Source organism: Carettochelys insculpta, chromosome 5 (assembly GCF_033958435.1).
Source record: "Carettochelys insculpta isolate YL-2023 chromosome 5, ASM3395843v1, whole genome shotgun sequence".
Lineage (NCBI taxonomy): Eukaryota > Metazoa > Chordata > Testudines > Carettochelyidae > Carettochelys > Carettochelys insculpta.
The window spans coordinates 78,875,340-79,019,518 of NC_134141.1; the positions used below are offsets into that span (position 1 = coordinate 78,875,340).

Here is a 144,179-nt window from a genome sequence, read left to right on the forward strand (position 1 = left end):
TTTCTGACATAAACTCCTGTGCTGCCCTTTCTGATCCACTGAAACACTTCAAGCTCTTAACGGATGCCTCCAAACACGGCTGGAGACAGAAATGATTACTTGCCAATCTAATGCATATATATACCTTTTAGCAGCATCCCATCTTTATTTAAAAATTGTCAGTGATGCAGAGTCCATCATGACCTTTAGTAAATTGTTCCAATGGTTAATAACTCTCACTGTATAGCATTTATACCCTATTTTCTGTCCATCAATTTGTGTTATACTCTCCTTCACCATATTAGGAGTCCATTATTAAATATTTGTTCCTTAGGTAGGTATGTTTAGACTACAGTCCAGTCATCTGTTAAGTTCCTTTTCAGTCTATCACTATAAGACAGGTTTTCTAATCCTTTAGCTCTTCTCTGAATTTCCTCTGATTTATTAAAATACTTCCTGAATTCTAGATACCACAAATGAACACAGCAATGTTTGTAATAACTGCCAAGTACAAAGATGAAATAACATCTCTACCCCAGATTCCTCTCTTTATGCAGCCAAAAATTGCATTAAACCTTGCACGCACAAAATCTCACTGGGTGATGAGGTTCAGCTCATTATCCACCACCATCCCTGAAACTTTTATCATAGTCACCATTTCCCAGTATTCTTTGGTCTAGATGTTAGCCTTATTAAAATGCATATTGTTTACTTGAGTTCAGTTTACCAAGCAAGCCACATAGCTATGTTTCAGTCACCTGGCCTCTTATTTACCACTTGCTGGAATTTTTGTGTCATATGCACACTTTATCTGTGATTATTTTGTTTGCTTCCACTCACTAATAAAAAATGTTAAATATCACAGAGATGAGAATTGATCCCTGCAGGGCATGAATGAAGATTTTTTGTTGGAGAAGAGATATAAGAGCACAGTTTATTTGATAATATTTTCTGTGAATCATTCTCCAAGTTGTAATTATTAACCTTTGAGTACTCTATATGGTAATAGCATCTGCCATTATCCAAAAAATAGGAAATCAGGTTTTTAATATAATGTAAACTAATATTGATTCTGGGTGATTAACTTGAAGTCCAGCAAACTTGCCTCATAGAAAGATTAAACTTAGGACCATACAAATACTAATAGGGTTATATAGTCAACATTCACATACTGTTGGTTCTTTAATATCCTTTACGTTCAGGTCAAGTCTTGGTTTTGGTTTGCAGAAGGATGTATTTGGATAGCACAAAAATACAGAGACTAATATTTTCTATTGACACTTTAGATTTGAAGCCCTATTTTCAAAAGTCACAACAGCAATTTAGGAGCCTCATTGAAAGTGAATGGGTTTTAGGCTTCTCAATATCTGTCACTTTTGAAAATGGGGCTTACACTTCTAAGTCATTTATATGTTTTTGAAAATGTTACCCTCTTTGTTTTACAGAATGTTCTGAAGTTACAGACTGCAGAGAGCATGTAAAATAAAATTCCCAGTGCAACAGACAGAAGTTCAATCTCAATGCCTTACCAGAAAATTTCTGTGAGCGAAATAATGAAGCATAACAGAGGTTGAAGAGATCAAGAGATATAATAATGTACTTTGAAGAATCATGAGTCATCTTATTTTATTCATTGCCATAAGAAGGAACAAAAGTCCAATTTCTCTGCTAATGGGTTCAAATATTAAAAAAAAATCAATAAGATACTTTTATTTGTTTTGGAAACAACCAACTAATCAAAAAATAAATTGAAAAATCTTGAGCATAACAGTATAAAAGCTTAGTGAAGGTAAGGAGAAGTGTCTGTTGGTTCCCATGTGGAATTTTAAATTTTAGTTATGACCTTCCCGTGTCTGAGACTACCTATTTCCCCATGACAAACTGCCACATATTAATTACCCAACATGAAAGCCACTTACTTTAACATTGAGAGACTTTTTGGCACAGCATCCTCTGCAGGATGATAAAATGAAAGCATTCCATGCTTGTGAAACTAAACCGGCTCTTCGGAAAGAGAAGTGTTTAAGAAGGTGCTGCAGCTAATGTTCTAGTCATGTGCACACAGAATGACATCCTTTGACCTCTTCCTCTCCCTCCCTTACCTCCCTGCCCCCCCAAGTTCTAGGAAAGTTGCTATCATGGTGTAGGAGGGGTGTAATTGTGTAATTGAATGTGCGATTGAGGGTAGTTGTATTGTCTCCATTAAAGATTCCCCTGAGGGAATCAAATATCGCATGTGGCTTTAGTTCCTCTTCACTTTGTCACTACTGACTTTTTAAAGGTGAATGAAATCATACACTGTGCTTCCAGAAATACATCCAGCAGTTAAAAGAACAATCTTCTAGATCAGACAGACACAGATAAACATTTGAATTTTCACACATGCATATTGAAATCAGCTGAGTTTATTCTTGCTTTCTTCCGTTCTTTTTCATCTGTTATGGGCTATTATCCGTCTTCAGTTCCAAGACTGCATATCCGTTATCTAGTCACCTTACAGACTTAGCTGAGTCTGTCTAATTGCTTCAGCTGATACTATCAGCTTTCTTTCCCTCTGAGCCATCTATAATAGAGACCTTTCACAACTGACCCTATTGCTATGGTGATACACAATCTATTCAGTGTTATGAGTCTCTAGAAACCATAAATGGTAGTGTAACATTTTGATAAACATTGCCCCTGCATTATATGAAATATTTGCCTTCATCGAAATGACACGGGCTGCTTTCTGCTTCTGTAACAGGTTTAGGTAGATTGCAGCTGGCTAGAAATTCTCTGGAGCAAAGAACCTTTGGTTTTAATGAAGGTCAAACAGAATACAGACTAGTTTCCAATAGAATCCTGCCTGCCAGTCAGATTACTGTAGGAAACCTATCTATTTTCCTCCTACCTTGTCCACTGCTGCCCCCAACCCCCAGGTTCTTCACCAGCCTGCCTGGCAGGCTGACCACCATCACTGTGCCAAGACCTTGGAAGCCCTGGGAGTTCCATCTCCTCTATTCAAAGACTCCTGGCTCAGCTGGCACTGCCAGTCTTCAGGATTCCTCTTAGCCTGTCAAATGAGCCAAAAGGAAGTCAGGAGATTGAAAGCCCTGACAGAGTCCACCAGGTCAAATTTTGTTTTGAAATTATTGAAATGAAGTGTTCCTTTCTGAAACGGAAATTTTCTGGGGAGTATCCTATTTCTTGGACAATTTCAGAATGTTTGATTTTCATTCCAGAACAAATCAACATTTCAAAATTTGAAATCCTCTGAACAGAATTACCACTCTCCCCACATCACCAGTATGGATTTTATGGGCTACGGATTTTTCTGTTTGGGAATGATATTTGGAGTGTCTTGTTCCTTTTCTCCTTTCTTTTAAACTCCAGAAGTGATGAATGGCCCCAGGAGTTTATATTCAAGACAGTGCATGAGGAACATAAAGTGTACAAGAGAGAAAGAGAGAGAGAGAGAGATTAGAAGAGGACCAAAGGTTTAAAAAGCCATCTGTAAGGTAGTACTAACGTACCATGGCTAATAAATCATTTCTTCATCAAATGCAAAATGTCTTGGAATAAAGAGTGTCTTTTCCAGGGTTATAACTTGAGTGGATCTTGTCCCACTCTTAATCCTTCTGACTTGAAAAGCTTAATTTCAAACTGTTTCTGAAAGGAAGCAATGGATAGCGCATTTTAGAGTCCAGAAGGCTTGTCATGTTGTCTGAGAAAACAAATCAAATGGTTCTAAATTTGAAATAAAGTTTTGTACTGTAATAAATCAGTGTCTTCCATACAATTTCCTCAACACAAACAGGTTTTGTTTCTGCTTCCTAACACATGGAGACAGGAGCCAATCAAATCTGTGATCATGCCATACCCATCAGGACTAGCTAGCTGCTGATGCTCAGTTGTTTCCTGTCTTCAGTACGTGGAAGTGTCTCTGGCTGTCTATTAGGTTTTGGCACTGTTAGCTCAGGCTGCTTTATACCTTTAAAATTAGTTTTACCCTGTGTTTCCTTTGCATGACTCTGGGATGAAGAAAAGCAAGAGCAACAATTTCTATGCCAGTCAGCAACATTCACTGCTTATATGAAAACCTCCCACTCGGCATCAGAGGGTCCAATAAAAGTCATGTTTTTACATACCTCTTCAAACCATATCTATAGAGTGTTTCCAATTGTTTTCAGGCTCAAGATGAGGTAGAAAAGCTGCTTCTTTGGAGTGACAATATTTTGTTCTCTGCCCAGCACATCAGACTGAGTTTGTCAACATCATCTTCTTTTGCCTTACTGGCTGTGACTCCAAATCACCCCCAAAGACTAATGGAGAACAAATCAAGGGTAGAATCAGATCTTTTTACAATGCAGTCTATGACAGATTAACTCAGGTATGTGTTTCAAGGTCTTGGTTTTGTGGAGAAAGATCCCCATCTCCCAAAGAAGAAAAAGCAGGCCAGGCCCAACAGCAGGGAGGGCAAAGAAGGCAATTGCAGGGAACCTGGCAGTAGAAAAGAGCCCAAGGTTCCTGGCCACCACTGTTACTGCTGTGGCAGTAGTGCTGTCCAGATCTCTGAGCCCTTTTAATCATTGTCAGTATGCCATCTGTCACTTTCCAAGCTCTATTGAGTGGCGTGGTGCTCTCTAGGCAGCATTTGAGGCTGTCTGTCTCCAGCCCTGCCCTGTCAACTTGAGGCCTGGACCCTTCCAGAGACGAGGAACAGGACCCCCACCTTTCCAGCTTGCCCTTTGAGACTATCAGCTCCACTGCCCGAAGACTGAGCTCCAAAGCACTGAATGAGCGGACCTGGCCAGCCACATGTGTGTTTAATTGTTGCATAGCCATACTATCACTGTCATCCTCTTTGACTCAAGCACTGTCTTTGGCACTGTCTTTCACTCAAAACAGGGCCCTCACCATAATGCTGTCTTCAAATTATACTTCTAACCCTTTGAGGAATTTTGTTTGTGCCTTCTAACTCCGAACATTCTGTTCCCAGTGTCTATTTATTCAGAAGCTAAGGGAACTATAGGAATGGTCAGTCAGGGAACCTTATTTAGTCTCAAACCAAGATAAAATGAAAATCAAGATTGTTTCATTGGTTTGCCAAAGTCATCTCTGGTTTTCACTTTGAGAAGACCTGTAACTACATTGGTCCTTTTCTGAAGACTGGTAACATGCAAATTGTGATTGAGTTTATTATTATTTTTGGTGGCCAACTGTGACAGTTGAGTGCATAATCATATTGACAGGTCCCAGGGAAAGGAAGGTATAAGGACATGACTGTCCTCCAGAAGGATTTGAGAGTCTCTGTAATGATCCGCCATAAAGACATTGCTTAGCAAGAAAGCAACTTGTGAAGTGACACCTTCAGGAAAGACTGACTATGAAAAGCATTGTATCTTTTCTCCTCCCTGTTGCACAGGTGCAAATTTGACTAAAGAAGGTGCCGGGCTATGAAGAATCAAGCCCTGAGATTCCACTTTGAGCAGAAACAATTCTTCGTTTTTTGTCATTTGACAATGTGTCCCAGTCAAACCACTTACGTAAATTAACTAGGAAGCTATGCTGCATACACACCAATGCCTAATTCCCAGTACATAATGCTCCTTTTGTAACATGCTGCTGTGAAGTTTTTGTTTCATTGGTATAGTTTCATACTTTGTCTGCAAATTATTGATCTCAGTTTTCCTTTGGGTTATTTTTATCTTTTTAATCCTTCCAGGTGCCTAGACTGTCATAAGATCACCAGTGTTTCCTGTTCTTATTTGTTGTTGTAATGTGTCAGGCAACCTAAGCATTAGAACCTAGACAAAATGACTTTTGTGAGGTATAGCTCAATATTTCTACTAGTTGTAGTCTCTATGTAAACTAAAGTATAAAACTCAAAGATACAGCTGCATTATGCTGCCTCGTATTCCAGAATGCATTTAGCTATAGTCCTCCCAAAACACCCCAGCCTGGAAACTTAATTCTTTCTCTGTATTTTGTCAACACATGGAAGATGGAATGAGTGATGCCAATGACTAGGTTGTAATCCTGACCCAAAAAATACCACCCCAGTGTGTGGTCACAAGCCCTTTCTTAATTGCACAGACTGCTATGGTATTTTATGGGTCGCCCAGACTGATAAAGGGTTTACTCACCTCCTACCTTGTAATTTGGTGCTGCTATGGTTAGGAACCCTGACGCAAGTAGCCAGCTACAAGCTCAAGTGTTTCACTCTGACTTCCAGTGGCTTGCAGGGTGAACCCAAGAGCTTTTCTGGTCCACAGTCTCCCCAGATCCATCCACAAAAATCCATCCACTGTGGATTCTTCACTACTGGACACTGGAGCTATCGTACACATTTATATGAAAATATATCTATGTTGCTCAGTGTGTAGTGAAATCCCTCAGATTCCACAGAGTTTGCACATTAGAGCTTTTCTTGGAGTAAAAACAAGCAAAATATTATGGAATAAAAAAAACACTGATTTCCAAATCAAATAGGAAGGTAAAAGCAAACACATACTAGTTAGACAGAAAATAAAGATACAGACACAACTTCAGGCTTTACAGAAATAGAAATAGACTATAGCTGAGTGCACTCTGGAATAGCAGGCAGTATAATGCAGCTATTTCTATTTTATATTAGCTAAATTTCCTTCTCTAAAGAAAGTTATCTAGTGCTGCTGAGTAGTTCACCTGTTCACCCCCTTGACAGAGGGCATCTTGCATTTCAAGGGCAGCTTCCTGCTTAGAGAGTACACCTCATTTTGTGGAACAAAAACCTCAGACATAATCCTGCCAAAAGCTTGTCCCTGTTTTTTTTTTCTTCTTTCTCCTTGCATGATGGCTTATGGTTATTCAGAGTGGAGGGAAATGCCTCCTTTCTCCATTTTCTAAGGCAGTGGATTTCTTTTCAACTTCAAAGTCTTTCCATTAATTTTAATGATCCATATTTTTCTCATCTTGGCTGAACAGTTTGCTGTTACTTGGAGCCAGTTGTGTGTGAACACCTGGCCTGGGAAAAAATCCCTCCTCCTGTGAGGTATATTTGAAATTGTGTAGGTCATGAGATTAATAACTATAATCTGCATGCATATCTAATAATGGCCATCAAATTCAAATTAATATAGAGATCCATTAAGAATGCTACTCAATTACCTTTTTATAAGGAAATACAGATTGTACCTCTCTGGTCCAGCACCCTCAGGACTTGACCAGGGAATCTGCTGGAGTAGGAGAAGTCAATGCTGCAGAGCTCTACACCAGTGGCAGCAGAGGGGTTGTCAATGATGGAAGCTAATGTGGCTGTCCTCTTGGCCTCTCTGCTAGCTGTGGGGCTCTGCAGCCACTCTGCCTCTTCCCCTGGACACCCCGCTCCCAGTCCCTACTTGGTCAATGCCAGCTCCGTTGCCAACTATGGGGCCTTATCCAGCAGCACCAGAGGGGTCTGCATTGACTGAACAGGGACAGGGAGGGGAACCTGGGGAAGGAGGCGGGGTGGATGTGAAGCCACAAGAGTGCAGCCCTGTGGGAGTGCACTGAGCCCCCTAGCAGCCGGCTGTTCTTCTGGCCCCCAGCTGTGAGGCCCCACAGGCACCTGTCTCCTTCCCCAGATCATCCCTCATTCTCACTCCTCTCCCTCACTCCTTTCTTGAGCTTGAGCATTGTAAATGAGCTATTTGTGGTGCTCTGGAAACTCGGGGAGGTAGGGGGCAGGGCAGGAATGAGTTGCGGAGTGCACCCCTGAGGATGCCAGACCACAGATGTTGCTAGATTACGAAAGTCCGGACCATAGAGGTTTAACCTCTAACATTATATAGAATCAGTTGCTTCAGTTGAATAGTCATCTTCAGGCATCTGCACGCTGATTGTTACATCTGCCACACCTGTGTCTGTGATGGGAGATGTTATAAACAGAAGTGCAGAACACCTGTTTAATCTTTCTTTTTTTAAAAAAAAAGTTGGAGTATTTATTTTTATTTTTGTTAAATAACCAACTAATACTTTATATGGACATATGTGGTATGCATTTTCAGCATGTGTGTCAAGAAATATGCTGTTGTCTACAGGGATTTAACTTAACAGTGTATTTTAATCAGGACATTTTCAGTTTTGTTCTTCCTCCATGTAGAAGAACTGACTATTTCTTAGATGATAAAGATTGATCTCCCTCCCCCAGTTTTTTCCTAATTACTGTACCTGCTAAAACCAACCAATTTGTTTTTTTGAAAGTACTTGGTGATTATCTTCCACTGGCATGCATGTGAACATAGCCGAGCTACACAAAGGCTGATACATGAGCCATTCATTTGATACAGTAATAATCAGATTTACCAGGGGCCTGCATATTGGCTGTCCTACAGCTATATTAATCAGAAGGCTTTAGCAGAATTTCCTCAAGGTGACAATTAGCTGAGTTGTCCTGAAAGCCTGTTTCCTTGTGTGCTTTGTTTAGTACTCTGAAGTTTGTAGGTCCTAGTGTACAACATTTGAACTTCCTTGAAAGTAGTTTATTTTCTGCCTTCAGTGGTTTAGAAAATGTTCAATGAGTCTTTGTTTTTCTATCCAAGTATCTGGTTGGCATGGACTACAGCAAACTGATTATAAAGACAAAAGCAGTTTTCACCATTTGCCCTCTCAGTCTTTCCTTGCTTTAAAATGAATTCACTTAAGCATCTTTCAGCTGAAAAATATTAAAATAAATACAGTAACCTAATCTGTTCTGCTGGGAGATTGTTTGGCTCTTTGCCTTAATAGTTATTATGAAACATACATCCACGTCATAAAACAAGACAGATTTTCTAGAAAGTGGCAGCAAGCTGTTTTTTAAAATTGAAACACTTAGGCTCTGAAAAATCACTGCCATGTGCCCATTTAGGCTGGAGATGAAAAACCGGCTTGTAACCTGGCAATATCTGATTAGGAGCATGGCTGACGATAGAAGGTAAAAGCATTGATTAATTTTTTTTCATGTTCTTCCAAGCTCTTGGCTAACCCACCAATGTCCAGGGAAAGAGAATTGTCCTTGCAAGCAGTTAGTAACATGTAGACGGTATCCACAAGTTGGTCTTTTTTTTTTCACTTGGTTTTGCTGTGTCTGTTGCTGAATGGGGGAGGAGAGATTCTGTTCTCTTCCTAAAATAGCTGGAAATATCTGTCTCTAATTATACTCACAAAGCATCCTCCCTAGTTACAACCCTAAAAAATAATTTTCAGTTTGAAAAAAAAACCCAGCAGATTCAGTCTATATTCTTACTCCTATAATATTGTTACTGAATAAATGAGAATATATACACAACCTCATATGTTCCTTTTACTTTCCAATAGTGGGAGAGCAAATCTATTATCTATGTCTGTGTATGCATTTTATTAAGAAATCAAAACCTTTTAAAGTAGATGCATATTGACTTTAAAATTAAATATTAAACTGTATGGCTACGTCTACACTAGCACACTATGTCGAAGTAGCCTATTTCAAAGTAAGGGCATCGAAATAGGCTACTTCGATGTGTATCATCTACATGTCCTCCAGGGCTGGTGCCATCGACATTCCATGTCGAAGTAGCAACGGGGAACATTGAAAGGAGCAGCCCCGGAAGGAAATGTGGAGCGTCCACACACACACAAGCACTCCCCGTCTAAATAAGGGGCCAGCAAAGCCCCACGCTGCTCTGTTAAAGTGCCCCTCCCCCAGACACACTTGCCCTGCACAGCACGAGATCCACAGAGCCAACAACCAGTTGCAGACCCTGTGCAAGCAGCATAGACCCCCCAGCTGCAGCAGCAGCAGCCAGAAGCCCTGGGCTAAGGGCTGCAGCACGTGGTGACCATAGAGCCCTGCAGGGGCTGGACAGAGCATCTCTTAACCCCTCAGTTGATGGCCGCCATGGAGGACCCCACTATTTCGACATAGTGGGACGCAGATTGTCTACACACGCCCTACTTCAACTTTGAATGTCGAAGTAGGGCACTATTCCCATCTTTGGATGGGAATAGCGATTTCGATGTCTCACCGCCTAACATCGATTTCAACATCGAAATGGCACATGTAGACGCAACGGGTGCTATTTCGACTTTGTGCTGGCTACTTCGAAGTAGCTGGCTAGTGTAGATGCACCCTATCTGAAAGAATAAAGAAAGATCCTTCAGTATATTATAAAAGTCACCTTGAAAGCTTTATTCTGTTACATATAGGTGATTTTTTTACAAGTAGGGATGGGTGAGTCAATCAAAACAGAAAGCTGCCTAGAACCTTCACCATCCTCCAAAAAGAGACAGAAACCATTTTTTCTGGGTTTAATTAATTTAGATAAGGGCCTTTTTTTGTCTTTTCCCTGTTCCTCAACATAATTGTAGTTCTCTCTAAGCAATGATTTAAAATGCCTCATGGATCCCTTTTTCCCCAAATTACTTCAGTGATTTGCCAAAGCTGCTTCACATCTTAAGTTTGATGGTATCTGAGATATGGCTAAAAGCAACAACTACTAAAAATGTCAAGAGAAAACTTGAACGATGACATTTTCAGTTAGATATCTAATGACCAAAGTTACTTGAAACTCAGAAACCCTCCTGGAAAAAATCCATGTTTTATGATACTTATTCAAATTGAATTCGTTTTGAGCCCTCTGAAAATCAGAGGCTTCTAATGGAAAAAAAAAACAACCCTGATTCAAAGACTTGTATTTATTCTTGATTATTTCCATGTAATTACTTCCACATAACTCAAAGTATATCTAGTCTTGAAATAGCACTGGTAATTATGGGTATAAAAGAAAGACAAGGATTTACATGAATTGGGATTAAAAACTACTATATTATCGTAAGAATATTTTTTCTGCGAATTACTATAAAAGTAAAATGAGTTAAAAGAGATATGAATCAATATCTTCTAAAATGGCAATGAAAAATGTGTGAAGTCAAATATCCACCCTCATTCCACCTACTGGTGCCTCGCATGGTTAGTTGTCCTAAATTAATAGGTGTTATCTAAAAATACAGTTCACAACATGTTGTCAGTATGTCAAGAAAAGATAAAACACCATGTCCTCAGAATTGCATCTTGGGGAAAACTTTTCATTTGCTCTTGTAGTTGACCTTCACATAAGTGTATGATAGATCTAGCCAGCCTTCCATATTTGATCAAACTATCAAAAATTGAGACTCTGTCTCTCAGTACATTGACTGTAAGACCTACAATTTGTCTGTAAGAGACTGTCTTCTCTCTGAAATCAAAGATGAGCCAGGAGTACAGGCAAAGAATGTGAAAATATCATATTGAAGCCAAAAAAAAGCAATGCAAAAGTTTGCTTTTGTGATAGGTTGGGATATCATTACACCAAAATCTCATGCAGTTGAGTAAATGAGATATAGAAGAGGATATTTGTCTCTAAAATTCACATTTCATTAGTTATGTGCCGGGATGTCCAATAATATTTAGCTTCATACCCAAGAGAAACACAGAAAGTAGGAATATCTTCAACTGAGTTTATTAAATGCAGTTCTAACTATAAAGGGCAAAATTTCCAGTAGGCCTAATAGGTAGGAGTCATTGTGCAAATGTAACTTACAGAATGTGCTTCAATGCTTGTTTTTGTCTATTTAAACAGGAATGAACTTGAACCTTTAAAAAAAAAGTATATTAACTAGAGCTATTTGGGAAATTTTCACCAAAATAGATTTTTGTGGTCAAATGACAATTCATTAGAAGAGATTGGTTTCTCACCCAATAAGCAGTGTCTCATGTGCAGAATGGAATTTTAGAGTGGTGGATGGGAAAGAAAGAATCTGACTTGGTAGATACTTTGGTGGCCAGGGAATTCAATGGGGACATTGGACACCCAAGTTTATATCCTACTTCAAATCAGAGAGAGGATTCCCTTTAAGGGCCTGTCTGCCCTATGCATTAGCCTGCTGTATACAGGGCTCTGCAATGCGCCCTGCACATTGTCAACTAAATGGCCCACGTGAACTTGCCCACGTGAATAGCATGATCCTATTTCACATGGTACTATATCAATGTGAACTAGAGTTATTAGTGTTGTCTGGCAGGGTCCAGTACAGATTCAAGGCCAAAGATGCCCTTCAGATTACTTTTTGATCAGCGTTAATCTATTACTACAGGAAGTTTAGATTTTGATGCTCAGCATCTGATAAATTTTTTGATAACATAGACTTGAGACAGACAATCATAAGCCAAAATACGGTTTCTGTGTGAAAAAAAAGAAAAAAACTATGGAAAGGGCAAACTTCACAGAACTCCAATGTAATGCCTTGTTGAAAAGGATCCAAATCATGTTCATATATATGTTTTTCAGGATACCTTATCGATAGAGATGGGGCAGAGAGTTTTGTAGTCTGGTGGCATCAACACCTACCTTCAGCATGTAGTCACTTACAGTGGTTCAGCCCATTGTCAAGATAAACATGTTATTATTAACTGAAACTGCACAGAAGAGAGGTAACAAAATGTTCTGCTGCTCTGTGTAGCTGAATCCTGTGACTGGCTTGTTCTAGACTTCTTTGTTACTGCTTCCCTACCAACCATGAAATCTGTCACAGGAAACCGAAGTCTGCATAACAAGTTTGAGAAGTGTGACACCTCTGTGCTTCCTGGACCACTTATTCTGTAGCACAAACTACTTGCTGTAAAGAGCCAAAAAAAGACATCCTCCTACTTTATTATTTACTAAAAAGAGTATTTTAAGAATATTTCGTTATCCCCTTTTCAACTTTCTTGCAAGGACTGCTGATTATAGATATTTCCTCTCTCTCTTAAGAGCTGTTTGTCACAGCCCTAACCTTTTGACCCTAAAAAAACTACCTATATTCACAGTGGAATCTAATAAGCCACTCCTATCTTCATGAATCAATGTAAATTAACATGCCTTCTCCTGAAAAGTTCCAACATTTGGATCAAAAGACACATGGGCTGCAGCTACACTTGCATTCCTGTTTCGACAGAGGTGTGCAAATGAGGGAAAACAAAAATGCAAATGAGGTGCAGATTTACATGTCTGGTGCCTCTTTTGCATATTCATCTTTTGAAAGGCTTTCTTTCAAAAGAAGAAAAGCAGTGTGACCCAGCTTGTTTGAAAGTAAACCCCCATCTTCGAAAGAACCATTTTTTTCCATTAAAAGGAGAAGAAGGGTTCTTTCTGAGATGGGGTTCACTTTTGAAAGATCTGCATCTACACTGCTTTTCTTCTTTCAAAAGAAGCTCTTTTGAAAGAGTATGCAAATGAGGTGCCAGATATGTAAATCTGCACCTCATTTGTACTTTCAATTTCCTTCATTTGCACACCCCTTTCGAAAGAGGAATGCAAGTGTAGACACAGCCCTGGTGGGTGAGGCAAAATCTTTAATTGAACCAACCTGTGTTTGTGAAAGAGACACCTTTTTGAGCTACATAAAAAGCTCTTCAGGTCCGAGAAAGGTAATCAGAGGTTCAGCTAAATAGAAAGTGGAACAGATTATTAATCATGAGAAAATGACACAGGTTGCAAAACACTGTTGAAGATCAAGTGGAGAATTAACATCTCTGAATTCAATAGACAAAGGAGGGTTCTTCAGCTACCCCTGGATACAAGAAGGGTGTCTGCCTAGGTGATTCTTTGATGGGTTTTTTGGTGGCTAACAAGCCCTATTTGTGCCTGCAGATTTTTCAACAGAAGTGACAGGTATGACCTCGGAGGAGACATAGCTGTGGCAGGGACTGTTGCATTTTCTTTCCTCCTATGTCACTTTTCTACGGCATGAACACTTCTGTTCCCCTCAGAGAAGGTAGGTACATGCTGTGTTACCATAATGTTCTGTTCTATGCTGAGTCTTCCTAGTTTGTGGAGTTGATGCCTCCCTTTCAAAGGTGTACTTTCAGTTTGTCCTGGAAGCACTTCCAGGATATGTCTACACTACAGAGTTGTGTCGAAATAACAGCAGCTATGTCCCAAAAATCTTTGCTAGCATTTCCACTATACACATACTATTCTGAAATACATTGGAAATAGTGGGTGTGTTATTTTGTAATCAGTAAAGCTCATTGCAGGAAGAATAATGCCTGTTTCGAAATAGGCACTGCTAAGACTGAATAGTGCGATTTTGAAATAAGACACAATGGCGTCCAGACTCTTTGTGTCTGGAAATGCTATTTCAAAATACATTTTGGCCGTTTCTACACAGGCCGCTCCCTTCGGAAGTGGCATGCTAATACAGGGAGCGAAAGATGCTAATGAGGTGTGGATGCAAATTCCCCATGCCTCTTTAGCATAAGGTCACATGATTTGGAGTCCGGAAGACCGTTCTTCCAGACTCCAAAACGCCATGTAGAAGCGCGGCCCTTGCAGGGGGAGCTTCTGGAAGGAAGTCCTTCTTCCAGAGGCCCCTTCTTCCCAAAATTTTTTGAGAAGGGGCCTCCAGAAGAAGCATGTCCTTCCAGAAGACCCCCCAGTGGCCGCATTTCTACATGGCACTTTGGAGTCTGGAAGAACGGTCTTCCGGACTCCAAATCACGTGACCTTATGCTAATGAGGCACAGGGAATTTGCATCCATGCCTCATTAGCATCTTTCGCTCCCTGTATTAGCATGTCACTTCCAAAGGAAGTGACCTGTGTAGAAATGGCCTTTGTGTGTAGCTGTGTTATTGCCAAAAGTGCTGCCTCAGGCAGATTCCCAGGATCAGCTGGGAAAAAAAAAACAATGCTCTAAAATCAGCATTCTCTCTGTAGCCAGCATCTGCAGTATAGACATACAGATCATGAAAAACCAACTCTGCTGGGATAGCCACTACGTATGTAGGCCTGACGCTCATCTCCTGAAACAGTATTCTTCTCTCAGTTAAGTCAGGGAAAAGGGTTCATGGAGGAAAGCAGATAAGTCTGAGGGTTTTTCATCATTTCTTCTTGCTGAGTCTGGTTCTCCTATGTGTTGGTATGTCCTGGTCTGTGACAAGCTTGTGTCTGATGATGGTCTCTGGTGAGATTGGCTGGAGAAGTTTAAAGACTGGAAGTGGGGATTCAGGAACAATTTCCTTCAGATTGTGGTCTCCATCAGTTATGTACTATAGACTTAGTCTACCCTTTATGTATACATACAACTAATCTGAAACCAAGACCAATGAAATTACAAAAAACATATAGAAAAAAGGATCCCATGCCTTTGTGCATATATTGACAATACTCTTGCAGCTGTCATTGTCCCAGTAATCTCCTTTAATGGAGCCTCTTGCCACAGACAAAATTACTGAAAATACTCTAAGGAGTTCTGAACTCTAAGGTACACAAAGCTGGTTTGGAGGCAGTTGGTGACTGTAGGGGAAATTACGTGCACGTACATCCTCATAGGCATACTACTTCTCTAGTCTACTCTGTAGACTCCAGGACCCACAGAGTATTCACTGCAAGGCCTAAGGGCTAGAATGTTACTGTGCAGGCTGGTGAGGGACATCCTTTTGCACATGTCTGGAAGAGGTTCATTTAAGAGGTTCCTGTCCGACATCCAGGCCCTGAATAAATCACAAAGATTTACCAGTTAGAGTAACAACTTACCAAGGATGTGGTGAGCCTATAAATCAAGAATTGATTTAAAGAGCTTCACAGTTTTCTTAAAGACATGAAACAGCTCCTCCAGAAGTTATGGGCTTAATGCAGTAAACACAGGGTGATGCTCTAAATTCTTTTTTTCAGACTAGGTGATCATAATGGGTCCTATTGCCCTTAAAAATCCGTGAATGTCAGAATACAAAAGAAACAGTTGTATGTACATGAGAGCTGAGTGAAAAATTGCTTTTAAAAAACAATGAAAAAATTTGGTTGGAACTGAAACTGATTTGTTTTAAGATGGGGAGGGGTGATTCTTGCCCTTCCCCCCGCCTTTAAAGCCAAAATACTTTGTTCAGATTCAAAGAAACAAACAACCCACTGTTTGAATGGCTGTTCAAATGAACAATTTGTTTTCAAAATATTATCAAAAACCACATATTTAATTTTGGGACTAAGACAGGGTAACATTGCAGGTACAGGCAGTAGTTACCTGGTGCAAGCTTGTTGAATACAGCTACACTAAAACAAAATCCTCTTCTTGTTTTAAAATAAATTTAAAAATCCCTTGTCACTTTCAGGTGATGCACAGAAAAAACTGTATAAATTTCAAGTAATTAATTAGAAAACAACAAGTTTTGACTCAGAAGATCTTAATTTCTAGGGTGTAAAGAAGAGAAAAACCCTCTCACCACCTAGTAAACCACTTTCCGGCCACATTCTGTAAATACTCAGGCAGAGAATGTAATGGTAGGATCATAGATCAGATGATTTATGATGTTTTGGTTTTAATTCTAAATAGTATCTTACAAGATGACAATAATATACTAACACTGCTGTGCATTATTTGTTTTTTAAATCCAGACCCACACCCTTAGCATTTTTATTTATTTAACAAACTAAAGGAGAATACAATGAAAAACAAAGAAAAACCTTTTGTTTTCATTTTTTCTAATAGCATTTTCCCTATCTTCAGGCATGGTTAGCAAGGTGATTTTTACAACAGTACAAATATTCTCCATTGAATAAAATCTCTTTACAAACCTGTCTGTGGGAAGAAGAAAAGTCAGAAAGAATCAATGTCAAATTCAAAATGACTGGTTTGGTGAAAATCTGGACACTCGAATGCCAGTGACTTTTCCACCTCAAAACAAAATTAACAACATTTATTGCCATGGACGATATATTCACATCTTTCTGATATTGTTTATTACTTGCTGATGGGTGTAAAAAGGAATCATTTGCAGCTCTCAGAAATGTCTCACAGTCAAGAATAATATGACATTCCATATAGAGCTTGCTAAAAAATAATAAAATTATATTGCATGTAAAGCAGAAGTTTATTTATTAATTTAGTTGTTAAAATAATGTCATACTTTTATGAAAACAAATACATGGGGCTACAGATATTAATCCTCCTGTGTATGCCTTTATTGTGATTAGCTGAAACAGCAGTGGCAAATCATGTTCAAAGCAAACTCATTCTACTCTGCTTCTTTCATTCTCCATCATCAGCACAACATAGCTTGGCAAAGCTTGTATCTGATGTATTTTGTCTTTTTTGCATCTTTGTGGGACCCATGTATCGGGGACCTACAAAAGGATAGAAGCCACTGCTTCCTATCTTAGTCTCATTTGTACATGGTGTTGATGCCACAGAGGTTTCTAAGCAGCATTCATAACTTCTTCAGCCTTACTGATTTGATATATTGTTCCAACAAGCAACCTTCTTCCTTGGTGATAAGACCAAAGGTACTTAAAAAGCTTGAAAAATGTAACTTCTTGTCCACTGATTGCAATGAGTAAGGCCAGAAGTCCGTCTCTCACTTTCATCAGTTTGGTCTTCCTCCAGCTGAACAGCACACCAAGTCTACTTGAGTCTTCCATAAAATTATCCAGTACATGGGTTTATTTTGAGTTGGTAGATTAAATGATAAGTTTATGAATACAGCCATGTTGTAAACATACTCTGGGCCCATTATACTCAAGTCATGCAGTACCACCCCACGACGTATGACAGTGCATTTCTACAAGAGGGTTGAGGAGCTCACTAGTCAGTGCCCAAAGGATTGATGATCAACAGCACCAAAGATAGCTTTGGCATTAAAAGTGACCTACATCTCCTTTTTCCTGTGCCAAACCCCTTGGATTTTTTCAGTACTTTATTTAATGGTAAAAATCTGCTCCATGTTTGACCTCCCAGGCTGTAGATGGCAGGGATTCTTCACTGTAGGCTTAACGTTCTTAAAAACCAGCAGTGTGAAGAGTTTCCTTGGAATGGAAAGCAAAGTGATGCCTCCTTGATTAGAGCACACCAGCGCATTTTCTTGCTCTCCAAAATGGGAAAATAATCAAATGGTACCAGTTGTTGGGCAGTTTCTCAATGACTCCATACTTTGTAGGTAATTTGTGTCAGTCACTCCAAAACGGTACTCTCACCTTGCTTGGTAAGCTCATCATCTGTGCCACAAACATCTATAACATGACCATTGTTGGGCTTTCAGGATGAGTTGTGAACTTTCTCAACTGTAATGTTGGCTGTGTCTACACTACGAGATAAATTTCATTTTTAACAAATTCGATTTTTTAACCTCATTCTTATGAATTCAAATTTAAGGGTCCACAAAGCTTCTTGAAAGTCAACCCACCATTTTACCGTGTCAAGTTTCTGCATCCCCATTGCCCTATGCAAGTTTGACAGCATGTGCAGTGCATTGTGGGTACGTATGCCACAGTGCTTTAGCCCTGGTTGCTTGTGGGTGTTTCATGTTTGAATCCCAGAATGCAAAGAACTGTCCCAGAATTAAGAGCACCCAGTAAACACATGAAAACACATTTTTCAATTCCTCTCATTTGCATTTCCTCTTTAGGTAGTTAAGCACCTAAAACCTGCTGAATGCCAGTGGGATTTTGATGTCTAACTGCCTAAGGTATGTCTGCATTGCAGTATGTTCCCCTGTCAAGGCATGCGTGTGTGCAGGCTTGTGTTAGCTAAACCCACCTCTGCCTGACATGCCTCTTTGAAATTCTTCATTGACTCTGACTTCTTTCAAAATCACAGTATAAGGCAATATCCATAGGCAACACATTATTGGTCTACAGACATTAGTACTCTATACTCATGGTACTCATTCAAATTCAAACACTAATATTCTTTCTAACTCAGCTTCAGTTCACCAATATTATTAGTCCCACTACCTTTTCCCATGAACTGATGGGACACTGCAACACACAGCCTTAACTCTGACCTTCCAAAACTGGTTATTAAATAATTTAGAGACAATTGTAATTTTAAAATATCTGTACAGTAAACCCTTGAGTTACACAGGGATTGTGTTCCAGTAACCCTAGCATCACACATATTTTCATGCAAGTCGAGGGGAGACAGGGCTTGTCAGCTTCCTGGCTTTCAGAGTAGTGGGGAGACAGGAACCAGGGGGCAGCCTAGTTCCAGTCTTCCTGCTGCTTGCAGGACTGGGAAACTGACCAGCTCATATGCTAGCAGGACCCAGGAAGCTGACCAGCCATGGTCAGTTTCTTAGGTTCCGCAAGCAGAGGAGAGGGAAACTAAGTGGCAGTCTCATCTGGGGCTGCCTCTGGGGGCTGGGCTGGGAACCCAGCCACTTTCCAGCTGCAGAGCAGTGGGTCTCCCCACCTCTGCAGCCGGGAACCCTGTGGCTGGCTCTCCTGGCCTCTGGCTGTGGGTCTCCCCACCTTTCCATGGCACTGACCTCCCACCACAACCCCTCCGATGTAAATGTGAGATATGCACACTTTGAATGTGCATATCTCAAGGGATTACTGTACTAGTATAATCATATGGCCATACCTCTGGGACAGAAAAACAATTCTCTAAATATTCTGTTTCTCATTTCTATGTTGCAACTTTTAAATTAGCTGACCACTTCTATATTATAGTATTATGACAATTTAAATATATGTTTTTATTAAGTATAGTCAGAATACATTTGATGGCAAAATTAAAAAATACACAAATATAATTCATAGTAACAGAGAGGGAGCCGTGTTAGTCTCTATACTATCAGAACAAAAAAGCAGTGACTTCTTTTTTGTTTTGAAAATATGATTCAGCTATTCATTGCCATGAGGGGTTTTTTTTTGTTCATTTTGTTTTGTTTTTTTCAACTAGTTCTTGTATGTGCTGGGGGGCAGGAGTGTTGTTATTTCAGTTGACAGAAAAGGCCTCTAGGGCACTTCATAGATGCCTCGGGGATGCACTGTCCACCGCAAGCAGAGATCTACATTCTCAAAGCCGCAGGGAGCCCCAGAAACCGGGTGGTGGGAAGCTGAGTATTGGAGCAGCAGTATGTCTCGTGGCTCCCTCCAACGTGCTCACAGCCACAACAGCCAGCAGCATGGCAGAGGCACAGGTGCCGCAACATCTCCCTAGGTCCTTGGGGGAACAGTCAGAGGGGTCTCAGGAGCCACCACAGGGCACTAAGCAGCAGCCTCTCTCCTGGATCGAGCCCAAGGTCTTGCTGGGTATATGGGCCAAGGAAGAGACCCTCCTCAATCCCTTGGCAAAGTGGATGAATGCCCCCATATATGCCCATTTGGTCACCACCCTGAGGGCATGAGGCCACCCCATCAGCATCATGGAGCAGGTGCAGGCCTAGCTGGGGAAGGCCCATGACCTGTGATGTCAGGCATAGATCTGGAGCAGAACCAGTGACCTTCCCCTACTGTAGGGAGCTGCACCACCTCTTAGGTTTTTGGGACTTTGTTGCATGAATGACTCATGTGTCTCCTCCTTGTCTTCCTTACAGTTGAACCCACACTGAGTGATGGCTGAACCAGCCCCACCTCCTTGCTTGGGTAAGCTGGCATGCCCCCCACCGAGAGGGTAGGCTCATGGCCAGAGGAATGTTGCCAGGCCAATGACGACCTCCAGAGGGCACACACTGCTGCCTGCTGGAGGCTAACTGACCTCCTCAAGTGGCTGCTGCAGGATGCCCGGGAGTAGCAGGTGTGGGCCTGGTACCAACTGATGTTCCACTTTGATGCTGACACCTAAGCCTGGCAGGACCTGTTGGCCCACCTGGCTGCAGCTGCTGCCCCAATCCCCCACAGTGCCCCCCCACTGTTGCCACCCCTCCCACCACTGCCTCCCCATTCTCCCCAACCCTGCCCCCACTGCCTTGCCCCCCACCAGCCATCCCTCAAGGCTTCCTGGAGTTTCGGCACTGGATGAGGGCCACACCCATACCTCTGCCACGCCCATTCTCTGCTCCCCCTGCCAACCCAGACTCTTCCACAGCCTCACCACCTACACACCTCCTTGTGCTGCTGGTCCCAACCCAGCCCTAATGGGGACCTCAAACCTGCAGCAGGAGGAGATCCTAAGGCTGACATTGTTTGGGGTCATGGCCTCCCACCCCCTCCATGCCCCATCCCAAGCCCCCAGTCAAAGTTCTGATGCTGCCCCGCTCCCATCCCAAGCTCCTCCGCACATAGTAACAGAACATAGTAACCCACTTCTTCAGACCAGTGGGTCTGTCCCACGAAAGCTCACCTAATAAACTATTTTGCTAGTCTTTAAAGTGCTACTTGACTGCTTTTCGTCCTCCACACATAGTTCACTAGGGTTGCACATTGTGAATAGATTTTTTTCATGTTCATTTATTGTCAACACATTGATGTTTTTTCAGTAAACCAGTCATTTGAACACCCCCACTCACCCCCTCCCCTGCATCCCTCTTTATTGGGCAGAGATCAGGGAGGGGGAGAGTGGGCAAAAGGAGGGGTCATGGTAGGAACAAAGAACTGTCCATGGTGGTTGACCAGGGCCTGTATCATGATGGAGAAATATCCCTTGTGGGTGATTAACTTACCCATGTTGTGCTCCAACCCACAGGTGGTCATGCGGGTTCCATCGATAGCCCTGAAGCAGTTGGGAATGCCAGGTGGTGAATCTGGCCACACGTGCCTCTTTGTCTGTCAGAAGGGTGACCCTCTGCAGGAGGAAGATGTTAATGGCTGTTACAACCTGCAAAGGGCGTGGACGGAACACACTCATCACGGACTGAGGGACTCCCTGTGTCCCAGGGTGGTCCCTTCTCCCCTTTTATCCCCTTCCCTTTGAGCTCTCTGGGAGCCTTCTGTGTAAGCCCTTCCCCCAGCTGCAAGGATGTGCGAGGGTGGGATGGCATGGTCTCCAGAAGATGGGGCTTCCCCCACCCCAACCCCTCATACCTCTAACCCCACTTACCAAGTATCCCCCTTGGGAGTGATATCCCCCTTGGGAGGGATACCCCCCCTTGCTCCATGCAGCGACCACAGCCTGAGAGTGCTTTACCTACATGAGGAGGGCCCCGATGGTGTACTTCCCCACACCAAACTGGTTTCCCATGGAGCGGCAGCTGTTGGGGGTGGCAAGCTTCCACATGGTGATGGCGAACTGCTTCTCCACAGGGATGGCCAGCCACAGATGGGTATTCTGTCTCTGCAGGGTGGGTGCTCCAGGTAGGTGTCTTTCTGGATTCAGAAGTTCTGGAACCATTGCTGATCGTCCCACTGCTCCAAGACCTGCCAGTCCCACTGGTTCCACTGATGTGGTGCTTCCAGATCCACCTGGAGGCAGGATGCAGGTGGGACTGTGCAGAGGTAACGGTGAGTTCCTTGAAGGAGGTGTCAGGCTTGCCCTCCCAGAGTAAGAGGAGGATGACCATGAGGAGGTGCAGCAGGGGCTGCAGCACCTCTGGGTGGGTCCGGTGCAAGCGAAGGGGCTGCTCTGGCACCATGGCTAGTGGGAAATACTTTGTCTCTCAGCAAGCACTGAAGCCCCGCTGTAAGAGCTGTGCTTTCCCTTGTGGAGATAGGCAAGCCTCAGCAGGGGTGGGGAATTGGCATTGTTAGGGGGACCCTTTAAAAACATGCATCCTTAGGGTTCCTGGAAGGGATTGCTGGCCATCTGACCATGTCTGATGGGGTTCTGGGAGCTATGCTGTCAAGACAGCAGCCAGGCAGTCTGGCCACTCTCTGTCGAAAAAGTGGATCACTTTTCCGATCTGCCTTGCAATCTGGCTGCAATCTGTTGACAAATATATTCCGACGCTAACTTCTGTCAACAGATCGCTCTAGTGTAGCCATAGCTAGTGGCCATGCATCTGTGGTAGGGAGCTAAGTGAATTATTCTTTCCCATGGTGTCTGACTTCCAAACTTTGCCTAAATGGAACAGCTGAATGCTGTATTAGGAAACATTTTCGCAATTATATTTATAACTCTCTTAAGAATAAATATGGGAAAGTACATAACTGATGACAGCCAGCACAGCTTTGTAGAAGCTAATCATATCAGATAAATGTGTTTATCTTTTTAATGAAATAACTTGGGCTGATAAAAGGCCAGTATGTTTAATATACATGGATTTTCCAGGAAGTACTGCACCTAATGGATTCTTGTACAAACTCATTAAATATGGGTATTGCAGTACATTAATTTGATGGGTAAATAATTGAATAGTAAGTATACAGGAAGAGATTGGGTTAACATTGTATATTCGTGGTGGAAGGAAGTGAGGAATGGCACACAGCACAGCTGTATATTAGAAACAATAGCAGTGTATTTTTATTAATGATCTAGGTTAACCTAAAATGTGTAAGATCACTATGTGTGCAAATTATGCTAGACTAGAATGAATAGCTTAGAGTCAGATGGCTGTAGCTGTTTTTATTTGACAATCATGGTAGATTAGGCAAACTACATTCAGACCTAGAGTATGAGTTTTAAACCCTGGATTTTGCAGCCTTTATTCAGTAATCAACCTTTAATGATCAGTCATTATCCGTATGAGTGGTTCCATAGCCTTTCATGGGACTAATTAGAGGTGTGAAGGCCATGGGACATATCTGTTAATGTGTCTAAATTTTCAAGTTAATAGGAGTGCACTGTAGGATCAAGCCCTAGCCAACTACTTTATAAACTAAAAGACTTTCATATTTGCATTACAGTGTGACATGTTACATAGTCTCCTGATGGGGGGTTATCTGAGTAATCAATCTAAACTAGAAATGCATTTGTATGGATTTATGTGTCCTTATGTTTTTATAGACTCCTTTTTCAGTATTTCCAAACTTCAAGAACGTTAGGATTTTGTAGTTATCCTATCAGGAGCAACAAGGGTCCAATTTGAATGTATGAACTAAAATGCACACAGTTTATAAACTACCTATTAGTATGATAATTGGAGTGCCCTGTTGTTACAGACTTAGAAAGAAAGAAAAAAAACCCTGCTATTATGTAGCTATAAGGTTGACGATGATAATAACACACATACTTTACCATACTGGCAATGTTATTCTATGTTAAAATAGGATCTAAATAACTCTGAAAAGGTTTCTGCTATTAGCTGTGTCTACACGTGCACGCTACTTCGAAGTAGCGGCACTAACTGCGAAATAGCACCCATCGCGGCTACATGCGTTGGGCGCTATTTCGAAGTTAACTTTGATGTTAGGCGGCGAGACGTCGAAGTCGCTAACCTCATGAGGGGATTGGAATAGCGCCCTACTTCGACGTTCAACGTCGAAGTAGGGACCGTGTAGACGATCTGTGTCCCGCAACGTCGAAATTGCCGGGTCCTCCATGGCGGCCATCAGCTGGGGGGTTGAGAGAGACTCTCTCTCCAGCCCCTGCGGGGCTCTATGGTCACCGTGGGCAGCAGCCCTTAGCCCAGGGCTTCTGGCTGCTGCTGCGGCAGCTGGGGATCCATGCTGCAGGCACAGGGTCTGCAACCAGTTGTCGGCTCTGTGTATCTTGTGTTGTTTAGTGCAACTGTGTCTGGGAGGGGCCCTTTAAGGGAGCGGCTTGCTGTTGAGTCCGCCCTGTGACCCTGTCTGCAGCTGTGCCTGGCACCCTTATTTCGATGTGTGCTACTTTGGCATGTAGACATACCCTCGCAGCGCCTATTTCAATGTGGTGCCGCGCAACGTCGAAGTTGAACATCGACGTTGCCAGCCCTGGAGGACGTGTAGATGTTATTCATCGAAATAGCCTATTTTGATGTTGCTACATCGAAATAAGCTATTTCGATGTTGGCTTCACGTGCAGACGTAGCCATTCTGTGTTAAAATAGGATCTAAATAACTCTGAAAAGGTTTTTCCCTCTTTAAGCAACCATAACACAGACTCACATAATAATTTTCATTAGCAAACACCTTAAATGTGGTGCACAAAGTCATAGACAGTTTGCAGGCTTTATAGTCTTTCTTGCCTCATAGCAGAGCCAAATTAGCAAGAAAATGTCACTGAGGAAAACCTGGGTTTATTGTTGAATTAACTTCTCAATGTTAAAAGACTGCAGGGAAGCAGCTAGTGTGTTGGCTGCTGCAATCCTTCATCACTTTTGTACAAACCCATCTCAGGCACAGGGTTTCTGGATCTGTGCAGGAGCATCCCCTCTGGTTTTTCTGAATGCTGCAGTGGAAATCCAGCTGCTTGCTACCAGGTGACGCTCACTCCCACATGGCCTTCCCACACCAGCTCAACTCTAGCTTCTTCTGTTGCACAACACAGTGGTGCTGTATGCCACTGACACAGGAGATTTGACACCCATGAGTAAAAGTCTGGATCTGAATGGATTATGTGCTATCCATTGCATTTTGTATCTGAGCTAATGAAAACAAATTTCACTATTGGTTGAAACTCGTGAGAGTAAACAACAAAAAAATTCTCCATTTGTAGTTATAACTGGCGTTTTGTCAACAAAACTCGCAGAGCAGCCACACACAAAATGTGTTTGGTCGACAGAAACTGTCAACAAAAAAATCCATGGAGACTTTACAGGGCCACTTTTGTCAACAGTGCGGATCTGAAGATTAACAAAAAAGTAATGACATCACCTATAGCCTTTTGAAGGGTTGCGTGTTAGAACTTTGCTTGTGGATTGCCTGGACCCCTAAAACTCACAGGTAGTTATTTAAAATGATTCGTCAGGCTCAGAAAACACATGCTAGGAGTGACGCTATCAAGGCCTCCTTTTGATGAGGCTGATCCAAGACATCTAGTGAAAGGAATTTTGTGAAAAGTAATATAACTTGATCGTGCATTTCCTTTGTCTGACTAATATCGGTTCTAGTGAACAAAGTGAAACATCCCTGGGTATCATCTTCACTCCACCCAAAGTTCATACAATAGCTGTATAAATGTTGCTGTTTTTTCACTCATATTTATTCAAAGTATTTTAGAAACTGAGAGACATGCTGTTCGCAGATGCTGCTGCTGTAGTGTCTCACACAGAAGACCAGCTTCAAAAACTGCTGGATCAGTTCTCCAAAGCATGCAAGGACTTTGGGCTTACCATCAGCCTAAAGAAGACAAATGTACTCGGTCAGGATGTTGCTGAATCCCCATCAATCAGCATTGACAACTATACGTCAGAGGTCGTCCACGAGTTCGTTTACCTCGGGTCCACCATCACTGACACCGTGTCGTTGGACACTGAGCTAAATAGGAGGATCGGAAAAGCGACCACAACTCTGTCCAGACTCAGCAAGAGAGTGTGGAATAACAACAAGCTGTACACTCACACCAAAATGCAAGTCTACAGAGCCTGCATCCTCAGCACCCTCCTTTATGGCAGCGAGACTTGGACCCTGTATGCCCGTCAGGAAAAAAGGCTGAACGTCTTCCACTTGCGCTGCCTCAGGTGCATCCTTGGAATATTATGGAAGGACAGAGTGACCAACACAGCCATCCTTGAGCAAGCTGGAATCCCAACCATGCACACCCTCCTCAGGCAGCGTCGACTCCGCTGGCTTGGCCATGTCCACAGGATGAATGAAGGAAGGATTCCAAAAGACATCCTGTATGGTGAGCTAGCTTCTGGCAAAAGACCTCCCGGACGCCCCCAGTTGCACTACAAAGATGTCTGCAAGAGAGACCTCAGAGAGGTAGACATCGAACTGGACAACTGGGAAGAACTAGCAGACGACCACAGCAGATGGAGGCAGGGGTTACACAAGGGCCTTCAGAAGGGCGAGATGAAGATCAGACAGCTAGCAGAGGAGAAGTGAGCGAACAGAAAGCACAATAAGGACTTGCCAGACACCCACTACATCTGCAAGAGGTGCAGCAAGGACTGTCACTCTCATGTGGGTCTTCATTGTCACAATAGATGCTGTAAATGAAGTCCTCAATTGAAACTTTAAAGGGCGCGATCCATAGTCTATGCAGACTGAAGGATGCCTACTACCGCTACTACATGGCACAAACATACACTACAAGAAATATCCTTATTCTTTATTCACTCACCTCTCTTCCAAAAATAAATCAGTTCACTTCAGAAGCCCAAACACTTTTGTTCTGCCACTCATAGGGACAATATTTTAGATCATTCTACAAATTTTTGAAGGAGAATCAATACAATCTTACAAACTCCTTAAAAGAGTTCTGATTTTTTTCATTAAGTAATACCTGTGGCTTAAACAAAATACAATATGATGTTAGGCGGTATAAATGTTTGATTAGTGCATCTTTTTATGTGATTTTCATAATTTCTTCATGGCCAACATAAATATTTCCTGAGACTGGGACCCTGTCAAATCACACTCACTGAGTAAGTTGGGCTTGTTCAGCAGTTGAATGGGTGATCCTAAGAGCAGCATACTGTGAGAAGTGGTGCTGGTTTTTATGTTTTCATCATTTTAAACCTGATGTCTTTTCTTTAAAAAAAAAATCTGCTCTAGCAAGTGCAAGTAAGGGAGGGTTTCCAGACGAGGGGCATAACTTTCCATGTTATAAAAAATACAAATACAATATCAGGTCTCACTTAACACACTCTTCAGACTATGGTTTTCAGATAAAAAGGACAAATTCATGTCTATTGAACAGAATTTAATGGGGAAAATGCCGAGTGCTTCTTTTGTTCATACGAATAGCGCACTACCAACAGGTTTGCTGTTGTTGGAGCTCACTTGGCTTGCGTAATGAATTTGCCATGTCAGCTGTTAGATCTCACTACAGATTGGTAAACCATTTAATTCAGGTGTCTGACAAAATATGAGTTCTGACTTTGAATCTCTGATCCGCAGATTGAATGGAGCCCACTAAATAAATAAATAAACCCAGAAAATTAAATTTTAAAGATGTTATGTTTCCCAGGAGAGAAAAATCTCATATTTAATCACAAAATCCAGGCCTAGGACATTTACCTTTTGTGTTTACCAATTCTTGCTTTTGACATGGAGTGTGCATCTTGCTTCCAAAGGTCAGTGTAATTGCACAGTATATAAAATAGTTGATCTTTCAGAACAGTCTGCTGAAGCAAGTAAAAATTCTTGAGTTCCAAGTTGCTGGTGGGAATAGGAAGGTTCAAAGGATATGTATGCTTAGGTTTAAATGATCCATTAATGTCTCTTCAGTTTCATATTAGGTATTAAAATGGGTTTACTCTCTACTTTATAGAGCTATAGCAGATGATTAGACAGTGGAACATTAGACTACTGTATTGAAATTCAATTATGTTTGAAATTGAGGTACGTGTTACTTCTGTATGGCTATGTCTACACAGCAGCATTATTTCAGAATAAGATATTCCAGAAGAAATTTTCTGGAATAGCTTATTTTAAAATAGCACATTTACTCACAAATGTGTATTGAACTAGCACTCAGCTATTTTGAAATAGGCCATCCACACTGAAGGGATACACTGGGTAGTGCTGGAGGTCCCCTATTTCAAAATAGCCCCTATTGTCTATCTGTACAGCCCCTATACTAAAATATCTTTTTTAAATAGGCTATTCCTCATAGAATGAGGTTTACAGAACTCAAAATAAGCCATCCACTGTTTCAAAATTATTTTGAAATAGCAGTTTTGCTATGTAGATGTTCACAGAGTTATTTCAGAATAGCAGCCGTTATTCTGAAATAAATTTGCTGTGTAGACACAGCCTATGGGAACAATGTCTAGGCGTTACGCTATGCCAAATGATGGGAAAAAAATTGAACTCTGAGAAAAGTTCCCAAGCAACATAATGTAATATAAAATACTATTTATATTTACACCATCAGGCCATATAAGTCCTTACTCTTTCCAAATACAGTTTGCCATTGTGAAATTGGCATAAAAAATGATGCACAAAAGCAGCTTTATCTTTGTGTGTCAGATATCTTGAGATATAGCCACTCATATGCTAAAATGCCCTCACTGGGCAAATTTGTAATATAATCAATTTATATTTGTCAGAAGTCCATACAGTTCAACAATTAAGCTATTAAAGGAAAGTTTTAAAACGAAAATGGAGGATAAAGTGGTAACTGAAGGGCAACACCAAAACAAAATATTTTGTTTACAACCACAAAACAGAACTTGCTTAAACTCCTCATGGGTGATAGGTGAGCCACTTCCTCCAAGACTGTTTTCAGTTTTACTGTAATGATTGCCTTTAGGAAACGAGTAAAAATCCCATTTTTATAGGCATCAAATAGTACAAATTCAGGCACACAGCAGTGTTTGCCTTTCCTACCTTTTACAAAAAGCAAAACTCACTCCTTTGAGATCTGCATTTAAGGAAAAAACAGATTCATAAATATCCAGCTTTCTCTCGTTTCTTGGAATATCAAAGGGATTTTTTTCTCTGTGTTTAGAAAAGAGACACAATGTGTTCAAACTGCGTACTTGGAGCACTTTGCTTAAAACTGGGTGCCTGAATTAGATATCTAACTTCACAGTATGGCATCAGAAGAAAATTCCCTTAATTTTAAAGTTACTACAAGCTAAAGTTAACAAAGATGAACTTTAAAAAAAGAGGGCACTCCTGAGGGGGAGTGTATCTGTGTCAATATCTACCAACTTATGTTGTATTCATGTACTATATAGGGTTAATACAATAATAATTAATACATTAATACCACTTGAGGCAGTAGAGACTGCCACGAATACACTCTCTCTCAGGGGTGTCCTCTTTTTTGGAAACTTCAGACATAGTAACCATACTAAAAACTCCCTCCTAGCATTGTGGGGTATGTGTGTGTGAAGCATCTTTGAAAATGAGGCCAACGTAGGTAGATGGCTACAGCAACCAGGATCACACATTCCTAATATAAAATGTATGAAAAGAAAAATTCTTTACAGCACTCCCAATTTTTCAGCTGAGGTGGGTTTTCCTCTTATGGAACTACCTATGAGATTTATTACCCATATCTGGTGCAGTTCCAGGCCTTCGTGGGCTTACAGGGGATTTGCAGCACAGGGCTATCCATACAAAAGCCCTGTATCTCTGCCACAGCTTTGGTTCTGGATGCCCCAGATATCAAGAATGTGACTTCATTGGAGCTCTATAACCAGGCATTATAAAATGGGGGTGAGGAGGAGAAAGATGATTTTATAGGTACAGATGCACCAGCCTACAACACAAAAAGACTATCCCCCTTTGGATTAAAGGAGACCTTATTTGAAGCATCTGTCTTTGCATTTAGTTTTATTTTTTTCTACGTTTTCTTCACTCTTACCCTGCACAACCTTCCTTCCCTTATTTAACTTGCTTCAGAAACCGCTGATAACCATCAATGATTAGGATTAAAAAGAGATGTCCCAGTGAGCATAATGTTAAGATTCTGACTAAGCAATTCAGTTAGTAAAGTGATTCCAACTTTGTTCAGTACCTCCTTCGTGTCATGCTTAGTGTTATGACAGGGAATAAGAGGTAATTTCTTGCTAATTTCTTTTGGCAACACTTTTCACACTCCAGTATTAGATAACAGTGTGAAAGCAGCTTCCCTCAGTTTTCTTGCAACTGCAGGTGTGGGTTTTTAAAAATGATTTGTCCCTGTTAATTTCTTGTGAGATCTTTGTTATTTTAGTCTAGATGGTGTATAAAAGCTCTTTTGACCTGCAGAAACTGAGCAACCTACTGTTGACATTTACAGAAAATGTTAAATTATTGGGACTTCGTACTTTGCAGCAACTCTCATTTGCTAGTTTGCAGAGGAAAGAACGCTGTACAGAAAATATCTATATTGGAAATGCCTGAGGCCTTGTGAATATATGAGCATGTAAGAACATTTTGCTGTTGAGAATGTGAGGCAGAAACATCTTTTAAAGGTCATGAAGGCTCTCTTTCTTTCTCCCTACTCAGTGGGACTCTCCTTTTTAATTACATTTTCTTATTTTCAGTGTGTCACCTAGAAAAAAGAGAATTTGATTCAATCTCAAGAAAAGAAAAAACATTACAAATCCATAGCAAAGCAGCCCCACAATCTCAATTAACTTCTTTTCCAGCAAAAAAAAGAGGTCCAAATAATTTTGTTCTGTGAACCCCATGCAACACAGAAATTTCAAATAAATGAGGTTGCCAATGGTTTTGCACAAATCATCAGCTGTGAAAAGGTTTGTTAGTTTTTTTTTCACCCTTCGACTTCCCAAATGATATAAATTAATACACAAAACAAAAGTCTTGTCAGCGAATAGGAAAAGAAAATATATCGGCGGAAATTCATGGGTGCTCCATGTAAAGGCTGTATAGGTGAGTGAAAAAATGGTTCTCCAATACCTTACTAATGCTTAAAGATGATATGCTGATAAAGCTTCTGAAGAGTATCTACTGTGCATAACGATCACTAACAGTATAAAACAGTATAAAACTTGTTTCTGGTGTGGCTGAAACAAAACAAACTTAGGAACACAGTTAGTATGTCTCAGGAGACATATTTGATCGACTCAACAGTTCACCATTAAAGTGTTTGCATGGAGTCAGTACAAACTTTGCCTGGAATATTTTATTCAAATTCAGAGGTTGAATAGGGTTGTGCGGATTTAACTGAGGATTGCATTTGGCAACACATGGTTATGTGTATATATCATAGAAACATAGGACTGGAAGGGACCTCGAGAGGCCATCGAGTCCAGCCCCCTGCCCCAATGGCAGGACCAACTACTGTCTAAACCATCCCTGGTAGACATCTATCTAACCTTCTCTTAAATATCTCCAGCGATGGAGATTCCACAACCTCCCTTGGCAATTTATTCTACTGTTTGACCACCCTGACAGTTAGGAACTTTTTCCTAATGTCCAACCTAAACCTCGCTCGCTGCACTTTAAGTCCATTACTTCTCGTTCTATCTTCAGAGGCCAAAAAGAACAAGTTTTCTCCCTCCTCCTTATGACACCCTTTTAGATACCTGAAAACTGCTATCATGTCTCCCCTTAATCTTCTCTTTTCCAAACTAAACAAGCCCAATTCTTTCAGCCTTTCTTCATAGGTCACATTCTCTAGATATTTATCATTCTTGTCACTCTTTTCTGGACCTTCTCTAATTTCTCCACATCTTTCTTGAACTGCAGTGCCCAGAGCTGTACACAATACTCCAGCTGAGGCCTAACCAGTGCAGAGTAGAGAGGAAGAATGACTTCTTGTGTCTTGTTCACAGCACACCTGTTAATGCATCCCAGATTCATGTTTGCTGTTTTTGCAACAGCATCACATTGTTGACTCATATTTAGTTTGTGGTGCACTATAACCCCTAGATTCCTTTCTGCTGTAGTCATTCCTAGACAGTCTCTCCCCAGACCATTTCTCCAATTTATCCAGATTATTTTGAATTATGATCCTATCCTCCAAAGCTGTTGGAACCCCTCCCAGCTTGGTATCATCTGCAAACATAATAAGCATACTCTTTATGCCAATATCTAAATCGTTGATGAAGATACTGAACAGAACCGGTCCTAACACAGACACCTGCGGAACCCCACTTGTTATACTTTTCCAGCAGGATTGAGAACCATTAAGAACTACTCTCTGAGTACGGTTATCCAGACAGTTATGCACCCACCTTATAGTAGCCTCATCTAAATTGTATTTGCCTAGTTTTTTTTTATAAGAAAATCATGTGAGACCCTATCAAATGCTTTACTAGAGTCTAGGTATACCACATCTACCGCTTCTCCCCTATCCACAAGTCTTGTTATCCTATCAAAGACGGCTGTGAGATTGGTTTGACATGATTTGTTCTTTAAAAATCCATGCTGGCTGTTCCCTATCACCTTACCACCTTCCAAGTGCTTGCAGATGATTTCTTTAATTACCAGCTCCATTATCTTTCCTGGCACAGACGTTAAGCTGACCGGCCTGTAGTTTCCTGGGTTATTCTAATTCCCCTTTTTATAGACGGGCACTATATTTGCCCTTTTCCAGTCTTCTGGAATCTTTCCTGTCTCCCATGATTTTCCAAAGATGATAGATAAAGGCTCAGATACCTCCTCTATCAGCTCCTCGAGTATTCTAGGATGCATTTCATCAGGCCCTGGTGACTTGCAAACATCTAATTTTTCTAAGTGATTTTTAACTTGTTCTTTTTTAATTTCAACTTCTGACCCTACCCCTTTCCCAATACTACTGGACTACTTAGTACAGATATGTAAGAATGAACTGTTCTATCTACCAGGACAGGGGTCAGCAATCCCTGGCACATGGGCCAAGAGCAGCATGCCAGAAGCTTTTCATTGGCATGGGCTGGGAGCTGAGCCCCACCCCTCCATCTCCTATGCAGCAGTAGTTGCACCAGTGCCAAATACAAAAGTAAAATGTCCTCTCTATTCATACTTGAAATCCCCCCTATTTATGCATATCAGAACTGTATTAGCTCCTTTGGCCAAAGCATCACATTGGAAATTCATTTTCAGCTGATGTTCACAGTGATGCACAACCTTTTTTAGAGTCAGAATCAGGACCTATCTCATATGGATTAGCCTACATTCTTTGTTCCTAAGTGTAGATGTTTGCATTTATCCATATGGAAATGTATTTTGTTTGTTTGCACCCAGTTTGCCAAGTGAAGCAGATCGCTCTGAAACATTGACCCATCCTTTTCCTCATTTATCACTCCCCTCCCCCAGTTTGTGTGTAATCCACAAACTTTTATCAGGGATGATTTTATTATTATGCTCCTTTAATTCTTTATTAATAAGTCTTATATCAGCTGTTTTAGTCTCTTGCTTCGGATCAGTCTCAGGGTTAAAGTCCTATAAGTACCTGGGTTATCCCATTTACCTTTAAAAAAAATGCTTAGCTTTTTCAGTTTTCTAGAACTTCCTCAGTTCTCCAGTATTTACTGAAAATCAACATTAATAGTCTGTCATTCACTTTTAAAACCCTTAGATGCAAGGCATCTTGACCTTGGGTTTTGCAAATTTTTGAAGTGAATTTAGAACTTTAGTAGCCTGTATGTAACATGCTCTAGAGATGCTATTGGGACAGAAAATGATCACCATATGATGAGATTATATAACCTACTTTCCCCAGATGCAAATGTATTTAATATTTCTGCGTTTTCTGCGGCTGTATTGGTAACGTTCCCATTTCCATCTAGTAACAGACCAATAACATTGTCAGGATTCCTTTTGATTTAATATATGTTATAAAAAAGCAGTTGCCCTTAAATCTCTTGCTTCTGGCCATATTTTTTCTTGGATTCCTTGGATTCCCTTACCCTTTATTTCTAAATTGCAGCCATCTTCGAGTGATCTGTTATAAAAGTTTATTAAACCAGAAAGGACTTCTTTGTTAATTGTGGTTTTTGGGGCATCTAGTAACATGTTCTTAAATGATTCCAAATGATCATTTTCATTTTTCTTATTAAATTCTTCCTCCCAGCTCATTTTGTTCATAATTGTTTTCAGCTTTATGAACCTGGCACTTTTAAATCTTGCTGCAAACATACATCAAAACAAAAGGACAACAAAATTACATAAGATACAAAGAACAACTAAACTCCTAGCACTAGTGACATACAACTGCAGTAGAAGGAAACTTTAGGGTACAAAGTGATTATATGTTTCTTGGTTCTGCCCCTGACACCAAAATGAAATGCCACTCATGAAAGATTTGTGCATGTCCTCGTGACATGAGTGCCCTGTTCTTTCTTCTGTGTGTTTGATCCGCAGTGAAACATACTGACGTTCCCATTGTCATAGTTACATTCCAAAGTCACACACACTTTAAATAGACGCAGTTCACACCTCTCAGAGAATTTTTATTTCAGTTTCTATATAGTCTCATGGGGACATTGGAAGAAAGATTACATCTGGTTCACATTCTGAAGAATTGCTTCCAAATTTTAAGGACGAGAAACCTAATTTTGTTTTTTAATAGAAAGCTGAGATTCTGTATTGCAAGATTCAGCCACCATAAAAGAGTGTAGGCTTGCCACGTTTCAGCAAGGTAGGTCAGTTCATACCTAATCTCCCTAATTTATTACTTTGTTTGTTTAATTGTTGATTGTTTGCTTAACAATGTCAAGATATTACAAGATTATATAATATAACACAGTGAAAATCATCAAAGATTTATATTTAAAATTCCAGTTAACCAACAGTAGCCACTGCCATTATGGTTTTCTGTTCTGCATCAGTGGAAACTTAGTAAACCACTTAACTATGTTTGCTATTCTTTTCATGGACACTTTTGTTTTGGGTTAATCATAAATTGCTATCAACCAAAAATCAGAAAGTTGCCTGTTAAATCTGATTCAGACAAAAGTGGCTTGAGATTTAAATTTTCCTATATGTTGATTCTTTCAATCAGTGGTATGTCTACCTGATTACTTTTACTAAATGAGATGCAAATGGGGGTTGGGGAGTGTGCTGGGGTTTCCAATCTTCCTGCTGACCATATGCTGACAAGCAAGCAGTCCTGCACAGGTGCCAAAACTACCAATCACGATGGTACACATCAGAGCTGTGACTAATAAGGAAAACTAGCCCATCTATAAAGGGGAGAGAACAGAGAGGTAACACTGCCAGGCCAGGCTACTTCTAAGACCATGTCTGCACAGCAGCTTTATTTCGAAATAAGCTGTTCCAGAAGAGATTTTCCAGAATAGCTTATTTCAAAATAGCACATCTGCACATAAAGTCTGTCTATACTTGCATTCCTCTTTCGAAAAAGATATGCAAATGAGGGAAATCAAAAATTCAAATGAGGTGCAGACTTACATATCTGATACCTCATTTGCATATTCTTCTTTCAAAATAAGAAAAGCAGTGTAAACGCAGTTCTTTAGAAAGTAAACACCATCTTCAAAAAAAATGGGAACAAGCATTCTTTTGAAGATGGTAATGTAGACAGGGGCCTTTAAAAAGGACCCCAGACTTTGAAAGGCCCTTCTTCCCAAAACCAAATGGGAAGAAGGGGCTTTGGAAGTTTGGGGGTCCTTTCAAAAGGTCCCTGTATAAATGAGCAGTGTGTGTTTTGAAAGTGTCACTTTCAAAATGCGGGTGGATGCCATTATGCAAATGAGGTGCTGCATTTTCATGGAAGCACCTCATTAGCATCTGCTGAAGTAGCTCATTACCATACCCCTTCCAAAAGGCAGGGGCCAATGTAGCCATGTCTTATGGGAAGTTGAATGCCACTATAATTGGAGACTGTGTGCATGTGTGTGTACTAAGGTAGATCTGCAGTTCTTTACTTCTGTGAAAAAAAATCACAGCAAAACTATTTTCCATATCAGGAGCTAGACCATAGAAGATGTTATAGCACATAATAATTTCCATGGCTGAGGAATTCAGAAAGCCAGAGGGTCTGATATAGATGCAATGTAATACAATGAGGAAATATAATTATGTTCTTCTCACTCTATTGCCTTCTTAAAACCGCATTGTGGCATTTCAATACAAATACAGCAGACATTTGAGTAGTGGGAAATAGTCAGATCTGTATGTGAATAATTCACTCAGCATGCACAAAAGCTATCACAGTTAACAAAATCTCTGAGAGAGAAATTTAATAGAAAATCGTAACTTCATAGCACTCCTCTCTTTCAAGCATGATTGGAACAAACACTATTTCTAAATATTAAAGAATGTAGAAGAAATAATGTCCAGAATGTTCAAAGATGATTTATGGCTTGAGCTGCAAAAGGATCTACACATGGTAAACACCTAGCTTGCGGGTGTTTTGCTACCCAGTAGAATTTGCAACCCTGAGTTAGGTGCCTATGTAGGAATCACAAGAGAAAAGGAGGGTTGTCTTTTTTAAGCTTTTTGGGAAAGGGCACTGAGAGAAACACTGCATATAATATTACTGATCAGACTGCATAGTATTTGTTATGGATTTAGTCAGGACAAGGTAGTTAAGCGTGTCTGTTGCATCAAGTCTTAGGTGGTTTCGCAGGCAGCCACAAGCAGAAAGTTAGGCAGCTATGGGAATAGATCCACACAAAAGCTTATAAACTATTATGCCGGTTTGGGGAATGCATCTGAACGAAGTGTAAGAATTCTGGTTGATGTTATGAAACTATTATTGTGAAATTGTAATAGCATGGACAGCCTCCGCCATTTGCCAACAGGGTCCACTAGTACCTGGACTGTTTCCGAGCTCAGAAAGCTTAAGCCTACACAAGACCCAGTAAGGTGGGTTCCAAATACAGCAGCCTGCTGGGTGTCCAGTCAGAGAGGAAGTTTTACTAGACCCATGTGCATACACAAGCTATGTTTTTGATCTCAGGTATTCATAAACCTTGTCATCACTGTACCTCACAGCCTGGAAATGTGCATCCTTAAGCAGGAAGTTGTGAATCTTTTACACTGTTCTCCATGCTGCTATAGTCTTCCTGATCTCAGTTAGCTATATGATCTCTAGTGCATATTGGTGTTGTTCAGCAAGTGTGTATCCTCTTCAAGCTCATTTTTGTAAAGCAATTCTTGCATCATATTAAGCTTAGAGACTTGTCAACCTGTCCAATTTCTTCTACAGTTACTCACTTCATCTCCAAAGATAGGGAAGGGGTTCCCTTCTGCTCTTGGCAGCCTAATATGCCACCCTCCTCTGGCCTGGCTCCAAGTTTCAACAGAAGAATCTAGCCATTCCTAACCTCCAGCAAAAATAATCAGGCATGTAACTTCCAGCATGATTATCCTGTTGTGTACAGAAATATATGGTGAGTCTAAAAACAACAAGAAGTCCTGTGGCACCTTATAGACTAACATATTTTGGACCATAAACTTTTGTGGGCAAAGACCCGCTTCCTCAGAGGTATGAGGGTGGGAAGGGTTTTCAGAGGAGGATTTAAGGAGAGGGTCTCAGTAAAGGGAGGGCCAGAGCTGACAAGGTCTATTCAGTCAGGGTGGATATGGACTATTTTAGGCAGTTAATGTGGAGTTGTGAACATCAAGAGCAGAGAAACTGCTTTTGTAATGGGCCAACCACTCCCAGTCTCTGTTCAATCCTTGGTCGATGGAGTCAAATTTGCAAAGGAATTGCAGCTCAGAAATTTCTCTGTATATTTTATTTTTGAAATTTTTTGTTGTAGTACTGCTACTTTTAAATCTGTTACTGAGTGTCCAGAGAGATTGAAGTGTTCTCGTATAGGTTTTTGTATATTACCATTCCTGATTTCTGATTTATGCCTATATATTCTTTTTCTAAGAAGTATAAATGGACATAAACTTTCAAAAACAATACACTCATCATCAAAACATAATGGCCATAATATTACAATTCTTTTAGAAAGTTTTTTTATTACATTTTGATCGCAAGATGATCATTTTGTCTCAAGCTGTTGAGGATTATGTCTCAGATTTCAGCATTAGAATGTCAAGTGTCAAATTTACCATACTTGTCCTGACTGCAATACGCTGTGCTGTACTTGAATGTACCCACAGTAAATGATTTGTTTACTTCAAGCTCTTGCTGAGATATGTATGTTTCTGATTTAATAATGGACTTCCTACAACAAAGCACATAATGGTGTGGAGAATAAATCTGGTACATTGGGGACACCAAATGTATTTGTAGAGTAATTTAAAAATAAGCTTTAATAATGTACTTTTTAATGAAACTGAGATTCTGCACACTTGAGTTACAACACTTTTATTCATAATGGGTTCACTGTACTGCATACAAAACTGAAATCCCCTACTTCTCGTTATTTCTTACCAGTTTTAGGAACACTGATACCAGTTACTACAAACACTCAATAGCAATGCAAGTAATGCCAGCAGGAAGGTAAATTGGTTTCCATTGCCTATCACTTTTTTCACTTTTCTTATGTCCCAATCACCTCAGAGGATACATCGCCTGAAGCTAAAGGTACTGTCACTATAGGAGCAGATCACAAGTGCTATTTAAGCACCACAGTCATTAAAGTATATTAAATTATGGGTCATAAAAGAGTTGTCTTTACAACTTCAAAACGTTTAGAGATTTTTCAAAAGCAGTTTATTCATATTAGCCATATTTTGAAACTTATATATGGACTTGAATAAATAGATTAATTTTCAGGACTTTTCATAGAGAACATACAACTATTATAAATGTCAGACAATGTTAATTTCTGTCCTTAGGATAAACGTGAAGAAAGATAGAAATGCAGGGCTGGAAAATAATCTTGAGTGGTCATGAAACAGGACTCTAACTGAAACAGGGTAACAGGGGCAGCCATTCGGGACACAGAGCTGGGACGCAAACATGGGATGGAACAGGATGAGACCCAAAGGGTTCAGCTCCACCAGGACTGGTTTTAGCAGCATCAGCTGGAGCCCAGGGTTCTCAGTGCATCCCTGCTCCTACAGGATTGCAGGATTATAGATGGGTGGGAAGAGCCAGGTAGGCCAGGGACTGCCTGATGCCTCAGCACCCTAATCCTGTTTGCCTGCAGACATGAGGTAGGAGGTCAAGCCCTGCTGCAGTCCTGGAACTGGAGGAGCTCTCTCTAGCTGCTGTAGCCTCAGGGCACTGGGAGTTCTCACTCCACACTGTGCCCGGTCCCATAACTTTCTCAGTCATGGACTGGGCTTGGCTGAGAATCATGTGGTATTTTATAAAAAAGGAGCAGGGTCCAGGGAAGATATGGTGTGATAGGGCAGCAAGAAGAGAAAGGGCTGGGGCACGGTGAAGTGGGGAGAGGAAGTGAAAGGAGACAGGTAAAGAGGAAGATAGAGAATTGGTCAGGAGAAGCAAGAACAGAGCAAGTGGCATCCCCCCAGCAGGAGCAGCAACAGCTGCTGCCCCAGACCAGCTATACTGTTGCAGCAGCCAGTCCAAAATGGCTGCTAGCAGAAGCTTGGCCTCCCCCATTAAACAGGCCTGTGTCTTCCCCCCTCCACAGTACCCAGCAGCCCAGGAATCCCTTCAGATGTGGTGGAAGAGCTAGAGAACTAAATGAATTGGCTTCAGCGTGTACGGAGCTATATATAAGAGCATCCCCTTCCCACCCCCTGGCCAACACAGCAGTCAAATACTCCTATGGCAGCCAAGTTTGGAGTGAATTTTGTGTGACTGGCACCACAGGGCTGGGCAAGGGCAGACGGGAGAAGTAAGGAGTGGTTCCACTCTGCACACAAAGGCTGTTTCCATACATGCCACTTTTTCCAAAAACACCATGCTAATGAACGGCCTGGAAAATGCTAATGAGGCATGGATGTAAATTTCTGGCACCTCATTAGCATACAGTTAGATGGTTCAGAGTCTGGAAGAAGGTCTTCTGGACTCCAAACAGCATGTAGAAGTGCACCCCCTGGGGGATCTCTGGAAAAGGAAATCCTCCTTCCAGAAGCCCCTTCTTCCTGAAAATGTTCACACCTCCACATTAACATCTGACAATGAGCCACATCCCCCCTGACCGAAATGACTTGTTTTCTCCTCTCTTGATGTTCACAACTGCACATTAACTGCCAATAAGGGGTCATATCTACCCTTAACTGAATAGACCTTGTCAGCTCTGGCCCTCTCCTTTACTGAGTCCCCTTAACGCTAACCCTATTTTGTTTCAGAAAGGAGGGTTCTTCAAAAACGGTGTTTAATTTTGAAGGAATCCCATCTACACAGCTGATTTTGCTTTCAGAAAAGTCTATTCTGGAAACGCCATCACACGAGCTTATGCAAATGAAGTGCAAGTTTTGTAAACCAGCACTTCATTTGCATTTCTGATCATATTCATTTTCATTCTGCTTCTGAAAGTGGAATGTAGTGTAGACACACCCACAAGGAATAGGTGCTATTCTGGTTCTTAACAGTACCTATTTTCAAAATAAATCACTTGCTATTTTGAAACAGCATATGTGTAGTGTAGACAGCAAAGTTATTTCAAAATAACAGCTGTCTGAAAATAATTCAGCTGTGTGACCGTAGTCATATTGTCCTAATTTGGTTGGTTGCAGTTGCACTATCCCTACTAACACTGGTTTTCAAAGGCCATGTCTAGAAGAAAGAAAGCTTAAATTCATTATTTGTTCCCATTCTTTAGTTTTTAATAATATATTTAGATATTGTGCTTTTCATCAGTGGAGACCAAAGGCCTTCACAATCTTTAATTTATGTATCTTCACAATGATCTCTGAGATAAGGTATGTTAGAGAAAGGTATTGCTACGCTTGAGCACGATATTCTTATGTAAGCAGTAGTTTGTTTAATTTCAGCTGTACTTGTGATATATCGGTTATTATGGTTAGATGGTCAGAGTGTAAGGCTAAATTTCTTGACAGATGAAAGAATCTCTATCTTTTAGGAAAAAACAAAAAACAAATAGAAGAGGCTGGATTACTCTTCTGGGCCTGGGACCAAAGGTAATAAAAAGGTCAAAGAAGGCAGAGTGTCAGCAAGTCCACAAGCATTGGACAAGGATCTGAACTGGTATAGATGTAGAAAAATGACAATGGAATGAGCCTTCCAATGACATAATTTTCATTGCCTTCAATAGGGTGAGAATTTTATCTGGAATCTTCAGACCATAGTCACAATATCGTTAGCACTTGTTATTGACAGAGATTGGGAAATGATTGACAAGGCTGTAAATGTCAAGAATGTTTCTGAGTCAGGGACTCATGACTATTGAAGATGACTGCTGCCCTGTCTTCAAGAAGATAAACATAAACAATTCTTGCTTTTATGATCTTTTGATATCTTATAGCTACATCTACACGAAAGGGTTTTGTCAACAAAACTCGCAGAGCATCCACACTAAAAATACATTCTGTCGACAGTAAATCAACAGAATGTGGCACTTGTGTCAGGAGACATCTGCCTCTCCAGCACAAGGACAAAAAAGGCACGTGGACACTCCTGGGGGGTCCTCTGTCTGCAGACAGGACTTCCAGGTCACCAGGCAGCCTTGTCTGCTGTGCTTCTGGCTGGCCATTCTTTTGAGAGAGAGCCTGGCAGGCTGGCCGCTGTCTTTCAACAGTGTGGATCAACAGAGCGATCCAGTTTCATGGGTGGCCATGATCTGTTGGCAGAAGTTTTTTCACAACGTATCTTTGACAGTAACTTCTGTCAACTGATTGCTTTAGTGTAAACATAGCTTATAAACAAATATCAACTAAAGCAAATGTCCTAGTCAAACAATATTGGCATAGAAATATTGAAATATAGAAATGTTGCAATATTGGCACAGAAAATTGCTAGCCCAGAAACAAACTTGAATCTTTATGAAAATGTTCATAGATTTTTTTTCCTCACCCATAATACCCAAATAAAAATTAAAATATTTTCCATCAGGTGAAAGGGCAAATAGAATTTAGCTGCAGCATAACAATGATAAAATTGTAAGTTGGGCCACTTACATTTTTTCTACTTTTTATGCTTTGTAAGCCTGGTTGATCCTGAAAGCAAGTATGCATGAGCTTAACTCACCCCAGTATGGGAGAGTCTTCAGAGTCATGGCTTTATTCACTACACTACTTTTTTTGCCTTTTGGAATATTATGCAGGAGGTTCTTTCCAGACTTTATGCTCTTTTCTCTTCGATAGTATTAAAGAAAGCATTGTTGTGCACATAGCAAAGCCTGGTGACAAAGCCTTTGAAACTCCTCAGTGACTATCATTGTTAAAATAGAATGGCTAGATAGCAGAGAGAAGAGATAAAATCAAAATCATGTAAATGGATGTTACTTTGTAAAGGACTGAGACTACAGGAGCTTCTCATATTGTACTGAATGTAATGAATAAGAACCTGTAATCCCAGTGACACTTGTTTAGTTGTGAACTAAAACTAATTAAAAAGATGATTGTTCAGGTAATCATTAGAGATTTGAAAAGCAATTAATAATATTGGTCTATGGAGCTTTCCAGAAAAAAGACAGGCCTCGACTAGTGTCAGCTTCCATATGTTATGAGAACTTAATAGTGATGTTCAATGACTAATGGAACTACCATGATTCAACAATTAATTTGCACAGATTTTTGAAACAGAGCTGAGCTTTACCCCTCTTCTCATGCTCATACACATACAGTAAACAATGCCAGATGAATTATGTTGGTGCTCTCTGTAGATCAGGGGTTGGCAACCCCCTGGCATGCATGCCATTCTCCGCACGTGAGCTGACAGAGAGGGGAGACATGGCCCTGCCCCACCTCTAGCACGTAGCCTGGTAGTGGGGCAGAACTTGGGGCTGGGGTTCGAGCTCTGTTGTGGATTCTCCACTACTGCATGGGGCCCAGGGACAGGGCTGGTGCCCCTGCCACAGCATGGGGCCAAAGCTGGAGCCAGGGCCCCTGCAGAAGTGCAGGGCTGGTCCTGCAGCACATGGCTCCCACTGTGCAGTCCCCATCCTATCACAGCATCTTGCCGTGCTGTGGCATGGGGCTAGGACTGGAGCCTGCAGTGTGGGGCATGACCCCCACCATGGCACAGGGTCCTCTCTGTGGCTCCAAACACATCATAGGGCTGGAGCGCGTGGTGCGGGCTGGAGCCCCTGCTCATGCACAGGGCAGTACTCTCAGAAGCGCGGGGCCCCAGCTAGACTTTAAAAAGTATCACCAGCAATCAGACCATACAGGAAAGTCAAAAAGTCACATTACTGCTCTCCAGCTCAGAAAGATTGCTGACCCCTGCTGTAGACATTAAAATATAGTCACTTTAACACTGTCATGTCGGGACTGGGAAACGGGAATTCCTTGGAATTCTCGGTTTTCTTCATGTTGGAACTTGTGATCCTATATGAAGTCATGACCTTTAATTGCTTGCAAGTTAGACAATGTATGCTGGCCTCAAACGCTCATAATATATTGAATACACTGTGTATGCTACATTTGCAGTTTAGATAAAGTAAGGGGTTAGAAGGCTCATGTTTAGAAATTATAAAACAAGATGTAGGACAAGGCAAACTTACATCTGAAAAAACATGATATATATATATATATATATATATATATATATATATATTTTGCAAGGATAAGAACGTTCCATGTACTCTGTATGCTCCGTGGATGATATAGTAACCCAGAATGAATTTCTGTTCAAATAGATATATTGCCCCATAATAAAAAATCATTATTATATCATCATAACAGATACTAAATTTCCCTTAAAAAGACTCTTAGGTTTACTCTGCAGGAGCCATTATATAGCAACGTAAAATTGAATTCATCTATATGCTCAGCAACAAAAAAATAAGGCAGTCCCTGCTGGTGAGGACTCCTGCAGATAGCAAAGTCACTGCTAAAGAGCACATTCATGTATCTTTAGCTCACACAGTGGGTAAAAGAAAATCTAGATAACCTTTGTACTAGCTTGGGCAATTAATGCAGTCAAGAGAGACCTGCTAACACATTTAAAGTGAAAAATTTGCCTGCAGTCTGTTTTTTCACCTCCTGAGCAGATAATCTGCTATGAACACATGCTGTTAAGTAGTCCCCCAATATTTTTTTGTTGTTTCAAATTTCCAGTAGTCAGGCAAGCATAACATTCTTATTCTAAAAGCAGGTGTTATATTTATAGCAACTGGTGGGAGAGGTGAATTTTTGTACTGTAGTTCTCCTTATGACAGCTTCATAAAAAAACATCATGGGTAATTTTCTCTATGTATTCCATGGAGTAGCCATGTATTAGACAATTATAGTGTGGTAAAAAGACATTCAAATGGAACTGGTTACCCATAATTTGACATACTACAATCCTTAGTCCATCATTATCCTATGTGTATTTTCAAATATGTCTTTGATCCACTCAGCTACATACAATGAACCAAATTAATTTCTCAGATTATTTCTAAATCATAACAGTCTGGTGTCCTCTCCTGATAAAAACTCTATCACCCTATGCATTAGAATGGGTTCCTGAAATTTGACAGATGGGTGGCTCTACTATCAGGGATGAAGATTTTTCTGGTCCCTCCAGGAAAATTTGGAAAAAATTGTAAGCCTCTGAAAAAAATTTGCCCGTGCTTCATAGCTAAAAGCTCTAAGGCTATGTCTATAGTACAGTGATTTGTTGACAAATGTTACTGTTGGAAGAGATCTTCCAATAGAATTTCTGTTGACAGATTGTGGTCATACATGAAAGCAGATTGAAAAAAGCGATTTGCTCTGTCGACAGAGCAGCAGGACTGCCCGGCTGCTCTCTTGGCAGAACAACCAACCAGAAGCACGACAGAGAGGGCTGTCCGGTGTCCTGAATGCCCTGTCTGTTGACAGAGGGCCCCCAGAAAGCATCCACATGGCTTTTTTGTCAACAGCTTCTGCTGAGAAAGGCATCATGCCTCGTGGGGGAGCGGCAGAAGTCTCTTTTTCTGTCAATGTTACTCATTTTTAGTGTAGATGCCCCATGAGGTTTGTTGACAAAGTGCCATGTTTGTCGAAAAAACTCTCTAGTGTAGAAATAGTTTAAAGGTCCATTGTACATTGTGCAGCGGATGATGCAGCAGGTGAACGACAACTTGCTTTGAAATTGCAGCTTTAGAGCGGACTGATGGTGAACATTGAAATTAAAAGCAGGTACACCCTTTCTTTTGCTCCCTCGGTTAAGCCTGTCTATCTGGATATCACAGAAGAGGAAGCAGCCTGATTAAATGCAGAGGAGCCAAGAGCCAGAGCTCATCTGCAAAAAAAAATAATATGACCATAAGACCATATCATAATGAAAGGGCACAAGGGAACCAAATTCTGGCTTTTCCTAACTTCTGAGTGTTTGACAGTGCAACCTTACGAGTGGCCTTTTGATATAATTTTTGTGTAATTAATACAGTCAAAACTTGGGGGGAAGCCATTGTTGTTCAAGTAATGAAATATTTTCTTTTGCTGTGAATACTAGATTGCTTGAGGTGCACCAGATGACTTTCTTTTCCTCTTCTGAAGATATTAAAATTCTGCAGCTGTGTCTAGACTAGTCCTGAACTTCGAAGGGGGGCTGGTAATTAGGGTGTTGGAAGATTACTATTGAAGTGCTGCGGTGCATTAGGCAAAATCTCCCCTGTGACAACTTTGAAGTGTGGCCCAGTCCTTCACCCCTCACTGCCCCACACCTGGTGTGGAGGGGTGTGACCCCTGCCAGGTCTGGGTCACCACATCCCCTTGTCTGGGGTCCCCTTCAAGGCCAGGAGGGGGTCGGGAGGACTGGCAAATATGGCTGGGCTGGCTCTGGAGCCCCGCAGTCCTCCCCAGTGGGATCCAGTGCAGGGGAGCCACCAGGAGGGACAGCAGGTAGAGCAGTGTGGGGGTGGCAGCTTGTCCACGATCCACTCCAGGGACCCTGTGATGCAGTCGAATGGCCACATGAAGGACCTCCAGACCTCCTTGTGCCAGGCCAATGGCTGCTCCTCCAACTGGAGGCAACGGTCTGCCACCTCCACCTGATGCCAGAGGGTGGCAAGGACCTGGGGGTCAGCAGCCTCTTGTGTCTGGCTCTGGTGGTGGGGGGCCGGTCCCGGTGGTGGTCCCTGCACTGGCTAGCTGCCACGCTGCAATGTGCCCAGTGGGCTGGCTGGCACAATGGACACTGCTGCACTGTCAGGGCCCTTGGATGGTGCGTCTGTGGATGGGGGTGGAGAGAGAGGACAGCCGTTAGTACGGGGCCCGTGGGTGCTGGGTCCCCTTCCCCTGTTCCCTGGCCAAGGGAGTGGTGTCCCTGTGGGCAGCCCCCTTTGGGTGTTCAGCCCCACCCACCCCTCCTCCCCGAGGATGGGGCATGGCACTGTCAGTGGGAGCAGGTGCTGATGGGCCCTGGGGGCCATGCTGCTGTCGGGGGGCCATGGTGGGCTAGGGTCAGCTGGGAGTGTGGAGGAGCCCCCAGTTGTGTCCCATGCCCCCTCCCTGTAACTTGGGGGGGTGCACCCTGTGGGGGGTACATACCTGAAGGTCCACTCCCACAGTCGGGACACCAGAGCCGTGTCTACATGTGCAAGCTACTTCGAAGTAGCAGCACTAACTTCGAAATAGCGCCCGTCATGGCTACACGTGTTGGGCACTATTTCAAAGTTGAAATCAATGTTAGGCGGCGAGACGTCGAAGCCACTAACCCCATGAGGGGATAGGAATAGCGCCCTACTTCGAAGTTGAACATCGAAGTAGGGCACGTGTAGATGATCTGCATCCCGCAACATCGAAATAGCGGGGTCCGCCATGGGGGCCATCAGCTGAGGGGTTGAGAGATGCTCTCTCTCCAGCCCCTGCGGGGCTCTATGGTCATCGTGTGCAGCAGCCCTTAGCCCAGGGCTTCTGGCTGCTGCTGCTGCAGCTGGGGATCCATGCTGCATGCACAGGGTCTGCAACCTGTTGTCGGCTCTGTGGATCTTGTGTTGTTTAGTGCAACTGTGTCTGGGAGGGGCCCTTTAAGGGAGCGGCTTGCTGTTGAGTCCGCCCTGTGACCCTGTCTGCAGCTGTGCCTGGTACCCTTATTTCGATGTGTGCTACTTTGGCATGTAGACGTTCCCTCACAGCGCCTATTTCGATGTGGTGCTGTGCAACGTCGATGTTGAACATCGACGTTGCCAGCCCTGGAGGACGTGTAGACGTTATTCATTGAAATAGCCTATTTCAATGTCTCCACATCGAAATAGGCTACTTCGAAGTAGGCTTCACGTGTAGACGTAGCTCAGTTGGGCAGACACCTGGCTGGAGCTCCAGGAGGGGAAGTCTATTTGGAGCTCCCCATCTCTGGAGCCCTCCTCTGTTGTCCCGAGGGTTGGCTCCTCCAGGGGCCCAATTGTGCTGGGCTGTTCTCTGGCTGGACCCCTGGTCTGAGGCCTGCTGGGTCTCCTTGGCTGTGTTGTCAAGGATGGTTGGGGGGAGGAAGTATACTGGAGGGGCCCAGGAGTTCCTTGAGCTCCCTGTAATAGGGACAAGTGGCGGGGCCGGGGGGGGGCAGCCCCAGACTAGCTGGCCATGTCCCAGGCCCAGGCATAATCCTACCACCACTCCTTGACTTTACTCCTGACATGGTCAGGATTGAGGGCAGGGTGACTCCAGGTGGCCAGGCCCTCGGCCAGCTGGGTGAACACTTCTGTGTTCTGCCACTTGCTCCCCATTACTTGGAGCACCTACTCCTCACCCCTGAGTCCCAGTAGGTCTCGCAGCTCAGAGTCAGTCCAGGAAGGGCCCCACTGCCTCTCCCCCCTCCTCTCGGCTGGATGCCTGGGAGCCCCGGGTGCCCTGGGGTGGAGCTCTGGGAGCTCTCAGAGGGCTGGCTGGTAGTGGGTGGGCAGCTCAGGGCCTCTTGAGGGCATGCAGGGCTGGCATGTGTGGGTGCTGCTGCCTGCATGCTCTGAAGTTCTTGCCACAGGAAGTCCGGGTTGGTGGCGCTTTAGTGATCATAGAGCCCCACAGGGGATGGACAGCACTTCTCAATCCCTCAGGTCATTGCTACCTTGGAGACCCTCGCTATTTCGAAGTTGCAGATCACAGATTGTTTGAAAACACAGATTGTTTACACACACCCTACTTCGATGTTCAGCGTAGAAGTAGGGCTCTATTCCCACCTTCTGATGGAGATAGTGATTTCGAGGTCTCGCCACCTAATGTTGATTTTAACTTTGAAGTAGTGCACGGTGTGCGTGGACATGACGCACATTACTTTGAAGTTGGGCTGGCTACTCTGAAATAGTTGGGTAGTGTAGATGTGGCTTGTAGAAATCATTTTAAACCATTGCCTTCTCAGGCTTGGTCTAGCTAGCAACTCACATAGTATAACTACACCCTTAGGGTGTGGAAAATCTTCTCAGAGTGATGGCATATGTAAGCTAACGCTAGAAGCCCAGAGTAAGTAGTGTCTTCTCTGAAGTATTAAATCAATATAGTCACATTGGCACAGCATTTTAGAGATAGACAAGCTCTCTGTTACCAGCCACTCAGTATTCATAATTTTCCAAAGTTCCATACAGTTCTCTTTGTAAATAAGACTCTCATATCAGATAGCCCTCAGTCTTCTTCAGTGAAACTGCCTGATTTTAAATTCCTTTTTGCAGATTGTTTTTGCTTATTATAGGGAAAAAAGAGGGCAGCAAATAACTTAAATCATTAAACTTTTGTAAAGTGAAGTATTGCCCATAAAATACAGGGGGCAGTGGAAATTGGAATCTTGAGTTTGGCTCCAGAATACTGAAACAAAGTAGCAATAACAGGTGTTTATTTTTTTCCGTTTCAAAGTTTATGGAAACACTATCAGCTCTGTTTAACAGATGGGTTACCTAGCACCAGAGTTCTGCAAAAGTCTTGTGCATAGCAATTAGGGGAGTTAGGATTCAAAGTTAAAACTTTTCGAGTTTTTTGACATGCTCTTTATCCCACATTGCAGCTACAATAATCAAATAAGAAGGGCAAATTTCCCCCAGTTATCTCCCCTGATCTCGAGGGAAAAAAGCACTTATAGTTATGTGGTATTTCCCTCAGGCTTATGCAAGTTTTAGGGTTGTTTTGTTGAGCCCATTAAAAGCTTAAATTGACAAAAGCAGTGTGTAAGTGAGATCTGATTGCATTTTTTACCCATAACATTTATTGAAATGATGCACAGAACAGTCAAATAAATCATGTGAGACAAACTTGTTTTGATGGAAGATAGGAATTTCACTGAGGTTACAAAATGGTTATAGCAAAAAAGATGTTTTGACTGTTACATTCAAATGAAAGCAAGGAGGAAAAGCATTTACCATATGCAAATATTGCTATAACCTAGAAAAAGACAAGAGCCAAAGACTCTATGAAGAACACTCATGACTGCATTACACTACTGTATTCAGAAAGGTGCTCAGATACCGTGGTTATAAGTTACAGTACAAAACTCTAAAATAAACAGACACAAGAACAGTTGACAAGACACAAGACACAGCTGACAGCCATTACCATGATGGTGTACTAAAACCCTCCCAGGTGTGTCAGTAATTATCTCACCTCATTCCTCCCTATCATTCTCTTTTTGCTTCTGTCCTAGAAGCATCCAGTTTAACCAGCCAGGACAAATCTAATCTTGAAGCACGTCACTGCAACTGCTTTGGAAAGCTAAAAATAATAGGGTGTACTGTACTTGTATTTTCCAAGGCTGTCAGGCACAAGTTGAATTTTCTTACTTTCTCTATTCCTTTCTCTCCATCCTTTTGTATGCATTTGTGGTGTTTTGGCTTCAGAAGAAGCTGGATTGGACTGAAACACCAAAATCGCAGAGATGCCATCTAAATGTGATCAACTTTCTGCCCCCAGCAAGGGCATTAAATATCATCAGAGAGATAGTCAGGAAATGACTTTATTCTATGACTGGCTCATAACAAATAAGGGCTGTGTCTACAAAAGACACACGCAAATGGGGAAAATCAGAAATGCAAATGAGGTGAAGATTTACACATCTGGCACCTCATTTCCATATTCTTTTTTTGAAAGAAGAAAAGCAGTGCAGATGCATCTTTTTCACCATACGAAAAAGGGAAGAAGAGTTCTTTCAAAGATGGAGTTTACTTTAGAAAAAGCCATGTCTACACTGCTTTTCTTTCGAAAGATGTTCTTTAAAAAGAAGAATATGCAAATGAGGTACAAGATACGTAATTTTTTTTTGCATTTTCAATTTCCCTCATTTGCATGCCTCTCTTGAAAGAGGAATGCAAGTGTAGACACAGCCAAGGAGAAAAGAGAATAATGGATGTTGGTGCCATGGAGGTATACTTCATTTTTGAAACTGTAAATATTTTAACTGTTCCTGCTTTCATCTAGTGCATTTAGTGAAATTTAATAATAAAAAAGGGTGACAAATCAAAACCATAACTGGAGTCCAGCAGTGAAATAACCAACCCTTGAAAAATTGTATGTATTGTGGCAATGGAAAAAAAACAGAAAATAAATCTACATTGGAGTGTTGTGTGTGTGTGAGAGATTTCCAGCTGACATACCTGCACTAGCGTGAGTTAACATGCTAAAAATGGCAGTATAGCTTGTGGGCAGGGCAGTGATTTGAGTTATCTGTCGGCATACCTGGATACTGAGCTTCTTGGGCACACATTTAAGCAGCTCTCTCAAACTTCTGCCTCTTGCACCCTAGCTGCCTTGCTATTCATAGTGTGCTTGCTCAAGCAGAGCTGGAGTGGGAATTATGTCCCCAGTGCCAATATAGATGTAGCCATAGGGTACCTCACAATGACATGCTTTTAAAATTTCTTGGAAAGATTTTTCCTTTCACTCGCACCAGTGTAACTCCATTGACTTCAGTGAGGGTTACTGTGGGTCTGCCGTGCGTAAGTGAGATCACAATCTGGCCTCTTGTTAGATTCCCACCACCACAGGTGCCAACTCCATGGCTGTTCCAGGACTGGAGCACCTACAAGGAAAAATTGGTGGGTGCTGAGCATCAGCCCTCCTTCATTCACCACCCCATGCTTCCCACCCACCATAATCAGCTGTGTCACAGTATATGGGGAGAAGAGATGAGGATGAAGGGTGCAGCGCTGTTTGAGGAGGGGGTCCAAATGGGCTGAAAGAGAGAGGATGCAGGTGGGGCCTTGACAAAAGGGGGGTAGTGGTAGCAGGACCTCAGGAAGAGATAGGATCCAGCACCCATGCTGCACTGTTGAAAGTTGCCACATCTGCCCACCACAGTCTCATCACCGAGTCTGCCAACAATATGCAAATAGGTGCTAAGAGCACAAAATTATGTCATCTGATAATACAGAAACTGTTTGAAGTTCAGGATTCCCTGTAAACGGAGTGCTTTGGTGGCCACCCAGGAGAGATTTAGGTACTGCCCAGCTAATTAGCAGAGCACCCACAGCTACCCACAGTTAGCACACGTGTTTCTATTGATGGTGCACATGTCTCAGTGCACATAATTTATCCTGCATATGGATGGAATAAATTAAAGGGAACATTTCTAGAGTCCTTTTTCATATTACAGGATTTTCTTTATCACTAATCTGTAAAAGTTATTGCAATATGTCTTTTTAAGTGACTGTAACCAGCCTTAGATTTCCAGTGAAGGTACATTATTTGTAACTACTATTTACAGCAACATTAGTAACAATTGTATGGTGCACTGGAAATAGCATTAAAATTGCAAGCTATCACTTTAAAATTCAAGGGACTGAAGTTTATTCTTGGTGGCTAGGGGAGGTATACATGGCAGCATTCTTGTTCTATAAAACACCAACTGATGTGCTTTGAAATATGTTTGGCAACTATAGTTTAGCTGAGAAGTTCTTTCCAGGCAACAGTCCACTACTCATTTCAGAGGATTTTCAGCAAAAATTGTGAAACTATGCAACATCACATACCATCATCCCACGTCAAATGGATTGGCACATTGTTTTGGGTCAATGTTGAAACAAGCATTAGACAAAAATAATGGGAGACCCCTGCCATATCACATTGCATTTTTTGTTTTGTTTTATGATGGTTCTTCCTCCCAGTCTAGCATTCAGAACACCACAGAGTTGCAAGGGTTTTTTTGTTTTGTTTTGTTTTTAAGTCATCAGTTATGTCTTCGATGTGGTTCACTTAGGACAGACTTACTGATACACTTGACAAAAGGATAGCAAACAGTGAAACACTCAACATTAACAACCCTGGTCTTCCTGCCTAAAGCACAGTGTTGGTTTAAAAAATTACAGGAAAGGGATGAAGTGGAAAAGCGATGAGAAAGCAGACCATGGGACATATTTAATGGAGCTAAAAGGGGGGATAATGCAAGAGGCACATTGATTAATTGTGACCAGGTGAAGTCCAGTATGGTTAAGGAAGAGACTTCTGAAGTTAGTAAAAACAGGGCTTTTTTCTAGGAAAAAAAAAGTTGCTGGAATTGCCCTCAGCCCTAAACGCCCCCACCTGCCCCCCATGCTTAACCCCCTTGTATCTCTGAACTACTCCCCATCCCCAGCCTTAACCCCCTCACACCCTCAAACCATCCCCAGACTTAAGCCCCCGCCACAGCCCCAAACCTCTCCAAGGCTTAACCCCTTCGCAGCCCAAAACCAACCCCAGGCTTAATTCCTTGCAGCCCCAAACCATGCCTCCCTCCAAATCAGGATTCACTTACTTACCCAGGAGCTATGCATGATGCTACTCTCCACTGCTTCTTTTCTGGCTGCCATCTCCTCTTCACCACAGCTACGTATCTTCCCACAGCCCTCTTATTCCCACCATATACAGAGTGTCAGGGCAGCCCCCTGTGCCTTGCTGCACTGAAAGAGTAGGAGTCAATTTAATTGGTTTAACAGCTGGATCCATCCTGCCAGCCATTAAACCAATTAAATCGAGTACTACTCTTTCAGTGTTGAAGGCAGGGACCTGGAGGAGTGAGTAGCAACAGCGTTAGGAGCCACAAAGGCTCTTTAAAGAGCCACAAGTAGCTTGGAGACACCCAGAAGGCTTCCAAAATGGTGGTGCCAGGGAACTTAGCCCCAGCTGCCACTGTACTGAAGGGAGGACAGTTTGCCTTCCTTCACATTCAAATTAGATCCTACACATTTGTTTACCTTGTGAGTCAAATCTACCTTTTTTTTTTAATATGGAAGAAAATGTTTTTTGTTCTGTTGTAGACCATAAAGTAAGTGAACTGCTTATGTACAATCAAAGAATGTATTAGGATTCTGCAGCTTCTTGTATTGTCTTCAGTCAGCTCTTGAGTATGTTCTGCTACCAGTTTGAGATATCCAAAGGTATGTCTATATTTGCCAGATGTTCAACGCGTCACAATCAATCTTCCAGACTGCAGTTTTGCTGTGTGTGAAGATGCAGCAAAATCGATCTCTCTGGGCTCAGACATGGACCCTGGTACTCCACGCTATCATGTGGAGTAAGGGACGTCAACACAAGCTCGAAGCGCTCTGATCTACACTAGAGCAGAAAGTCGATTCTGATTCTAGCTATGCTAATGGCATAGCTGAAATTGCGTAGCTGCAATCGACTTTCTGCCCTAGTTGAGACCAGGTTCTACTTTCAGAGCTTATGGGAGGTGACTGCTCTCAAATGCTTATTGGGTACATGACAGCTGGGAGCCAAGATTGCAGCTCCAAGTTTCCCTACTGCATTCATTGGTGATGATATACAGTAAGGACTCAGAGTACGTGAACTCAGAGTAGGTGACCCTACTCTTACGCGTCTGACCCTGACCCCACCCTCCTGGCCTGGTTTAAACCACCTACAAGCGGTGCTGGTTCATTCTGCCCCCGCCGCCCCGCACGACTCCAGTGCGACCTCCCTGCTGGCTCACAAGCTGCCCACCTGCCCGCAACCCTGCTGCTCTGCGTGGCTCCAGTGTGACCACCGCCCCCACCGGCTCATGAGCTGCCCACTTGCCCACTCCTTTCCACCCTGCAGAGCTCCAGTGCAAACCCCTGCTGCTGGCTCACCACCCAGGCATGGCTCTGGGTCCAGCTCAACTCCCCACCCTCCAGCAGCCCAGCTCACCACCTGCACTCAACTCCACCCCTCACCCGCCCCCCTGCAGCCCTAACCCACCCCAGACTTAGCCCCGCCCCCCGCCACCCACCTCCCACAGCCCCAACGCAGTGCAAGGCTTAACCCTCCCCCACTGCCAGCTCTAGCCTAGGACTTACTTTTCTGCTGCTTCCCTGGCTGCAGAATATGCATCCTGCTGGGGAAAATGCGGTGCCCCAACTAGCGTAAAATCCAGGTTTACACAAAGGTGTGTGGAACAGAACTCTCGCGTACTCTGATACCTTTCTGTATAGCAAATTCCTCTAATGCTTTTCTTATCAGGGGTATTTTAAATCTGATTCATTTCAAGGATTGTATTTTATTATTTACCCTGCTCTATTGATTGGCATATCCCCTTTTAATATTTCCTCTTAATATTCCAAAGTAATACCCTGATTTATATATTTTAATGCCTCTTCTCCCTTGTGCCAGACAATTGGTATTACTTCTATAGCATGACAACGATTTACAATGACAACCAATAATATCCTTACAATCCTCTAAATTTGTAGGCATACTGTATGACTGATCCATGGACCAGACATGTGGAAAAGACTCTTTCCCCCTTCCAGGATTAAGAGGATAAAAAGAGGTAATGAGATTTTATTCCAAAGACTGTATTTCCTCTTCTATTCTTTAGTTTAGGTAACTTATAGGTAGGTTATCTTGCTGAGTCTACACTCTCTAATGAGACCTCAAGTAATCAATTTTTAGGTATTATCTCCTTCATAAGTCCGAGGAGACTGACATGAAAGAGATTGGAAATAATAGTTTTAAACAATTACTGTTACTATTCTGAATTTGTCCCTTTTGGATCAATCCCATCCAGGGCTGGATTAATTCTTCTGGGGGGGCCCAGGGCTACTCGATTTTGTTGTGGCCCCATAGGCTGGCAATGGAGCCAACAATTAAGGGGGCAGTGTAGGGGAGGAGCTGCAGGTTGAGACAGGAGGAGGGGTGCATTGTGTAACAAGGTGGGGGCTCCAAATAGGGATGCTGGCTCTGAGGTTGAGATGGGGGATGAGGCATTTGACATCCAGGCTGTGGTCAAGGGATCTGAAGTGTGGGAGGGGACTCAAGTACCCACAGTCTTAAAATGCACACTAAGACAAGTGAATCATAAATGATAAATGTTTTATAATAAATTATCACCTCCTAATTAAATCCAATCAAAAAACCTGGTAATTTGTGTTGTTCCTTGATATAAAGGCTGTGTCTCAATGCTAGTCTGTGATAACTACTTGCTGGATTGCAACAGAGAGGTAGCCGTGTTAGTCTGTACTCCAACAAAACAAACCAGCAGAAATATAGCACTTTGAAGACTAACAAAATGATTTATTTGGTGATGAGTTTTCGTGGGACAGACTCATTTCATCATTGTCACATTGTTGGGCATTGTTGGCACATAATGACACATATAATGTTCCTGGAAGTGCATGAGAATGTGCCTTTGATCTTGTAACTAACATGGTTAGGTCTATGATGGTATCCCCAGAATAAATATGTGGACAAAGCTGGCATCAGGGTTTGTTGCAAGGAAAAGTCCCAGGATTAGTATTACTGTGGTGAAGCCCGTGATTGCTGGTGAGAATCTTTCTCAGGTTAGGAGGTTGTCTATAGGAAAAGCCAGGCCTGTCACCCAAGAGCCTTCTGGAGTGTAGCATGCTGATCCAGAAGAGGTTGTAGGTTTTTAATAATGCATTGCAGGTGTTTGAGTTGGGGGCAATAAGTGATGACAAACGGAGTTCTGTTATTGATCTTCTTGGGCCTATCTTGAAGTAGCTGGTTTCTGGGTATTCTTCTGGCCCTGTCAATTTGGTTTTTTACTTATCCCTGTGGGTAATTCAGTTTTATAAATGCTTGGTAGAAGTTTTATAGCTTTTGATCTCTGTCAGTAGGATCATAGCAGATACGATTGTATCTAAGGGCTGAATGGAAGCTGGAGGCATGTAGCTAAGTGTAGCAATCAGTGGGTTTCTGGTAGAGAGTGGTGTTGATGTAGCCATCAATGATTTGTATTGTGGTATCCAGGAAATGTATTTCTCGTGTGGAATAGTCTAAAATGAGATTGATGGTAGGATGCAAGTTGTTAAAATCTCTGTGCAATTCTTCCAGAGTCTCTTTACCGTGGGTCCAAATGATAAAGATGTCATTGATGGAACAAAAGTAAAGCAGGGATAACAGGGGACAAGAGCTAAGGAATCATTGTTCTAAGTCAGCCATAAAACTGTTAGCATACTGTGAGGCAATGTGGGTGCCCATGGCAGTGCCGCTAATCTGGAAGTGTAAGTTGTTCCCAAACTGGAAATAATTGTGGGTAAGAACAAAGTTACATAGGTCAGCCACCACATTTGCTGTGGTAACATCAGGGATGGTATTTCTGATAGGCTGTAGTTCATCTTCATATGGACTATTGGTGTAGAGTGCCTCTACATACACGGTGACAAGGATGGAATTTTCAGGAAGGTTTCCAATGTTTTGTAATTTCCTCAGGAAGTCAGTGGCATCTCACAGATGTAGGGTTTGAGGAGATAGTCTACATAGCTGGACAATCATGTAGTGAATGTGCCAATACCTGAAATGATAGGGCGTCCTGGGTTTGTGGATTTTAGGCAGTAAATAGAATAATCCAGGTCAGGGCTCAGATTACGTGTCTGAGTGAGTTTGGTATTGAGTAGAGGCAGGGAGTTCTTTAAGTAGATGGTATAGATTCTTTTGGAATTCTAACACTATGTAGGAAGAAGGGGCTTTCAAAAACTGGGGGGTCCCTTCAAAATGTCCCCTTCTCCACGGGCGGCGAGTGATTTGAAAGCCGCACTTTCAAATCGCTGTGGCAGCTATTATGCTAATGAGGTGCTGCATATTCATGGGAGCATCACATTAGCATCTTTCAAACATGCTCATTAACATGCCCCTTCCAAAAGGAAGGGGCTCGTGTAGACCCAGCTGGTATAAACAGAGGCATCAATTACCTCATGCATCACAAGGACGGCTTCCTGTCCTTCGATGCTCGTAATTGTCTCAGACAGGACAATTAACATCCCCAACCTCTTTCCCCCTTCCTTCAATCCTATTTGATTTGTCAGATTTTATTGCATTTTTTTTGGTCCCTTGTACTTATAAATATCAGGCTGTATTGGAAATGAGATTGATCTGTTGAAGTGGGTCTGTCCCACAGACGCCCATCACCGAATAAATCATTTTGTTAGTCTTTAAAGTGCTACATTTCTGCCGTTTTGTTTTACTTGCTGGATTGTACTTTATGTGTAATACACACAATTATTTAGATGTGGGGTTTTTTTTGACTCTTCATTAAACTATTCTGGGACAATTAATAAATGTTTGGAATAAAACAAGTGTTCTGATTTGAGAAATATTATTCAGAGTAAAAATGGACCTCAAAGGAAACAACAGTTAAAATAGCAAGGCTGTGGCCACACTACTCCTCCCTTTTGGAACGTGCATGTTAATGAGGGATTTTGGAAGATGCTAGTGAGGCACTGACATGAGTATACAACACCTCTTTAACATAAAGGTGGCTGCGCATGATTCAAAGTGCCGCTTTAGGAACACACGCTGCGTGTGTAGTCGGGGCCCTTCAAAAGAACCCTCTGACTTCAAAAGCCTCTTCTTCCTAAAACCAAATAGGAAGAAGGGGCTTTCGAAGTCAGGGGGTTCTTTTGAAAATCACCCGGATACATGGGCAGTGTGTGTATCTTAAGCAGCTCTTTCGAATCATGCGTGGCTGCTATTATGCTAATGAGGCACTGCATATTCATGTCATGGCCTCATTAGCATCTTCCAAAATCCCTCTTTAACATGCCCCTTCCAAAAGGGGGTGGGGTGAGTATGGTCACAGCTTAAGCTATTAGTCCCTAGACTTAATAAAATGAGTTAGCCTATTGGATTCTCTTATATATTGGCAAACCTACTTCGATTTCAGCTTTAAAATATAACTGGCACTCTGGCAAATTCATATAGTGATCCCCTTTCATGCTTACAGCTTGTCCCAGGTATCACAGTGGTAGCCATGTTAGTCTGTACCCACAAAAAAAAGAAGTCTTGTCATGCATCTGATGAAGTGGGTTTTTGCCCATGAAAGCTTATGTGCCAAAGAATCTATTAGTGTATAAGCTGGTCCCAGGGTTCTGAAGCAGCATATCTACATGCTTTTACTTACACAGTCCTAATAGCTTGTGTTCAAGATGACCTATGTTTGAATGCAGTGGATAAAGTGTTTGCAGCTGCCAGTATCCTCCAGATAAAGCAGTAACTTCATATGGACTATAGGACAGAGTACATGTCCTTAAGGAGTCCCATTATATGGGTAAGAGCACATCTATCTAGATGTTTGTCATTAACGTACATTTCATTGCATCTGTGAACAGACAGAACATTACTTATATGACCTTGACTGATCTATCGGATGCTCTTTCTTCCAAGATAGTTTCATGAAGAATAAAAATCTTTTCTTTTCCTCCAGAGAACAAATGAAAAGAAAGCAAAAAGGCCAGTCTACACTTCACCGATTTTATTGAGATGAACTTTTAAAAATAAAACAACTCAGAATAAAGATTGTTATTTTTAACCTTTAAAATGAAATTTATGTTTTACTTAAAATGAGTTTAAAATCATTTGCACATGTATTGATTTTGCACCTTAATAAGGAAATAATGTCACAGGAAAATAATTCTAAAAGCGGGGTACTGATTGCTTCAGGAGATGTCTGCTGGCATGCTATTTCTGTTTGTTGCATGTGAGTGTACCCTCTTGAAAGGGGAGAACGGTCCAGCTTACCTGTATGTAATTAGCCACCACCCTAGAGATTTTAAAGGTCAGTAGGGAAGTTTAATATAGAGGAAGGAGGGAAAGCTGTTAGAGACTAGAAAGGCTTTAATAGACTTAGGGGATAGTCTTAGGGGAAGTAAATGCCAGGAGATTGAAGGCTTCATATACAAATCCCTGGAAGATAAGATGAAATTTTAAGAGTCCTGGATAGCAAAGAAAGAAGCATAAGGACGAGCAAAAAAAACTCTCTGTAAGGACATAGTATCGCGCTATATGGAGCCCAATGCGATGCTCCTCCACAGAGTTGTCCATGAGGGGGGATGTAGATGTGGCTGTTGTAGGATGTGCTGCAGTCAGCTTCCCACACTGATTCAGCACCCTGGGTGGGACACATATCCCTACCCATACCCTGGAACACAGCACTAGCCGATATGTCAACAGGAAAGGACCTTCCCTGACCAGCCAGCTTTGTCCCATGTCCAGGCATAGCCCTGACAAGCTCCTTCACCTTTCTCCTCACCAGGTCTGGGGTAGAGGCAGGGTGTCCCTGCGTGGACATTCCAGTGGCCAGGTGGGCAAAAGTGGTCATATTATGGCACTTGCTGCCCATCTCCCACAAGACCTCCTCCTCCTTCCACAGTCCCAAAGCAGGTCCCGCAGCTCCGGCTTGGTCCAGCTTTTAGACGGCTGGCCAGGCTTCTGTGAGCCCTATGAGAATTGTGATGGGGGAGGGTGTGGAGCTCCTGTGTTGTCTGGCTGCTGGTCATGACACTCTTTTAGGTCTGAGAGGGTGGCCATGAGGGTGTGTTGCTTGTGGCTTTTGTCTTTACTGTAAGTGCGCACTCAGCCACAGGATTTCTGGGTCCATGAAGCTTTAAGGGTGGCTGGGTGCAGGGAGCATAGAGTTCCACTGTCATTGGCCAGGGCATTCCTGTGCTCCAGTTGGCCGGTGCCAGGGCAGACTCCTTTTTCAAAACAATGGCCAGAGGAGCATCTACACATGTTTTCTTCTGAAAGAGTCTTTCGAAAGAGGGTGCTCCTCCTATTATGGGCCCAGAGGAATTCTTTTGAAAGCAGCAACGTGTTCTTTCATTTTACTTTCAGAAGAGCACATTTTGTGTGTAGATGCTCCATGCACTCTTTCGAAAGGGGGACAGATTTTCCGATAGCACTTGCTAGTGTAGACACAGCTTATATGTGAAGGGCAGCCTTAGCCATTTTGTCAACCAGGTTGAAAATGTTTAGGGTTCCCTCTTTCCCTGGTTATTCTTCATCTCTTAGCCAAGTGGTTGGCCATTGTAATTGTTTTCTGTTTGAAAACTTCTTGTGCAGCTGTGAAGGCTTGGCTGCCTGAGCGTCCATTATCACAGCAGATGTAATAAGGCATTCCGAGAATATCATGGGCTGGAATACCTCATGACATTCTCTTGGCATGTCAGAAAATCACAAGATGCCATCTGCAGGCATAGGTCTGGTAATCTGTAGACCAGAGTGACCACAAACATGGGCTTTATCAATGAAGTCATTACACATTATCCCCTATACATGATGTTGGCAATTTGTGAGGAAAGCCCCTCGCTTTGCCCAATCTGAATGACATAATCTCTGTGTTTCACAACCATACAACAGGACAGAGAGGATACAGCTCAAATAGACCTTGAACTTGGTTGTCTTCTCATGGTGAGATGAACTTAATTCTGTAGTTGTCATAAATAGTTTATGGCAGATGCTTGACTAGTGGGTCATAGAATCATAGAAGAGTAGGACTGGAAGGGACCTCGAGAGGCCATCGAGTCCAGCCCCCCGCCCTCATGGCAGGACTAAGCACTTTCTAGACCACCCCTGAAAGCCATCTATCTAACCTCTTCTTAAATATCTCCAGTGATGGAGATTCTACCACCTCCCTTGGCAATTCGTTCCAGTGTTTGATCACCCTGACAGTTAGGAACTTTTTCCTAATGTCCAACCTGAACCTCCCCTGCTGCAATTTCAGTCCATTGCCCCTTGTTCTATCCTCAGAGGCAAGGAAGAACAAGTTCCCTCCCTCTGCCTTATGACACCCTTTTAGATACCTGAAAACTGCTATCGTGTCCCCCCCTCAATCTTCTCGTTTCCAAACTAAACAAGCCCAATTCTTTCAGCCTTTCTTCATAGGTCATGTTCTCTAGACCTTTGATCATTCTCGTTGCTCTCCTCTGGACCCTCTCCAATTTCTCCACATCCTTCCTGAACTGTGGTGCCCAGAACTGGACACAATACTCCAGCTGAGGCCTAACCAGTACAGAGTAGAGCAGGAGAATGATTTCTCGTGTCTTGTTCACAACACACCTGTTAATGCATCCTAAAATCATGTTTGCCTTTTTCGCAACAGCATCACACTGTTGACTCATATTTAGCTTGTGGTCCACTGTAACCCCTAGATTCCTTTCTGCTGTACTCATTCCTAGGTAGTCCTTTCCCATTCTGTATGTGTGACACTGATTGTTCCTTCCTAAGTGGAGCACTTTGCATTTGTCCTTATTAAACTTCATCCTGTTTACCTCAGCCCATTTCTCCAGTTTATCCAGATCCTTTTGAATTATGACCCTATCCTCCAAAGAAGTTGCAACCCCTCCCAGCTTGGTATCATCTGCAAACTTAATAAGTGTACTTTCTATGTCAATATCTAAATTGTTAATGAAGATATTGAACAGAACCGGTCCTAAAACAGACCCCTGCAGAACCCCACTAGTTATACTTTTCCAGCAGGGTCAAAAAATAAAATTAATTCAAACCTATAGCTGGCCAGACAGAAGATGGAGACAGAGCCAACCAATCAGGACAGGGAAGGAAAGCACAATACTATGCCAATCACCCTGGCCACCCAACACTACAATCATACCTATATATTCTTCAAGATGTGCCATCAGCTGTATGTTGTGGGTTTTTTTGTCCAAACAATGTTAACATGGCCCACCATCTCATGATCTTACAATACCTTTCATAGCTCAAAAATCAATAATAAGGTCTGTTAGTCCCAAACACTCCCACCCATGTTGTAGGTGAATGTGAGAGATATGACCACATGAATCCTGTACTCCCCTGGGTGAAGGGCTTGTCAATTGATTGGCTGACATTTAAGGAACATATACAAAGTATTAGGCTAAATGTAGATTATTTGCCTAAAGTACTTCTGCCCCCACTATATAAGCTAAAATACCAGTAGTTGGTGTCTAAGTGGTGAGGCTTGTAAATACTAAAGGCAAAGTTTTGTGGGTTCATATACTTGGACTTCATCTCCAGAGGCCAAGTTGTCACAGATGATTCAAAGATGGCTTCCTGCCTAACTGGTAAAGCTGCTGGGGAGTGTGTGTTTAGTGTCTCAACATTTAGCTCTCATCTTACGCCTTGTACAATACCGAGGTAGTATGGTGATAGATTTCAAATAAACACTTTTTTATTCTGTTTTATTTTTAAACACATTTTTATTCTGACCATTTTCAACAAGCACACACAACTCAGGTGGTGACACTCAAAGCTAATAATCATACCTCACAGGCATCATGCAAGAGTTGTAAGACATAAGTTACCTAGCAAACTATAGTCACAACCCTAAATCTTACTTCCTCAGGGCACAACCCCTCTACCCAAATGCAGCACCAGAAAAATCAATGGAACTCCATGAAGGAGCATGGGTCCAGTCAAACAGAACAGCTTCTAAAATTGTGAACCATAATGTTCTCCAGGACTGACATTCCTTTTAGACTCTCAGAGGCAATTTTCAGTTTTATCATATATCACTCCCCAATAGTCAAAAGAAGCCCTTGTTTGTTAGTTATTTTTAGGACTCCAAAATCTATTTTCTTTCCTTCATATTTGAAGATGGCTCTGTTAGAATTTTTTAATTATTCTTACAATGAAGTAATTTTTTTTGTATTTGCATTTTAAGTAATGTTAACTATGCTGAGACAGTATGGGAAGGTGCCCATTATTGTGTAATTCTAAATAAGAACTAATGAAAAGTAAGGAGGAATTCTAGTGCAAATGAGCCAAGGAGACTTGGATACCTACAAATGTATACGTTGTCATTTGAAATGGAAATGTGGACCTTACCATACTTGGTTATACAAAGCTAGCTATAGACATGGCAGAAATATCCATGTCCCCCATCTGTCCTTGAGCCTCACCATTTAAGTGTTTGTTGATTTCTAAGTATTTTGGCAAAAGAGGATTTTGAGAAGGGATCTGAAGGAAGAGCGGGCAATATCCCCGCAGATAATTAAGACATTCCATACCCACATTGAGAAAACACTCAGGTGTTTTGTACCTAAAATCCTGAGTCAAAGATCCAAGAAGTTAGCTTACAGCAAAGGTAGGGTTTATTCTCCTCACTCCTTCAAAAACTTTGCATTCTTTTTCTTCTTCTCTCTTCTCTTTCCTGTGATGCATTCCAGGAAGTTCCACCTGTGAGCAAAATTATGATCCCAAACTGGTGAAACTCTCTGCACCTATATACAAAATGATTGTGGGATGAACAGACAAGTGGATGGTAGAAGATGGCAACTTTGATGGATTAAAGGGGATTAATCAAGTGAAATGATACAATATGAGATAAGAATGAATAAATAGTAAGATAGGACACTCCTTAAAGGCTAAAATAAGAAGCTTAAACTTGACAGAAAGAAGGAGGGGAAGAGTTAGTGAAGGGATGTGATAACAGGGTCACAGCTACGAGTGAGGAATAGTATTCTAGAAGCACGTCTTGTATGTACTAGAAAGAGGAAGATGGTGGTGGCAGGAAGGCAAGAGCATAGGATGCTGCATACATTTTGCATTTTGAGGTGGTAATAGAACAGATAAGAGCAAATTTCCATAATGGGATGCAAGGTGTATGTTGAAAATGTATACCTACATTTGTTGTGGTCAAATGTTATTTCAGAAATGGTCAGAACTGTATCCAATTTATCTCCGATCTCTTTGCTGTATGTAATTTATGAATATTAAAACTGAAACAATATCTGTTATAATAGACTCCCTCTGGGCTAGTATTTCAAGTTTAGTAAATACTTTTGCAATTTCATGACAATTTACCCAAGTCCAAGTGTGTCTTTGTATAGTGGTTTCAGTGATATAGCTTCCAATACCCGTCGTACTGTAACAGTCATTATCCACTGACTCCAGTGATCATTATTACAACAGTCATTCCAGTGTGGCTGACTGAGCAACTTACACAGTCTGTTTCTGTGCACTAGGACTCATATTTTCACTGAATAGGGGGCAAAAAGCTGTATCCTGCTTCCTGGATAGAAACAAGACGTGGCCTTATTCTGTGTCTGCTTATTCTGAAATCTGGTTCTACAGATGTAATTTTTTTCCTGGAAAGTTATGGATATTTAATAGGTGTGAATTTGGCGTAAAGTCTGCCCCAATCATAATAATTGCATGCTGCTGACTAAGTATGAGACTGAGTGCTGGACAATTAGAATTTCTTAACATGAATGCTAGATCTTTCTTACTACCACAACAGCTATAAGATCAGCTCCTTTTCGCCCATAAATTTTCTTTCAGTGTTCAGATATTATTTGCTTTCCCAATAGACGTTGTACTTGGTTAACTCCATTGCAAGAATTGTTCCAAATTCATAAAGGCAAACAGCAGGTCTTCTTGTATTATATTGACTTCACAACTGGAAATATATTTTCAATCAAACTTGAAGCAAAATATTCCAACTCTAAATATTAAACTGAGGATCTTTGCAATTAGATCTCTGAAAGTTCTCAGTGCTCAATGACTTCTTAATATCATCATCTCTGAGAGCACTATATTAGCAAGTAAAAAAAAAAATATTTCCCTAAAATTGCCACAGAAGCCATGTCTACACGTGCACGCTACTTCGAAGTAGCGGCACTAACTTCGAAATACTGCCTGTCACGGCTACACGCGTCGGGCGCTATTTCGAAGTTAACTTCGAAGTTAGGCGGCGAGACGTCGAAGTCGCTAACCCCATGAGGGGATAGGAATAGTGCCCTACTTCGATGTTCAACGTCGAAGTAGGGACTGTGTAGCTGTTGCACGTCCCGCAACTTCGAAATTGCCGGGTCCTCCATGGCGGCCATCAGCTGAGGGGTTGAGAGACGCTCTCTCCAGCCCCTCAGCTCAATGGTGGCCGCATGGAGCGGCCCCTTAAAGGTCCCCTCCCCCTCCCTTCCTGTGCAGGAAGCTGAGGGAAAGTGCAGGCGGCAGCCCAGACACACGGCCAGCCTGCACGTTCCTCAGCCACCCACCCAGCTGCGATGGCTGCCCGGCAGCCCCCCAGCACCCCCAGGGCCCCCCCCCACAAGGGGAGCCAGGGCAGCCAGCCCAGCCAGAAGGGCAGCCAGGCTGGCAAGTGGCAGCGGGGCCTCTCCTGGACGGAGGCTGAGCTGTGGGACCTGCTGGGGCTCTGGAGCGAGGAGGAGGTGCTCCAGGTAATGGGGAGCAAGAGGCGGAATGCGGATGCGTTCGCTTGGCTGGCCGACGGCCTGGCTGCCCGGGGTCACCCTGCCCGCACTCCTGATCACGTCAGGAGTAAGGTGAAGGAGCTGCGTCAGGGTTACTCCCGGGCCCGGGATGCGGCCAGCCGATCTGGGGCCGCCCCCGTCACTTGCCCCTTTTACAGGGAGCTCAGGGACATCCTGGGCCCCCGGCACACCTCCTCCCCTCCAGCCACCCTTGATACCTCGGCCGATGAGCCCCAGCAGGCCCTGCAGCCGGAGTCCACCCCGGAGGTAAGCCCCGTACCCCAGGGGCCCCCCCCGGAGGCCACCCCCGGGACATCGCGGCAGAAGGAGGAGGAGGAGGAGGAGGGGGGCTCCTCCTCCGCAGAATCCGGGCTGCAGATCCTCCTCCTGCCATCCCGGAGCAGCAGCCGGGCCTCCGCCCCCCGGGGATCTCCAGACCGTGGGAGCGGACTGACAGGTATGTACCCCCCTCTGGTGTACACCCCTGGGCTTGAGGGGCGGGGGGTAATAGATGTGTGTCCAGGGCCCCCCACATGCTCACATGGCCATGGCCCCAAGGACAGCAGGGCCATGGCCCTCACAGCAGTGCATCAGCCCCTGCCCCCCCCCACCCCGCATGACAGTGCCATGCCCCATCCCCGGGCCAGGGGGGAGCAGAACCTCGAGGGGCCCCCGGGAGGAGGGGGTGGGACACCCCGCAGCAGCAGCAGCAGCAACAGCAGCAGCAGCAGCATGTGATGGAGTGGGGGGAGTGCAAAAGGGAGACTCAGGCTACATATGAGCAACAAGAGCCGAGTAGCTCCCAGGGGCAAAGGATGATCCTGGGGCTACAGCTGGCAGGTGACACCTCTGCCCTGAACAAAGAGGAGGGAGGAGCCAAGCTGGCTTGGAATTGGGGGGCGAGGACGGGGGCCACAGGTAGAGGCTAGGGAAAGGGAGAGCTGGAAGGTAGACAGCCTGAGGAGGGAGAAAGCTGCATCCCAGAGGGGCCCCCCTTGGGGTCTTCTCCCCACGATGGGTTGGAAGGATTGTCTCTTCCGACAGCTGGTGCTGTCACTCCTGCCAGAAACTGGCCATCTGTGGCCTAAGAAACCTCTCCTGCTGTCAGACCCTGCAGGGTGAAGTGAGAGTCGCTCCCACCAGGGGACGGGGTGCAGGGCAGGGGGACCCCTGAACCCCATCCATCACAGCAGCATCTCCCGGGGACAGGGATGGGGAACCTGCAGCACAGGGCTGGGGGGACAAAGGCCATGGCTCGGGGCCCACACTAACGCCTGTCTCCATTCTTCTTCCCCCCCTCCTCTCCTGTGTCCCACACCTGCACCATCAGAAGGACCGGAAGAGAGCGCCGGCAAGGCATCAGTGGTCCCGGAGAGCCCTCCGGGACCATCGCTCCAGGCCAGCCCCTCGGCCGAGGACCGACCAGCCCCACGGTGGGCTGGACGGCGGACCCAGCACCACCACCAGCCAAAGGCGACGGACCCCCAGCTGCTGGCCATCCACCGACGGCAGCTGGAGGTTGCGGAGCAGCACCTGCAGCTGCAGGAGCAGGCGCTGGCCTGGCGCCAAGAGGCATGGGGGGCCTACATGGAGACTTTCAACCGCCTGGTGGACTACCTGGCCCCCCACACCGCGCCGGCCACCGCAGCACCCGCCGTGCCTGCTCCACCAGCCGCACCACCAGCTCCTCTGCCCGTCGCCGTCCCATCCGCCACTGCCCTGCCACCCACCGCCGAGGGCCGGAGCACTGAGGGACCCCTGGAGCCATCTGAGACTCACCGGGCATATCTTCCGGTCCGGCCCACCCCCAGCCAGCCCAGAACAGGGCTGCGGCCACGGCGGGGCTCCCGGCCGCCCACGCCCAGTGCCGGACTGTAGGGGTGAGGGGCCCGGGACGTGGCCCCCCCCTTGTATATAGTTTAAACTTATTTGTTTGTGCCCCCCGTTTGCCCCGTCCCCCCCATGTAAATAGTTCTCCCCTTTATCCTCCCTGGTTTTCTTTTTATTAATGAGGACACTTGTTTGTGACGATTGTTTTATTTGTACATATGACTTTGTTTCCACATGTTGTATATAGTTTGTTCTTGTTTTATATATTTATAGTTAAAAAAAAAAGTTCTCAAAGAAAAAGAAGTTTAAGTTCAGCCACAAGTGCGTGCTGTCATTTGTCCAGGAAAAGTGGGAGTGGGGTGCGGTTGGGTGCTCCATGGTGTGTGCGTTGGGGCAGGAGTGTGGTGGAGGAAGGGGCGGGCAGTGGGGTCCTGGGCAGAGTTCACCCCGTGGCCTCTTCATCGAAGTGGGCCTGCAGGGCCTCCCGGACCCAGGTCCCTTTGGGGTCCACCTGCCGACTGGGGGCAGCAGGTGGCTGGACGTGTGCCCTGCCGGCCTCCACAGCCCAGCCCTGGAAAAAGGTCTCCCCCTTGCTCTCCACCAAATTGTGCAGGGCGCAGCAGGCACCCACAATCAGGGGGATGTTGTTGGGGCCCACATCCAGGCGGGTCAGGAGAGATCTCCAGCGTCCCTTCAGGCTGCCAAATGAGCGCTCCACCACCTGGCGCGCGTGGTTCAGGTGCTAATTGAAGTGCTCCTGGCTAGCGGAGAGATGGCCCGTGTACGGGTGCACGAGCCACGGCCGGAGGGGGTATGCCGCATCTGTGATGACTCAGAAGGGCATGGTGGTGTCCCCCAGAGGGATCTCCCGCTGGGGGATGTAGGTCCCCGCCTCCAGCCGGCGGCATAGGCCCAAGTTCCGGAGAACCCGGGCGTCGTGGGTGCTGCCAGGCCAGCCCACATAAATGTCCTGGAAACGTCCCTGGCTGTCCACCAAGGCCTGGAGGATGACAGAATGGTAGCCCTAGTGATTCAGGTATCATCCTCCACTGTGATGCGGGGCACGGATGGGGATGTGAGTCCCATCCAGAGCCCCAAAGCAGTTGGGGAAGCCCAGGGTGGCAAAGGCCGCGATGGTGGCATCTGGGTCCCCCAGCCTCATGAGCCTGTGCAGGAGCATGGCGTTGATGGCACGCACAACCTGCAGAGAAAGCACATGGGAGAGCACCAATGAGGGGTGAGCAGGGTGTGCGTGGCCCTGCCCTGCCCTCCCCTCCTCTGCCCTGGCCCGCCCTCCTCTGCGCTCCTCTGCCCGGGCCCCCCTCCCCTGAGCTGCCCTCCCCCCATGGGTTCTCTTACCTCCATGAGGACAGCCCCGACGGTGGCCTTGCCGACACCAAACTGCTGCCCCATGGATCGGTAGCTGTCGGGAGTGGCCAGCTTCCAGACAGCGATGCCGACCCGTTTTGTGGACTGTGAGGGCACGCCGCATGGCGATGTCCTGGTGCCTGAGTGTGGGGGTGAGCCACTGGCACAGCTCCATAAATGTCTGCCGGCTCATCCTGAAGTTCCTGAGCCAGCGGTCGTCGTCCCACTCCCCAAGCACCAGCCGCTCCCACCAGTCGGTGCTGGTGGGGTAGCTCCACAGCCGCTGGCGTGTGAGGTGGGGGGGGGCGGGGTGCTGCAGGGTTGGGGGTTGAGCCCTGCTGCCCTGGGGGCAGCTCCTCCTCTGGGGTAGCAAGGAGGTGCTCAGCTGCCTCCCGCATGGCATGGAGCAGGGCAAGCCCTGCTCCTGCCGGGAGGGCTGGGTGGACCTCTGGCTGCTGCTGCTGCTGCTGCTGCTGCTGCTGGGGGTCCATGACTGTGGCGCCCAGGGTCTGTGTGCCTATGGCTCCTCAGACCGCGTGCTGTGCAGGCTGAGTGTGTCTGGGAGGGGCCCTTTAAGGGAGCGGCTAGCTGTTGCCCCGGAAGCGTTAGTCCGCCCTGTGACCCTGTCTGCAGCTGTGCCTGGCATCCCTATTTCGATGTCTGCTACTTTGGCGTGTAGACGTTCCCTCGCAGCGCCTATTTTGATGTGGTGCTGCACAACGTCGAAGTTGAACATCGACGTTGCCGGCCCTGGAGGACGTGTAGACGTTATTCATCGAAATAGACTATTTCAATGTCACTACATCAAAATAAGCTATTTCGATGTAGGCTTCACGTGTAGACGTAGCCAGAGATTCCTCTGTTCCTCCTATTCTAACTACCACAATGCAGAGCATACTCACTAATAGACTGAGCCTTCTAAATATCAAAGGTTCATCTTGATATAAATGAAAATATTTTAGAGACCATTGTGACATAACTGCACACAAATAGTAACTTTTTGTAGCAACCAGTGTGAATGTCACCTTGAGTAAATCACTAATAATTGTCTATGGTATCTGTACAGCACTTGTTTGTAAAAACACATTGGCATTCTCTGCCAGGAACAGCATTTCAAGAAAAAAGGTCTTTTTTTAGGACCCTTTGCTGATTCTGCTTCTTTCTTCTGTTGCACCAGACCCCCATCCTGACAGCTGTGTTCACATACCACTGTGCCAGATCTGGATGGCCTTTATGTATCCAAACAAGGATGTCAACACTCAAAGCTTTGGGAATGATTATTTGGGGACTTTAAACAATTAGGCCATTTCATTGAGACAGCAGGCCTAGCATGATATAAAATGCCTAGGCTGAGCCTGGAACACTGCTTATGTATCTTGGCAACACATCCCTGATAAGCTGTAAAACAGTTTGCATTTGGCTATCAGCCCTTGCCGCTGCTCATATCTGTTCCAATTTTCCAGGCAAAATTGCTTTGTTTTCTAAATATCATCAAAAGAAGCCTGATGCTTCATGTGTAGTTTCTTGGCAACAGTCTTGACTTTGAGGGAGGATGCTATAGATTTGTAGACAGGGAGCCTTGTGAAATGTCCAAATGAGAGTGGCATCAACTTTTTTATTTGGATGGAATCCTCAGTCTCAGAACTAAGTAGCTTTTGTTACAGATATTTTGTAGATTTATTTTGTCAAAATTATTCTCCAAAGCTTTTAGTGCCATGAAATTAGAAGTAAAAATATAAGTTGAAAGTAGGTGATGTGTGATTGAAACATAACCATTTGTATGGTGTTTATACAGTTGCAAAAAAAGTTATACAAAATATATTGTGTAAGATGTCAGTGGACAAGTTATGATCTGCTGAGTAGGACTATTGTGTACCTGTGAATTTGTTATTTTTAATCTGAAGTTATAAATACTATGTATTACAAATATACCTGGCCAGGTCTACACAACAAGCCTCTCTTGAGGGAAGTTACTGTTGGAAACGATTTGCCAGAAAAACTTCTGTAGACAGATTGTGTCTACACATAAAAGCAGATTGAAAAAGCAATCCACTTTCTCGACAGAGAGCAGCCAGACTGCCTGGCCCTTTCTTGATAAAATGGCTGACCGGAAGCTTTGCAAACAGGGCTGCCCAGTGAAAAAGAACCCAGAGCCGCTATACAGCTGTTTTGTCACCAGAACACCGTTGAGAAAGGAGTTACACCTGAAAGGGGAGTAGTATAATGCTCCTGGTGGATGTGTTGGGTTTTGTCAACAAACTGTCGATAAAGTGCATTTTGCATGTAGATGCTCCATGACTTTTCCTGATGGAAGCCCAGTTTTCTTGGGAAAAGCCTCTCTTGTAGATGTAGCCCATATGTGCTGTATTCTTAAAGGTAAAATGTACATGGAAACCAGAAAACATCTTGTGAATGGACTATTCAAGTTGATGGCCTAATCAAAGAATACTTAACCACGGGGCTTTTTTTCCTGGTGGAATGCTGTGGAAAAGCATTCCACCACCTTTTTTTCCCACTGCTGCCACCATTTTTAAGATGCAGCTCCCTGTCTGCTGCCCCACTGGGACACTGCCATCAGCCCCAGCCTCACTCAGGTGTGTGGTCAGGCTGGAGCTGGGAGGTAGGAAAGGGGGCAATGGGGAAGGCCTAGAGCTGCAGGGGGTAGGGGGCTGGAGACATCGCAGCACGGGTTGGGGAGCCAGAGCCCTGAGTGTCATAAGGACAGAGCCCCCCTAGCCCCCTGCCAAGTCCAGGACCAGTCCCTCTAAGGTGTGGGGCTGAGGCCACCCTGGGCCTCCCGTGGGGCTGGAAACCCTCTGCCCCCCAGAGTCCTGCCATGGGCTGGGGCAGAGCTGGGTCTGGAGCACTACTGGGGTGGCTCCTGCCATAGGCCTGAGGCTGGACACACCATGGCACACAGGCAGAGCCCCACTCAAAACCCCTGCATGTCACAGGGCCAGAGCCAGAACTTTGTATGGTGTGGGACCAAGGACCTCCTGACCACCCATGGGGCTGGAGACTCTTTCCCCCATAAGTTCCCACCACGGGGTTGGGGCTGGAGCTGGAGCCCTGCGTGGCATGGGGCTAGAATCTGCTGCAAGCTTGTTTCCTTTCCCAGCCCCAGTGGGCTGGGGGTGGGTGTGTGGGTTCTTGGCTGGCAGGGAAGGTGCTGGAGCAAGCTGGGAGGGGGGTGTTTGGGTTCTGGCCAGGAGGGAGGGTGAAGGAACAGGCTGGGCTTTGGGGATTTGGGTACGAGGTAAAGTTTAGCAGTAGGTGAGGGGTTCAGGATCAGCCTGGAGGTGAGAAATCTGGGTGGGAAGGAGGGTGCAGGAACAGGCTGAGGGCAGGGTTTTGGGCAAAAGTAGGGTGGGTGAGGGAAAGTCTGGGCAGGAGGGGATGTAGGAGTAGGGTGGGGTGGTCTGGGAAGGAAGATGTGGGAAGGAGCAGGCTGGGTGAAGGGGGAGATGCTTATCTCCTTGCAGTACTGTCCCTACCCCCTACAGGGGGAACATTGGTGGAGAGAAAAGTGTCCTGGAGAGACTTTTTGGAGACATGGTCTCAGACCCTGCCCACCCCCACTGCTCTGATTGGCAGGAGTTCCAGACAATCAGAGTGGCAGGTGACGCCTCTTTCCAGGCAACCTCTGTGGCTGGGGCCCTTTAGTTCAGCAAGATCTATGGTCCTGCTGGATTATGGATGTTACCAGACCAGAGAATAAGGTATAAGAGAAGTCCAACCTGTATTAAAATCCTGGACATTTTTAGATATGTAATAAACCTGGACTGCCAGAGATTTAAAGACCAAAACAGTAAAGCTCTGCATCTTAATTTATCAAAATCTGCCTTCCTGAAATCCATTATCTCTATTTTGTTGTTTTCCTTTCTACCATGCCTTAGAATCACGAACTCTATGATTTCATGGCCGCTTTCTCCCAAGCTGCCTTCCACTTTCAAATTCTCCACCAGTTCCTACCTATTTGTTAAAATCAAATAGAGAATAGCTTCCCCTCAGTAGCTTTTTCAACCTTCTGAAATAAAAAAAAAAAAATACTGTCTTCAATGCAGTCCAAGAAATTTTTGGATCGTCTGTGCCTTGCTGTGTTAGTTTCCCTACATATGCCTGACTATTTGAAGTCCCCCATCAGAACCACATCCTACTTCATCTCTGCTTATAAATGAAATTGATCAAGTAATTGTGGTTTAAGGTAGAAAAACAACAAAAGCTCTTCAGCTGATGGATTTTTGGCACAATATGAAGTACAAAATGTCTCTCCAAGACCAAAGCAGTGATGAGGTTCTGCAGCTACATGCTGCAGCAGTGAGTGCACTGGAATTAGGTAGACTGAAGGCAGTCAGAGTGTGCCTGATGAAAGCACGCACTCAGCAATTGAGCTGATAATTCCAGCTCACTTGAGCCGTGTCTACATGTGCACGCTACTTCGAAGTAGCGGCACTAACTTCAAAATAGCGCCCGTCACGGCTACACGTGTTGGGCGCTATTTCGATGTTAACATCGACTTTAGGCGGTGAGACGTTGAAGCCGCTAACCCCATGAGGGGATGGGAATAGCGCCCTACTTCAAAGTTGAACATTGAAGTAGGGCACGTGTAGACGATCTGCGTCCCGCAACATCGAAATAGCGGGGTCTGCCATGGCGGCCATCAGCTGAGAGGTTGAGAGACGCTCTCTCTCCAGCCCCTGCGGGGCTCTATGGTCACCGTGTGCAGCAGCCCTTAGCCCAGGGCTTCTGGCTGCTGCTGCCGCAGCTGGGGATCCATGCTGCATGCACAGGGTCTGCAACCAGTTGTCAGCTCTGTGGATCTTGTGTTGTTTAGTGCAACTGTGTCTGGGAGGGGCCCTTTAAGGGAGTCGCTTGCTGTTGAGTCCGCCCTGTAACCCTGTCTGCAGCTGTGCCTGGCACCCTTATTTCGAAGTGTGCTACTTTGGGGTGTAGACGTTCCCTCGCAGCGCCTATTTTGATGTGATGCTGCGCAACGTCGATGTTGAACGTCGACGTTGCCAGCCCTGGAGGACGTGTGGACATTATTCATCGAAATAGCCTATTTCGATGTCGCTACATTGAAATAAGCTACTTCGATATAGGCTTCACGTGTAGACGTAGCCTTGGTAATGCAAATACCTCCGTGGGAATTCTTCAGCATTGTCGTTTACAAAGGGGTTTTAAAATAGCTTTTCCAGTATTGCCCATGTTGTAACCATCTTGTCAGTGGTTTCTCAGAAGAGCCATTGTTGAACTGGAAGCACTCTTTTCAGAGTGCACTGACTACTTAGTTTGGAAAAGCTACTGTGGTTACCATTGCCGAGGACAGTGACTGCTGGGTGAATGCTGGGGACAGGAGGCGGCTGGGGTGCCTGGCTCTGGGGTGGGGGGAGGGAGGGCATTGGGTTACACCACGAGGCTGAGGTTACCAGGGTCTGGGGGAGAGAGATTGGGTTAGAATGAGGGGTAGGGTGGGGAGACTGTGTCAGAGATGGGGAAGAGCATTGTCCCTCATGAGCATGCTGAAAAATCTCGCAGTCCTACTTGGACCCCACGCAGGGGGGCAGTTAAGCCACCAGGGATCAGTTTGGGCCTCCATATGGAAGGGGATGGGTCTTGGGGGAGAAGCGGGCAGGGCAGATTGAAGCTTAAGTGCTGCCACCTTTTTTTCTAGAAAAACAGCACTGCTTACCACAGGAGAAGCTTGTCCCTACTTGGTGAAGCATGCAAGGGCATGCGACTGGCTCATATGACCCTGGCCTCCATACTATGTCTGTAATTTACTATAAACTAAGATTGAAGATGTCCGCTTCACATGTGTAAAGATATAAAAGACCCTAAAAGAATCTCCACTTTTTTTCCTTACTGTTATGATCTCTGGATTCATTAGACTTACGCTAAAAGGAGTACTACAGTTATTGGAATCTACCAGAGATGTTAGAAATAAGCAGTTTACTACACACTGCTAGGCTGTGTCTACACTAGCCCAAATCTTCAAAATGGCCATGCAAATGGCCATTTCGAAGATTACTAATGAGGAGCTGAAATACATATTCAGTGCCTCTGTTGCATGCTGGCAGCCGCAACTCTTTGAAATTGGCACAGCTCGCTTCCACGTGGCTCGTCCAAACTGAGCTCCTTTTCAAAAGGACTCTGGGAACTTCAAAATCCACTTATTCCTATCAGCATATAGGAATAAGGGGATTTCGAAGTTGGCAGGGTCCTTTTGAAAAGGAGCCCTGTCTGGATGAGCCACACAGCAGCGAGAAACAGCAATTTCGAAGAGCCCCGTGGCCGCCAGCATGCTAATGAGGTGCTAAATATGTATTTCAGCGCTTCATTGGTAATCTTGAAAATGGCCATTTGAATGGTCATTTTGCAGATTTGGGCTAATGTAGACGTAGCCCTATAGTTATGAAATAAGAACTTTACAACTACATTATGTATATGATTTCTTTGGCCATTTAAATTCTCTTCTTTTTTTTCTTATGAACAAACCTTTCAATATTAGATACAAAAGTCTTTGGCAACAATTTGATTGGTGGCTAAGATCTGAGTCATATATTGACCTGTTTATATGGCTGATCTCCTGGGATTACACAAGATTAAACTGGAGGCTTTGGAATACCCACCCACCACAGGGTTCTCGAGCCGCCATCGTCCACTTCCCTTCATTCCTGGTGCCTGGCACCTCCCCGTTAGAGGCTGAAGAAGCCCCATCCCTGGTGCCTCACCCTGGAGCAGCAGCCCCTGTTGCCAAGGAGCCCTGACATGGGACAGCAGCCCCACTCCCATGTCCAGAGGCTGGTGTCCCGTATTTGTAATAGGGCAATGTGTCACCCTACCTCCACTTCACTCTGTCTTGGGACAAAACTTCTAGCTGATCCCAAGAATACCCCAGTTTGCTGCTCAGTCTCAGGAGATCTTCTCAAGGTTTTCCTCTTTTGCATTTTCCTTGAGGGTTCCATTTGAGAGCTTGAGAGACTATATTGGATCCATAAAAATTTCCACAAGGTGACCCAAACATACTCCCAGACCTAGACTGTCCTCCCAGAATTGTATATGTTGCTCTGCCCAGCCCTCTCTTGGATAGTATAAATATATTAAGTCTATTATTCCTTTAAAGGACTAATATGTACACAATTTATAACCCCAAATAGAAATGAACAAACTGTATTAGATCAAGCAAGTGTAACTGCAGAGAGAGAGATTTCAAATGAGTACCAGTAATCATGCATTAAAATCAGAAATGATATACAGAAGAAAATTATGCCAAAATGCTCACTGGTGCCTAAATTAACAAACTTTATCAGAGTCAAATCAAAATGTTATCACCTTGTGCTTTCAGCAGACTCATATAAAAAAACTCTTTAAGTCAAGTACGCCTTCCCTGGAGTCTAACAGCTGCTTCTTTGTCTCTTCAGGAATGTTGAGGGCAGGGAGGGGAATCTTAAGAGGGTCTACTCCTTCTGTTTATAGTCCTGTCTCCTCCTCTGAGAGGCATTTCCAGCTAGGAGCAAGGTAGAAACAAGCAGTAAACTTCATGCTATTTCTTTGCTCCCAGGTAGATTTATTGATCCTATCTCCCTTCTTGCCAAGTAATGTCCACTTAGAAGATAATGGTCTATCATCCTTGTTTATCCCTGGCTGACACATAAGCTTACCCTTTGTCTTTGCAGTACTGGTTTGGTCATCCCCTAGACTTTCCAGAAAACTTACTTTTAGTTGTGAGCTGAGGTAATATTTGTAATTTCAGATATATCATTGCTACATGCATTTTGCTGTGATGTTATTGATTAGCAGATTATGAGTTCTCAAATGATGATTTATGAGACATACCCTATACAAACATCATTATAATAGGGTGCAGGCTGTGAGCACGGAGCCACACTATATCTCCCCACCCATACCTAAAGTTATGGTAAAGTTAGCCACTGTTCAACAGACTTTGTAATCAACAGAACAGACTTTGTAATCACAGATCTATGCAAAAGAGACCAAGTGACTGAACCCACAAATAGTTCACCAGATCTAAGAAGGATTGGTCCTCTTTTTTGGCTTATATCAGAGAGGTAGCCATGTTAGTCTGTACCTTCAAGAACAAAAAGAATCCCTGTTGCACCTTATAGACTAACAGATGTTTTGGAGCATAAGCTTTTGTGGGCAAAGACCCGCTTCATCAGATGCATGAGTGGGTGGTGGTGGTTTCAGAGGGGTATTTAAAGAGTGGGGTCCCAGTAAAAGGGAGGGCCAGGGCTGACAAGGTCTATTCAGCCAAGGTAGAAAAGGCCCATTATCAGTGTAGGTAGTCCATCATGTCTGCCGATGACATCTTGAGCTTGCACAGGCTCGTTGGTTGTGGACTCACATGTGGCTGAGAAGAACAAGCTTTGAACAGCATGGGCATTCACAGGGGGGGCAAGGGAATTGTCCTGGCTCTGTTGATGTGGCTGATGCTGTTAGAATGTATGAAAAGAGGAAAAAACAAGTCAGATAAGACAGGGGGGAAATGGCCCATTGCAGTCTAATGTGGAGATGTTAACACCTAGAGAAGAAAAGCTCCTGTTGTAAGGTGCAAGCCACTCCCAGTCTCTGTTTAATGTTTGGTTAGTGGAGTCAAATTTGTAAATAAATTGCAGCTCAGAGATTACTCTCTCCATTTGATTTTTGAAATTTCTTTGTTTCAGGATTGCTACTTTTAAATCTGTTACTGAGTGTCCAGGGAGATTGAAGTACTCTCCCACAGGCCTCTGTACCTCACCGTTCCTGATGTCTGATTTATGTCCATTTATTCTTTTACGGAGAGACTGTCCAGTTTGGCCAATGTAAATTGCAGTGGGGCATTGCTGGCACATGATGGCATACATTATACTAGTAGATGTGCAGGTAAAGGAGCCCCTGATGGTATGGTTGGTGTTAGGTCCTGTGATGATGTCACTGGTGTAGATATGTGAGCAGAGCTGGCAGTGAGGTTTGTTGCAGGGATTGGTTCCAGTCTTAGAGTTACTGTTTTGTGATCTATAGTGGCTGGTGAGGATTTGTTTAAGGTTGGCAGGCTGTCTGTAGGCGAGGACAGGCCTGCCTCCCAAGGTCTGTGAGAGTGAAAGATCATTGTTCAGGATGGGCTGAAGATCACTGATGATGCATTGGAGTGGCCTTAGGTGGGAGCTGTATGTGATGGTCAGTGGTGTTCTCTTGTTCTCTTTGAGAGACCTGTCTTGTAGCAGGTGGCTTCTGGGTACCCATCTGGCTGTGTCAATCTGTTTCCTCACTTCCTTAGGTGGGTATTGTAGTTTGAGGAAAGCTTGGTAAAGGTCTTGTAGATGTTTGTCTCTGTCTGATGGATCAGAGCAAATACGGTTGTACCTTAGTGCCTGGCTGTATACAATGGATTGCGTAGTATGCCCTGGATGGAAGCTGGAGGCATGTAGATAAGCATAGTGGTCCGTGGATTTTCAGTATAGGGAGGTATTTATGTGACTGTCGCTTATCTGCACAGTAGTGTCCAGGAAGTGAATCTCTTGTGTGGACTGGTCCAGGCTAAGGTTGATTGTGGGGTGGAAACTGTTGAAATCATGGTGGAACTCTTCAAGAGCCTCCTTCCCATGGGTCCAGATGATGAAGATGTCATCAATGTAGCTCAGGTAGAGGAGGGGCGCAAGGGGATGAGAACTGAGAAAGTGTTGTTCCAGGTTAGCCATAAAAATGTTGGCATACTGTGGGGCCATGTGGGTGCCCATTGCAGTGCCACTGATTTGAAGGTATAATTTGTCCTCAAAACTGAAATATTTGTGGGTGAGGACAAACTCACAATGCTCCACCACCATTTGTGCCATGGTCTCATCAGGAATAATGTTCCTAACAGCTTGGAGTCCATCTATGTGGGATATTGGTGTAAAGGGCCTCTACATCCATGGTGGCCAGGATGGTGTTTTCAGGAAGGTCACCAATAGATTGTAGTTTCCTGAGGGAGTTGGTGGTATCTCAAAGAAAGCTGGGGGAGCTGGTAGCATAGGGTCTAAAGAGAGAGGCCACATATCCAGACAATCCTGTGGTGAGTGTGCCAATGCCTGAGATGATGGGGTGTCTGGGATTCCGAGGTTTATGGATCTTGGGTGGCAGGTAGAATAAACCTAGTTTGGGTTCAAGGGGTGTGTCAGTGTAAATTTGTTCCTGTGTTTTTATAGGGATGGTCTTGAGCAGATGCTGTAGTTTCTTTGTGTACTCCTCAGTGGGATCCTCGAACAGAGGCTTGTATAATGTGGTATTTGAGAGCTGCCTGGCAGCTTCCTTTTGGTAGTCTGTCCTATTCATGAGTATAACAGCGCCTCCCTTGTCGGCCTCTTGGATGACAATGTCAGAGTTGTTTCTGAGGCTGTTTATGGTGTTGCATTCTGCACGGCTGAGTTTATGAGGTAAGAGATGCTGCTTTTCCACAATTTCTGCCTGTGCACGCTGGCAGAAGCATTCTATGTATAGATCCAGTTTGTCATTTCGACCATAGGGGGAGTCTATGAGGAAATTCTCTTTTCTGGCTTGAGGATTCAGGCCAATTTACAATGGCTTCAGTGTACCTCCCGATCACTTAGAAGTTAAAATTTGATCTCCTCCTTGTCAGTGTCCAAAATAAGGAGCTCTCTCTGTTCCAATTTTACACTTAGAGGCTTTTACGATTAGGCCTGACTCTTTTGAGCTTTGGCAGCACAATTCTCAAGTGGTTTTGTATATGAGTGTGATCAGCACAACTGCTGCTAAAACTGCAATGTTAACAATGAACACACTTGCCCTCTACAAGCCATTTAACACATGGCTAACCAGTCACTGCAAAGTGGCACATTTGTGAACTGACAAAGTCCCATTAAGCACATTTTTTTTCTTATCTAAAGGAAACTGGAAATGATCTCTAGTAAAATCAAATAGCCTCCAGGGAGTATGGGTCCTTTGATGCCAATTTTCACTGATAGTGATGCAAGCTAAGGAGCATATTAAATCACACTCCCAACATGGAAGTTTTTTCTCTTTCTTACTCACCTTATGTAATAGTTTTACAACATTGGTAAGCACACAAAGATATCATCTATGATAAAGCTGAGATCTACAAGATTCTGTGGTTGTCTAGAGCAGTGTTTCCCAACCTATTTTTATACATAAAGTACCCCTTTTTCAAAAAAGAAAAAAAAAAGCATCCCCCCAGTACACACATTAGTGAAGAAAATGGAAGATAAGCATCATGAGCCTTGGAAGGACAGGTTTTTGTTTCATATGCATGATGGAATGGGAGATTCTGAATTAAATCATGAGACTTTAAAAGTTTTAAAAATTGAATCTAATAAGTTTTCTTCCAAAAAAAGGAGGGGGTAAGGTTTTTTTTCTACCATTGCAACACAGTTGTTTAAACAACTTAATTGTAAGTGGTTGGTTGGAAGAAATTGTTTATGGGCGATAAACTTGCCATCGTACTTATGATTGTGTGAAGAAGATAAATGAATAAAAAGTTAGATGAAAATAAAATAAGTACAATTTTTACTCATATCTATGTATATATTTTTATGCATACATCAATGAACAATGATCAATAAAATTACAAAAACATTATAATTATTTAATGTAACATTTCAGTTTGTTTGGATGAAATCAAGTGTTCAAACCTAGGTTTCAAACTGCTGAGGGCCATGATTAAATCAATATTTCTGATACGGTTTCCTGTGTATGACCTTCTTCCAAATCTGCAGATTTATTCTTTGTTTCTACAAGGAATCTGTCCATTTTAAACTCTTTCAGTTGTAATTATAAACACTAAATTAAATTGTACAAATAACAATTTTATCTCTTACTTCAGATAATGAGCATAATATTCTAGAACCAGGCACCCCCAGCTCCCCAGTTTACGCAATCCCTCCCCCCTCCAAATCCAGGCAGCCCCAGCCATCTCCACCTCCCATTTTAACCCAATTCCCCCTGCTTCAGAGCCAGGCACCCTCCCCCACCCCAATAATCCAATGCCGATGACTCACCAGAGACACTACTGCTGCCACCACTATCACCCCTGTCATACGCTTCTCCCTGTAAGTGCTAGGGAGGGACGTTTGCACAGAATGGCACACAGTGCTCTCACAGCTCCAAGCACTTGATCGCTCAGAGAGCCACATACAGCTCCAGCATGAGTACTCCCCAGAGTTCTGTAGCATACCCATAAGGGTACACGTACCATGAGTTAAGAAACACTGGTTTAGAGAGTTGGCCAGTTATGAGCAACCTCAATTTTGTTTGTGTAAAGTTCCCATCTCCTTTTCTCATCCTGGAAACCTATCACAAACATAGTTGCTATTATGACTTCTGTCCCTGGAGCCTGCATAAGTTTTTATGGCTAATAAATTGCCTACAAACCATTTATTCCACATGGATCACTTCTTCAAAGGGAACTTCCACAGCCTGCATTTGCAAGAAACCTATCCTAACAGTTATTACACATATTAGCCTTAACAAAATTTAAACCAATTATTAGCTCATTCACTGTCTCAGCTAGCCAGACCCCTTGCTGAAATACCAGATGTCCAGTTTTCAAATATTATTTTTGGATGGATTCATGTTCCTCAGTCACCATTTCAATTTGAGATCAATTAGGCAATTCAGATTTGGCTTCCTCCATTCTCTGGCAGTTTTAGTACTTATGATCACTTGTATGTGAGCCAGAGTCTAAAATTCTTTTTCTTTTCACAGGCCTTATTAGCATAATTTCCCTTACCTAATGGCCCAGATCTAAAAAAATTGTGGGGTTGGACCTTGTACAACCAAACTATGCCTCTTCATCTAATTTTCCCCTGTGTGTCACTAACCTTTTCATAATGCTAAAATTTAACTGAACTACTTTTTTCATTGTTCCCAATCTGCCCCCCCCTCTTTTTTTGAAGAAAACGTAGAAGATTCAATTTTTAAAAGCTTTCAAAGTCTCATGAAATAATTCAGAATCCTAAGCCAACACCACCACATATCAAGTGGTGAAGACAGTGCAGATAGCAGTGGAGATGAAGCAGTACAAGCTTGCAGTTTTGCTTGTGTAAGACAAAATGGACACAATCTGGGCAGCTACGCATGGCAACTGGTGAAACTCTCATCTACTCAGGGCATGAATTACAGGGTGCATCACACACAGAAGGTGTGGGCTTGATATTATCAAGAGAGGCATCTGGTGCTTTAATGAAGAGGACAACAGCATCACCATGCATCATCATAGTGAGATGCTACACCAAAATGGGAAAGGTATTGACTGTGCAATGTTATGCACCAACCAACGAAGCAGCTGAGGAACATAAACCAGACTTCTATGAGACATTGTAAAGTGTTGTGAATCAGAATGCAAAGAAGGATATCTTGGTTTTGATGGGTGACTCCAATGCAAAAATTGGAAGAATAATTACAGAAAGAGAAGAGAACAGATCCTGGGAAAAAGAAGGTCTGAATAACATGAATGAAAATGGAGACGGCTTCAGAGACTTTTTTTCCTTCAATGGATTTGTGATAGGGGTAGTGTTTTTCCACACAAAAGGATCCATAAGCTCATGAGTTTCACCAGTACACCAGTGAGAATACCAGATCTCTATCAGCTGTTCTTTCAGAAGACTGAAGCAAGATGTCCTTGTTAGAAGAGGAGCAGATATAGGGTCAGACCACCATTTGGTCACTATAAAACTCACGGAGTAGCTGAAAGATACAGAGACAAGAGCCAGTTTCCAAGTGAAGCTGACCAAGAGATATGCACTTCTGACAAACCCCATCCCGAAAGACGCTGGTGTAGAAAAAATTTGGAAACACCAAAGCCGTGTCTACACGTGCACGCTACTTCGAAGTAGCGGCACTAACTTCGAAATAGCGCCTGTCACGGCTACACGTGTTGGGTGCTATTTCGATGTTAACATCGACATTAGGCGGTGAGACGTCGAAGCCGCTAACCCCATGAGGGGATGGGAATAGCGCCCTACTTCGATGTTCAACATCGAAGTAGGGACCGTGTAGTCGTTGCGCGTCCCGCAACTTCGAAATTGTGGGGTCCTCCATGGCGGCCATCAGCTGAGGGGTTGAGAGACGCTCTCTCCAGCCCCTCAGCTCAATGGTGGCCACGTGGAGCGGCCCCTTAAAGGTCCCCATCCCCTCCCTTTCTGTGCAGGAACCTGAAAGAGCTTGCAGGCAGCAGCAATAACATGCGGCTCGCCTGCACGCTCCTCCGCAGCCACCCACACCCCCACCCAATGAGATGGCCACCCGGCAGCCCCCCCAGCGCACTGAGGGAACCCCCCCGAAGGGGAGCCAGGGTTACCAGGGCAGTCAGGGCAGGAGCCAGGCCAGGAAGCGGCAGCGGGGCTCCTCCTGGATGGAGGCCGAGCTTCGTGACCTGCTGGGACTCTGGAGCGAGGAGGAGGTGCTCCAGGTAATGGAGAGCAAGAGGCGGAACACGAATGCATTCGCTCGGCTGGCCGAGGGCCTGGCCGCCCGGGGTCACCCTGCCCGCACTCCATGTCTGGAGTAAAGTCAAGGAGCTGCGGCAGGGTTACGCCCAGGCCCGGGATGTGGCCGGCCGATCTGGGGCCGCCCCCGTCACTTGCCCCTTTTACAGGGAGCTCAGGGACATCCTGGGCCCCCAGCACACCTCCTCCCCTCCAGCCATGCTTGACACCTCGGCTGAGGAGCCCCAGCAGGCCCCGGAGCTGGAGTCCACCCTGGAGGCAAGCCCCGCACCCCGGGGCCCCCCCCTGGAGCCCCCCCCGGGGCACCGGAGCAGGAGGAGGAGGAAGAGGGGGACTCCTCCTCCACTGAGATGGGGCTCCAGATCCTCCTCCTGCCTTCGAGGAGCAGCAGCCGGGCGTCTGCCCCCCCGGGTGTCCCCCGACTGTGGGAGTGTACCTACAGGTATGTACCCCCCCGGTGTACACCCCCGGGGTTGAGGGGCAGGGGTAATAGATATGTGGCCAGGGCCCTCCACATGCCCAGATGACCATGGCCCCAAGGACAGCAGGAGTGCATCAGCCTCTGCCCCCCCAGCACGACAGTGCCATGCCCCATCCCGGGGCAGGGGGGAGTGGAACCTCTAGGGTCCCCCGGGAGGAGGCGGTGGGACACCCAGCAGCAGCCGCAGCAGCAGCAGCATGTGATGAAGTGGGGGGAGTGCAAATGTGAGTCTCAGGCTAGATATGAGCAACAAGCTGAATAGCTCCCAGTGGCTAAGGATGATCCTGGGGCTACAATTGGCAGGTTACACCTCTGCCCTGAACAAAGAGGAGGGAGGAGCCAAGCTGGGTTTGAATCGGGGGGCTGCAGTTAGAGGCTAGGGGAAGGGAGAGCTGGAAGGCAGCCAGCCTGAAGAGGGGGAACGCTACACCCCAGAGGGGCACCCCTTGGGGTCTTCTCCCCAGGATGGGTTGGAAGGACTGTCTCTGACTGCTGTACTGTCACTTCTGGGAGAAACTGGGCATCTGTTGCCTAAGAAACCTCTCCTGTCAGACCCTGCTGAGTGAAGTGAGAGTCACTCCTGCCGGGGGACGGTGTGCAGTGCAGGGGGACCCTTGAACCCCGTCACAGCAGCATCTCCCGGGGACGGGGATGGGGAACCTGCAGCACAGGGGTGGGGGGACAAAGGCCGTGGCTCAGGGCCCACACTAACGCCTGTCTTCACTCTTCTTCCCCCACTCCTGTGTTCTGCAGCTGCACCATCAGAAGGACTGGAGAGTGCTGGTGAGGTGTCAGTGGTCCCGGAATCCCCTCCGGGGCCATCGCTCCAGGCCAGCCCCTCGGTGGAGGACCGACCGGTCCCACGGCGGGCAAGACAGCAGACCCAGCACCAGCCACCAGTGACAGACCCCCAGCTGCTGGCCCTCCACCGCTGGCAGGTGGCAGTCACGGAGCAGCGCCTGCCGGTGGAGCAACGCCACCTCCACCTCCAGGAGTGGGCGCTGGCCTGGCGCCAAGAGGCATGGGGGGCCTACATGGAGACATTCAACAGCATAGCGGACTACCTGGCCCCCCCATTGCCATGCCGGCCGCCGCTGCGCCCGCCCTGACTGCTCCACCCGCTGCACCACCTGCTGCTCTGCTCATCACCGCGCCGTCCGCCATCACCCCGCCACCCGCCACCAAGGGCCGTTCTGCCGAGAGAGACCTGGGGCCAGCTGACACTCACCAGACGTATCTGCCAGTCCACCCAGCCCCCAGCCAGCCCTGGACAGGGCTGCGGCTGAGGCGGGGCTCCCGGCCACCCACCCCCAGTGCCGGACTATAGGGGCGTGGGGCCCAGGACGTGCCCCCCCCGTATATAGTTGGTATTTATTTATTTGTGCCCCCCGTTTGCCCAGTCCCCCCCCCGTAAATAGTTCTCCCCTTCCTTGTTATCCCTGTTTTTTTTTGTTAATATGTACGTACACTTTTCATATTTAAGTTAGTTAGAAGTTCCTGTATATAGTTTGCATTAGTTAGTTATAGAACAGAGTCGAAAGTAAACCAGTTTAATTTCACAAACAAGTGTCTGCTTTTATTTGTGCAGGAAAAGTGTTTGGGGTGGTGTGCTGTTGGGTGCTCCGTAGTGTGGGCGTAGGGGCAGGGAGTGTTGTGGAGGATGGGGGGGGGGGCGCAGTGGGGGGCCTGGCAGCGTTCACCCCGTGGCCTCATCGAAGTGGGCCCACAGGGCCTCCCGGACCCGGGTCCCTTCGGGGTCCACCTGGCGACTGGGGGTAGCGGGTGGCTGCACGTCGGCCCTGCCAGCCTCCACAGCCCAGCCCTGAAAAAAGGCCTCCCCCTTGCTCTCCACCAGATTGTGTAGGGTGCTGCACGCACCCACAATCTGGGGGATGTTGGCGGGGCCCGCATCCAGGCGGGTGAGGAGACATCTCCAGCGCCCTTTGAGGTGGCCAAATGAGCGCTCCACTACCTGGCACGCGTGGTTCAGGGGCTGGTTGAAGCGCTCCTGGCTAGCAGAGAGATGGCCCGTGTACGGGAGCATGAGCCAGGGCCGGAGGGGGTATGCTGCATCTGCGATAACGCAGAGGGCCATGGTGGTGTCACCCACAGGGATCTCCCGCTGCGGGATGTAGGTCCCCACCTCCAGCCGGCGGCACAGGCCCGAGTTCCGGAAAACCCGGGCGTCGTGGGTGCTGCCAGGCCAGCCCACATAAAAGTCCTGGAAACGGCCCCGGCTGTCCACCAAGGCCTGGAGGACCACTGAGTGGTAGCCCTTCCGGTTTATGTAGCGTCCTCCACTGTGATGCGGGGCACGGATGGGGATGTGAGTCCCATCCAGAGCCCCGAAGCAACTGGGGAAGCCCAGGGTGGCAAAGGCCACGATGGTGGCATCAGGGTCCCCCAGCCTCATGAGCCTGTGGAGGAGCATGGCATTGATGGCGCTCACGACCTGCAGGGGAAGCACATGGGAGAGCACCAATGAGGGGTGAGCAGGGTGTGTGTGGCCCTCCCCTGCCCTGCCCTGCCCTGCCCAGGCCCCCCTGCCCTGCCAGGGCTGCCTCCCCCGCTCCCCCGGGGGTCCTCTTACCTCCATGAGGACAGCCCCGATGGTGGCCTTGCCGATGCCAAACTGCTGTCCCACGGATCGGTAGCTGTCTGGAGTGGCCAGCTTCCAGACAGCGATGCCGACCCATTTCTCCACTGGGAGGGCACTCTGCATGGTGGTGTCCTGGTGCCTGAGTGCGGGGGTGAGCCACTGGCATAGCTCCAGAAATGTCTGCCAGCTCATTCTAAAGTTCCTGAGCCAGCGGTTGTCATCCCACTCCCCAGGCACCAGCCGCTCCCACCAGTCGGTGCTGGTGGGGTAGCTCCACAGCTGCCGGCGTGTGAGGCGGGGGGGGGCTTGGGGTGCTGTAGGGTTGGGGATTGAGTCCTCCTCCCTTGCGGGCTGCTCCTCCTCCTTTGTGGCAAGGAGGTGCTCAGCTGCCTTCTGCATGGCATGGAGCAGGGCTCGCCCTGCTCCTGCAGGGGCGGCTGGGTGGACCTCTGGCGGCTGCTGCTGCTGCTGCTGCTGCTGCTGCTGCTGCTGCTGGGGGTCCATGACTGCGTCGCCCGAGGTCTGCGTGCCTATGGCTCTGTAGACCGCGTGCTGTGCAGGCTGAGTGTGTCTGGGAGGGGCCCTTTAAGGGAGCGGCTAGCTGTTGCCCCGGAAGCACTAGTCTGCCCTGTGACCCTGTCTGCAGCTGTGCCTGGCACCCCTATTTCGATGTGTGCTACTTGGGCATGTAGACGTTCCCTCACTGCACCTATTTCGATGTGGTGCTGCACAACGTCGATGTTCAACATCGACGTTGCCAGCCCTGGAGGACGTGTGGACGTTATTCATCAAAGTAGCCTATTTCAATGTCGCCACATCGAAATAGGCTACTTCGATGTAGGCTTCATGTGTAGACGTAGCTCAAAAGACCTTGGAAGTAAATCTGACCCATAACCTAACATTAAATGGAAAATCTGCAATACTGCCACCAATTATACACGTTGCTTGTTTTCAAAATAAAAGATTACAGAGTTTGTTTTGCAATAACTTTTTCTGCCTGAAGTTGAAGCACTTGCAGACAATTAAAACATCAGTTGTTTTGGGAGAAACTGTAGAACTATTTGGTGTCGACTGCAACCTGGATTCCTCAGACCAATTTCATTAATGTAGATTTCCTAATTCCAGCAGTGCTGCTTTGACCTTTCAAATTAATGTGAACTTTTACTCCAGTTTTTGTAAAAATAAACTCTGATGTTTTATATACTGTGTCAGTAATTCCTTAGATGTTCTGACTTTGCTTCCAACTTAACCTAATGAATATAATCAGATAAATCTCTTGCATAGTGGTCACTCTCAGGGATAGCTCTTTGGCAAATAACTGTAGCTCGCCATCTATAACTTTATTTCTCTATGCTAATTTTTTTTCATTATTCCAAAAGGAAATAATAATCATTAATAATACAGATAGTGGAACTAGAAATCATCAAAGAGTCCTAACTGTTCAGTCACATTTCTGTTTTTATTTAAGTAATTATAAAATTTCCATCATGGAAATGTTCTCTAGGGAGAAAAGAAAATGTTACTTATGGTTCACTTTATCTTTCATAAACACAAAAAATCAGGGAAAAAGGCAGTTTTAGTCATTTTTCTGTTCTCAGAAGAGTAATACTGGCCTTTAATAATATCAACAGGGAAGAAGATAATGACCGTGTGGGAAGTGATTTGCATTTTCCATCCCATCTTCAACCCAGGAGGAACATCTACAGTGCATCAATAAGACAAACAGAGCATCTCTTGAGATGACTGTGATGGTACTTAGTCTTAATTGGTAGCTGATTTTCATTTCTTTTGAAAGCATCATTTCACATAATATACTTCTTTACTGGTAGATGCTATAATTTTTTTTAATAAAGCACTTAAAAACATGAAAGGATAAAAAAAATGCTTTCTACTTCCATTTGATCCTGTCTTAGCAAATAACAATGTATATTTTCCATTCTCTTTTTCCTGCTGCAACATACAATTGTCATGTCATTTTCCAAAGAGACAAGAAACTGTCTTTATACACCTTTGTTTATATTTCAGTTTACAAAGTAAGAGTTGTCTTTGAGAGCAAATGTTCAATTCAGAGTGCGTAGGGTGTGGGGCTGGGGGATAATTCAAGCTTCAATTTCATTTTGTCTACAAAGTTACACTATGTGCACCTTTCTCTTGTTTAAAAAAAATTCAGGCCCTGATCTTGTACTTCTGTACAGGGAAAATTCCCATTGGAGGAAAAATATTATCAAACTCTTGCTTGAAATCAAAGAATTGTTCCTATGAAAGAATTTCAGGATCATATCCTGTGATCATCAAGAAGGTTTGTTAGGGGTCACCCCCAGCTGTTATTTTCTTAAACCTTCTTATACGCTTTGCTTTCCTTGTTTAAAATTGAAACCAGCGACAACTGATTATGGTTACACTAGTTGAGTTTTGTCAAAAAAATTGGGTTTTTGTTTACCAAACTAGCTTCTCATATACACAGAACATGCATTTTTTGTCAACAGAAACTGTTGACAGAGCACATCAAAGGATCAGTCCACTTTTATGTGTAGATGATATCTGTTGACACACGTCTTGCTGGAACATCTCTTCCAACAGGAATGTCTGTAGACAGATTGTGGTAGTGTAACCGTAGCCTTAATGTAGGACAATGGTAGCACTTTCCTTTACTAAACTGACCTAAACCCTAACTCAATATCAACATTAGCTGCTAAGATTAAAAGTTAACACCACGAAATATTCTGCAACTAAATTAATCAGAAATTAATTGTATTGCATGAAGCAAATTGCTTAAAATATGATAGATCCAAAACTAACATTCACGATCTAAAATGATTTAAAAAAAGTCTTGAAAATGTCAACATCTCTTTGACATAATGTCTTCGTCAATAAAGCAGACTTTTAGTTCTAAGAGGTCCCATTTATTTCCATCCATTGATTGTTTTTGACGAGAAAGTGTACTTCATTTCCAAAGGCCACTAGCTTCAGACCACAATCTCGAAATTACTAAGTTAGGCTTATTTAATGTATCCACAATTTTCATTGTGCAAGTTAAAAATTATATTAGAAACTAAATTGTTATGAGCTTACAGATTAATTTTAAATAAAATTTCATTTAATACTTTTATAGCTTCTTTAACTAAAAGCAGTTTACTGTCCGGCAATGCTTTTTGAGCCTTTTACTAGTGAGTGAATGCATAGTCCTAGTATCAGGGGCTTAGCTCGACAGCCAACATAGTTTCCAGAGTTCAGCTCACCCATAGTTAACTAATAAGGTGAAAAGTGATTCCTTTGAAAAGAATGATCACCTATACTAAAGGATCAAATATTAATTCTGTAGCACATCTGTGAGAGATTTCTGAATGTGTTTATTTATCATGACATTAGTTCTTCAAGATGACCTTGAAGGAAGACAGTAATTCTACAAGTGTTTTCTGCTTATCATATCTTAGAACTGGAAGGAGCTTCAGAGGTCATTGAGTCTAGTCCCTTGCCCTCATGGCAGAATTTACCATCCCTGACAGATTTTTTTTTTCTAATCTAACCAGCACTAGACCCTTGAAAGGCCCCCTCAAGGATTCAGCTCACAATGTGGGTTTACAAGGCCAATGTATATTTTCTGCACTTAATAGGGCATTTATAGTTTCTTCACCACCAGCGTATGGCTTTTTTCCTTCCTTTTAACATGAAATACTGAACCTGGGAATAATATTCTTCATTCTTTGCAGAAGAGTGTCTGATTTATGAAGAACTTGACATTTAAATCCATGAACTGGGAGTTGAACTTGTCTGAAGCCACCAGATTTATTAGGAAATGTTGATCTTAAAGGACTGTTTGGTCTTCACAGCTGCATGCATTTTAACTCAAATATAGAATTAAATGCCATTGTCGAACTGGCATAGCTGACACAATAGTACACAGCAAGAAAAAGTGAAAAATGATGTTGGAACTTCTGTTGTCTGTGTCAATGAAAGCCGCTTGGAAGCATGTGCTGAAGCTGTGGTAAATCATCATAATGCTGGTGAAGTAAATATGCATAGCAAAGGATCTGTGCCCTGCTTTGAGTTCCCGATTTTACCTCAGACTTCCTAGGCTGTTCTGCTCTACTCTAGGTCAGTCTGTGCCTCCATTCTCAATCTGTATGAATGAGATAATCTTTCACAGGAATGTTCTTAGGACAAACCCATTAATGATTGGGAGCTATTTATGCATTAAGGACACTTCTACCCATACACGATCTTCTGGAAGATGATCCTCCAGAAGCTGTCTCCTAGAGGATCGTCTTCTGGAAGATTGCCTCTATATGTTCAATGCAGTCTGGCAGAGCCACCCCTTCTTCCAGAAGAGTGTATCTACACATCCACATATGATCTTCTGGAAGAACAGGGCAGTAAATGGCATAGACAGGGTCACATGGCTAGACAGCTGTTCCAGGGCCGCCAGCCACATAGCCCTTTAAAGGGCCCCACCAAAACAGCCGCTCCCTGCACAAGCTGCTGAAGCCTGCCATGCTGCTCGCAGCAAGGCAAACCCAGGTCCCTGTCCTGACTACTCCAACCAGCAGTCATGGACCCCAGCATCTGCAGGCTAATAGGGTTGCCCTGACCCACAGACTGGCCGTCCTTCTGGCCACCTCCCTCAGCCTCCACAGGTGACAGAGATCCAGGCCTGTGGATTCTGACTCCACAGTGACCCTGCTGAGCCCCACACCAGGCCATCCAATGCATCTGAACCCAAACCACCAGCACATCCTTGTGGTACAGGGTTGTCATGGGGGAGAGGGACAATGACCGCTGGCTACAGAATCTCCAGATGAAAAAGGAAACCTTTCTGGACATCTACAGCTGGCTTGCCCCCATGGTCCAATGCCAGGACACCTGGAGGAGGCCAGCTCTTTCTGTGGAGAAGTGCATGGACATTGCCATATGAAAACTGTCCATCCTGGACAGCTACCAATCCATTGGGCAGCAGTTCGGCGTGGGCGCATACACTGTTGGGGCTGTCATACTAGAGGTAAGCCCTGCCCTGGGCCCTGCCCTGGCTGGGGGTTGTGGAGGAAGGCAGACGGTGAGTATGGGGGATTCTCAGGGGCTATGGGGATGGGGGGACAGATCAGGGGTAAGGTAGGTGTGACCTGGGGGGGCCAATACATGCCCCCTTCTGGAGGTGTGCCCTGTGGTGGGTGGGTGGCAGGACCGTATAGGCAGGGAGGTGGAGCCAGGGAAGGGGGCAAGGGCACCCTGTATACACCACACCCATGTGTATGTGCACTGTCATCCCCCTGCAGGTCATGAAAGCCATCAGTGATGTACTGGTGTGGTAGCTGGTGTACATGGAGGCCTGGATGCATTTGTTGAGGGCTTCGTGGTGCTCAGGTTCCCCCAGTGCTTCAGGACAATTGACAATACACATATCCCCATCAGGGCTGCTGAACACAGAGGTGACCACTATGTGAACTGCAAAGGGTACCACTCCATCATGCTCCAGGAGGTGGTGGATGCCCAAGGGAGGTTCACAGACATTTATGTCAGTTGGCCAGGCAAGGCGCATGACGCACCATGCCCCTCTGCCTCATGGGTGACTCAGCCTACCCTTTCCAGCCCTGGTTGATGTGCCCATACATGGGCCACGTCATACTCTCCCAGGAGCTGTTCAGTGCCCAGCTCACAAGGGCTTGGTACATGATTTAATACGCTTTCAGCCATTTGAAGGTGCAGTTCCTCTCGCACCTCAATGTGGAGGTGGAGAATATCCCACAGGTAAAGGCTGCTTACTGTACCCTCCACAACCTCAATGAGGTGCGTGAGGAGACCCTCAGGGCTGGATGGTGGAGCTGGCCCCCAGATACCAGCAGCCCACTCTGACCCCCAACAGGCAGCTCAGGTGCAATGGGACCTGCATCTGGGAGGTGTTCCAGGAGGTGTTCACCCAAGTGGAGTACTAACCCCTCCAACCTTCCCCACCCCCATGTGTTTTCTTCCAGAAGGTGTAGTCCATGAGCATCAACACATGCATTCTTCCAGAAGAATCTTCAGGAAGAAAAAACTCCTCTTGGTTTCACAGCAGAGTATGGACTCCAGAAGATGCAGCACCTTCTTCTTGATTCCTTTCAGAAGAGTGCCTTGCAAATGCAGATGCTCCACTGATCTTCTGAAAGAAGGTGCTGCTCTTCTGGAGGATCATGCATGTGTAGAAGTGGCCTAAGACACTTTGCCCCTTATCAGGAACCATTTGAAAGTATGGTCTAAGTGAAATATTTTATTTATTTCACCTTATAGTCAATGGGGATAGCTTGTGGAAATGCCTGTACACCAGCTGGGGGCTGGTTTTCTTCTGTATTTAAACTGATAGTATTTTATGAAAATTGGTCAATGAAATGTCTAGCTGTTCTAGCATGATTGAGATGAAGGGAAAACCAAAGCATAGTTCATAAATATTTAAGAGGTTAATACATGTAAATCTCAGAAACAGAAAATCCCAGGAACAGAAATCAGTTAATAAACCATAAATTGTAGGAACAAAAATCAGTTCCAACTATTTAAACACACCAAGAGGATGAAGTTAAAACAAAGGATTTTGTTTTCCTTTTATGATCAGTACCTCACTACCTGTTTCTGTCATTTTACAAATGTATTTTGTAGCAGCTGCACAGTACTATTCTAAAAATATATTGGTGTTGACATTTTTGCTTGTCTAGAAAGGCATCACTAGAGTTACACCATCCAGACAGGAACTAAAACATATTATTGTGCTTCAGAAACATATCTGTGTCTTCAAGGCATTCCTATGTCATTTGTCAAACTAGGGAATTCACAATATTTCCTAAAGGTGTTACATTTCTGCCTTGAAAGAAAAGGACTGATTTCAGACTTGTTGTTCATACCTCAGCTGATGTAAATTGGGTATACTTGCCTTGACTTTAATAACACTATGCTGAGGCCCAGAAATTAGAAATGGCATTATACTTCATTTAATATTCAAATGTTCACCGAGCTTAACAATTTTAATTACAAACATTTCATTACTAAACAAAGTAACATCTTCAGTGCCTAGTGAGAGATCCTCTAAAAAAATGGTCTTTATATAGTCCTTTTACATAATCCTAATCAATGATTAGTTCTTAAGTGGTTACTCATGCCTTCCAATTTAAACTGATTGCCAATGACCACATTCTTGTTCGTTGTTCTTCTTCTATTATCTCTTGATCTCATGGGTTCAAACACCAGGTCCAAATCAATGTGCTGGTTAATTGCATCATTTCCAGAAAACTACACCTCCAAAAATTCTCTTCCCTGTCAAGATCCAACTTGTCCTACTACCTTCACATTATTAAAGTCAAACTTATGGCTGGTGTTATCTTCATGCAATGAAATCAATGATAAGGGATTGTGCCATTTTACAGCCATTTGATGTTCATATATACGTGTACTTAACCTCCTTCCAGTTTGTCCAACATAATGTTTGGAACAATTTGAGCATTGGATCATATAAATCACATTAGTTTTACAAGTATGTTCAACCGAGTCTTTTGGTTTAGATAAGATGTTCCTCAACGTATTTGTCAGTCTGTGTGCAACTTTAATCCCAAACGGCTCTAATAACCTCGATGTCATCACAGAGACATTTCTAATGTATGGTAATCCTATTATTTTAACTGGGGACTTGTCAGCCGATGGAATGGCTAATCAGGATAGTGCTTAGTGACAGAAGGAGTCCTTTTTACATCCGAGTCTTTAACTGCTAGGTCAGACTGTCCCTTTGCAGCGGGCAGCCAGGATGGCTGATGGATGCCCCAGGAGTTTGCCCCTTGGCAGGCGGCCAAACTCAACTCTCAGTCTCCAGCACACTAGCACCACCGACCCCAAAAGGTTAATTAGCCAAAGTCGGCTAAAGTTCTTTTGGTTGTGTTTGGTGCGACACAATTGCCAGAGGAATCAGGCATATATGTAGTGGTTACTAAGATTTATTATAACAAAAGGTTTAGCATGTAAGAGATGTTAACTTACAGGTGATTTGGACTATTAAACTTAATTTTAGTTACCACAATACAAACTAAACTTTGGTTACAACAACGACTTGATTATAACAACATTAATTCAATACACCTAGCATATTAAATGTGCGCAAAAGAGTACCTAGCAGGTACAATTTTCACCCCTGCATCATCTGACTCTGGCGGTACCGGTGTCTGCCACTCAATCCCTCGGGAAGAAGAGTATGAGGTGGGCGTCCCCTTACCTCAGGAGGCAAAGGCCCATCCTGACCAGCAGGTTAGGCAATTGTAGCTCAACTTGTGTCTGCTGCCAGGCCCTACCTTATATCCCACTGGTTACGTACACTCTTACTTATCTGAAGACACCAATTGTGCTGATACATTTCAGTGACACCAGTGACAGTTACTAGTTTAATTTGCCTTTGTTAGGTGAAGATAGCCGAATGTTAGCTGAATCATTAAGACAGAACATTCTTTTATCATGGGCGTAGGATTCCTCTCCTGGAAAATTATGTGGGTGTATCACATATCAGTAATGTTCAAGGCCCCCGGTTCCAGGAACAGCCTGCTAGTCCCCTTTATCTCTTTTCTTTTGCTTCTCGTGGTTTTGATGACTTAGCACATCTGTGCTTTGAAGTATTTACAATGAAGGAGGAAGGGGGGCGGGGGTTTGTCTGGCTATAGGATTCTGTGGTTATAGGTTTTTGAGTTTTATATAAACACCTTCTAATAAAATTCATTGAATAACCATTCAACTTAAATACATAATTAAGGTGCTTCTCTTACGCTTCATGTAGCAAGTTCGTACTACAATGTGTATTAACTGTACCAAAGCAGGTTCTTACATAGCTTCTTTTATGGCTGAGAGGATGATTGCTAAAAGAGTTAAGAATCTGGTCCATATGTGTCTCTTTTCTATATATTGATGTTTCAAGGTGCTCCGTTTCACTGCTGTTAACTAATATATCGAGAAATGGGAGTTTTTAATTACATTCCTTTTCAGTAGTGAACACAATACCCTTAATTATTTCATTTAAAATACTATGTGCTCATTCTATATCAGTAAATTTAATGACAAGCAATGTGTCATTGACATAATGTATCCAAATACTTGGTCTAATTATTCATAGTGCAATTCGTTTCAGGTGTTGCATTACTGCTTGCACAATTAACCCTGAGAACAGTGATCCCACTGGAGTCCCTTTAATTTGCTTATATATCTGGCTATCAAACGTAAGTTGGTATTGAGGCATAATTCAGTAAGATCCATTATAGAATCATAATTAATAGTTTGTACTAGATGGGAGTCATCAGTCTGTAAAAGTTCCTTTAGCATTTACTTAGCTAACTACAAATCAATTGATGTGAACAACGCAGTAACATCAAAAGATACCATTAATTCATCAGCTTCAATCCGATTACCTCTAATTTTTTATAGAAATTACATAGAAGATGTAATCGAATGCAGTGAATTAGCAGTTAGATGTTTTAAACACTGCCATAATTCCTTTGATAAATTATACATTTGTGTTTCTGGAAGGGAAACAATAGCTCTTAATGGAATTCTCTCTTTATGAGCTTTTGGCAACACATAAAATTGTGCTATGTTTAAATCATTTGCTCTCGTTCTGAACTGGTCTTGTTTTGTAATTTCACCTTTAGCTACTAGAGACTTTAGAGTTCAATTAATTCTATTTGCCATTTGTGTTGTCGGGTCAGCATATATTGGAAGATAAGTTGTTTGATCTTCAAAAAGCATCTTAGGTTTTCTGATGCAATCCTGTTTGTTCATAATGTCAGTAATGCATTCTTTATCAGCTGGTAATATTACAATGCTTTTATCAGGATGTAACGATTTCAGCGCCTTTTTTCCCATTACAGTAAAGGTATTAGAAGGTCTATTTCATATGATAAATGAAACCACCATTTTTCTAATTTCCTGTTGTGCTTAATTCGATAACTTATTGGTCTTCATTGCACCTTCTAAACTGGCAAGAATATCCTTGTATTCAACGTCTTTATAATTATAATTTAAGCCACAAACAAGAATGTTTTGCTCAATGTCAGATAATATTTGATTTGAAAAGTTCTTAATCCAAGCGTTTTTATCAATCTGTGGTATTGCCTTTATTAATTTTGAAAACTTACAATTAAGAGCTTCCCTCTTCTTTTGTTTTATGTTGTTAACTCTACCAGATATTGCTAACTCCAATGATGTCATAGTCAATGTACCAATGATCATTTCACAATCCACCTTAGCTTGTTCACATACCTTTCCATATTTGCGTGGTAGATTATGCGCATCAGTAATCATCACATTAACCAAGCATTGCCCGTTTTGTCTAACAATAAATCCCACTTGTGGATTGTTGATAGGTGGTCTATGGTTAACACTTGAAGGAAGGACATTGTACCTTAAGGAATATCTGGTAGAAGAGAATCATCCCCCAGCTGGTGTACAGGCATTTCCACAAGCTATCCCCATTGACTATAAGGTGAAATAAATAAACTATTTCACTTAGACCATACTTTCAAATGGTTCATGATTAGGGACAAAGTGTCTTAGGCCATTGCTACACATGCATGATCCCCCAGAAGAGCAGCGCCTTCTTTCAGAAGATCAGTGGAGCATCTACATTTGCAAGGTGCTCTTCCAAAAGGAATCCAGAAGAAGGTGCTGCATCTTGCTGAGTCATACTCCACTGCGAAACCAGGAGGAGTTTTTTCTTCCTGAAGATTCTTCTGGAAGAACGCATGTGTAGATGCTCGTGGATTACATCTTCTGGAAGAAAACACATGGGGGTGGGGAAGGTTGGAGGGGTTAGTACTCCCCTGGGGCGAAAGCATCCTGGAGCACCTCCCAGATGCAGGCCCCATTGCACCTGAGCTGCCTGTTTGGGGTCAGAGTGGGCTGCTGGTATCTGGGGGACAGTTCCACTATCCAGCCCTTAGGGACGATCCCCTCACACACCTCGATGAGGTTGTGGAGGGGGCAGCAAGCAACCATTACCTGCTGAAAGTTCTCCACTCCCACATTGAGGTGCATGAGGATCTGCACCTTCAAATGGCTGAAGCGCACTTGACCGAGTACTGTCACTGCAGAATTATCCTAAACTGCATACTTATTTTGCCTGTTCTAACCTAAAAATAACATATGCAGCTTAGCATGTTTTCAAGAGCCTTTGGTATGATTTCATTTGTTAAATTCAAACTGACTATTCCTTATAAACCTGTTATTCTCCAACTGCTTACAAATTTTTGCTCAATAATTTTTCAAGTTATTTAAGTTAGTCTGATTGAAGTATAGTGCTCCAGGTCCCCTTTGTATGCTTTTTTTATGTATATTAGCCAGTCCCACCCCTTTGAGGCAGCTACAGCTGAAGTAATTATTTGCACAGGTAGAATTGTTTGTTTCTAATATGTAAGACAATGCATATCCTGTTGGTTTTTCAATCAAATTTCATCTTGTCACATACACAAACAGTACATCAATCTTTCCTACAAGCACTGATTACATCTGTATCACTTCTGTATACACAACATTTCAGGTAAGCACATTGTTAGACGTACATTTGGCCATGGTGTCTTACAGAAAGGTTGCTGATCTGTACATATCCTGAGGTTTCCAGGGTTACCTACCTGACTCATAGCCACACACTACCTTCCCCTTGTCACAACATAGTGCAAAATTGGGTTGCCTGACTGTTCCTCCACTTCTTTCTGCCCACCACATTTGCTTATGGCAATGTCTGCATTCATTGTTCATTTGGCCACAGGAGAATGGTTGTATAGTCAATATAAATTGCTGGCTTTCATCAATATCCAGTTTTTTAGCATTATTTAGACCCATGTATTTTCTTGTAGCTCATGTCTGCTGGCTGGCCTCATTATTACTTTGGCATACCTCCTGCCTTGCTTCTTCTGTCAGGTAGGAAAGTGCCTGTCAACAGGTCTCAGTATTTCTTTGACAAACCTCTTTTCTAACTGGCTGTGAGAGGCAGCATTGTTGACCGTCCTCAATATTCCTCTGACTTATCTCTCTCCTTGGTTCATGTGGGAGAATTGCTCACTCTCTCCTTTTTCTCTCAGCATCACATTCTGTCTCTATACATTGAAACTAAGAAGACTTTGATGTTCTCCACTGTTTTCTTGCTGCTGCTGCTGCTGCTGCTGAGATCATACCACTTCCACTACTTGGCTCACCCCTACCCATTACTGTGTTAGTTAGTGATCACAATCACACTAACTCAGGTTTTTCATTGAGACTTCATTTTTTTCTATGACATCCAAACATCAGCTGCATGTTCACTCCACAGTGGACAGCCTTTATGTACTCTCTGCTATAGCTTCCCCCTTAATCTACTAAATTCTAGAATATTCAGAACCATGAGGAAACATTCAAGCCACTAGATTTTAGACCAGTCCAGAACATTCTGGGAAGAATTCTCACATATTTCCAACATATTTTCAAATATTCAATCAGGTTTTAGAATATTCTCTAACATTCTACCATACTGTAGAACATTTCACAATATTCCCTGTTGAAGAATCCATGCATTTCCACTGCATTCTCAACTACTGCTGAACATTCCAGACTGTCGCTGTTTTTCACCAGTCTCAGGCTTGATAGATAGCTCCTGGCAGGGTGAGGAAGGGAGAAGGAGCCTCGGGCACTGTAGTCATGGGCCAGGGAAGGGAGCTGCTGGAGGACTGTGTCCACCAGTCAGTGGGAAGTGCAGAGCAGCTTCCAGCAGGTGGGAACATGTGGAGATGGGCTGACAGCAAGCCAAGGGGGGGCTGCAGTTGTTGTGGGACATAGGAGGGGCTGAGACTGGGGGGAGGCAGCTGCATGGTGTAGTGGAAAGAAGCGAAAGAGGGAGGGGCTTTATGGACTGCATTTGGGGGGGTACCGGGTAGGGGGAGGAGCTGTGGGCTCTGCGGTCAGGAGGGTGTACATGGAGGTGGGCTGGTGGTGAGCCTGAGTGGGCTGTAGCTGGGCGGGAAAGTAGGAGGGGCTGGCACTGGTGGAAGGGAGCACAGAGGTGTAATGGGAAGAGGGGAAAGGAGGGTGGGTGCTGCATGGGCTGCATTTGAGGTGTGTCCCAGGGAAGGAGAGGGGTTGTGGGGTCTGCAGTTGGGGGTGTGTGCATGGAGACTCACTGGTGGTGAGACAGGAGGGGGCTTCAGTTTGGGGGGGCAGTCAGAGGGTCTGGGGCTAGGGAAGGGAGCACAGAGGTGTGGTGGAAGGAAGGCAAAGGGGGATGGGCTGCCTTGGCTGCAGTCGGTGGAAGGGGCAGAGAATGTTCATGATTACAGTGGGCTGGATGAATGCCTCTCCTTTTATAATAGTGTAATTGTTGGCCTTTTTCTAGTCCCCTGAGACCACATCCATCCTCCATGAGTTCTCAGAGATAGTTGGTAACAGTTTCAGGATTGCTGCAGGTAGTTCCTTAAATTCTGTGGGATAAATTTCATCAGGTCTGCCAGTATGAATACATCTAATTTAACTAAATATTTTAAATCTCTTTTTCTATATTTTGGCTTATTTTCCTTCCAACTTATTGTTAATATTAACCATGTTATGTGTTTCTTTACTTTTTTGTGAAGTTACATAGGCATAAGAACCTCAGTCTCCTTGATGGCATCAGTTTGTTAGCACTCCTTCCCAGCTTAGTAAAAGATCTACACTTTCCTTGATCTGTCCTTTGCTCTTAGTAGATTTAAAGAATCCCTTCTTAATGCCTTTTCATCTCATTAGACATAACTCATTTTGTGTGCCATTGCTTTTCAGATTCCTACATCCTTGTGTTCATGGGGTGAACGTGTTCAGTTTTAATGCCCTGATCCCTGTGCTGCTGTGGGGCAGTGGGGGTTCCTGTTTCAGTCCCAGCTCTGCTGCAGAACAGGTGGTGAAAATTTTTCTGGTGTTCTAATGGAAAAAAGGTGCTGGAACTCCATTCCAGTATGTTTCACTAGAAAAAAGGCCCTGATCATGCTATTCTTTTGTTTGTCTCCTTAGCAATTTGTCTGTGTTTTCACTTTTTGTAGGATTCAGTTTTGGTTTTCAGATAATTAAAATATTCCAGATGGACCTATACTGGCCTTTTATTGTGCATCCTCTCTTTATTTACATCAGAATAGTTGGCAGTTGTGCATTTAATATTGTCTGTTGCCACCTCTCTCCTGAACTTCTTTATTCTTTACATTACATTCTGTGGGGAGAAAATATACGAGTTCTCTAACATCTCTCTGCCCTTTCTGTAGAGTAATGAAATCTCTCACTTCATAATTTCTTACACCAGGGAGGAATTGCTTATAAAACAAAGGGTATTTTAATTAATGAATTGGAGAGCGTATTGGAGAGTGTACATTAAAAAAATGGCAGATGACCTGTGATACCACATAGGGAGGGATTGCAAGTACTTTGGAGGTCAGAATTTTGCCATATTAGAGTACAGCACTGATTTTAATACAAATGAATTCAATAAGGAGCAGTGTAAGGTAGGATGAAGGAAAAATCAAATGCAAAATACACAAGAGGGAATAAGTCACTGGTAGTTGTATTGCTGAAAAGGATCTGGAGTTATAGTGGATTCATATTCTATGTATGGTCAACAACTTGGTACACTTGTGGAAAAGGCGAGGCTAATGCCATCATGGAACGTATTAATAAAGTGTTGTATGTAAGACACAGAAGGTGATTGTCGCCCTATACATGACATTTTTGAAACATAGGCATTACGCTTCAGTAAAAAGATGACTAAAATTGGAGTGAGTCCAGAGGAAAGTGACAAAATGTGTAGAAATTGTGAGCTCTGAGAAAAGTTTAAAAACAAACTTGGCATGTTTAGTGTTGAGAACTGAAAATGGAAGAGTTGGGAAATCTGATAACAAACTTTAATTATGCTAAGGACAATTCTCCATGTCCACTGAAAGCCAGATAAACAATGGGCTTAATATTCAGCAAGGGATATTTAGATTAGATATTAAGAAATTTTTTTTCACTGTAAAGAGTAGTTAAATTTTGGAATAGGCTTCCCCAGTCGGCTGTAAAATCCCTGTAATTGGAGGTTTGAAAGAACAATTTGGACAAACACTTGTCCCTGTGAGCCTTAGAAGGGGCCTCAAGAGGACACCCAATTCTATCCTACATTTCTATAGTTCTATGAATATTTTCGGTTGCAGGGCTCTTGAATTAAACATGTCAAATTACATTGTGTGTGTAATACCTATTCAGATGGCAATTCTCTTTCCCTTTTCCCCCAGTGCTCTCCTTTCTGTTTTATATATTACTACCAGAAAGAATTCTGTGAAACTTGCTTTCTTCAAGGAATACCTTGCACTGTAAATATTCCAACTGAAGAATAATGTCAGTGAGAGGGGAGAGCTCCAATAACTGCACTGGGACTTCTTGCAAAGAGGTAGGCACCATCTATTTGCTCTGACATTTTGCAGGGCCTAGTACACTAGGTGTCTCGTAGGCACCAACATAATATGATTAAGTAAGGAAACAAATGGATAATACTCAATAGCTGTGTCTTCACAGGCAGCTTCTGTCAACAGAACAGCTCTTTTGTTGACAAAACTCACCAAGCGTCTACACAGCTAAAGCGCTCTGTCAAGAGTTTGTCAACAAAACTCCGCTGTTCAGCTGGCGGTGTTATCCCTCCTCCTGATCAGAAATAGCTCCTCTGTCGACAGTGTTTTGTTGGCAGACAGCCCATGTAGACAGTTCTGTCAACAGAGAGGGCTTCTGGTTCCACAGGCAGCCCTGTTTGCAGAGCTTCCAGTCAGCCATTCTGCCAAGAGAGGGCAGGGCAGTTGGCTGCTCTCTTTTAACAGAGTGGATTGGTCTTCAATCTGCTTTTATGTGTAGTTGCAATCTGTCAACTGAAGTACTGCCAACTTTTCTCTGTTGACAATGACTTCTGTTGAGAGAGGCTGGTTGTGTAGACGTGTCAAACATGAAAGAGGGAAGCAGAATTAGGTCCTTAGGCAGTATGGTAAGCATTGCTAAAAATTTGGGGAGAGCTAAGACAAAAGTTCTGGGTTTCTGCTTTCTACTCTTTTTCTGTACAAGGAAAGGCAGTGAACCATTTGTGTGGAGGACGCTAACTTCCTGATCAACGCTACTCTTCCCAAATTTATCTTCCATAACAAATGATTACTTGTGTTTACATCTTAATTTCCACTTATATATCTACAAAAGGTCTCATTTAAGCATGGTGTTTCCAAGATCTATTTGGAGGAATAGCCCATAGAAAAGCAATGTACATTGTTAGTTGTGAGTCAATTTACTATCAAGTTTCCTGGGGGGCAGGGAGGTGGGGCTAATGGGAAAGTGCTTCTGAAAAGGGAAAAGAAACACAACACAAAGAACATAATCAAAACCAGTAAGTGCTTTTTCAAAAGAAGGAGAAAAAAATAAGCTTTACAGTTCAGTTTTTTTAGTGAATCCATTACTAATTTTTCTTGATGGGGTAAATATAGAGGAAACTGACTAATTTCTCATTCCAGAAAGAGCAGAAGTGGCTGCCCAAGTACTCTGATAACTTACACATTTGGGTAGGCCCTCTGCATCAGAGGACTTCAAGGATGTTAGAATTGATGTCTATTCAAAAGTACTGGTACCTGAACACTGACAGCTCCCCTGCTTCTGGGCAGGAAAAAGCAGCAGCAATCGTATTCTTTTGTTTTCTTCCTAGGGTTTTCTGATGATGAATTCTTCTTAAAAAGCATCACCTTGGGCCAAATCTCCCTATCTGTTTGATAAAGAAAGAGCATTTGAGGTTGTCTTTTATGAACCAAATTAATTCAACACTGAAATGTTGCTTCTCATATTCCCAGTTTGACTGGAGTTCAGTAGAGAGTCAAGGTTGTAGAGACTTTGTTGTAATAGAAAATAATTCTCTCTGGTTTTCCTGGAACACCCTTTTTCTAGAAGGATACAGAATGGTGTCTCATTTAGTTCAGGATGTTCAGAAAAAGTTTTACAACACATCTGGCACACAAAGGCAATGTCAATACTACAGCGGTCCTTCAAAAGAAGTTCTTCCAGAAGGTCTCTTCTGGAAAACTTATTTCAAAAGATCACATGCACACACAAAAAATCTGATCAAAAAAACTATTCACTCTTTTGATAGACAGTGTCCACACAACCTCCACTCTTTTGAAAGAATGGGCCAGGGATTGAAAACTCCAGCACCAAGAAAACTGCTCTTTCCAAAAAAAAAAAAAAAAAGGGCCCCTGTTTGTTTGTTTCCTGAAAGAATCTTTTGGAAACAGGTGCTCTTCCTCATCTGAGAGAGGAATAGGGTCACCAGAAAAAGTGCTGTGTTCTTCCAATTTAATATCCAAAGAACACAGTTTGTGTGTCCATGCTCCATGGGATTTTTTGAAAAAGCCCCAGCTTTTTCTCCTTTTATCTCTGGGGATACCTCAAATAATACTTAACGGAGAGCGCTGATAAAGAATGAGACCAGTAAGGATTAAAAGGGAGTATCGAGAAGAAAATGAATAAATGAGTAAACAAGAGTTTGCAAAATAAATAAATAGATAAATAAATAAAAATTGCGGTTTTGGATTTTTCCCTGAAAACATTTGTCCTTCTTCGTTCTGTCTCAATTAGAAATCCCAAACATAAGAAATAGAGCTGTGAAATAGAGCTGAACTTTTGTCAGCAAATTCAAGAAGTCTCCTGTGAATCACATGGAAGGTTTTGTTCCAATCACCACAGAAAAGCATGTGTGTCCTTGCAACATGTAGCACTGTAGTCAATATGTTGTATTCTAGTACTGGCATAAAAAAGCATATTGATGTTAATAACTCCTATACAATGGATTTGCTTATAAGTTATATATGAGTCTCTATTTCACCCTGCAGGTCACCCTTCTTTCTTGTTAACATAAAAAATTAGGCTATGTCTGCTCTAGGCAAAGTAAGTCAACCACAGATACACAATTCTAGGTACAGCAATTGTGTGGCTAAAACTGATGTACGTATGCTTGGCTAACTTACCTATGCTTGGCTGTCTTTACTGGGGAAAGTCAATGGGAGAGTTTTTCCCATCAACCTTCCTTACTCCTTGTATCTTGCAAGGAGTACAGGGGTCAGCTGTGACCCCTGAGAGGTCAATTTCATGCATCCATACTAGACACATAAAATTGAACCCTGGAAGATCAACCCAGAGCAGGTGAATCTTCTGGGGTAGTGTAGACCTGCCCTGCTTCTTCTCTCATTTGCACACTGAGTTAACTATATAATCCTTTTTCTGAAACTTGCTCTTAAATTGTTCAGTGTGAGTGAAGACTGTGTGCGTGAAAGCCATCACCAATGTCCAGATGATCAAGAAGATGTGAGAAACTTAGAGATGATCAATCAGAAAACATCCATTCTCCTTGAGGACAAGCGAATTAAAAAAAATAATGAGTTCTGGAGACAGGAAGGCACTCCCAAAGATGAGACCACAAAAAAAATAATTGTGGGAAACCCCCAAGAATAACATCTCTCAAGGCAGCATGACTTTGCAAAATCCATAGACTCATATGGGATCTTACAAGTACAAGAATGCTATAGAACACTGGGTTTAGTCCTGCAAGCCATGCAAGGCAGGAGCTCAGCCCAGCCACTCTTGCTCCATGCAGCCAGGAGCTTGCTCATAGCCATGTCACGTGCAGATTAACAGAAGATCAGCTAGTGCTACCAATCACCACCTAAACGGTAAATCTTAGCATCTTAATTTATTAATGAAGCTGTTGTAAGCAGGGCTATTAGTGACTTTAAAAAGTATCACTGGCACTCAGACCGTACATAGAGGTCAAAGGTCAAATTTCAACATCCTGTCTTAGAAAGGTTGCTGACCCCAGCTCTATAACCTGATCATTAAAGCACTTGCAAGAGTCAGGGTGTGAGTGAGTAGATGATATGTGTTCAAGACCCTCCTTTGAATCAGACAGAGAGAAGTTGAATTTTCATCTCCTTATTCTTCACCTGTGTTATAGATATTTAGCATTAGTCATGAGACGACATCGGCCTCTTACTTAACCTCAATGAGTATTTAAGTCTTGAACAAAAATTGAAACACATATTTAGAACACAATACTCTAGATTAGTTATGAGGGCATCTAGTAGGGCAGGGAAATGTCAACTAAACCTGCATTTTTCCCATTTTTTGGACAATGAAGATTCTCAGAAAAAAATGTTGCTCAGCACTATTGAGACTGAAAACTTAGAGCAGCTTTTCCAGTCTTTTTTATGATAATGTCCGAATTGGTGGTAGCGACAAACCCCATCCAACTTTAAACTAGGTTCATCGGGGGAAGGTGACACAAGCCCTGAGGTAAGTGGGGAAGAAGGAGGCAACAATCAAGCAGTTTTCCTGCGTGAAGAGGAGAAAGTGGGCCAATCAGCCCGTTCTCTAAGATGCTTGTATATTAATGCCAGAAGCCTAGGGAACAAACAGGAAGAATTAGAGGCCCTGGCACAGTCAAAGAAGTATTAGGTGGTTGGAATAATGGAGACTTGGTGGGACGATTCTCATAACTGGAGCACGGTCATGGAAGGTCATAAACTGTTTAGGAAGGACAGATGGGGACAAAAGGAGGAGGGGTTGCGCTCTATGTGAGGGAGCAGTATGATTGCTCAGAGCTCCAGTATAAGGAGGGAAAAAATCCAGTTGAGTGTCTTTCGGTTAAGCTTAGAGGTGGAAGTAACAGAGGTGATGTTGTAGTTGGTGTCTGCTATAGACCACCAGATCAGGGAGATGAGATAGATGAGGCTTTCTTTGGGCAGCTAAGTGAAGCTTCCAAATCACAGGCCCTGGTTCTCATGGGAGACTTCCAGCCATTTGTTGGGAGACCAGTACATCAGCACACAGACAATGCAGGAAGTCTTTGGAGAATGTTGGGGACAACTTCTTGGTACAAGTGCTGAAGGAACCGACCAAGGGCCATGCACAACTTGACCTGCTGCTCACAAACAGGGAAGAACTAGTAGGAGAAATAGAAGTAGGAGGAAACCTGGGCTGCAGCAACCATGAGGTCATAGATTTCAGAATCCGGACAAAAGGAAGAAAGGGCAGCAGTAACATACAGAACCTTGATTTCAAAAGAGCAGACATCGACTCCCAGAGAGAACTGATGAGCAGGATCCCTTGAGAAATGAAGATTAAGGGGAAAAGAGTTAAAGAGAACAGGCAGTATTTTAAAGAAGTCTTACTGAAGGCACAGGAACAAACCATCCCACTGAATAGTAAGAAATGCAAACACAGCAGGCAACCAGCTTGGCTTAACAGGGAAATCCTTAGTAAACTTAAACTCAAAAAGGATGCATATAAGAGATGGAAATCTGGACAGTTGACTAAGGATGAGTATAAACATACAGCTGGAGAATGCTGGGGAGTAATCAAGAAAGCGAAAGCACAACTGGAACTGCAGTTGGCAAGGGATGTGAAGAGTAACAAGAAGGGTTTCTCCAGGCACATTAACCATAAACCGGTTATCAGAGAAGGTATGGGGTCGTTACTGGATGAGGGCGGTAACCTAGTGACAGATAATTTAGGAAAAGCTGAAGTACTCAATGCTTTTTTTGCCTCAGTCTTCACGGATGAAGTCAACTTCCCCATGACGGTCCTAGACAATGCAGTATGGGAAGGTGGAGGGCAGCCATCTGCGGAGAAGGAACAAGTGCTGAGCTATCTAGAAAAACCTAGATGTATGTAAATCCATGGGTCTGGATTTAATGCACCCCAGAGTATTGAAGGAATTGGCAGAGGTCATTGCTGAACCTTTGACCATTATCTTTGAAAAGTCTTGGAGATTGGGGAAGATACTGGATGACTGGAAAAAAGGCAAACATAGTGCCCATCTTTAAAAAAGGAAAGAAGGACAATCCAGGGAACTATAGACTGGTCAGCCTTACCTCAATCCCTGGGAAAATAATGGAGGGAATCCTCAAGGAATCCATTTTGGAGCACTTGGAAGAGGGGAAAGTGATCAAAAGTAGCCAACATGCATTCACCAGGGGCAAGTCCTGCCTGACCAATCTGATTAGCTTCTATGACAAGGTAACAGACTTTGTGGACATGGGGAAGTCAGTGGATGTTATATACCTTGACTTCAGCAAAGCTTTGGATAGGGTCTCCCACAACATTCTCGTCCATAAGTTAAGGAAATATGAAGTGGATCCTTGGACTATAAAATGGATAGAAAGCTGGCTTGACAGTCAGGCCCAATGGGTAGTGGTCAATGGCTCAATATCTGGATGGCAGTCGGTTTCAAGTGGAGTGCCACAAGGCTTGGTTCTGGGGCCAGTGTTATTCAACATCATTATTAATGACCTGGATAAGGGACTGGATTGCACCCTCAGCAGGTTTGCAGATGACATAAAACTAGGGGGAGAGGTAGATACATTGGAGGGTAGAGGGAGAATCCAGAGTGACCTGGATAAATTGGAGGACTGGACCAAAAGAAATCTGATGTGGTTCAACGAGGAGAAGTGTAGAGTCCTGCACCTGGGGCAGAAGAATGCCAAGCATTGTTATAGGCTGAGGACCAACTGTCTCAGCAGCAGTACAATGGAAAGGGACCTAAGGGTTATGGTGGATGAAAGGCTGGATATGAGTAAACAGTGTGCCCTTGTAGCCAAGAAGGCTAACGGCATACTAGGGTGCATAAGGAGGAGCATTTTGAGCCGATCTAGAGAAGTAGTTATTCTCCTGTATTCAGCAATGGTGAGGCCACATCTGGAATATTGTGTCCAGTTTTGGGCCCCCCAGTATAAAAAGGATGTGGATTTGCCGGACCAGATTCAGTGGAGGACAACAAAAATGATTAAGGGGCTGGAGCACAAGACCTATGAGGATAGGCTGAGGGATTTGGGCTTTTTTAGTTTACAGAAGAGAAGCCTTAGAGGTGATTTAATAGCCACCCTCAACTTCCTGAAGGGGAGCTCTAAAGAGGAAGGTGAGAAACTGTTCTCAGTGGTGTTAGATGGCAGAATGAGGAGTATGGTCTGAAGCTGAAGAGGGACAGGTGTAGGTTAGATATTAGGAAAAACTACTTCACCAGGAGGGTGGTGAAGCATTGGAATGCATTGTCTAGAGAGGTGGTGGATTCTCCATCCTTCGAGGTTTTTAAGTCCTGGTTTCACAAGGTCCTGGCTGGGACAACTTAGTGGGGCTTAATCCTGCTTGACGCATGGGGCTGGACTAGATGACCTCCTGAGGTCCCTTCCAGCCATATGATTCTGTGATTCTGTGTGATTCTGTGATTTTGTGATCTAAAAGAGATCATAATCAAATAGGATAGCAGCTCTTTCCCCACAAAGAGCATGGATTACATGATAGAAACAGGGTGAAACTCATCTCAGCCCAATTCAGTAGGTTTATTACTATTTGTTCCAAGGGTCAGTGCAGTGTTCCAAGAAGGACAAGGAAGACGTCATCATTCATGACAGATCTCTCCATGGACCCTGTCGCTACTCTCAAGTTCAATGGCAAACCATGTGATTGACAGCTTAGACGTCTGGCTGAAAACCAGAAGCTAACTTCATCCAATTTCACTGGCAATAGCAGATTCAGTGACAGAGAATGACAAAATAAAGGAGATAGGGGCATAGGGAAAAAAAAACAACAAAAAATCCTTTATTTTAGGTAGGCAAACTAAATTCTGGAAAAAAGAAGCAATAGAAATGTGTACAAACTAGAATTATTGACCACTATGATAAAGTATAGTGTGCTAGAGCAGTCCTATGCCAATTACAGTACAATGAGTTAGTGTAAGTATATGCCAATTCCATTAAAGTATAAGAAGAAAATATCCTCTCTTCTTTTTGGCTGAAATACTGTCTGTTAGGAGACAATGAAACAAACATGTTAAGTAGACGGACTCTAGATCACTGAGGAATATTAAAGACAATGAGATGACATTTCTTTATCTAAATTGGAAGTGAAAAGTTTTTAAGGCAAACTATTGTACAGGAGATACCAAGGGAGAGTTTTAGACACTAAAGTAATTAGAAAGTACAATACATTAGCTGAAATACGTTTGAAACTAATCATTAAGAACATGGAAAGAAAAGATTTGCCATCCAATATCACAGCAGTGGTCCATCTCATTTTGTATCTTCTCCCCAGTAATGTCTAATGCCAGAGCCTTAGAATGAAGACTCAAATATCCCATAATGGTTAATTGGGGAATTTTGATTCTTTTAAATCCCATAATTCAGTAGCTGGGTTTGTCTTGAAGCACAATCATTTGTTTCTTTTAAATTGTTTGTAACAAAACTGCAGAGGGTCTCAGCACCCATGTAAATGTCAAATTCTATTTTTAATTTTTCTGCATGCTTGGACTTGAGTCTCTTGTTGCAATGATTTTACTGTCCACGATGTTGGAGGTGGGGAAGAATTTTATTGGCTGCCTGTCAACTTCATTTTTCCCCCCTTTTTTCTTGCATGAGGAGAATGGTAGTGAAATTAAACATGACTGCCTGCAAGACTAGGGCCCATGTTCCACTCAGTGGTTGTAATTTTCACGTTATATTTTTTCCTGCCATAATTCATGTTTCTTTCTGTTTACTTCACTCTGACTGGCTTTCCCATGTGCTGAATCATATCCATTTGTGTCACAGAACCTCTTGTACTTTGCCACAGCCACAAGAGAAACACAGACAAGCAAAAATACTGGTTTTACTCAATTACATAAACCTGCCTAACTCTGCTAATATTTATAGTGAAAACATTTTACTGTTATTTACCATAGTCTGGCTAGCAAGGAGTGTTCACAACACAACACAACAGAAACACAATAGCTTCAATTACAATAGCGAGTTTTGCTGACAAAACCCCAATTTTGTCAACATACTTGGTTGAAAGTCCACACACAAAACCCGTTTTGTCAAGAGTTTGTCAACAAAACTCATGAGGCATAATGCTGCTGTTGACAGATTCTGTCAACAAAAAGCTGTGTAGACTCTCTGGGTCTCTGGGGAGCCTTCTGTCGATAGACAGGGCATCCAAAAACAATGGACAGAACAACGTCTGCTGTGCTTCTGGGTGTGGTGATAGCAGCTAGGAAGTCTGGCCACTCTGTTGACAGAGCAGAACACTTCTGATTGGCTTTTGGTTGACTCTGTCGACAGAAACTTTGCTGGGAAATCTCTTTCTACATTGACTTCTGTCAACAGATTGCTATAGTGTAACCGTAGCTAATAGGTACCAGGAAAATGAGAAAACTGCATCAGAGTAAAAAGGCTGCTTTCTTGTTTTCATGAGGAATTGTAGTAATGTATTTCAAAAATATCAGACAATCCCCCCAAACCATACAGGTATCATTGAAACTAAAAGGGAGGCAAAAGTGACATTTTCTCATCAGTTCTTTGTGAAGGTGAAGAGATAAGGGATGTGGTACAAAATGGAAGAAAACTGCCCAACTCATAAACCAGCGTATGTGTATCTAAGAGGCTTACAAAAGCAAAGCTTACATTTACATCACTGTATAAGTTATGACAGGTGGAAAATGCACTGAAAATGGCAGCTAGGAGGGGACATGTCCCCAAGCCTGGAAAAAAATCATGTTTTTTAACTATATTACCTTGTTCATAATACTGGAGCAAAAACAAGAAGTAATAGGCATTTCAGTAAAAGAGCACTAGTATAAATATTTTTATATAGTGCCCAGTGGAATCATTGCCAGAAGAGGATATATGTCTTTTAGATGTAAAGGGTTGCCTATACATCCCACATATATGCATACGCATAGCACTGGCCTCTTCAATGACTTAGCCAGTTTTCTTCCATTGTAGTACATCTTTTAGCTCTTAACCTTCAGCAAAGGATGCATGCAAAACTGTTACCTTTGTCTCAGTTTGTCTGTGCATTCATATAATGTGAAATCATGAGAACAAGCCACTATTTGATCTTTGAAAGTCCCCTTTGCAATACAAGTCTGAAATATATGTTTTAGAAGCGTATCAAACTACCATTGGAAAAAGGGCTTTCAAAGATTGAATAGTGTCTGTTCTCTTGATTTCATACATCAGACATTTACATGAGAAATTTGGAAACAAGAAATAGACTGAATAATATGTTAGCAGAGGTGTAGTTAAGCTTACCATAGCCAACTTATTAATTCTAACAAGCTGGGTTTGGTTCATCTGCATCACAGCTAATGTATTAATTAATTCGGTTATGTTACTAAATTTCTCATGTAAGGCTGTGATCTATACAAGAGAAATAAGTTGATTTCAGATATGCAATTCTAACTACAGCATTTGCATAGCTAGAATTGACTTATTTCCTTAGTGAAGACTGAGCTTGTAAAGTCCCATGTCAACTTCACTTACTCCAGATGATAGCATGGAGTACATGGGTCATCTGCTGACCCCAGAGAGATCAATTTTGCTATGTCTTCAACAGACATGCACAATTGAACTCCCAAAGATTGACCCTGACCGGGTTGATCTTCTGCTTAGTACAGACAAGCCCTTAGTGCCTCAGATATGATTGATGAGAACAAGCCACTATTTGACCTTTGAAAGACCAGTTTCCAATACAAATCAGATAGACATAGTGTACCAAGGTTGTGCTGCATTCTACTCTAGAACAAATCATTGTCTTATTATACAGTTGGCTTTAATGTTGCTTTTCAAATTGCCATATAAAAGATGGACAGAATTAGTTTTTCTATAAATGGTGGTGGGGCCAGGTTTTCACACACATTGAGCATGATTACAGAGCAACCTTAGCACAGACATGAAGAAAAAAAATCACGTCCTACCCTGAAGTAAAATCAGGAGACCTATGCCAATGTACACAAATGGAAACTCTAGCCTAGAAATTTGTACATATATAAAAATAAATCAGAAAACTGGTTTAGGGAAAGGTTAATTTCCCCTGATGCTCAATATTCTCTAATGTCTACAAATCAAGATTCCCGACAGTTCTCTGGAACTAAATTGGTAAAGTTTAACTAACACAGAATTATTTGAATCTGATGGATATGATTTATTATGTAGCTGCAAGTATTATGTTTTTCCTATTTTAGTCATTCACCCTATGATTAAAATGAATTTTATTCTTTGGTTCCTTGACTGAAAACCACTGCTGCAAGCATCATGGGGCCCTCCTACTTTAATTGCCTTTAGAAAGTCATATTGGTACAGTATATTTGGAACTGTGATGAAATGAAAAAAATTGCCTATATATATTGGCTATCACAGGTTTATAAAAGCCAGTTGGAGGATTAAATTAGTTATAAATAAATACCATTCCTATTCTCCTTTCTATGTTCTGGCAAATCCTGATGATAGAAAAAAGACATACAGCTGACTTATTGCAAAAATTATGTTTTCTGAGGTATTCATAGGTTGTAAAAATAACGTGCTCCCTTTTTAAAGGTACAGTGGGCTTCACGTTACAAGTCCCAGCTTTGATCGTGCTTGTGGACAGTACTCATGTGGTGCCATTTCTCTGATCGTGTCTGCTCATTTTGTAAGCTGGAGAGCTAGAATTCTTGTATGTAGGAACATGGCCCATGCCAATGAGAACAGAATGCATACTGTGACAGAATGGAGGGATAGTGCAGCATACGTACACAAACTTGAGCTATTGTGGTAAGTCACAAAGTTGAGAAGCTGAAATATTGTCTCATGGACCTCATTTTAAAGGGCAGACAGATAAGTATACAACTGTGGTTGTTTCAGTTTGGGACAATGTAAATGTGATAACCTTTCTAAGACAAAGCTGTATTTACTAAATTAGGTAAATATATTTAACCACTAGGCTAATGGTGGCACCGGCCCTGAGAGAGAGATCAGAAATGGGAGGAGGTATTTCCAAGTGAGAAACCCAGCTTTGCTGAGGGCAAACCAGGGAACAGATCAGACCTTCAGTCCTCAAGTTCTGGATAGAGGGATGGCTGAAGGTAAGCATTCTTCAAACTAATGCAACCTGAGGGTCCTTCAGGTAAGGAAGTCCTGATGCTGACTGACTGTGAGAGGAGACTATTTGTATTTAGCTTCTGATGTCAGTTTAGAGCCTCAGTCCTGCTCTACAATGATTCATTTAACGATGTCTCTTTTTTTCTGGTCACTGACACTCCTATGTTGCACAGACAGAAGGCTGAGCCTCTTTCAAGCTTCAATGGGAAAAACCACCTTCATGTCACAGAGCAATGGCCCCGCTGAGTGCTGGAACCCTGTCCAGAACATGGAGTAGACCTAACAGAAAGAACTCTGGTGAACATTTGCATATTGATAAACCCAATCTGCATGCAAATACTAATGGTTTTGTAGGTTATGTCTTCTGCCAAATTTGGAACACTTGATGCAATAAATCTACTTAACTTCAGTAAGAAATAAAAGCATTGAAATAGCAATGAAAATGTGTGGCAGCACATTTATTTTTTTTACTATTAATATTTGTTTTAAGTTACAGGTTGAACCTTTCTATTCCAGAACTCTCTCATCCTGCAACATCCGGACAATGGTTGTCTGGTATGATTTTAGTTAGCCAGAAAACCATTTATCATAGGAGTGGCCAAGCTTCCCATGGTCCCATGAAGTTTGTTTACAGCAACCAGTCACGGCTCTCAGTGTTCCGCACTGTTATGTGGCTGTCATTTACCCTTAAATATCTTCTAAGAGCCTAGTAAGCAGTGGAAGTTTTAGTAATACTGCTGGACAATATTGATCTCCCATAATCTGGCAAATTCTCTTATCCAGCACCAGTCAGGTCCCAAGGATGCCAAACTAGATGCATTCAGTCAGTAGCAGTCTATGGGGGTTCTACAGAATCTGCCCTTCTATGGGTATCAGTGAACAAAATGAAAGAGGAAAATGTACTAGGTGCTTTCTAGACAAAGAGAAGGACAGATAATACAGAGGCAGAGTACAGAGAACCTAAAAGAATAAGAATGCCCACCCTGGGTCAGACTAAGAGTTCACCTAGGCCAGTATCTTTTCTTCCAACAGAGACCAATGCCTCATGTCCTAGAGGGAGTAAGCAGAATAGCTAATCACCAAAGTGATCCCTTTCCTGACATCCATTTCCAGCCTCTGACAAACAGAGGCTAGGGACACCATTCTTACCCATCCTGGCTATTTGCCATTGATGGACCTAGCCTTCATGAATTTATTTAGGTTTTCTTTTTTTTTTTGAACCCCATCAAAAAGTCTTGGCCTTCATAACGTTCTCTGACAAGGAGTTCCACAGACCTAATATGTGCTGGGTGAAGAAAAACGTCCTTTTGTTAGTTTTAAACCTGCTACCCATTAATTTCATTTGGTGACCTCTAGTTCTTTTGTTATGGGAACAAGTAAATAACTTTTCCTAAGTCACTTTTCCCACACCAGTCATAGCTTTATATACCTCTATCATATACTCATATTATTCATATCATATTACTCTCCTCTTTTCTAAGCTGAAGAGGGAACAAAAAAGTTGTTTGTGCAAATCACGAAGTCTGACCAAGCAGAAAGTGGGGTTTTGGACAAAGACCTAAAATTGAGATTATTTTAGTGGGGCCAAATTACCAAGCGATTTAGGGATGAATGGTTGAAGGCACTGAATCAAATTGTGCAAGAGGCAGAAAAATGGATGAACAAGGTTGTGAACATTGTCAAAGTGAAAGGACAAGGAATGTGACACCCAGTGCAACAATGGAGGACAGATGGAGCAGGTATTGTTCCTACAGAAATTTAAACTTACTAAGCAACCGATGCACTGACCTATTTCAGCAACAGTAATGGTGAACCTCAGGAACTAGCTTTATGAATGGCTATATCCAGCAGAGGCTTGATTTTTGAGGAATCTGAGCATCAAATAGGTATTTACCAGGAGCAATAATTAAAGGGAAAAAGGCTTGAAGATATTTTCAGTTTGTTTAGTTCTGAAATGCTGGATTTGCGTCTTTTGCCTATCACCAGAAATATAAATCTGGGTTTATTAAGTATTAGAAGGAAATCTACTTGAGCATGTCAAAGGAGCTTACAGTTTGAGAAATATTCCATCTGAGTATTATGGGAAAGCTACATATGCTTCATGTGCCTGCTAAGTTTTTTTTTTTTTGTTTGGGGGGGCGTGTTCCACCGACAAACAGAGCAGCAAACAGTCGATCACAATCAAGTATTTGACATCAGAGGAAAGAATTGTTTTATGCATCATTGGGATAGGCGTTCAAGTGAGCTGCTGATCTAAATAACTGAAAGAAAAAACAAACACATCTCCCCTTTTTAGCATGGAATTGCATTCTATAAAGAACTGGGCAGTTGTCAACTTGCTGATCTGTATGGTTTTGAAAGATTAATTTTTTGCAATAGGTCTGACAGGCAGTGGTAGGCCTGTTAAGTCAATATACATCTGGGAGGATCACTCTTGATAGAAGCAGAGACCATATTGATCGGGATTACTGTGTGAGGCTGACATGTCTTTTTAATTCCCGTCCCCCAACTTTTACCTCTATAGCCCAGAGGACAGGCTGTGAAAATGTAGTAATTTTAGAAGTGGATCTACCTTTAAACAGAAGTAGAGAAGCTAACTCACAAGTTATGAAGCTGAGAAAAATATGAATTTGGTAGCATTCAAATCATGGGTCAGCTTTGCCAAGAGCTGATCTCATCCTACTTGGCAGCTGTCATCATTGTGAAGTTCAACCTACCTGAAGAATTATTTAAAAAAAAAAAAAAAGCCTATCCTGAATGCTTGTTGCAAGATATCTGCTACTTCATCTCTGAAAAGTTCCTTGTCCAATAATCAATCTCACCTATCTTTTTAAGTTGGGGATGGCACCCTGCTGCTTTTTGGCTGCCTCCCTGCAGCTCTCTGAGCTACTAAAAGGCCAGGAGCACAGTAAGGCCCAGACAAGCTACCTGCATGCCATCTCCTCACACTGCTGGCAGAAATGTCTGGCTCCTGGCACATCTCTGTGTGTCCCTAGCAGGGTGTGCAGCTCTGTGTGCTACCCCCATCCCCAGCACAGTCCTCACAGCTTCTCTTGGCTAGGAACTGCTGCACTGAGCTCCACTACTCCCCTTCCTACTGCTTCTGGAGCCACCTGTGGGAAGCTTCTTCCAGATAGAGCCTTTACCTCACACCCTTTCCTATCTACTGCCCATTCAGAACCCCCACCTGCACACAAACTCCCTACCAGAACCTGCACCCATCCTGTATGCCAGTCTCCTGCGCCAGCCCAGAGGCTCTCCTGCACCAACCTCTCTCCCAGCAGGCAGTTTATTCCATCATTTATTTTGTTTATTTAAGGCAGAATTTTCGATATAACTGGCATCTTTGTGTATGTGTGCAAGTAGCTCTGTGTGAGATGTAGTTATGAAAAATGTTTCAGTCAAGGACGTGAAAATGGCCATTCTTCTTTGAAAGGTTGCCAGCCCCTTTTTCAGGTGATGAGGTGATGATTTATGTACATTCAGGGGCTAATGACCAAACTGGGACTTGTGTGTATTACAATTACACATCATTGTGCACAAAAGCAGCATTATGTACAGGAAAAGTGTTGTCACATAATTGTTCTTCCCATTTTGGGAAAATAAATATTCTTTCCTGTACAATCAGTACTTTTTTCACATAGATTGTATATACACTGAGGAAAGAAACAAGTGCGCAGAAATTATATGTCTTAGCTCCCTAAATGAACTACATTCAGTGGAACTATCAGAAAATACAGGTATCTTAGGCATCATTCAATAACTGATTGATGGCTGAGTCACTAAACAGTCACTGCACATAAAAGAGATGTTACCCACAGTCATCCTTCCATTAATTCAAAAGGAGATGCCTTTTTCAAAAGTACCTTTCTTCCTCGTTTTTCAGGAAGAAGGGTGCTTTCCTTTTGAATGAATCCCATCAACATTGCTTTTTTTTTTCTGAAAATAGCACTTCCAGAACAGTGAGTGGCCACCATTATGTAAATGAGGTGAATGGTATGTAAATTAGTGCCTTGCTTTCATTTCTGATCAGCTGTGTTTGCATTCCAATTCTGAAGGGGAAATATGGTGTAAACACACCCATAAAGTGGCACATTACACCAACATGTTCTCATGTAACGTAAGCAATGGAGTCGTGAGTCCACCCAATGTAATCTTAATTGATAATTTGTTCCTATCTTAACTACTCAGGCTGAGTTATTGTGTTATAGTTTTTGATCATATACATATGACAGCTCATACAACGGAACAGGTGCCAAGCTCTCCACTTCATAATGGTCATCCTAGTCTCTAGACCAGTGTTTTCCAACTGGATCATTAGTCACTTGGTTATTTTAAATAAATTAATTTGTCCTTCTGTTTCATCTAACATTCCACATACCCACAGGTGGCAGGTGAATGCCTAGCTGGGGAAGGCACTCTCCGGCCCCACCCCTGAAGCCCCCACTCCTTCAACATCCTTTCCCCGACTTGGAACCAACTCCTGTAGGAAATCTTCCTGGCTACCAGTAGAGATGGAGATGCCATGGCACAGCCCAAGACTTCCTGGGTCACTGGGGAGCCACGCTGTCACATCATACTCCTTTCTTTCCCAGGGGGGCCAGAGAGTGTAGGGTCATTTTTGGAAAATAATGCCTACCCTTGTCTACTTTACTAGCCACCCATGCACATACCGAATTATCTAGTCTCCCAAACATTCATGATTTGTTTTTAATTCTCCATTCTCTTATTAAGTCATTAATATTACATGAGGACAACTATATTTTTTTGTTTTTTTTTTAATCATTCAACATACATTGTCCTGAACTGCTAATATTAAACAAACCTATCCTATAATTTTACCATTCATCAATTTTCCAGCTTTTATGACCACAATTCAGAATACACATAGCATGCTAAATTATTATTAACATAACCTTTATTCTTAATTTGAGTAGGAAAATTAAAGAGAACATCCTTCCCGAATGTCCATATGTTATCTTTTCCAAACATAGGTTTTCAGGGGACTTTTAGTTCAATGTTTGGCACAGAAGCTTGATCATTAAAAAGGCTTTGTCAGCAATTTTGTCTACTGCACTTTAAGATGCTTAATTGTCCCCAAGCAGTATTTGACAACAATTTTTAATTACCTTTAGATGCTTTTCATTAAAGAGCTAGCTACAACAAGATTATTTGAATCACTTTTCAGCATTTGTTTACATACTTATCTCTTATGCCTTTAATCTTTCCCCAAGCTAAAATGCATTTGGTATTGTAGCATGTTGATTTGATGCCATTACAATGTTCAACAGGAATTCTGAAATCTGAATCTAGTATAATTTCAGGAAAGTGACACTCAATAAAAATATTGAGCAGAGTGTATCAAAATGATTAAAAAATATTTAAGGTCACCCTCAATATAATCAGGTTCTCGGCTGGCCTTTTAAAATCTGGTCTACACTGCAAATTTTAACAGTGCAATTCAGACAGGGAATGGTCCTCTCTTGTAACACTTGGCAGTATTTTTAGTGCAATATTTGGTCTACTGTGCTAACCAATGACAATCAACAATTACTAGTATATATCATGAGCCACATGGTAGAAGAGCCAATGGCAGGTGTCAGAAGTGTCAGCTAACTAAAGTGATATAGTACTGATAAGTACTATATCAGAAAATAGACTACAAATATGTTATGTCACCTAATTAAAAATAATTATTTGCACCTTATCCATAGCTTGGCTGCCAAGACACATTAATTATTTAGTGGAAAGACAAAAACTAGGATTATCATATTTGATTTTTTTTTAAAAGAGGACAGACCTGAGAGGAAATGTATCTGTACCGCTAACTATCAACGGACTTTGTATTCATGTAATAAAGAAAGCAGTCTTGTAGCATCTTAAAGACTAGCAATATTATTTATTAGGTGATGAGCTTTCATGGGAAAGCCCCACTTCCTTAGATCTGGAGTGCTTTCTTTGTGCTGGTACTTACCAATACTGAGTACTGGCACCTCAGCAGCCCCAGTCATGGGATCGGCTGAGAGGAACAGTCACGGAGCTGCATGAGTACCAGCACCTCCTTTTTTTTTTTTTGAACGAAAAAGGCATTTGGAGTATTAATGTGTTATAGTACACATAACACCTGAATACAATGTGAGTTGGTAGATACCGAGGATGCGTCGACACTATGAGATAAAATCAATTTTATTAAAAATGATTATTTAATGCTGGGCTTTATCCATTTGATTTTGAGCATCTTCACTTTCCCACATGCTCCCTACAAAATCAACTTACTGCTGCCACACATATTCCCCTCTTTCCCCTGCCACGTTAAGTGTTTGAGTAGACATGGGTGCCACACTGAAACTCAAATTATTCATTCACGGTTATGGCTCGAGGCAGCTAAAAGACCCCATATTACAGTCAGGTTTGGACCTGCAAAAGAAGACCTTTAGGACAAGAATATTCACCACTGCAAGCATTACTTTGACAACTGTAGTAATTGTATAGCTAATACAATGCTTTCACTGAAACATGCATGGCTCGCGATGGCTAAAAGAGCCCTGGCTGAAACCAGCACCCGAAAATTGTGACATTTGACAGCCCCAAAATATATGACTGCCCAGGCAGACCCACCATCTGCCCCTACGGACAGCATGACCAGGCTTTATTTTGGGCTTCGATATTGATTTAGGCCTCCTGGGAAAGAGGGCTCTAAGTAGACGCGGGTGCTACACTGAAACTCAAATGAATCATCAGTAATGGCTCAGGGTAGCTAGAAGAAAATAGGCTTTTGACAGCCATGAAATGCATGACCACTAATGGAAACCCTTTCAGGAAATTGAATCTGGATTTAGGACTCCTACGAAAGAAGACCCTTACGTTTAAGTAGACACGGTTGCTACACTGAAACTTGAATGATTCATCAGGCTAAATGATCCCAAACTACAGCCAGGTTTGGAACTGCAAAAGAAAACTCTTAGGGCAAGAATATTGCTGACTGAAAGCCTTTCTTCGACACTCGTGGTAATTGTATAGCTAATACATTACTTTCATTGATGCTTGTATGACTTGGGGCAGCTAAACAACCCCCAGCTACAGCCAGTCCCCAAACTGTGACTGCCAAGGGAGACTTCCCACAGCTGCCTAAAAGAACCCAGACTACAGCCAGACCCTGAAAATCATGACTGCTGAAGGAGACTTCCCTTGGGTGGCTAAAAGACCAGTGGCTACAGCCACCCCCAAAATTTTTGACCACTGATGGAGATGTCCAGTGGGCGGCTAAGGGACTCCCACCTTCAGCCAGCCCTGAAAATCATGAGTGCTGAGGGAGATGTCCCTTGGGCAGCTAAAAGACCCCTGGCTTCAGCCAGCCCCTGAAAGTCATGACCCTCACTGTGCACAAGCTGCCTGGCACCTTGCACAGCATGACCTTTTATTGGTTCACGGTCAAGCCACGTCATGCAGCTGGGTGCAGGAATGTTCCAGACTGTGTGACACCTCTGGAGGGAAGGAAGGGAGGGGCTGTGGAGGTCAGGACAAAAATGTAAATGGCTGAACAGAAGTTTCTCATCCTACCAGACAAGCATGACCCCCCTCCACAACCCAGCTGACACATGGTACCGGGGGCCAGTGGCTGGTGCCAGGCAGCGCAGAAAAAAGACAGCTAGCAGGGGTAAACACAGAACCACCAACCTCACAGCTGAGCTGCTAATAAATATTTTTCAGCCTGTCATGATCGTACAGCCATGGGGTTGCAGGTGCCAAATGGTAACGGTCTTCCTATTGCCTAATTCCACCACACCTGAGAGCAGTGGATCTGTCAGAGGCCAGTGTGGAGAACTGTGGGGCATTGTGGAGCACACACGGGATATTTGTGGAGGCTAATTAATTCAATTTAAAGACATGGTGCATCCTCACTACATCTGAAATTTTAAATTTGAACTTAACACTGCACCTGTCAGGTTACTACTCTTTTTGGATTTTGCTATTATGTCAGTTTTAGTGGTCCATAAATTGAGCTAATGGAATTTACAATGAAGACAGGCACTTGGAAAAATCGGGCTAACTGACTCAAAATCAATTTTATCTCATAGTATAGAAGCAGCCCAGTACAAATATATTCCCTCTCCAGCATGTCCTCTTTCTGAAAAACCCATGTGGATAAAATCTGTAGAATAATGAATGTAAGAGCAGGAAGCGAGATTTGCCTGCATATCTTTAAGACTGACTGTCAGAGAGTCAACTGTAGGCAAGCTGGGGTGGGCCAGGAGCAACTGGCTGATTTGCTCCCTGAAACCACTATTGGATGATATTCCTCTCTGAAGAAAGCCACAAAAGGTTCCTGCCAAAGTTAATCAATTTCCCACCTAAAATTTTTGAAGAACGGCTGTGAGCAATGCAAACCACTCTCTTCCACTCCCCCCACCCGTGTCAGGTAATTATTGGCATGGGGTCTCCATGAGTCAAGGAACTGAGTTTAAATTCCTCATGTTTCAACATAGTTTGTTAATAGGCTTGCCAGATTGTAATTGGCTTGCTGAGATGGTGCTTCCTAGTAGATTTGTTGCTGCAAAAATGTCCCCATACCACACCAACCCACACATAGGCACAGACACACACCTCTTTGAATGTTTTACCTACACTGCTGCTTTCCAAAGAAATGTGAAAATAATAATTTAATGACATGCAGCCATTTCTGCTGAAACTATGCCAATTTTGAAGGCTGTTATAAAAGGTTTTGTATTCATAGACGCTGTAGTGCATTGTGTTAGTAAATTAGATGTAGCAAAAAACGTCAGGATCCAATCAAGGGCTTAGTGTTTCACCATTACAGTAATGTTAGAAGTTGATTTAAACCAGGCTGCATCCTGTGAGTGTGGCTATCACCCTTCATCATGAAATCAGAAATGGCTCTGCTTCTTTCTGAAAAAAAAGGGACATGTGTGATGGGTTTGGCCACAGAGATCCCCTTGTGACTTTCACTTGATGTGCTAAAATACCATTGAGCCAACCTTCCTGCCACTCAACTCTCTTTCTGGCTGAGTCAGCCCCTGCAGCCTCCTCCAGCACTGGCACAGAGATAGCTCACAGCCCACAACAACACAATACAGATACTGAGATCATTGCCCCAATGAGAGCTGAAACCCAGACAAATCTGTCTTTCTCGGTACAAAATTTTAAAAAGGGTAAGCTCACATTTGCCCTTGTTCTTGCCCGCCTCCATAACATTTATTTACACTGGTTTTATTAAGACACATAAGTGATTGCATTAAGTATATAAAGTAGGATATAGGCAGTTGTAAGGAATAGCACACAGTAATCTATGTAATAGCGCTAAAGTAAGTTACCAAGCAATCTAAAATGAAACAAACTATCTAAGATTTAATATACTAAGAAACTGGTTAAATGGAATAACTCCCAGTCTGGATTTGATTCTTCCCACTGTTAGGCTTAGATGTTTCCCTCAGTCATCTTGGGTGGTAAGCAGGAGTGTCCTGATAGCTGGCAGCCACTCCTAGTGTTAGGCTTTCCATCTTTAAATAGATTAAGCCTATGTGCTCAGTTCATCAGTAGATCTCAAAACTTTATTAATTGGTCCAAAAGTATTTTTAATTTCAGTTGTGTATTTGCAGGAGAAAAGGGGCAAGAAGTGATATTTAAGTCCTACTCTTGCAATAAAACCATACCGGCAAACCCATTCATCGGCGCAGAATTCAGTGCTGTACTTGCGCAGTCCTCAGTGCAGGATAAGTGACTCCAGCAGAATTTCTGTACTCTTCAACCTTCACCTTTCAAATACACACTAGAATCAACTTGGCATTTTCAAAATATTTTGGATTTATGAAAATTGATGTGATATTCGTTCATTTGAAATCAGTCAGTAGTCCTCAATATGATGTCATTGTTCAATGGTAACTGTGTAATTTTTATTTCAACATCTCAGATCATGGGGAATCCCACTCCCAAGTCCATGAAACAAAATTTTAGACCAGTATCTGATAGAAAGCAGCTTTGGTCTGATGAAAGCTACATTTATTGTTTTCCCCACAAGAGTAATTGAAAAATTTGTTACAGCAGCTACTCCATCTTTTCTTTTCTGAGCTTCAAGATGTACTTAATTGATCAAAAGGCACATTCCAATTCCCTTATGTTAATAAGTACACAGTAACATGTATTATTCAATAGGTTGGCCGATATGCAAATGACTATAGCATAAAATATTTAATCTAGATGTAATTTCTGTCAATTTTTCCTCATATCACAGTACAGCATACAAATACTGAACATGTGCCTTTGAAACACACCATCCATGAAGTATCATTGGGATTTTAGGTGTTGCTTTTCCTGAGACAACATGGGCCAGTGGATTGGTCATTGGGCTAACCTCCAAGAACTCTTGATTTCTAATTCTGACTCTCCCACTGACTTGTCATGTTACCTCATGCTAGTCTCTTACTGCTTCAATTTTCTTTACTTGTTTTAAAAAAGGGGGTAACATAAATACCTCCAAATAGCTTTTGGAGGAGAAATATTTATATAATTGCACATTTTCAGTACTTTTAAAGAAATCAAAACATGCATTCATTGCCAATGAAACCATTTTCTCTAAATCTGTGATGTGCGCAGCTGTGAGAATATTTCCTTCTTCCAACCTCAGTTTTGCGCTCAAGATGCAGGCTATTTTCTTTGTTTACCTGCATAATAACAACACAGTCAGGCCCAAGTCTCCCAGTTTGCTTCCACTATAGAATCATTATTTTTCAACTAACCAGCCGAGCCATGCAGTCAATACAGTCATTAGATCCTTGTTAAAAATGACAAAAAGTAAATTGCATTTCTTTCAGTCTTTGTTTTTGTGTGTACAAAAGGATATTTTTCATCATGACTAATTGCAGATGATCTGTGGGTGACATATATGTAATAAAAATCTTTTGTTCCTTTTTGAATTAATTTTCAAATGCAATTTTCTTAGAAGCTGCCAGGAAACAAGTGCAAGTCCGTCTTTTCCTCCTAACATGTTGAAATAGCTAGTTTATATTTCAGTTGGGTCCAAGTGACATTGGACAAAGGTGTGGCTCCCCTGGAAGTTAGAGACATCTAACAGTGCATGTGTAGCATAGCACAGAGATAAACAAGGTGAGTTGCCAACTCTAGTTCCAGACATTTTAGAGCAGGTAAAATGTCAGAGCAGCCCTAAAAGTCTGGTTGTAGTGTTGGTTCTCTGCCTTCTGAAAATACCGACATACCATCCTTGAGTGTGGGTAGCACGGCTGGTGCAAGGCTGTAGTCATGAACAGTAAGTTCAGGCACATGCTGTGTGTTACAGAGATTTGGGCCATGCTGCAGCCCATCAGGCCACCTGTAGTACCTTCTTAAACCTATACAGGTCCCTTAGGGAGGGTTGTTCAATTTATTCTGGGAATTTACAAAGAGGCAGCTCCATGCGTATAATCTTACGAAAAAATCCCAGTCAAAATAAATCCTTTATTATCAACAGGACTATGTACAGAAGCAAAGCAACAAAACTGTTTACTGCTCTGTGTAGCAGCAGCCTGGGCCCACCTTTCCATGTTCTGCTTTGTTTCTGTACCACCTGAAAGCACGGCATAGGAGACTAGCCTGCTTGAAGAGTGTTCAACACCTCCTGGAGGACTTACTATATATTACACAGTGGAAAAGGAACATTTCTGCTTACAGAACTGCAGGCTGGGAACATGTAGCTTTAGTCAACATCGTAACACTTTGAGGGTAGAGAGTGAGTGCCGTCTTAATTAAACAGAAAGCAAGAAAGGCATGGGTAATCTAGAACATTGAATAACCCCATGATGACCATTGCACGGGTAAACTCTCCATCCTCCCAGAGCATAACAAGACTGGGAGGACTCAAGGGCTACGTCTACACGTGAAGCCTACATCGAAGTAGCCTATTTCGATGTGGCGACATCGAAATAGGCTATTTCGATGAATAACGTCTACACATCCTCCAGGGCTGGCAACGTCGATGTTCAACATCGACGTTGTGCAGCACCACATCGAAATAGGCGCAGCGAGGGAACGTCTACACGCCACAGTAGCACACATCGAAATAAGGGTGCCAGGCACAGCTGCAGACAGGGTCACAGGGCGGACTCAACAGCCAGCTGCTCCCTTAAAGGGCCCCTCCCAGACACACTTGCACTAAACAGCACAAGATCCACAGAGCCGACAACGAGTTGCAGACCCTGTGCATGCAGCATGAATCCCCCGCTGCAGCAGCAGCAGCCAGAAGCCCTGGGCTAAAGGCTGCTGCACACGGTGACCATAGAGCCCCGCACGGGCTGGAGAGACAGCGTCTCTCAACCCCACAGCTGATGGCTGCCATGGAGGACCCCACAATTTCGACGTTGCGGGACACGGATCGTCTACACGGTCCCTACTTCGACGTTGAACATTGAAGTAGGGCGCTATTCCGATCCCCTCATGAGGTTAGCAACTTTGATGTCTCACCGCCTAACGTCGAAGTTAACTTCGAAATAGCGCCCGACGTGTGTAGCCGCGACGGGTGCTATTTCGAAGTTAGTGCCGCTACTTCGAAGTAGCGTGCACATCTAGGCTACGTCTACACGTGCACCCAACTTCGAAATAGCTTATTTCGATGTTGCGACATCGAAATAGGCTATTTCGATGAATAACGTCTACACGTCCTCCAGGGCTGGCAACGTCGATGTTCAACTTCGACGTTGCTCAGCCCAACATCGAAATAGGCACAGCGAGGGAACGTCTACACGCCAAAGTAGCACACATCGAAATAAGGGAGCCAGGCACAGCTGCAGACAGGGTCACGGGGCGGACTCAACAGCAAGTCGCTCCCTTAAAGGGCCCCTCCCAGACACACTTTCATTAAACAGTGCAAGATACACAGAGCCAACAACTAGTTGCAGACCCTGTATATGCAGCACGGACCCCCAGCTGCAGCAGCAGCAGCCAGAAGCCCTGGGCTAAGGGCTGCTGCCCACGGTGACCACAGAGCCCCGCAAGGGCTGGAGAGAGAGTATCTCTCAACCCCCCAGCTGATGGCCGCCATGGAGGACCCCGCTATTTCGATGTTGCGGGACGCGGATCGTCTACACGTCCCTACTTTGATGTTGAACGTCGAAGTAGGGCGCTATTCCCATCCCCTCATGGGGTTAGCGACTTCGACGTCTCGCCGCCTAACGTCGATTTCAACTTCGAAATAGCGCCCAACACGTGTAGACGTGACGGGCGCTATTTCGAAGTTACTGCCGCTACTTCGAAGTAGCGTGCACGTGTAGACGCAGCTGTAGACACAGCCAAGGGCGGATTAAAACCCTCATCTGTTCCTGTACTGCAAGTTCTGTGCTGCAGCTCAGTTGTCTTCAGTAGCAAAAACTGGTGTATTTTTAATCCACGTTAGCTAGCTGAGGTAAACTTTAGGGAAAAGCCATGAGTCAAAACAGCTGCCTTGACTGTTAGGATTGTAACAAGTTAGCTGTGCTGTGCCTGTGTTAAGCATCTCCTTCTAGTGCATCCTTGAAATATATCGTGGGCTTTTTAATCAGAATGCTTACAAGTAGCAGCAGTTATCACTGAGGATAGGAAACTGTCAAAAGTATGGGCAATCATAGCCACTTAACCAGAAGTAATCTACATAGAAGGTACAGGAGTAAAAGGCAAGGTGATTTTAGGACTGAGACAACAGATTTGGGACTTTGGGTATACTCAGAAGAGCCATCTCAGTATTTGGGCACGAAGGTAGACGGACAAAATTCTAGCTGATATGTGGGTGGAATTTTGATTTGTCTTCAGCAAAGGGGCAATGGAGAAGCCACTGCCTGAATTTGAGGACTGACCTCATTCCCAGAAGCATGATTCCGTATCATGCAGAGTGTCTTCCATTCCAAACTACATGGAAGTGTCAGCACTTTTCAGGATCAGCTCTCAAACAAGCACCACGCTCATCTGGTCACAGAGAAAACTAGGAGCAGGAACTATTGAATCCTGATTGATCATAATGGAAAAATAGGCTTTTGGCTGAGAGAAGAGGAAACAGAATTACTTGTTTCACTGTCCATTTGCTGAGCTTTTTATCTCTGCATCCACAAATGAAAATATTGTGTGAACTCAGCTTTGATTTCCTGGTAATATTTCCTTTGATTTTAAGAAAAATAGGTAAAAAGATTCGAGACCATAAAACATAAACAAATCCTCCAACCCAACAAGATATTGTGGCACAAGCTATTCAAAAACTATGTGTCAATTTTAGAATGTTAAACACTCAGATAAGCAAGTATCAAATGAAACTTCAGCACTGTCCTGTATTGCCTTCCCCAGGAGCATTATGTCAGTCAGTTACACAATCATATACACCAATGTCACAGGACCAACCTTAGCTTTCGTGTCCAATTTGTACAGAAGTCTTGCTACTTTCTGCACAAAAGCTTACATATAAACAAAGTTTTATAAACACGGTGGTACTAGTCCTTTAAATAAAGCAGAATAATAATGCATCTCTCCTACCATACACTCTCTGATTACCCCTCTCTCTGCATATGTAGGCATATCTGTGTGTCTCGATTTAGTCACTATTGCATTATATGCATTATATGCACACCTACTACCTATGTTTAATAAGTCATGTTTCTTAAGAGAAGATCTGCAAACTCTGGGGTTATTCAACATAAAAAGGAACAAGTCACTTTACACTCCACCTATAATTTCATGCTAGTTTTTTTATTTTGTTAATTTTATACAGTATTAGTAAAATAAGCATCTCCTTGTATAGGAAGCAAAATCTGTAGCCTTGTTGCTTTGGGATAGTAAATAACAGAATACTTGTAAAGGAAGGAGAAGATTCAAGAATTAAAAATGCCTCAGGAAACCTCTCACCTGATTACAAATGCAGCACCTGCACTGTAGCTCTCTAATGAAGAATAATAGATTTCGTAGGCACTTCTACCTCCGACAAAAATCCCAAATGAAAAAGAAACAAATAGCAACGTAATCCTCCATGCTGCCCTTTTGGTCAACACTGTCTCCTGTGTGCTGCCTTGAGGTGGTTGTTAGTTTTTGGTATTCATTGAGAGAAATCGCTTTTTCTCTCTAAAGCCCTGAACTACTCACTAGTTGATTCTCAAGCCCCACTGAAGAGCGTAGAGGGTGTTTTGGACAATGTCAATAGCTGCTACTCTTTTTATCTTACTAATGGAATAAATTTGAACAAACCCAGTGACAAAAACCTCATGTTTCTCATTTTCATTATGACAAAACATATTGAAAAAAAAGTAATTACCATTACTCCATTCCATCCTCTTTTGCTAGCCTACAAGTAACTTGCATCAATTAGGTGCAGTTTGTTTTATCAATGAGTTTTAGAGTGGTAAGTACATAAATAAGCCTGATGGGTTGCTGCATTGGGGATATCCACAGATTCAAGCAAGCAATTGTTGATGGGGTTTTTTCCAACAAATTTCAGAGTCTCCCTTTTCATTGCTTTCCAAGCTGAATCAATTTAGATACTGGAAGTTTCTAGACTGTTTTTATCTGGGAATAAAATAGGAATTGAAATGATATGGATGGGCATTCAGACAAAGCAATATATATATATATTAGATACACACACACGCGTGCGCGCACACACACACACACACAAAGTAGAAACATTTGTACAATGGGTCAAAATATGTGTGTGTTTGTGTGTGTCTGGAAATACCATCACTGGCCCCAACCAGGTTATTCACAGAATCACTGGCACATTCTCATGTTCCTCAACTAATATCATATGTGCCAACAATACCCAGATACTTCGTACATTGTACAGACTTCTAACTCCCTTGACAAAGAGTTAATGGGCACAAAACAGATAAAAACACTCCAGATCCACAAAGCAGTTAGTCAACATTTTAATGGAGTGGGCCATTCTGTTCATGACTTAAGAGTTTGCGTGTTACTGAAGAAAAATTTTCACACCGCTATTGAGAGAGAGACAGACGAACTGTCTTTTATATTCAAATTTGGCACATTAATACGTGGTGTGAACCGGAATGGGAATTTTCTGTCTCACTATAGGGGCTCATTTGCATACTTGGCTTAATCTAATTCTTGACCTTGCCCGCCCCACCTTCTACCTCTCTACTCTCTGATTTGCTCACCTTGATCATTTTTTTCCTGATTTGTCCTCCTTGACTACTGTCTTTGGTTCTCTGTGCCTTACATATTGAGTCTGTTCTGGTATGGCTATGGGCTGAAGAAGTGGATCTGTCCACGAAAGCTCACCTAATAAATTATTTTGTTAGTCTTTAAAGTGCTACTTGACTGCTTTTTTGTTTTGATAGTATATAGACTAGCACGGCACCTTGCACAGCATGTCCTTTTATTGGTCCACGGTCAAGCCACGTATATATATATATATATATATAGAGAGAGAGAGAGAGAGAGAGATAGAGAGAGACCCATTCTACAAATGTTTCTACTTTGTGTGTGTGTGTGTGTGTGTGTGTGTGTGTGTGTGAGAGGAGAGAGAGAGAGAGAGAGAGAGAACGAGAGATATGAGGGGCTAAATTACAGGAGTTCATGGAGAATAATTTTGTCTATGGCTGTTAGTCAACATGATCAATGATGTTACCCAATGCTCTGAGTGTCCCTACACCTCCAAATACCAGATCTTGGGCCTGGTAAATTAGATGGAATATTTGACATGATGTTATTATATTTATTCTGTCTGAAGCATCTGGCACTTGCTGGAGGGACCATTGGTTTGAACCAGTATAGCCATTTGTATGATGTGGGTAATTTGGTCCTTGTTTCTCTATCCTAGTACAAATTTCTAGGAATTCGATGGTAACTTGGCAAAGGCTTGTACATTTTTAGCAATAAAAATGTGATTTTTTTAAATGTGTACTTAAATACTTATATTCAAACACTAACTGCGTTGTACTTTTAACTTTATAGGCTTGCACCTCAACTGTTCAAAGTGTAATCAGACTTTAAGAAACTTTTCTGCTTCCCCAATCCTGTAGTGATTTAACTTAGAGCAATTCAGGCACTCACTGTGTTGTTCAATAATCAATTTGTGCGCTTTATGCCCTGCCCCATTCCTCCAACCATAGTGGACCCATATACAGTATTTGAAAGGGAAGTGCCTGGCATGGTCACTACTCAAGAATTCTCATGTTTTGGGAGGAATAACTGGCTATATCTTCTGACCCTTTCTACATATGGATCTGCCAGATGAGCCCTGTATTTCCAGTTGCAGTGAGGCCCCAGGCTAACTGCAAAGTTTAACTCTGGTATGAAGCCTAAATTTAAAAAGTTCAGTGTGTACTGTTGGACAAATTTAGACTGTGACAACTTAAAAAGTTGTTGGAGAGCTGGAGCAACTTGCTTCATTTTGCTAAATCTTGATTCATTCTCACAATGAGAAAAGGGGGAAATACTGTCTTTTGAGCTACCTCTTTCCAAATGTGGACAGCCAAGAATTAGCACCATTAGAAGTAATGGAATGAGACAGTCAATGAGGACTGCACAGAATGTTGGGCAGCTGCAAATATTACCAACGAGGGCAAGGTGAAGGAATATTTTGGCTCACAGTTGAAGAGAGGTGTGCATGAGAAGAGAACCTGCAGCTTTAAACATATTCACCATAATCAGCATGAGAAGGTGCCAATGTTCATTTGGAAGCACTGCCTTTCTTAATGGAGCCCAATTATGTGGCTGAAACGTGCCCTCTGTGGCTTATAATGTCTGTATTGGACATGGTGAACCAAGAAGATTCTTCTGGAGTAGGAAGAATATCAGCAAGAAGAATATTGCCAAAATGAGGCTGGCAGGACAGAATGTTTTATAGGGAGTGAAATATTTACTGTTCTAATTAACTACTCATTGGTACAAATTCCCTACAGGAATGAACATAACAAGCTAAAGGAACCTAGTCTTCTAGCCAAAAGACTGCATAATAATACTTACTTCCTATAGACTGTGCTAAAAATACTTGGAAATGACAGGGTAAAATCTTGTCCTCGATGAAGGCAGTTTCCTAAGGTTTCTGCCCTAATTATCTGGACTGTAGAATATTCCTTCTGGATAGTGATATGGCTGAGCTAAGCAGAAAACAAATAGTGAACTCATTGTGCCAAGCAGCCAAGGGCATAAGAGATTGAGGGGTAGGGAATTTTTAGCTTTTTGCAATAAGATTTGAGCTGTGATGAATATTATGAGCAGGAAGAGTTTTTGCTTAACCTCTAAAAACAGTAGGTAGTTTGATTATATTTGATTTATTGATTTATATTATGCAATTCCTTCCTATTAAAACCAGTTCATTAAAAATGTAGCCATACTTTAATGTAACCTATATTTTATCATAAGCTGTTTATTTGAAATTGCCATGTCTATATATAAAAAATGAATACAACTGTACTCTAAAATTTGCTTCAAATTAAGAAAAATAAATTGTATTGTAGGTAGTCCATCGTGTCCGATGATGATGTCTTCAGCTTGCACAGGCTCATCGGTTGTGGACTCACGTGTGGCTGAGGAGTCCAAGCTTTGAACAGCATAGGCATTCACAGTGGGGGCAAGGGAATTGTCCTGGCTCTGTTGGTGTGGCTGCTGCTGTTGCTTTCTTACTCTTATGAGCATCAATGAAGCATACGCGTCACTGCTTTTCAAAGTTGTCATACACGTGTCATATGAGATCACGCCAGCCTGTTTGGTTTTTTGCATGCTGTTCTAGCGGATCTGATTTTAAACCAGCATGAGCAATGCTGACCTTCATGCAGTCTTTATACCTCTTGTGGGGCCTACCTTGATTCCTTTTGCCCTGGGACAGTTCACCGTAGAAGAGTTGCTTATGGATTCTTGACTCCTCCGTTCGTATGATGTACCCTGTCCAGTAAACCTGGGCTTTCAGAATCATGGCTTTGCTGCTCGTAGTTCCTGCTCTGTGCAGGACTTCCGGGTCCGCAACTTTGTCCTGCCATCGAATGTGCAGTATTGACCTCAGGCTGCATGTGTGGAAGTGCTCCAGCAGTTTTATATGTTTTTTGTACATGGTCCAGGTTTCACAGCCATACAGGAGACTAGTCAGGACTACAGCCTTGTACACTTTCAGTTTAGTGGACTGTCGGATGTTGTACTGATTCAACACTCATGCTTTCAGATGTCCTAGTGGCCAGCTGGCCTGGCAGATTCTGGCATTGATTTCTTTGTCAAGGGAGCCATCATTGGCTATCACACTGCCAAGGTACTTGAACTCCTCTACTGTTTTTAACTCTGTTCCTGCAATAAAGATTGAAGTGGGGAGAACAGCAGATCCTGGAGCAGGTTGAAACAGTGCCTCGGTCTTTCCTAGGCTGATGGTCAAACCAAAGATGTAAGTGGCATCAGCAAACTTGTTGACAATGAGCTGGAGATCAGATTCCTTGTGTGCCATAAGTGCACAGTCATCAGCAAAAAGGGCTTCAAGGATGAGCCTCTCAAGTTTTAGCATTCAGATGACGAAGGCTGAAAAGTGACCCATCAAGTCTGTATTTTATATAGACTCCATGGTCCAGGTCCCTAACTGTGTGGCTGAGGACGCACATGAAAAAGAGGTTGAATAACATTGGGGCCAGCACACACCCTTGCTTCACACCGTTGGATATCTCAAATGGATCTGAGGACTTGCCATGTGAAAGAACAAAGACAGTCATGTCATTGTGGAAGAGGCGTATGAGGTTAACAAATCTTCTCAGGCAGCCAAGTTTTGACAGGACAATCCACAGGGCTTCTCTGTTGGCGGTGTCAAACACCTTGGTCAGGTCTATAAAGACAGCATACAGATCCAAGTTCTGTTCTATGCACTTTTCCTGGACCTGACGAACAGCAAAGATCATGTCAACTGTGCTGCAGCCTGAGCGAAAACCACACTTTGCCTCTGGTACATTCTCCTCTGAGATGCTGGTGATCAGATGGTTGAGGATGACTCGAGTCAAGATCTTCCCAGCAGTACAGAGAAGGGAGATGCCCTGGTAATTTCCAGTCAGCTTTGTTGCCCTTGTTCTTGAAAAGCGAGATGAGAGTGGCATCTTTAAAGTCTTTGGGCATGTCTTCTTCCCAGATGCTGATCAAGCTGTTGTGAAAGGCTTCAAGTGACACTGGTCCTGCTGCTTTGAAAATTTCAGCAGGGATACCGTCCACCCCAGGGGCCTTGACAGAGTTGGTCTGGCTGATTGCCTTTTTGACCTCATGCATTGTAGGGGGCAGGTCAAGACTGTCTATTGTGGGTTTCTGAGGGATCTGGTCTAGGGCCACAGGGTCAACAATGGAGGGTCTGTTCAGAAGGTTGCTGAAGTGCTCTCTCCACCTATTGTTGATGCTGTTCTTATCCCTCAGAAGGGTCATGCCATCTGCAGAGAGGTGTAATACTTGGCTTTGAAGGTCCATATATAGCTTTGATAGCACTGAAAAACACCTTGGAGTTCTTGGTGTCAGCGTAGTATTGGACTTCATCAGCTTTACTCTCCCACTGCTCATCCTGCATTTTGCAAAGTGCCATTTGCGCCTGGCTGTAAAGGTGTTTGAAATGATCACATTTGGAGATTGAGGACTGATCGTTTTGCCATACAAGAAATTCATTCTGTTTTTCCCTTAACATCTTCATGATGGCCTCATCATTTTCTTCAAACCAGTCTTGGTGAACTCTCTTTTTCAGTCCTAGTGTTGACCTTGGGTGACTCCATCACCAGGGTTTTGAACTGGTCCCGCTTTTGTGTTGGGTCTCCAGTCAGAGGTCCATGGGACATCAGCACTTAGTCAAGGCAGGGTGCAAATTTCTCATAATGACCAGTATTTTGCAGCTTCCCACTGTTGAAGGAGGGCCTGACAACCTTGAGCTTCTTGCGGTGTAGTGGTAACATCCCTCGGGGTGCCCATCAGTTACTCCCAGGCTGCCCAGCACCAGGTGGCCTCACCTTCCTCCAGGTGGAGACACTGCTCTGCCACCTCCTCGTGGTGCTGGACAGAGGCAGTGAGCTGGAGGTCCTCAGCAGCCTGCCTCTGCCCCCTCCTGGAGTGGGGACACCCTGGTGCTGGTGGTGGAGCTTTCCAGTCACTGTCCCTTGTTTCTGGGGTGCTGTTGGGAACCACAGAGGTTGCTTGGCTCTCCTGGACCTCTGATGATGCAGCTGCAAGAATAAGAGAGAAGAGAGGGACAGTCTGTAAGTCCTGATCCCTGCCCCATGGGCCACGCCCCCACCACTCCTCCTGGGCAGTGGATCCCCATCCCCTGTTGGACAGTGGGACTCCTTGTGTGGCTGAGTACTGGCCATGCTGCTCTGGGAGCTGCTGGAGGTGTCACTGGGGTGTGCAGGGGCAGCATGTGTGAAGGCTGCTGCCTGCATGCTCTCAGTTTCCTGTAACAGGCTTTCTGGGTCTGTGTGGCTTTAAAGGCTGCTGCGTGCACAGACCCTTGAGCCCTACACACGCTGGGTAGCATGTCTCCATGTCCCAGTTGACATGTGACATGGGACACCAGTTGTCTCGAAAGAGCTGGCTGTGGAGCATCTACACATGTCTTCTTTCGAAAGAGCCTTTCCAAAAGGGGAGTCTTTTCCTATATCAAACTTGGAAGAGCAATTTGGAAAGCTGGGGTGCATTCCTTCAATTTTCCTTTTGAAAGAGTGCATGGCGTGTGTAAATGATCCATGCTCTCTTTTGAAAAAGAGCCTGGAATTTCAGAAATAATGGCTAGTGTAGACGTGGCTAAGATGTTACATCATAATGGTTAACTGCACGACACACCCACAACTATCAATGGAGAAAGAAAAGAAGAAGGACATCTAGGCTGTGTCTACACTAGCCCAAAACTTCGAAATGGCCATGCAAATGACCATTTCGAAGTTTACTAATGAAGCACTGAAATATATATTCAGTGCCTCATTAGAATGCCGGCAACCATGGCACTTCAAAATTCTGCTGTTAGGAATAAAGTGATTTCGAAGTTGATGGGGTCCTTTTGAAAAGGAGCCCTGTCTGGATGAGCCACGCAGCTGTGAGCCATGTCACTTTCGAAGTGCTGTGGCTGCCAGAATTCTAATGAGGCACTGAATATGTATTTCAATACTTCATTAGTAAACTTCAACATGGTCATTTGCATGGTCATTTTGAAGTTTTGGGCTAGTGTAGACATAGCCCTAGGGCTGCAGATATATAAGCCTTCAGATATGAAAACAGACCTTGGACATGAAATTTTGGAAGTTCCCCAGGATAGCAATGCATACATACAAAGTGAGAGACAAGAAATGGGGGTGACAGCTATTTCAGTATCCTGCCTTCACCTTTTTTAAGGTTACAAATGGAGAAAATTTTACATTAAAGATGGAGTATTAAAAAAGTATTCATTTAAATATTTGTGAATGGGTTGCCAAACGAGACAAGGTAAAGAGAAATTGAAATTTCAGAAACTCTTCTATGTGATGATCACAGGGACAAAAGAAAACAAAGATACAAATTAGAAACCAGGTCTATGAAGGTCGACTTAAACTCCAGTACTGAAAAGACTCTGCTCTCCATTGAACCATTAGGATATGTTTCAAATATTAGCCTGACAGTGGGAGATTTTATCAAAAGCCTGACAGGAATAGACTGACATACAATCAACTATTATTTTTGCAACCTTAGGAAGCAACTAAAAATGCAAAACAAACATTGCTTGCATTCCTCTCCCACCCACATTTGGCTATGATTATCTCACTAGGGTCTATTTTCCAACTTTTTTTAAAGCCTCATCTGTCCAAAGAAACCTGCAATTTATTCTCAGAAAAGTCAGCGTGTCCTGCTCAAAGAAATGAAAAGGAATAGATGAACAATAAAGAGAAGGAGAACACAAGCCACAAAAGTATCTTCTACAGCAAAATTTAACAGATCATGGTAAAGGATAAGTCTACAAGATGTTACAGTTTTGTTCAGCAATTACCATGGCATGTGCTATTCCTTTTCCTCCCCGCAACTTTTCTGGGGAAGAGAACCCTAGTAAAAAGCTCTAACACTTGAGAACAAAGCACACTAAGAATAATTGTTTTCTATTCCTGGGTTATACGAGACATCTTTAATTCACAAATACTGAATTTAGAGAGTGCTTATAATACTTCTAATACAAAATAATTCCTTCAATAGAAAGTGGGAAAAGGCAGGGGGAAGACATTACTGATTTCAGCATATCCTCCAGTGACATTCTCCCCATTTTTTTTAAAACAAATCTTTCATTAAATAGACTTTAACTAAATCCTTTATAGTTGTCATTTTGGGAAAATACTTTGAGTACTGAATAATAGGATTTTCATAACTAAACTATGATCATTTTCAGTCCTAAAATGCTTCCTACCTGATCCTGTGAACATTAACACACAAAAGGGACCTCATTCCACAAGAAGTCTCATTTTACTTCAATGAGTTTCCGTCTATAAAGGCACTTTTATCTGTATTTTGTTTCAGTTGTGAAAAACAAAACACTTACATAACTATGGCTGGTGAATGAAACAGCATCACTGGGAGAAGACGCTGAGTGGAATTTATTAAGTGTGTTTGTATTTTTCCTGAAATATGTTGAGTATATTAAGAGTTACTCTCCCAGGCTCAACCCGTATTATCTGAAATATGGCTGAGATAACAAAGACATGGGGTGAAATCCTTGTAGAAGAGTCCAGAAGCAATATTTCTATACGGAAGTTTTTTTCATGCTACCTCCTATTAAACATAATTTGGTGCATTCTGAAGGTAAAAATACTTCTTTTCACAACTGTTTTGAGATAGCTCATTATGGCGTGGATGCCTTAGCTAGATCAAGCAAGTAGGTGAGTGCCGTTGCAGTTGGAGAATTCACTCCAAATGGCCCTTCATTCTGCTGGCTAAATCTGCTGGACATGTTGGAAACTCATAGGAGTTCTTATCAGCACATCAGATGCACTACTTGATGTATGCTGGAATAAGGTTTATAGACATTGTCCAAATTGTAATATGCCGCCAAAACTTGGGGATCACAAAGCCTTTGGAAATACAACTCTTCCAGCACTGCAACTGGCATCCTGTAAACCTGGAGATGGTATTCCCACTCCAATTTTAGCAAGCTATAGTTGTTGGCTGTGCAGATTTATTGAATAAGTTTCTTACTGTAGAACAATCTCTCTTGCAACTGTTCAGCATTGTATGAGGAGGTTTCATAGAAAAAAAATGCAACTCCTTGTCAATTTCTCCCCCCCCAAAGAAAAAAGAGAACAACCACTAAGAATTTAGGCTTTTCTTCAAAACCCATTGAAAGCAACAAAAATATTACCACTATCTTTGTTTCATGTAGTTAACTTTTATAATTATTTTATTATTTAATGGTTGCTTCAGATCTTCTTTAGCATTAGGAATGCTTTTAAAATCTGCAAAGCTTCATTTTGCTTGTGAATTTTCTCAATCTTTTTCTCCGAGGAGCTAAACCAAAGACCAACAAAGACACTATGGCTGTTTCTACATATGCCACTTTCCTCTGAAAGTGGCATGCTAATGAACAGCCCAAATATGCTAATGAGGCACAAATGCAAATTCCCGGTGCCTCATTAACATAAAGTCACATGATTTGGAGTCCGGAAGACGTTCTTCCAGACTCCAAAACACCATGTAGAAGTGTGGCCCCCGGGGCGGGGGGTCTTCTGGAAGGAAGTCCTCCCTCTGGAGGCCCCTTCTTACCAAAAATTTTTGGGAAGAAAGGGTCTCCAGAAGGAGGACTTCCTTCCAGAAACCCCCTGCGAGCTGTGCATCTACACCTTGTTTTGGAGTACAGAAGAATGTCTTCCAGGCTCCAAATCACGTCACCTTATGCTAATAAGACACCAGGAATTTGTAACCACGCCTCAGTAGCATATTTCAGCTGTTCATTAGCATGCCATTTTCAGAGGAAAGTGGCACATGTAGAAACAGCAAAGGAGCACAGAGTTCTTTCTACTTTTTTGTGTGTAGACACTCTGTGGGATCTTTTCAAAGAACCCTCTTCTTTTGAAAAATATTTTTAAATTCATTCTTACATTTAAGCAACAGCATAGGTACTGGTGACATTAATGGGACTTAAGGATGTTTTAATAAATTGAGGCCTAAGTCTGTATTTTGTGATGTTAATCAGAGCCTAACTCATTTAGAGTCTTCTTGTATGAAAAACAAGACCACGTTCAGGCTAGCAGTCTTTTTGCTGTGTTTCAACCTGATACAATTTGAAGTTGTTAAAATATTCTAAACTGAAAAAAATAGAGTATACTAAAAAAATCCTGCCAAACCGATACAGATAGCACTACTGTGAAAATGGTAAACATTAATTCCATTTGCAATAAAGAAAAAAAAATTAAAGTGGTTAACAATACAGCTGCTGATGGGATACATTGAGAGAGAGCGATAGAATGCTTGATCTAAACAGATAATGTAGTTGAAGGTACTCTATATACTGTGCATGAAGTGTGAAGCTGTGTAAAAGTTGATAATATGCAGTATGATTAATTCACATGAAGCAAGGCAAACAGCTGATGAGGAAGTACACTGTGTAAAGAAGCTAAATTTATAGTAAAACACTAAATACCATAAGACTAAAATTAAAAAAGTCAAGGTGGAATTAAATTTTCCAGAATTTAGAGACATAAGTAAACACTTGGTAAAAAAAGATTGATTACAATTTTAATTTTAGTACAAGAAAAACTGTAATTAAATTATTAAGGGCTAAAACACGTTTTAAGCATTTGAGGTATCAGCATAGACTCTTGAATTTAAGAAGTATAACTTGGAGACAAGCAAGTACTCTTCTTACCTCCAGTCAGCCAATGATGCTGGCACCTCCATTCGCCAGTTGTTAAATTTTCAAATTAGTATCTTTGTGCTTTCTCCCATAATGCCCCTCACACGCTGGAGGTGCTCCCCATTAATATTTAGAAATCTACCTATCCTCCTTCCAAATCTGTGCAAAACACTCCTCTGTCAAGATGACTACAAAAATCAAAACAAAGATAAAAACAAAACCTGAAAATGATTTGACTGCTGTTGGGCAGAGCTCATGGTCTGCCATGCTGATGAAAACTCTCTCTCTTTCTCTTTGTCTCTTTATACAATAAAAAGTTGTGTTATCCAGCACTAAATTTGTTTCTAATATCTTCCAACACAAATCTTAAGTCTAGTAACCAGGACTAGTAGAACATGTTGGGTAGTATACCATTGTTTATGCTGCATTGTTTTTTTATGAAAGAAACAAAAAACAAGTAAGCAAGCTGAAATTGAGGATTTTTTTAAAGAAGCAACTTCCACAGTGTGCCATCTGTTCATTACAGATTCAGACCAATGTATGACATCTTCTATAGCTGCAGTGATAACTGATATTTATAATGATAGCCCTGAGACACTACAAGATGCTGAAGCACCTTCTGAATCAAGGAAAGTTTAAATTATGTGCAATATAGTTGTCTTTGTAAGTGTATTTTTAGAGCTCTGGTAGTATGCCATGAACTGCCCATTGTGATATGTAGTGTGATAAAATATTGTGTAGAAAAGTGAACTTGTATTCACTGAAGAGCTTCTAAATTCCAACCACTCTGCCGTGCAGTACTATGTTTGTATTGGAGATTTCCTGTATACTCTTTTCTACTTCATTCATTTTATTGAATTCTAATTCTTCGACAATTAATATTCCATTGGTAAAATATAACTCATAGTTAATTAGAATATTCAATTACCCAACAACCATCATTACTCCAGTGAAACTTTTATTGTACCTCATCCTTTTGTATCTCCCTATCATCATTTGTACGTTGTGAGAAGGGATATTGTGTGGTGAGATGTGATAGGGGCAATTTTTTTGATCTGTGTTTGTACAGTGCCTGCCACAATGCGGCTTTGATCCATGGTGACTCCCATATGCTAACACAATACAAAAAAAGACTTTTGGTGTGTCTACACTACAAAGAAACTTCGAAAGGGGGAACATCGAAAAACAAAATTGAAATAAGGGACTTTGAAATAACACGGTTCCACACACAAAACGGATCACTGTACAGACCTGTTATTTCGCAATAACCACCCCCATGCTTCGAAAGGGAGCATCCACACAGGAATGTGGGCTCTTTCAAAATAAGCAGCTTGGAAACACCATGCATGGGGTCATATGGCCGACAAGCCCTTCCAGGTCCCACAGCCAGCAGCCACCTTAAAGGGCCCCTCCCAGACACACCCACCCTGCACACACAGAGCACTACAGAGCAGTACACAGCACCGCGTGGACCATGCTCCAAGAACGGGAGGAGAATGGAGCAACAGCAGCTGCTCAAGGCAGATGCCCCCACCCACACCAGGACCCAAGTGGTGATTGCCATCCTGGGCATGGTGGATGCCCTGGGGCCCACCTGCCCGCCCACATCTGGTCCTCCAGGCCCTGGCAACAGGGCAACTGTTGCTCCCCATCCCCCATAGCGCCTCTGGAGCCACACCAGCAATGGGGACTGGTGGGAGAGGCTCATACTGGGCCAGGGGGATGATGAAAGGTGGCTCAGTTACTTTAGGATGACAGAGCAGACATTCCTGGAGCTGTGTCAATGGCTAACACCCTCCCTGCAGCACGTGGACTCCCTCCTGTGGCTCGCGCTCCCAGTCGAGAAGTGTGTGGGGATCCCCCTCTGGAAGCTCGCCACCCTGGACAGCGACCGTTCAGTGGGGCACCAATTCGGGGTGGGCAATACCACTGGCGGAGCTGTCCTCCGGGATGTAAGTCAAACCAGGGCCCCACAGCCACCTCGGGAAGGGGGAGGGGGCAGGGGGCCCCCCTTCATGTGCAGGCCCCACATGTCAGTGCCCCCCTTCTATAGGTGGTCTGGGCTATCAATTGCATCATCCTGCAGAGGGCCATCCATCTCGGCAACTTGGATGACATCATGGCAGGATTCTCAGCCCTCAGTTCCCTGAACTGCTTCAGCGCACTCGGTGGCACCCACATAGCTATCTGCACCCCGGACCATAGCTCAGGATGTCACATAAACCACAAGAGGTACCACTTGGTGATGCTCCAAGTGCTTGTTGTTGCCCAGGACCAGTTCTGTGACATTTGTGTGGGCTGGTCTGCATGAGCCCATGACACCTGGGTACTACGCAACTCCTGGGTGGGGCGGAACATGGAGAAGAGCACCTACTTCCCTGCCAGGGGACACAACGATGCCACCATGCATAGTGACCGATGAGGCACAGCCTTTGTAGCCATGGCTGATGTGCCCCTGTGCTGGGCACACCACCACCAGCCAGGACAGTTTTAACAACTGCCTGAACCATGCCCTCAGCACTGTAGAGCGGGTCTTCGGATGCCTCAAAAGGCATTTCCGATGCCTGAATGCACAGTTGGACGTCAGCCTGCCCCACATCCTGGGGTTGTTGCGGCCTGTTGTATTATGCACAATATATTGGAGGGCAAGCATGAGCATTACATGCCAGGGTGGGCTACGGACCGCAGCCCCAGCTATGAGCAGCCACCCATGGCCCTGTGCTGCCAGGCACATCGAGAAGGGGTTAGGGTCCGGGAAGCCCCCCCTGGAGGCCTTCAAGCAGAAGCCATGCTGACCTCCACCTGGCACTTGGCTCACACCCACCCTGAAGCACGCCCCACCCCCGGGGACACTGGGGTGCACAAAAAAGGGTTTAATAACTGGGGGCCAACTATATACATGTAAATAAACAGCTCTGGAAAAATGGTATGGTGTCTTTCTGTGGGAGCTAAATATGGCGGGGAGGAGATCTATATACAATGAGGCGGGGACATGCCCGATGGCCAGGGGCAGACCTAGTCTCCCATGGGTGTGGGGGGGTGAGACCCCCGGCAGGTACGGGGGCCCCTGCTGCCTCAGGTGCAGGGGCCCTGTCAGGGCCAGGAGGGGGCTGGCAGGACGGAGAGGTAGAATTGGCCAGGAGCTAACTGACAGGGTGGCCTGGGTGAGGCAGGGGGATGGGGTGCTGGAGGGCCTGGTGGGGGAGGTCCTCCCCCTGGCTCACACAGGCAATCAGCCAGCAGCCCAGGGCAAGCTGGGTGGACTGGGTGAGGGTGGGTGGGATGAGGGCGGTGAATTTGGGGGTGACCGGAGCAGGTTGGGGGTGGCAGGGGTGGGTTTTGGGGGTGGCAGGGGGATGAGGGCAGCATGGGGGTTGGCAGGGGGGCCCAGACCTCCCTCCGCCAGGCCCTGTTCTCCCACTCCATCTGCAACTACTCCCAGATCATGGTGGTCTGCTCCCACAGCTGCAGCATGGGCCTCCAATGCCTCCTGAGGGTCGTACTGGCTTCACCGTTGGGCCCTCCAGGGCTGGACAGGCGGCAGCCTGGGCCATGGGGAGGAAGGCTCTCCAGCTCCAACGGATGGTGGCACGGGTATGGTCCGGCCCTCAGAGGATGATGCTGTGGAGACACAAGGGGGAGAGAGGCCACCTGTCAGTGCAGTCGTCCAGGCCCAGAAGCTCCACCCGCACCACCCCCGCCATCCCCGGACCACCTCCCAAGGTGGTGCCTCCCACCCCAACCCCCCCCTTGGGGCTCCCATATGCCTGCTGGGATCTCATCTGTGGGGTGACCACAGGCTGTGGCATGTCCCCACATCCCTTCCCAGTTGGGAGGGCCTGGGAGCTGTCTACAGGCATGGGTGCTGGATGGCACTGTGCCTGGGTCTGAGACGGGGCAAGGGACCATGGGATAGGCCCCGCCCCCAGGCCACCCGATCCACCCATTACCTACCTGGGGCTCCAGAGAACAGGTCTGGGGACACTGGCCTCGAGGAGGCCTGGCTGGAAGTACCGGAGCTGACTGCGATCACGAGCGCACCCTCTCCCACCCAAGTTACTCCCTGGCTCTGCTGGTGTGGTCTGGCTCAAGGGTGCCGGCTGTTCCTGAGGGTCAATCTCCTGGTGAGTGTTGGACCCGCCTGTGATGACCACCGCCGATGGCTCAGGGACATCCTTTGGGCCGAGGACCTGTTCCAATGCTCGGTAATGTGGGAACCTCGGGCCAGCCCCAGCCCCCAATTGCCTGCTGGCATCCCTGGCCTGGCTATAAGCTTGCCTCAGCTCCTTCACCTTGGCTCGGACCGGACCTGAACAGCCATGTGATGGAGGTGTCCTCGCTTTCGCAGTCCCAGTGACAGCTGCTCGAAGGCAGCTGCATTGTGGGTCTGCCCAGTGCTATGGAGCAGCACCTCCTCCTCCACCCAGAGGCTGAGGAGGTTTTTTACCTTGGCCTCTTGTCCAGGATGGTCCCCTCCTTCTCTGGCCCTGGTTGTCCTCAGGCGAACCCTTGGTCTGGGAGGTGGGGGCCTCCTGGGAGTCCCCAGTGTGTGGGGGGCTCACCATCCAGCTGATAGGCTGTGTGGCACATCTGTCTGGGCTGCTGGAGCATGTGCCAGGCAGAGTTCATACTCCTCAGGCCCTAGGCATGCTCTCAGTTTCCTGCACGGGGTTTCCGGGGCCATGCAGCTTTAAAAGGCTGGCCCGGGGACCATAGAGCCCCGCTGGGGCTTGCTAGAGTGTCTCCTCACTCCCTGGAGCCGCTGCCATGGCAGACCCATAATTTCAAAATTGCAAGCCCAGAGCATCTACACATGGCCTATTTCAAAATTTGGTTTCGAAAGGGGCTGCTCTTCCCGATCCCAGATGGGAAGAGCAGTTTCTAAATTTGTGCCCCTTTTAGCCAAATAGGATTTCAAAAGAGGCTATTGGGCGTGTAGACGCTCAGCAACCTCTTTCAAAATTGGGCTCCCTTTCAAAATTAATTTTGAAACAAGTGGCTAGTGTAGACGCACTCACAGTGGTCAGAACCATGTCAAAAGTGAAAATAGGAAAAGAGCAAGTTAAAAATTTCTTAGACAAGTCAAGTCACCAGGGCCTGATGAAATGCATACTTGAGTACTCAAAAAGCTGACTAAGGAGATTTGAATCATTAACTATTATTTTTGAAAAGTCATGGGATACAGGAAAAATTCCAGAAGACTGGAAATAGACAAATATAGTGCCTATCTATAAAATGGGAAATCAGGATTACCCAGGGAATTACAGAACAGTCAGCTTAACTTCTATACTGAGAAAAATAATGTAGCATATAGTTAAAGAATCTATTTACAAACATCAATAAGATAAGGTAATAAGTAATAGCATGAATTTATAAAGAACAAATCATATCAAACCAATGGCTTTGACAAGATAACAAAACTT

General features: G+C 43.6%; 1 long non-coding RNA gene across 2 annotated transcripts; it reads left to right on the forward strand.

Moving 5' to 3' along the window:
• Positions 1–34,518: 34,518 nt before the first annotated feature.
• LOC142013220 (uncharacterized) lies at positions 34,519–113,280 on the forward strand. 2 transcript variants are annotated; one of them, XR_012645586.1, is made up of 3 exons: positions 34,519–34,657; positions 112,819–112,960; positions 113,150–113,280. It is a non-coding gene; the product is annotated as an uncharacterized LOC142013220 (long non-coding RNA). The 2 variants fall into 2 exon arrangements; XR_012645585.1 differs by lacking the exon at positions 34,519–34,657 and adding an exon at positions 101,331–101,461.
• The last annotated feature ends 30,899 nt before the right edge of the window (positions 113,281–144,179 follow it).